Source organism: Dicentrarchus labrax, unplaced genomic scaffold (genome assembly GCF_905237075.1).
Source record: "Dicentrarchus labrax unplaced genomic scaffold, dlabrax2021, whole genome shotgun sequence".
NCBI lineage: Eukaryota > Metazoa > Chordata > Actinopteri > Moronidae > Dicentrarchus > Dicentrarchus labrax.
Genome location: NW_026136704.1, coordinates 27,717,251 through 27,831,607, shown reverse-complemented (window position 1 = coordinate 27,831,607; position 114,357 = coordinate 27,717,251). Strand labels below are relative to the sequence as shown.

At 40.1% G+C, this 114,357-nt stretch overlaps 4 protein-coding genes across 7 annotated transcripts; 1 reads left to right on the top strand and 3 right to left on the bottom strand.

The window, feature by feature from the left end:
• Positions 1-2,402: 2,402 nt before the first annotated feature.
• Positions 2,403-27,713, top strand: yap1 (Yes1 associated transcriptional regulator). The gene is made up of 8 exons (XM_051398170.1): positions 2,403-3,161; positions 4,269-4,504; positions 14,398-14,516; positions 15,250-15,363; positions 20,399-20,565; positions 22,958-23,085; positions 24,270-24,382; positions 24,865-27,713. Exons 1-8 carry the CDS (start codon positions 2,961-2,963, stop codon positions 25,098-25,100), a joined length of 1,314 nt encoding a protein of 437 aa, XP_051254130.1. The 5' UTR covers positions 2,403-2,960; the 3' UTR covers positions 25,101-27,713.
• A 3,062-nt stretch (positions 27,714-30,775) lies between these two features.
• On the bottom strand, positions 30,776-66,784 carry zmp:0000001236 (mastermind-like protein 2). Its single transcript, XM_051398149.1, has 5 exons — positions 65,424-66,784; positions 37,933-39,150; positions 32,558-32,716; positions 32,353-32,458; positions 30,776-32,260 (listed from the first exon to the last, which is right to left on the bottom strand). Exons 1-5 carry the CDS (start codon positions 65,832-65,834, stop codon positions 31,416-31,418), a joined length of 2,739 nt encoding a protein of 912 aa, XP_051254109.1. The 5' UTR covers positions 65,835-66,784; the 3' UTR covers positions 30,776-31,415.
• A 2,692-nt stretch (positions 66,785-69,476) lies between these two features.
• gab2 (GRB2-associated binding protein 2) lies at positions 69,477-103,746 on the bottom strand. Of its 3 annotated transcripts, none has more exons than XM_051397491.1 (10): positions 103,349-103,746; positions 88,245-88,545; positions 76,972-77,200; positions 74,254-74,849; positions 73,403-73,500; positions 72,935-73,214; positions 72,682-72,772; positions 72,418-72,520; positions 72,165-72,287; positions 69,477-72,050 (listed from the first exon to the last, which is right to left on the bottom strand). In XM_051397491.1, the coding sequence occupies exons 1-10, from the start codon at positions 103,418-103,420 to the stop codon at positions 71,907-71,909; spliced, it is 2,037 nt and encodes a 678-aa protein (XP_051253451.1). In that variant the 5' UTR covers positions 103,421-103,746; the 3' UTR covers positions 69,477-71,906. The 3 variants fall into 3 exon arrangements, with proteins under 3 accessions (XP_051253451.1, XP_051253452.1, XP_051253453.1); XM_051397492.1 differs by lacking the exon at positions 103,349-103,746 and adding an exon at positions 88,738-88,854; XM_051397493.1 differs by lacking the exon at positions 103,349-103,746 and adding an exon at positions 88,639-88,655.
• A 615-nt stretch (positions 103,747-104,361) lies between these two features.
• Positions 104,362-110,355, bottom strand: nars2 (asparaginyl-tRNA synthetase 2, mitochondrial). 2 transcript variants are annotated; one of them, XM_051397494.1, is made up of 14 exons: positions 110,013-110,355; positions 108,366-108,475; positions 108,121-108,241; positions 107,851-107,991; positions 107,686-107,766; positions 107,412-107,506; positions 107,136-107,268; positions 106,509-106,607; positions 106,346-106,383; positions 105,810-105,876; positions 105,557-105,694; positions 105,324-105,421; positions 104,682-104,708; positions 104,362-104,592 (listed from the first exon to the last, which is right to left on the bottom strand). In XM_051397494.1, the coding sequence occupies exons 1-14, from the start codon at positions 110,202-110,204 to the stop codon at positions 104,448-104,450; spliced, it is 1,485 nt and encodes a 494-aa protein (XP_051253454.1). In that variant the 5' UTR covers positions 110,205-110,355; the 3' UTR covers positions 104,362-104,447. The 2 variants fall into 2 exon arrangements, with proteins under 2 accessions (XP_051253454.1, XP_051253455.1); XM_051397495.1 differs by having other exon boundaries at positions 104,487-104,592; positions 105,303-105,421.
• Positions 110,356-114,357: the final 4,002 nt, after the last annotated feature.

The following is a 114,357-nucleotide window of genomic DNA, read 5'->3' as shown; positions in this document are numbered from 1 at the left end:
TGTGCTTTGGTCTGTTGTGAAGCTTAATCTCAGGAGTATTCTGTCATGTTTTGTTATAGTCCATTTGACATGCAATGAATGAGTGTCTGGTCTGGCTCAGTTTCTTTAAAACTGAATAATTACTGCGTGCATGCATGTAAAAAGATAGAACTAACTGGATGGCAGGTTACGGTTATGATCAACAATACTGCACATGAAGACAAAATATTGAAATTAATCTTAACTTTTTTTTAAACTGGTTGGTTTATTTTCACTGTGTTCTAAAAAAATATACACATTACATAACACAGGTGCACAGTGGATGAATAAATTAAGGATTTTACTCATAAAACTGAAAAATAATATATGATAAAAACACTCAAAGTTAACATATAATAACTTATATTTTCCAACGTGGTCCTGACTATATTGTAGTTGATGAATTCATGTTAAAGGGAAAACAAACAGAAGTGTGTATAATCTGCACACATAGCCTGTGTGTACCCATTAAAGACAGTAGGGGGCTCTCCATCTCCCATCTGCCTATCTGCCTGTAGCAACACTGTGCGTCACTATATCCGATAATAACACCAGACCAACGCGTTTTAAACAGGGAGGACTGTTATAGCCGCCCCGTCTGTCATTACCCAACATCGATTCAGTCAAATGGAGCCCAGGAACTAGTTTTTGCTGATATTCCACTGCATCAAACCAAAACCTCAGTGACACTGAGTCCTTCTGAAGGATGAAGAGATGTTGACCAAAAGTGACCAAGTGGGTGGTCCCCTCAGGGCTGCCGGGACACTGCAGTCCATCTCTTTAATGTGTCTGAGTGCGTTACAATGATGTGAAAATGACCACTTTCACCCAAACAATGGACATATCTTGACTGGCAGCATGTGTGCACAGAATGTGTCCTTCATAAATCAAAATATGTGCCCTTGTAGCATAATCATTCAATATTGCACAGACATTAAAACGTTTTCAGACAACTTTGTTGTGAATTATATAGCCTAATCCTTTAATGTGCCTCGAATGGAAATATAAAGAAATAACAGAATTTAGCCTAGGACAGTTATGAGAATATTATATTGATACAGGACTTGGATAAATATAATTAATCAATGTCCACAATTTATCCCTTAATACCAGGAAGTCATAATATTGGACCTGTTGCATGCTGAGTATTTTAAACAGTTTTATTACATTATTTATTATATAATTTTTAGATGTTTTAAAGTTGACAACGTTTCGAAATTAAATGAGAAAAAAATAAATAACAAACTGGGACAAACTAAACTTGAGATGTGCATCTGTTTATAGAGATAATGTGACTGGCAGAGGGAAGCTCTTTAATCTGTTCATCGGGGCTTTACAGTGTCTGCGAGCATTTAATAGGGCTTCATAATCATTCATTCAGTGGATGTATGGGAAAAAGAGCTGAAACAGAGCCTCTGTATCCAAAGAGAGTGGATCTTGACAAAATGATTTCTCAATGGAAGAGGGGCCTCATTAGCATAACAATTGTGGGAACTGCATGGATCTACTTTTCATGAGCACTGTAAAAAAAAAAAAAAAAAAAAAGAGAGAGAGAGAGAGAAAGAGAAAGAAATAGTACCATTATGCATAGTGATGAGAGAAAGTGTGTTTTGGATTTTGGATTATTGTTCAAATCACTGAGTTGTGTAAATATATGCGTTATCATACATAGCCATAATGTATGATATTTTACACATAAAAACTGAGAAGCATATACATACACACACCTTTTTATAAATAAATAAACAATTTTTTTTATGTAACATGTAAATGCACTTAAAATGCATAAACCTGTAGAAATAAAAACAAATAGGATTTTAAAAGTGAGTCTGAAGAAATTCTGAAACTATATAAATAAATTGTATTTTTTCTATATACTTAACACTCTACATTTTGGTCTGCAAATGAGCCATAATTCAATGTTTTCCCAAGTGGGCTCCAGCTGGAAAATCAGGGATCAGCAGGGGTCCTTGTCGTTTCCATGGGGTTGCCAAAATGGGAATAGGACTACCTTAATTCAGCAATTGTTGCCCGGATGATTTAATTAATGTGCAAGAATGAGTGTTCAGTTTCTCCAGCTTAAATAAACAACAACAAAAGTCACCATGTCATATGGAGTCTGTCAAACTCCTGTCAAATGGAGGTTTAAGGAAAGAGGGTTTTAACATCTTAGCTAAAGTTGTGACATATATGTTATCAAATATTGGTTCGTATTTATCTAATGGAAGTTCATGCTTTGGTGTAAACGGGAAAACTTTGGCATAAATAAATCTGGAGGCCCCTGGACCTTGTCGGGCCCCTGGGCTGCACTGACTGTACCTTTAAAGACCCAATTAAAGGCAAGTCCCGCCTCTTGGGCAGACATCCCATGAGTCATAAGTTTGATGTCCTGCCCAAAGTTTAGACCCGACTGGAGCAAAAGTTTTTTTCTAGAAAGTGAGCTGCGGAGATTTGTTCTACGAACTATGAATCTTTCTTGTACGAATATTCACTAACAGCGTCAGCTTGGCCGAAACGCAGAGAGAGTGGGACTCTTCCAGCCTCGCGTTTGTTGTGTTTTTCGTCTTTTGTGGCTGCGTCTGCGTTTTTTTTTTTTTTTTTGGAAAAGTTGGGGCCGGGACGACAACACAGATTCCAGTGTGGAGTAGATATGCGCTTTGTTACATTCACAAGTATGCCAGCAAGAAACAACAGGAAAACGCTGTCTTTCACTGCAGATTTCGACAGCTAACACACTTTGGGGAAAGAAAAAAAAAGAAAAAGTACTGGACTGTTAAACTTTAGAATGACTCGGGATAACTTTTACTGAGTGCCGTCGATATTTCCTGCTTTCCTGCTGTGTGGAAGAAAAAAAAAAGTTTGGGATTGGCTCAAACTTCTTTTTGTGAGTTTCTGAACAAAACATTTTCGGACACATACAGTTCGCAGACTGTTTTGGGGCAATGGATCCGAGCCAGCATAACCCTCCTGCCGGACACCAAATCGTCCATGTACGGGGCGACTCTGAGACCGACCTGGAGGCGCTTTTCAGCGCCGTGATGAACCCGAAAAACACTATCGTCCCCCCTTCCGTACCCATGAGGATGAGGAAGCTGCCAGACTCCTTCTTCAAACCTCCTGAACCAAAGTCCCATTCCAGACAAGTAAGCCCGCCCTGTCTCTCCTCTGCCCCTTCCCAGAAATCACGATTAAAGCGAGGCCCATCCTGTGGGGGCTCAGGCCTACAGTACGTGACTGGTACAGTCAGTTATTAGTTACTTTATCCCACTTAGAAGTTGTTTATAGCCTTTAGGATATTACCACTTTGCTTTGAGAGGCTGTTGGTTGTCACGTCGTAAAATGTAGGATACAGAATTATCTATTATTTGCACTAAAAATGATCATTTACCCAGTACTCATCTTTTAATACAATACATTTGATCCAGAGTTCCAAACAAGTTATAATTACATTGGTATAATCACTATCAAAACAGGCCCTTGGGCCCTGTGCGTAAAAGTTATAAAGAAGCCAAAGCCATTTGTTTGGCCTTATTACTTGCCTTATTAATGGAAAAAAAGGGATCTGCAGAAGAGGAGTATTACTAGTGAGTTGTCAGATTGGCTGAACCTACTCGGGACAAGTTAACTTGCACTTGTGTAAATGTTTTATTTGTGGGTAGCACTCATGTGGAAATAATCAAAGGGAGTCTCTAAAACGGCGTTTTTCCTTTTGATGATTTGCAATCAAAAATCTTACGATTGTTGAATTGGTCCTATTTACCCCCCCTCCCCCTATCGTCCCCCACAACTGTTGCTTGTGGTCTCAGTAGAGTTTTGTCGTCAGTGCGCATGCGTTGCAGCAAAGTCTGTGCCCTCCTATGTCCCCACACAGGCCTTGGATCCCCCCCCATCCTCGGATTTAGACAACATTTAGATAACTTCCTGTATGTGCAGGGATTATAATATATGACAAGTGACTGAAATGTTAAATCAGGTTAATGTATGTAGACTGATTTGAAGTCCATAACAATCAATAACCATTTATGGTATGTGCCCATTGTCTGTGGACTGGCCTCAAATACAATACAGTGTTTTTTTCTGTTCAACATTTTTAACTCGAGATATTCAAACAAGCTTAGGTTTTAGACAAACCTAATTGTCTTCATAACAATGTAAGAGGAAATTTGGTAAAATTAAGAAGTGCCTGAGGGGAATCACATTATTTGACAGGTCTATGGGACTGTATTCATACTGCTTTTCTTCCAACACAGGCCAGTACTGATGCTGGGAGTGGTGGAGCGCTGACACCCCACCATGTCCGTGCACACTCATCCCCGGCCTCCCTGCTTTCGGGAGCTGTTTCTGGTGGCTCCCTGTCTGGCATGCCCCCAGCAGGTGCCTCCCCACAACATCTCCGTCAATCTTCTTATGAGATTCCTGATGACGTGCCCCTGCCCCCTGGGTGGGAGATGGCCAAGACTGCCTCTGGCCAGAGATACTTCCTCAAGTAAGTATGCTGGCAACAAGTGTCAACACTGTTTCTTTCATTTTACAGTCCTAGGACAAATCTTTACAACTTAAAATAATGGGTTTTTGTAAATGAATGGATGACTTTGAAAGTAAATGAAGGGTTCTATTTATGTGTAGCACATAGTCCTCCAGACATCTCTACATGCTACTGTTATTATTTGACATTCTGATGAAGGGTTTCTTTTCTTCACTTGACTGATCAGGAAAGTGGATCAGAAATCAACTTTTACTTGCACCTATACAAATTATTGTATTTATTAGTATAACAGAACAAAGACTAAAGCTAATTGTCATGGTTAATGTGTGTACCTACGTCAGTGTTGTTCTTTTGTTAAAGAGCAGTTGCACTGGAGTGTGCAGTGAGTGGGTGCACATGTTTTTGAGACATGATACATTGTGGTTCACCAGATTTCCAATGACCTGACTTGCCTCAGCATTCATGTTTTGTACAAGAACCAGCAAGGCCCAGGAGGAGGGCTGTCAGCAGCCCTTTTATCTGCCATGCAAGTGAGATGCTGTCGGCTCTTGTTATGGAACTCTAGCAAAGTTTTTCGGAAGCCTTGCTCTCAAACTTGCAGCAAACTGAAAATTCATAGTTGGTGTTTTGTTCCCATCCTTACTAGATGACCCAACTATTTTATCCCTGTTGTCGAAAATTTGCGTTCCTTAATTTTTTACCAAACAAGACAATTTTAGTCATGTCTTTTTTGTCATATGATGATGATAACCGATAATTACCTGCTTCTCATGGCCAATACCAAAAAGAACCAGTAATTCCACATTTTTGTAAATTCATAACATGCACACCTGATGGGAAGAAAGGCTACGATGTAGTAAGCAAAGATGGATGATTTAATATTCCATAGCTCTGACCTAACCAAGTCTAACTGGCATCACTATTGTTACCACAACGAAAACAAACAATGTGGAATTTAAAGGCTATCAAATGTCCTAAGAATTCAAAATAAACTTCTCGGCTATGATTTTAATATTGGAATTGAATTGAATTTCACATTTATCAACTGATAATTTATCAGCCCCAATATATACTGCATATACCTACCAGAGATGTTACTGAGCGTTACAAGCACAGGTTGAAAACTTATTTTACGATTTTTAGGGAAGAAGGGAAATTTAAGCTTCCAGTACTGGCCAAGACAAGTTCGAGCAAGTCCCAAGTTACCAGACAAGTGGTCTTGAGATCGGACTCTCATACTACAGCTCTGTTCAGTATACATTATGCTGACAATAATTTGCAAATCTGCTGCAGTGCACAATGGCAGCCAGTGTGCACAAAAAGAGACAATTGCAATAGTTAAATTGTAGGTTATTAAATTTGGTGGCCTCTGCAAACAAGAGAAGTCTTTTGAGGGACTGCTGCTGTATGTAGTGTTCCTTTTCTTGGTCTCAGGTTTCCTTAGAAACAATGGACCATTGTAGCTGCCCCAGACAGCAAAGGACAGACAGCTCTGCAAAAATCATCTGCTAACCAGCAGATCTCGTCCACATTTGTGATGCAAAGTAAACTTTTTAAATAGTAGGTAGCAGGTATACCAGAGCCCTTGAGGCTTGTCACATAGTTTATCTGTAACTCTTTTGGATTGTGAGACTTTCTTTTTATTCTCTATTACCTTCTTGTGTATTTATAAGTCTCATGATGCATCAATTCTCTGTAGTTCTGTGAAAAGATGGGTTGAATTATTCATAAAAGTGACGTCATTGTCAACAATTTATGTTAAGATAATCTGCTCGTTGTGAAATGTTCCAGAGTTGTTGAAATGCTCAGCACATCATGTTTAGAGATGATGTGACATTGAAAGTCGTCATTCTGACTCCTATTAAACGCAACGTGTTGGCAGTTCGAGGAAATATTACTCTCTGACGCGGGTCCGAACAAACATGATAGCCTCAAATTTACTTGGATCAAAAAAGAGCTTTCAGTACCAGATGTTCTAAGGTCTCACATCTGGAGAACATCTGGCCAGTTTTGAGGAGGCTCTTCTAAAATTGTACAAAAGGACTTGGGGGTAGGAGAGAGAAAACACCATTCTCATAGACTCTCCCAGGAACACTGACTTTGTTTAGAAACTGACTGAGCTACAGACAATGAAGCAATTTTGTAAACAAAATTGGCTTTTCTAAACTAAACTGTAATCTTGTATAGTTTAAGCATTTTGTTGCTGTTTGTAGAAATGCATCAATTATTTCTTGCAGTTGTGAGAGGAGATCTGGTACAAACAACATAAGCTAATACACAAACCTTTAAACTGTGATTCAAAAACTTGTGTGCAGCTTGGAAGAAGAGGCAAACTAAAACACAGCTCAAGTCTTTTTTACTCAACCAGCTGGAAGAAATCTGCAGACTGAGCATTTCACTAACACATATACAGTAGTCCTTAATCCCTGATAAACACACAATAAAACCATAAAATATGACATTTCCACAATTTAGATTTGTACCATATGTCAACAGATCATCATGTTACAAAAACAACAATTTACTCTAAATCCTGAATATTCTCTAAATAAACTCTAGTCTGTTCTTAAAAAATCATAGAAAATACATTAAAAAAAAAGATTACAGCGAGTCCCTGCTTAGTCTATTCCATAACCAGAGCATCACACTTTTTACTCACAAGCAAAACTGATGTTAACCTGGGGAAAACAGTTGAGCAGCTCTCTAAAGAACTGAGTATCAACCGGCATGTTGTACAACTAGAGTAAGTGGAGTACACAGTGTTTGTGTTCGAGACAGGAAAACTCGAGGAGACATCTTCCATACACCGCACATCAAAGTGCAGATATTTGATCTGGAATACAGGCGGCCTCAGCAGAGCTGCTGGAAAAGACGCCCCCCTATTTATAAACGGGGTTGTCTGACTGAGACAAGTTGCAGAAGGAGTGAATCAGAGCGAGAGAGTGTGTGTGTGTGTGTGTGGGTGGACGGGTGGGGGTGGGGAGTCCGTCACCAGCTAGGAGAGTTGAGCCGAGAGTGGGGGCTCACATTTCACTCAGGTGACCGCTGTTGTCCTTAGAGATATATCAACTCAGGGGGAAAGTTATTTATTTATCTTTTCAGATTTTGTTTCTCCTTCCCACTTATTTAGAACACTGGGATCATATAGTTGGGGATGATCGGCCTAAGCAAATTGCAGCCGACCCACGGATGCCGATGTCCCACTCCCTTTAAAAGCGTTTTGGTATGAATGGAGCCCTGGCGCTGTGATGGTGCCTCTTTTGTGTCAATGGAGTTAAATGGCAGCCATGTGGAGATGACTAGAAGAGGGGCCAAGAGAAACTCCGGCCCTCCCTTTGTCCCGGCAGTGAAACAGTGATCTTTATTCAGACCACAGGCCTGTTGAGACTCATGTGAGCCTTCCCAAAATAGACAAATGGTTGACATGAAGTTTAAAGATGGCGGTGAGGGCAGCGCCTTTCTTGAGAGTTTACCATGTTCTTCACAACGGAAATGTTCAGCCCCTGTCAGGGAAGGAGTGTGGCGTAAATTATAATCAGTGATAATAGATGATTGATCTAGTGTAACAGTGTTTAACAGTGTTTATTTCTCTTGAATAGTGATTACTGTTGAATTAATTAGTAAATCATTTGAGTTCTCAGTTTTCTGTTTTTAAATTGTTAAAATTTTAAAATGATCACCTTAGGCTCTGGAAATTGTGTACAAAAAATGAACAAAATTGATCGTCATAGCCCTAACGCAAATAGGAGTCTGATACAAACAATCTCTATTTTTTCTGCTTTAACATAAAAAACAAAAACCTTAAGCTGAGAGAGTACTGGGAGAATGTCAACAAAGTCTGTTGACCTTTCCTCCTCTTTCTTCCAGCAGTTTGCAGTGGCCTTTGATTTATGACAGCAGGGGCAGGGAGGTTGGGTCACCTTGCTTGGTGCTGGGACGGGGGCAGGGCTGGTCTCCAGGGCTGGGTCATAAACTAATGAAGGTTTCTAATTTAGACACACCGGTAAACTAGGAGGGGTAATCACTGTTTCCGGGCGCTTATTAAATGCAGCTTTCAATGAGCTTTTAGTCCGTGGGAAGTCAGCCCTAAGCAGAGGAAAGCTTTGGGGGAGTAGCCATTGTCTGCCCTCAGGGGCAGGTAGAGCTATGTGTTGATGGACACTTTTGTCTTTTACCAATTGGATTTTAAACTGTTTTGATGAGCCTGGTTTCCCCACAACCAGAATGGTTGACTTGTGTCTTTCCACACCTAACTTAACAGTGATTTTACATAATCAAAGTAGTTGTGACCAGAGTTTTAATTTTGACCTTTTGTTTTGTATAATAGGGTATTACTGATTATGTTTCCTGTGTTTTTACACTGTAAAGCTGCACACTCTTGGTTAACCAGGAACATTAAACAGACTGATAGCTAGTCTAGCTTCAGTGTACACTATCCGGGGTTTCCTGAACATCTGTTGTACTGAATACAAGTCAAAGAAACCCCCTATTAAAGCAGGAAAGATCAAAGTCTTACTTGGACCTTACGCTTTCATTTTATGCAGTCAATATCTGTGTAGTGCTGATGAGATTATGTTTGGATTTACAGCAGCCGATTGTACCTCCACAGTAATAATAAGCTTGTGTAAAACAGAAATGGTTGGTACTTGTTTTAAAATTTGCAGCATTTTCCGATTGTGCAAAGAAAAACTACAATTGCAGTATTTTATTTTTGTCCGTTTTAAACATTACAAGACTAACTGCTCATCAGTGGCCATGTGGTTATCATTATTGCTGTAAGGGGATAAGTAAAATAACTTTTGTTTTTTCATGTGTAAATATACGCCCAAAGCGTATTTGAATACCCAAAGTCCATTGTGAGACCCACGCAAATGCTGTGGTTGTTAAAATAGAACACTTAATTCTGTCAAAGACCCCAGATGTTTGCCTTATGCTGTGTAAAAGAAAGTTGTCAGTAACCTGGCCAGATTTTTAAAGTTGGACCACATTTGTTATAAACGTCTTGTATCAGAGCAGTGTTGACTGTCTGTCCATTGTCTAAAATGGACTTCAGTTTTAAAGCTTGGGCGTACACTGATATCATACTCAGCATCTCACATACAAAACATATGTATAACCTAAATATTTTCAGTTTCAGCTGTTACCTAATTTGCTTTAACTCTGCTTAAAGGTTGAAGGGATAAATACTCAAATTGGATTTCAAACTAAGCTGTTATGAACCGAGGCCACTTGGTCAGTCACAAATGGTGCTGGGAAGACTGGGCTGTAAGCCTGCGTGAAGCTCTCATTTGGAGCAACTTTGTGTTTGACAAACTTTTGGTTTATTGACCACACACAGACAAGGCCCTTCCTGTTCAACTGGGGCCTGTCAGCTCAGTACACAAATGGGACTGTGAGAAAGTCAGGCTAGTGTTTACCAAAGTCTTGATGTAACACCTCTGTTCCAGACATCAATGCCTCCACTGTCACTGAGGGCATCTCCACAGAGATGTAGTATCTGAGAAGTGGACCCTCTCAGGTGGGGTTTAAAGTTCCCAAAATGACTCAAACTGTTGCACCTTATGGGAACTGAGCACCACTTGAATAACAAAATACAGAAACACTTTTATATATGTTGCCAGATGCAGCATGCATACATTTGCTATATTTACTATTTCAATGTGTTTACTCATGAGTAAGTGTGATATTGCAGGGTAGTCTACTAATATATGAAATTTGCTGCTTATGTAGTGCAGTCAACATAGTAATTAATCTTACATGGTACTCCATAAAACGATACTTAAAGACATTCCTCTTTAAATACATTTTTTGAAAAAATATAAAATATTAAAATATAAAAAAAAAAATCGGCAGTAAAACTGAACCTCACTTAGTCCTTGTACTTTGAATTAGTTGCTTCGTTAGGAAGTATGATGATACAAACCCTCCTTCAAAGGGAAACTTAAAGCCACAATAGGGTCACAGAGGTTGCCCCAATAATCTCTCTTGATGATGTCCTGCTGATAGAGAGGCAGCCAGGCATCCCCAGTCAACTAGAGTGGAGGTGGTCATCCTCATCTTAGTGGCCTGATTACATCTGGCCTCCCTCAGTGTGCTCTTTAGTCATTCAACCAACTTCCAAGCATATACTCCCTGGGTGGAGCACTGTGGCCTGAGGATCCCATTTTTAACATTTGACAATTCAGCTGTGGGGTGTGTTTCATCATTGCTGCATTCCCCATAGCTTCACTCCCGTTTTACACCAGAGAAATGCAGCTTTTGACGTCTGGCTTTGAGAGACAATTTCACTGGAATAAACAGTCAATCTTGCCTCAGATCTAGCTTTGATCTGCTGTTTTGGCAGGTAGCAGAGCTTATTTGGAGACATTTAAACCACAGAGCTGACTTATTTTTGGATAGAACATTCTCCTCAAAGCCAGATGTACACGCCACAGTTTTCATGGGTGTAAACAGGCATTCTCTGTGTTAGGTTTGTTTGTCATACTACTGTAATCAGATGAGGTCTGTGAACAACAAGTGCAACATTCAGACTTCTTCACTTGGATTTCTTTAGGGATGTTGAACCTCTGCTAACTTGCTCTTTGAATCTGGGGGAAAAAAAACGTTTGATTCAGTCGCAGTCTTTCAGATACACATTGAACTACTAAGAGAGAGGTTCTATCTTGAATGAGAAAAAAAGTCAGTGGGGAACAGCTTCTATGTGATAGGCACTAAACAGAAAAAGTTTAATGGCAAATCATTTAAGCAAAGTCAAGTTTAGCCTTAATGCGAAAGGTCCCGCTCCCTCCTTCGTTATAAATAACGCTGGCATAATAAACGCCACCTTGATAATTGGGCTATCAGTCAAGGAGATGTCAAGTGCCTGGGAGGATCAAGAGTCCTACTCTGTGCTCTGCTAAGCCACAGTCCATGACAGCACTGTGGCTTGTGTGGGCAACCAACTTCATAATGGGTTACGTTAGAACCACATTGCTCTCATTTTCTGCAGTACCTGGCCATTTACAGCCAGTTATCCCCTGAATAAGCTAGTGTAGGGTTTGACTAACAGAATGGTCAACATCAGAAAAAACATATTCTTCATTCAAAAATGTAGTTGGATTTGAAAGAAATGCACTCCACTCCATTCATGTCTACTTTGTGAACAACAAACAGCACTTTTGAATTGTGGAAAGCTGCAGAAACCACAGAAATGAAAAGATTTACATGAAGTGTCATCTCACTATTTTGGCATGTCAATTTGGACAACGACCCTCTAGTAAAAAAAATGTTGCTGTCTGCTTTTTGTGTTTTCGACCAGTGATGGATACATAAAAAGTATCTTTAGTGTGGTTGGAAAATCTTGGGCATGTGAATCGTGAACATTGTCAGATGTAACTGCATTAGTGTGAAAGAGGCCTGATCCACAACCACTTTGCTCTGTGTCCACTGCCCTGCCCTGGGGATGGAAGTTGGGGGAGGGTGCGTCGGCTGTCCTGCTGAGCTCGCCGTGGTGTCAGAGACATGTAAAGACAACACCGAGCAGTTGTGACCGTGGAGGTTGCAGATCATCAGCAATTCCTAACAGCAACTGGTGGCCTCCAGCCGTCCCAACAGTTGCCATGACATTGTTTTGTTTTATGTTTCGCCTACAGGAAGCGGTGTGTAGCCGTGGCCATATAGGGTTCGGGGTAGGTTGAGTGAATGGATTATCTTTTAGTTTTAAAACCTGGTGATGAATTACTAGGACTTGGTAACTCATTTACCAGTTCTCTGAGTTCTCACATACAGGCTCTTTGAATACAGTGCAGCGCTGACTTGGAAGCTCCTATAGTGTGTGTATTTTATCACTGACTTTTTGATTATAATCTGAACTGAAGCTTTGTTTGCATCTGTTTTGATTGATTTGAGCTACAAAAGTTAGCCTCCCAAGCTAAGTTTTGATAGAAAACTCAATATTTGTACTTTTATCTGTGCTAAGAGAAGCTAAGGACTGTGGGGGTGGAGAAGAATTTATAATCAGAGATCTTGGAGGCTTTGAGGTTGTATATTTCCATGAGTGTTTTCCAGTTGTAGCTTCTCTGTTCGGTATTGGTGTACCAGGATGTGCAGGCTTCTCATTTACGATAAGACCTCCCTTGCCTTATCCCAGTGCTCCTCTTCCAGTCTCCTCCCCTGTTCTCCCCTCCCCTCTATAATAAATGTCATAGTTTCCAGAGTGGGAAGGAGGCAGTGAAGGGGGGAGGGCGGGCGCTCGGAGTGTAACAGGACCACAGCAACTCATGCAGCCAATGGAATTCAGAGGGATTGCTTCCGTAGATGTTTTTTTCCTCTTTCACTCTTTTTTCTTTTCTTTTCTGTAGTTGTCTCACCCCGCTCCCTGTGACCCCTCTTTCTCAAGGGGCCCCTCCAATCTGAGCAGTTCCAGCTATTTTGCTTGGTTTGCGGTGTTTGTGTGTGTATGTGTGTGTGTGTGTGTGTGTGTGTGTGAGAGAGAGAGAGTGTGTGTGTGTGTGTGTGTGTGTGTGTGTGTGTGTGTGTGTGTGTGTGTGAGGGCTGGGGGAGGGTTTGGTAGGGGATTTGGCAGCTCCTTTGATCACTAAAGCATAAACAAGAGGGGGCTTCAAAATGGGTTGCATTGTGTGGGGGGGGAGGAGTGCTGAGTCAGGCCCTCTCGCTCTCTGGCCTGGGATAGAGAGCAGACAGGCAGGCTGGGATTACCGCAGAGGCCAAGAGAAACTCTCTGAATCTCTCACTTCACCCAGCTGTTCCAAAATCTGGGCTAATGGCGTTTTGGGATCAAACTAACAGCGAGTTGTAAAGAATGTCAGTGGCTGGAAGAACACATCCAGAACATGATGATTGCAGGGCACAATAGATCGATTGCTGAGGGAAATAGTTGACTGCATTATAAACAAAGTCTTTATTTTTTGTCATGTGTATTGAAATAATCCACATAAAGTCGGTGGTATTGCATAAACAAGCCGCTGGAGTCGGTGCCTGTTTGTTTGAGGTGAGGGGGTTCTCTTAAATGGGATGTTTCAAAAAACAACAAAAAAAGAACAAGTGAATAGTGGGGTTTTAGGTCGTAGCTCAGTCTGTGCCTTTGTCAAGCAGGTGAAAGCTTTGTAAATGTGGCGCCAGATTGTTAAAGCCCCTGACACTCCACAGTGTCCGAGCCACTTCCAGGAAAAAGGACCCCCTGCGTTGAGCCCTGGGACTGACCCTCCCTCAATAGAGAGGGTCCTGCTCGGGAGAGGAGGGCTTCCTGTATTAGCTTTCCATCTTAATCAAGCAACAAGTACCAACAAAGCACTAATTATCAATGCCTTCACAGAATGCCACACAATGCCCCCTCCCCCGGTCCCCACTCCTGTCCCAGCAAAGACGAGCCATAAAATAGATGGAGCAACATTGTTTGACATTACAATAGTTGTTTTGAAACCAATCATAGCCTCTTAGACATAAAAAAAAAAAAAAAAGTGAGTACCTATGACAGCTAACAGATGTTTGCCTATTTTCCTACTGTTTGGTTTGTTTAATAATTCAGTACAGTGGTCAGTTTCTCATTCTGCTTCATCACACACAATTTTAAGTGAATTACATGGAAAAATAGCCCAGTCTGAGCCTTAGATTAAATCCTTGTGTGAATCCACATTGAAATGGGGCTCAGACTGGGTCCAAACAGACACAGCTGAGTTTGTCTTCCTGTAACAGTCATCGTTTACAGGAAGAAGGAGTTAGATTTAGTGTTTTCATCAAAGAGCTTGTTGAAACTGCTCTGAGTCATCAGTTCCTGTATGTGACCCACTGCTTTGCGTTGATATTGCCCTTGGTTTGAACTACTAATTACTGAAAACATTGACACATTGGTGGTCACTCTTCTGACTTTTTTTTGTTATCTTTTCTCCTTACAGTCACATTGATCAGACCACCACTTGGCAGGATCCTCGCAAGGCCCTGCTCCAGATGAACCAGGCTGCCCCGGCCAGTTCCGTGCCAGTCCAGCAACAGAACCTTATGAACCCAGCCAGTGGTGTGTATATATTGACTTAGTTGAATTTAGTTTTTCTATAGAAGCAGAACAGACTGTGCATTTCAGAAAAGGTATATATTAGCATATATATTATTTTTTTTTCAAGTAATACACACAGAATTTCCCTGAGATTATTTCTGGGTATTTTCTTACATTCATGCCACATACAGTAGAAGTCAGGAGCAGTCTAGTCTAGTTCTTACATGTCACTAAGACTCGGTGTACCTCAGTTCTGTCCATGCAGTTGGAATTTGCCCCGGGTGAGGTAAGACTGAGGTAGAACGTGACAGGTCCTGTCTGACATGTTTGGGAGCTCCGTGACTCACAGATTACAGAGTTTACAGAGGAAGTTTCTGTATTCTTAATTTGTCACTGTTCCATTTGGCAACCTAAAAGTAAATGGGGAAAAAAAAGCTTTAAATGTTGACAAACAGGCTTGTTTGTTTTCAGTGACAGACAAAAAAGATTTATTAGATTCTGAAAGATAATAATATGCTGTCATTTGTCTTTAGCCTAGCCCTTTACGTGCATATTATGATATATATCTGATACTACTGTTTCTCCTACTTTAGAAGAGTGTCTATAATAACTATATGTATATGTACTGTAGTTATGCCTAATTATATATTATAGTTGAGTAATGTTGCTATATGTTATGCAGTTATGTAAATAAAATAAAATAAAAATCACCACCAGCATCTCTTCAACATTACTTTTGCCTGTTGTCCCTCAGGTCCTCTCCCTGATGGCTGGGAACAAGCTATTACATCAGAGGGTGAAATTTACTACATCAACCACAAAAACAAGACCACATCCTGGCTTGACCCAAGACTTGACCCACGCTTTGGTGAGTTTGCAATAGATCTGTATTTTTTTTTTTAGTTTAGGTATTTATTAAAATACCAGGTATGTTCTGTTTATTAAATCAAGACAGGCCCTTGTAGCTAGTTAATGTTGTATTAAAAATGTAAACAAGGGAGTTTTACCAGGAACTGCTTCTGCAGTAAAGAGTTTCTCAAACATTTGGTTTTTGTGACAGCAATTTACTTTCCCTAGTAGAAAGCTTTGGATAATCCATAAAAGATGCATCACCACTTTTGTAACAGTGAGTTCAGTTCCATATGATTCATTGTTCATTTCCCTGTGCAGCATTGTTTTGGAGTGACTAGTCATACCATTGGTTGTTGAAAACAGATTTCACCAAACCCCCACCCTCAAAATCTGCACCTAACCTTTTGTCAGCCATTTTAGTGTTGGAGCAACAGCTGAGTTGGTCATTAATCCCCCTGGCCAAGCTAAAGTTTGACAGTTAGCTTTCAGTGTGTGGTGGCCAGGTTTGGTGAATAAGTGACAGGACCCGGGTACATGTGTTGAGATTTCTCTGTGGCCATGGGAATGAGCTAATCCTCCTGCACTAGGAAGACTTCCAGAGATGAAGGTTCCTGCTTATGTCACTCTGACTCATTTACGCTTGAGGTGCCATCCCTCCATTACAGCAACATTCCCCAGGGAAGCTCACCCTGGTTCACAAAGGCAACATGTGCGAATCAGCACGCAGGCTGTTATCCTGTTAAATTTTAGTGTTACTTTTTATCGAGCCTGGGCACTTGAAGGACAGTTTTTCTGCAAGCAATTGTGTGTCCCACTCTGAAGGCAGACAGGAAAGTTCAAAACAGAGTTGTAAGGGGAGTGGGGCAGCTGGGAAGAGATGGCGGCTCTGATCGGCAAACCTCTTTGAAGATTTATAAGTCTTGAACACACAAGGCTGCTGGGCCCCTGAGAGCGAGTGAGAGGGAGAAAGAGACCATGTTAACTCATTATGTGCCATCAAACACAATTTTGTTCCACATCAGATAAAATCTCCTCTGTGTTTACTAATTCTAATTCTATTTATACATTTCATATACCTCATTCTGTTATTATTTGTACCTTTTTGATCCTTCAGATTTGAGAAAGTTTGCAAAGTGCTATGCACCTCAAACTACTTGATAGTTAATGAGGCTCTGTGCTTGTATACATCATTTTATTCTTTGCAGTTATTTTTGAATCATATTTTTGACATTTGTGCAAATAAATGGGCTGCTCTGCTTCAAAAACCTCTATACTGCTGCTATGTAGGTCTCCAATCATAAGCCAGCTGCTTTGATAATGGAGGCTAATTTGAGCTTTGAGAAGAAAAGCAGCAGAGTGCCTTTAACTGAGGGTTGTTGCCGGCTGGCTTTCCCCTGCGTGAGGCCCAATGCAGGCACAGCCCCTTTCTGCTCTAGCTCCAGACAGACTTGAATCTCTGCCAGCCTCTTTATTCTGTGGTCCAACTCTTAATCTGTTCCAGACCTTTTCAGTCAAAGAACTCCAATGTGAGAGGGGAGGTGGGGGGCAGGGAGAGGCAAGGCGAAAGGGGAAGAAAGAAAAACGGAGGAACAGAGGGAAAATGCCGACGGGATAAGCATGCATCCTCTTTAAGATCCAAGGAGGTGGTGAACAGCGAACAAGCCATGAGTGCACTGTGGCTGAGTTCAAAAGGGGGCTGGCCTATGTGGTTATGTTGTTTTCTTGATGTAGTACTCTGGATGAACAGCAAGGAAAACATACTAGGAGGATAGCAGAGTTCACAAAAAGACCGATATCCTCCGGGAGTTTAATGTATTTCTTTGAAGCCTTAATGTAAAGCCATTTACCAAACTCATGGCTGAATTATCTGTCATGTGATGTTTTTCTGCCTCTGCTGTCTGAGTACTTCACCAGAAAAGCTGGCATCTTATTAATGATGTCACCGCTATGAAATACTCATAGTGTAATGAGGCAGCAGTGAGCCAGTGTAAAGAGTTAGTTCATATTTCCCCACTTGCCCATGTAGGTATCTATTTATGTGTGCAGTGTTGGGTTTATCTGCTAATTCTTTTAAATTTTTATTTCAACCTCTGAGATTTCTGTACCCGCTCTGGGGGGGTATCATTGAGAAATTACATCTGGAAAAACAATGACATGTTTACTTTGGATAACCCACTGACCTTACTTCTACTTTCTACTGAACTAATAGTCCCTAATGACTAATTGGGGCGCACTGACCATTTAACAGTGACACCTTCCAGGTGATTTTCATTTTCAGTTATTGATAAAACCTGTCACTGTACTACAATAATTCTCATACACTGTTGATGTTTCCTGACTGACTCAGTTTTTTTTTCCATCTCCTTGCCATGCAGAGCCAGGTCAACATAGGCTGGCTTTACTCAGACCTTACTGTTATACAAGATGATAAAACAGTGTTTGTATCACAGCCAGACTGTTTCTACACTTTGCTTATCTCAGTGCTAGAAATACAACACCTTACGAAGGGGCCTTTTTTCAAACTTGTTAAATCGACAGCAGACAAATATTTACAAAGCCTTCAAAGGTGCAGCGCCCTGGTCACATAGAGAACTTCCCACTGCTGGCACACCTTCAACCCTACCTAACCCCAGGTGATGTTGCGGTGTAATGCCAGTGTGATGGTCTGATAAGGGCCTGTGTTGCTGGCTCGTTGTGTTGCAGGAGTGCGTGAAGAAGACAAAAGGCAGACGGCATTAACTTGTCTCTTATCTGCCTGGCCCACCAGCTATCACCGCCCGTATGTGCTGCTGCCTTAAACCCCTCCAGACACACACACACACACACACACACACACACACACACACACACACACACACACACACACACACACACACACACAGAGTATGTCTCAGCCTGGACTGATCTCCTTTTTGTGCTATCACTCTGGCCCTGAACTGAACCTGTCCTTCGCTCCTATCTCACCCACAGATGTAATTCCCTGCTTCGATATGCTCATTGTTTGTGCATAGTTCCTCCAGTAACATTGGTTACTCTGAGCTGTTTGGTCTGTGAGGGAGTCCTTGACTCAGTGGTTCAAGAGAAACTCTGTTGTAAGACTGCATTTGTCAACATAAGATCTTGTGTATCAGTGCATCTATTTTCATACCCTCACTTCTTATTACCACCTCTTCCTCAGAACTCCACACACTTGTTTCTATCAGCTATGATAACATGTTACTCCCCAGAGTGTATGCTTGAATCTAGCAACATAAAGTAAATTCAGTTGTGGCGAGAAAGACAAAACAGGCAGATGATCAGACATATATAAACAAGCCAACATTTCATCAACAACTTGCAATGGACGGTTGAGGTAATCATTTTACAACAAGCCTTAACTTTACTTTCCAAATAGGTTTTGCTGGCTAATAGTAATTTCTTGCCCTGTCAGACTTCCTGCTAGCAATGTTGACACATACATGGGCACAATGTTATCATGGATAGAAATAATAGGGAAAATAAAGACACAGGTTGTTTGAAATGGGGAATTTTTCCTTAAATATGAGGCCTTGTAGATCAGTGAGTCTTTCTCCATATGCCTCACTTTTTAATATGTGCCCTTCTTCAAAGCTCAGGCCTTAACAAATCTACAGCTGCTGATATGGCCCATGTGCAGCACCTCTGCCTTGAAAACAGCTGATGGTGCCCTGATGGTGGAGCCACAAAAGGCTTCAGTATCTGCCAAAGATAAGAAGCGGAGAGAACTAACACACTCTCCCATGGCTTCACTTGATGTGTGTGTGGGAGAGAGAAGAGGTGGCGGCTCCGTGACTCTGTGTGTGTCTGTGTGCATGTGTATGTGCTGGGGTGGGGTTGTTGGGGGAGGCAGCATGGACAGAGAGGGAGGGAAGGAGGGGGTGAGACGGAAAGGCAGGGCAGGGCGGGGCCTCCAGAGCTTCCCAGGGAGAGCCCTGAGCCACGGTTCATTCAGCCCCTGAGATAGTGTAAACAGACAGTGATTGAATGGTGATGAGAAAGGTGCCGGGGCGGGCAGGACAGCACAGAGAGAGGCAGCCCCGCATGAAAATTGTGCCCCCGTCAAGGCTTTGTTTTGGTTGGTGCTTCAAGCGCATAAGCAAACAGCGCTCCTCATTGGTTCCATTACTGTTACACCCCTTGTGGTCAAGCACATTTGCTTCTCTTTCTTTACTACTGTGATAAAACGTGTGACCTACTTTGCATGCATAGATTGCTGCATTGCTGTGCTTCTTTATACTCATGTTTATTAGACCCACCCTCGCTAGAGTAGAGAATAACAAAGATTTCACCAGGGACCAGCTGTGTTTTCAATACACACACATTTGTTCTGATATTGTAAACATGCAGTTAGGTTGTTAGTGCACAATGCAATTACACTTGTCGGGCAAAAGAACTTTGAAATTAAAGTTAACAGCGGTACAGTGTTTAGAGAAATTGATGTGGGTCTGTTTTAAAAGAATTTCTTATTTGCACGCTTTGCTCATATTGCATTCATTAAATTAGCTGAAGTGGACCCATCAGGCCAGGGTGAGGAGGCAGTCGGTCCTGAGAGATAATCTGTGATTTTGTTTAGAAACGAAACGCACAATGAAAGGATAAGTCATAACTGACGCAATGCGCAACACACAACTAACAAAGCCTGTCTTAGTCAGTGAGTGGGAGGGGATCAGGTCTTACAGGAATAGTGGTTGTTTCAGACACTAGGTGGGAAACTTGTGCTGAGACTTTACTCGTCCTACACAACCTGCTGCACTGGCTACACTCTTTTACAAGTTCGGCGTGTAGAAAAAACTCTTAAGTTGTCAGTCTTGTTATGCAGGGTTTAAATGCAGCAGAGCATTAAAAGGTGTAGTTGCAGTGATGTTGGTGTATTCACGATCCACTGGAGATCCTATATGTATTATTTTTATATCCAATATTGAACATTGTTGAAGCTGTACATATCTTATTACCCTAACATTTAAGTTTAAAGTTTAAAAGCAACATATTATACTAACAGTTGTGATTTGAACTCCTGTCTGTGTCTTTTGCAGCCCTGAACCAGCAGAGGATCACCCAGAGTGCTCCGGTGAAGCAGGGAGGGCAGCTTCCTCCCAGCCACAGTGGAGTCATGGGAGGCAACAATCAATTGAGACTGCAGCAGATTGAGAAGGAAAGGCTGAGACTGAAGCAACAGGAGCTCCTCCGGCAGAGACCACAGGTTAGGAATTAAGTTAAAGCATTTCAAAAAGTATTCAAAAGTACTGTGGACTCATGAAGGAACAAATAACCACGTATCATAAAAAGGGCAAAAGGTCATTACTTTCAGTATGTGTCCATCAGTGCAGTAGTCAGACAGTGGATCCCTAACTGCTCACTTAGATGAATAGGGGGGTCAGCAAAATGTTTATGCTGTAAAATGTAATGTACATCATGAACAGGCCCTTTTTTGAGTCATCATTCCTATGTATAGTGGTGGATCTTAGGCCCCTTTGATCAGTCTGTATTGTTACACTGCCCTGCAATGTCTTATGTCTTATGAGTCATATGTGGTTATTTTATCACTGCGAACAGCAATGTTTCGCCCTGCCGCCCACGCTGGGTGTTGCAGCTGTGTCCAGTAGTTTACTCAAGGCTGTGTCACCACAAACCAAGCTTTATGGTTATGAATGAGGAGGCTGATGACTTTGTTTACAATGCCATTCACATGGGTTGTTTAAAGTTCACAGCGTCGGAAGTGACCTGAGTTTGTACTTGCAGTCAGCTCTACAGGGGAAAAGATGACATCTGGACTGTCCCTACTGAAAGATAAAATTACGCACTTTGGGCTTGAGTAACCTGGTTGTTGTCGACTTTATGAAATTTTAAGTGAGGGGGAAGAAAATGGTTTTCATAGTGGGGTAAATGATTAAGAGAAACCTGGTTACCACAGGTAGATTTCTGCTGAGAATGCTAATTTCTTAGCCAAGTCAAAGCCTTAAACTGGGTTCTAACTTGGTGTCCATGCATGTAAACAAAGGAGTAACCGTGGTTATTTTAGAACATGTGTTATGTATTTCCTGTCTTCCTGCCTGATTTCCCGACATATGTAGTGATAGATAAAGAGTTCATAAATTATGTAAGGAAAACATTAGTTATGAAAAGACACATGATCGGTTTACTTATCCAAACCTCAGACATCCACACTTGCCAGTTACACGAAGAGCTCAATGGAAAATAAAATTGTGGAGCTGGGATTGCAGACTGTATTCATTTGAAGAGCTCCTCTATCAGGCCAATGACTTTATTGCAGTAAACCCCAAATTCCTGTAACTTTTTAGATACGTGTTTGGAATACAGAGGCCATACAGTGTTTGCAAATATAGTGGAGCATGATTATAGTAGGAAATTGTGCAAGCTATGTGCTTGTGTAGGGAGTTCAACATTGGGGCAATACTAGCCACGCCCAAATGTATTCCACATGGCAGAAAGTATGACGAACAACGGGTGGCGATGTATGGTGGCAGTCGAGTGCTGACGCTGCTCAGTCATGCAAAAAAAGAGAGCCAATAAAACCATAAAGGTTGTTTACAGTACACAACCCCTCGTAATCCCTCTTAATCAAAACCAGATTGTTTACATGTGTGCATGGGATTCTGGGATAAACATCGTCGTTACGAGAAGGAAACACTCAGTAGATGTGAAATAAAAGCAGAAAGAAGGAAAATACATTATTACTTTATAAAGGGCTTTTTATTCATCTTTTTGTCTCAGAACATTGTGTCCATTTCTCCTCAACCACAACCAATAAAAGTTTCAACCAACCACTTAGGGTGTCTAGCAGCAATTTTACATGCTTACTAAAAAAAGTCACATTCCATTGGCTGCCTCCCCGTTGTTGTCTATGACCCTGTAAAAGTTTAATGAGATCTCAAAACGGTGACACCGGTCAAGTCATTTTCACCTTCCCGTTCAAGGACTTTGAGGGAAGGAGGTGAAAAAGAACATGACTTCATATCCGTAGCCTTATCTGATACAGCATGTGTAGAAAACAATTGTCTGCAACTGTGGTTCCCCCCCCCCACACACACATGTAATTTGACACTATGTATGGGGAGAAATGGCGAACACCATGTTGGCAGTCAGTCTAAACGCTTAAAGGTCCAGTGTGTAACATTTAGGAGGACATGTTGGCAAAAAGAGGATAAAATATGCATAACTACATTTTTATTCGTGTATAATCACCTGAATATGGGAATCTTTGTTTTTGTTACCCTAGAAGGAGCCTTTTATATCTACAGATTGCCTTCCATGGAGTCTGCTATCTTGAAACATCATGTTTCTACAGCAGCCCAGAAGGAACAAACTCTGGCTTTACAGTCGATAGTGACACTATAGTTTCTCCTTTGCACTTGGGAGTTGCGATCTGCAACTCCACTTCTAGATGCCACTAAATCCTACACACTCTACACACTGGACCTTTTTTTAAGGTGACATTTTAAGCAGTGACAGCAGAGCAGCAGCAGTGGAATAAGGCAGTTTTCATGAAGCTGTAGCTGTGTGTAACTTAGCTTCTGAGGTAAGGAGTGGGGTTGATTGTGTTGTTCATGGATTTTGTGCTTTATCGTCCACAGGAGCTCGCTCTAAGGAATCAGCTGCCTACCAGTATGGATCAAGATGGCGGCACAAACCCTGTGTCCTCCCCAATGGCCCAAGATGCCCGGACCATGACTGCCAACAGCTCTGACCCATTCCTCAACAGGTTGGTTTCATACAGAAGCCAGGCGTGTCCTCTTTGGAGCAAATGGGTGACATTTTCCCCATGCACAGTACAACTGCAGCTGAGGTGCACTGATTGACGTAACTTGTTACTTGGCGAAGGCTCCCATTCTGGTTCAGCTTGTCAAACTTAATGTATCCTGTTTGAGTTTGCGCTCTGGAGAGTTCCCTGAGTTACACAAGTAGTAAAAACAGGATAGTGTCTGGGCTTAACCCTGTTCACATGGTAATGACTCATTCAGACCAGCAGGTCTGTGCTGGAGTTAACTGCACAATGATGACCTCTGGTGTACAACTGCTGAAGTAGAGGCAATCAGAACCTAAATGGTGGTGGAACCTGTCAACAAACGTATAAAACCACACTTTGTTCAAAGTAGAGGTGTACAGCTTGAGCGGTAAAGACACACAACCCCAAAACTAGATCTGAAAACCGCTGCATTTAGGAAAAGGACAGCAGGAACTATTTATAAATGCTGCTCTGTGGCATTCTGGGAAATCATTCCTCACAGTTCCAGCTCTAGTTCTTCTTTGAGCGGACGACGTGAGGAAAGGGCTGAATAGCAAGCAGGCCATGAGAACATGTGGTCCAGTCAGTAGACAGGCCAACCTAATCTCCCCTCCTCCCCCTGTTGCCTCCGCTCCCCTGCTCTTACAATGGCCTCATTCATCCTGCCTCTGCCATACTCTGCCTACATATTTTTCCTCTGCTAATTAGTATAGGCTTGTCAAATGTCTTCTCTCTGCCTCTTTGTCTCTCTGTTGCCTCATTCATCGTTGCTCTTTTTCCTATATTCTGCAATTGAGGGCGAAAAAGTGAAGCGCTGTTTCGACTGTGTCACTGTGGATTAGCCACCATAGTCATTCAAATAGATAGAACTGTTGAAATGTGGACGTATGCAGAAGGCCCCCGGGGGGAATTAAGGCCACACTGTTACTTTCCAGCCTATGTGCTTTTAATAACTGAGTGTGTTTGCTTTGTTGGATCAGTTAATTAGATTCACGTAGTTCCGTTTCAAAGTAGAGTTAAGTGAAGGTCATCGAGGTCATCCAAAAACTCCGCTGAGACGACAAAAAGCTTTTTATTCCGTCAGTTTGATGGAAATCCTGATGTTATATTAGCTGGGCAGATAATAATTATAAGCTCTTTATTTTTCTGTGTGTTTTCAGCGGGACCTACCACTCCAGGGATGAGAGCACAGACAGCGGCTTGAGTATGAGCAGCTACAGCGTCCCTCGCACTCCAGACGACTTCCTCAACAGTGTGGATGAGATGGACACAGGTGAGTCTGCAAACAGAGTCAATATGATCACTTTTCAGACAGCGTGGTCAGTATTGTGACATCTCAAGTTTCAGTCGCAGTTCGGTCCGTTTTAGCCAACAAAAATACTTGGTTAGGTTTGGAATAGTTTCGGTTAAGAGCCTTTCACAACGTTTTAGAAAGCTTTTCTGGTAGAAAGACCTGCAGGCGAACTTCTCCCACTCGCTCTAGCATGGGCACCTGGGAGTCTTGCCATGAAAAGCAATGGGATTCATAATGCAGCTCTTTTTTAATTAGTAGAACTGACAGTAGTAGTGTTATGAGCGGGTTTTGTTTCCACTGAACTGCTGATAATGACATTGGCTCTGTGATACTCGGGAAATTCCCCAAATCTCCTGCTGATAATTACATTCAGGGCTTTTTCCCCCTCACCTGGCCGCTCATACCTGTGTACAAACATAAAGCAGTCAAATAATTCAATCTTTTTTTTCCTTTTTCATCAGGGGACCCTCTTCCACCCTCCATGGCAACACAGCCCAGTCGTTTTCCCGACTACCTGGACGCCATTCCAGGGACAGACGTGGACCTGGGCACCCTAGAGGGTGAGAGCATGGTGGTGGAGGGCGAAGAGCTGATGCCCAGTCTGCAGGAGGCCCTGAGCTCCGACATCCTCAACGACATGGAGTCAGTGCTGGTAGCTACCAAGATCGACAAGGAGAGCTTCCTCACATGGTTATAGAAGATCCGAGGAGGGTGCTCTTACTCCTCTCCCGACACTCTGAACTGCTGCCTGCTCTAATCTGCGAAGGATTCATAGATGCTTTTACAAGACATTTCAGCGAGCGTCTCTGGACTTCTGTTTTTCGGCGTGTAAGGCCAACCTCTTTTGAGGCAGTATTGTTCTGTTCTTTTCACTGGTGTGTTATCTCTTTATTTTGTCTGTGTCTTCAAGGCTGGCCCATGAACAGACAATTACGCAAGGGTCCCCAAATCTTTCACAGTTCTGTCAGTGAATCTAGGGCAACTTTACCTAGAGCAGGGGTCGCTCCTTCCCACTGGTCTCCCCTCATAGCTGAGCTGGGCGGGTGCATGTGCTCTTCTGCAAGGACTGCCTTCATCACCTGGAGTCTCTGGTGCCTCTTTTTCTCGCAATATAGTGTGTGAATCAGCACTACTTCACTGTATTTGGGACTATTGCATCTAGCTTAAGTAGCTTTATATTTGGCCTTGTAAGTTTTTATTCTTTTGTTGTTTGTTTTCAACGAGCCTGAGAAACCAAAAATGATGTATTTGAAGCATAAAGAACAATACTGATTTGGAGTAAAGGTAATGTGAGGCCCAGTTTGAACATGTTGGCTTTGCTTGGGGGGGGGCGGGGGGGGTGTTGCCTGGGGACCGACTACATTGCTGCTTGGCTGTGCCAGCAAGTCTAAGTTAAACCTTTGATAGATCAAGTGCCTTCAGTTGTTATTTTTTTGAGACACGAGCAACATCAACAATTTCTATAATGCAGCAACAAGCATTAGGCTGTGTTCATTTATGTCAGCCACATTTTCCTCTATCCAATGTTCAATAATCAAAATTGTATTTTTGTTTAATAACATTATAAGGGGATTTAGGGATTTCTGTTCATTTTTTTTTAAACCCTAGTTTCTTTGTATCTCAGTCTTATCCAAGCCTAATTCATGATTCATTCTTTATTTTATCTTTTTAGTATTCTTTTATTTTTAGGTTACTACATATGTATGATAGCTTAGATCAAATGGCATTTTGCTTGTTTTTATCTTCTTTCATAGATGAATTAATACATTTTAACAGGGTAGACTGTTATCACAGCACGTCACTTCACCAAGATGAAGTCTGCCAAGACACAGATTGATTCAGTTTGGGCTTTTTTTTAACCATTTAGCTGATCTTCTTGTCTCTGATTTACTATATACATATTAGTGTTATTGTTTATATGTTGATCACATGCAGCTTTTACTATTCTAAATATTAACCAAAAAGGCAGATCTCTTGGTAAACAGAAACTATAGCTCTTCGATCAATTAAACCTTGTGACAACGTACAGTATACAAGGGTTACAATGTTTGAAAGTGTCTTCCTAAGGAGGGAGCCCGAAGCCCTCCGCTCGATGCTGTGCTGTGTGTTGAAATAAGGACAAGTTTAAGCAGGTTTAAGAGTCATGTCGAGGGGTAGTGTAGAAGGCCAGGGTTTGACTGACGGCGGTGAGTTACGCAGATTGTTGAATTTTTTTGTGTGAAATAATCAAGAAACAATCAGTTATTATCTCAGTCAGGAATTGTTGTGGCGGATTCCAAAGATATTTTGTAATGACACTAACACTTATTTTTGCTTCCATTTTCACCGAGTCCAGAGAACGGTATGATTTGTAAATCAGCCCCTGTATGAACACACTGTATAAGCTAATGAGAAAATGATGTAGGTTTTAAGTGTTAATGGACACGTCTGAATAGGTCTAGCTGAGAGATTATTTTCTTTCTTCTTTTTTTTTTTTTTTTTTTTTTTAGACAAGATGGTTGTTTTGAGTGACTAACCCTGAGATTTAAGGATGAGGTTTCAGAACAGAGAAGCAAGTGATTCTTCTATAAAGCGCTCACCATGTTTACATTCTCTCTGAGCAAGAAACTGCTTCAGCCACAGCGGAGACAACACACTGACAATTCTCTCATAATCACATTATTTTTATGTTTACAGCACAACTACGTCTTTGCATTACTGCAGTAACCTTTGAGTAATCAGCCTGCCGTGCATGCCCTTGGTTGAGGACTTGCAGGATGTCACACTGATTCTGTTGCCAACCAGTACTTAATTGGTAGCATAAACTTGATGGAACAATATTGGGGGGGGAGGTAGATCAGAGAACATGAACAATTTTTTTTATTCTGTGTGAAAAAACCTCTTTTTAGTTTTGATTTTATTGATCATTAAATCGTGTGTTGATGATGGATTTAAGATGGATAAACAGTGTTGGTGAGAACAATGCAACTAAAATGAGTGGTACACTACAGTGCTTGTATTGCACGGCTACAGAGTTTTCATTTTGATGCAATGACGGATTTTGTCACACAAACCTGATTTTATGCTTACATAGTGTGTAATTTTCGGAGCATATTAGCTGTTGACTGTCATTGTAGCAAGAACTAATCACACAAGTTAAAGGATTTTGTATTTAGAGTTTTCTAAATGCACATGAAATGAATTTATATTCAGTAATGATCTGTTCATTTTTTTTGATAGATATGTGCATGTGTTTTAGAAAAATAAATTCTGTTACATTATATCTTGCTTCATATGAAATTGGCCTGAAATAAAATATACTTTGTGGTAATATTTGCCTTGTGTGCTAATATATGCAATTTTTCTATTTTCAGAAATGATTCTAAATATACACAAGACAGTACCCCACCCATATATCAGAATAAGAAGCTGTGTTGGCCAAGTATACACTTTCAGGGAATTTGACTCTCAGTGTACTTGTACACAAAACATTTTACAGGATGATAAATCCAGCTAAAAACATGGACAACAAAGCAGAACAATGTTAGGTAAGAGTAAACAGAACTCTTTTGTACATACAAGTAGGTGAAAAAAAAAAAAAAAAAAAAAAAAAAAAAATATATATATATATATATATATATATATATATATATAAATAAAGCAACAATGATCAACATACAACCAAATACAGTGCAAAAGGATAATTAATGTAATAAAAGCTTTAATTGTGCTCAGTCAAATTTCCTGTTCTTGTATTTTACATTAGTTTACATGTGTTTCATAGATTCTTAATGTAAATAATGCAAATACAGCTTTTATTTGTTGCGTATGAATAGATTACAGGATCAATCTGATGCAGAAATGTATTGTACAGTAATCAAATTAACTATATTAGTTGATCTATGATGCAGTATGATGATGATGTTTTTTACTGCGACCACCATAACTAGAAAAATGTACAAGAATATACAGTATAAGTGTTGAAATAAATATTAAATGTCACGTTTTATTTTGAAAGTATTCAGCGGAATTTCTTCTCATGTATTGTAGTTCCTGTCTGTTACCACTGGAGGGCAGTAAAATATTATTTTGCTGAATGCTATTGTTTATGTGTATGTAAGTGAAGTCAACAGGTGTGTATGAGATTATCGATCTACTTGTATAAAAACGTTACTTGCGGCCTCGGGTTATGTGAAGAGGGCCCGTACAGACACTAGTATAGACATAAATATAGATATAATGCTTATATTAGCGAACTATGAGAAGCAATTCCTTCATTAGCACTGATTATTAGTGTAAATGATGATTGATTTGACGTGTTTATTTATAATCGCGAGTGTTTGTTGCCCTCTTGTGGCCACGTGGAGGAACTGCAGCATTGATTTCGTCAAGGTAGCATTAATGCAGCCATGATACCACACCAACACTTCCGGTAAAGAATACATTTTAAGTTTATTTACAGGATTTTCTTACCTATAGTAACGTCTAGTTAACAAGGCTACTGAAAAGTCATAGTATTATATTAGAATTAATAATTTACACCGCCCTCCGGTGGACAAAGTGAGGAATATTTAATTAAACTAGCGTCAATGCACACATGATAGCGTACTACCACTTCCGGTAAATTCTTTCAAAATACAGTTACCAAACTGAAGAAAAAAATAAAATAAAATCATGAATTTACCCTGAATATAGTAAACTTTTTTTTTATCTGCTATGCAGAGCAAGAAAAACAAGTTCATATCACAGACAGATAGTCAGCCGTAGAGATGTTTGTCAAATATCCTTAGACTAATTAATTTTATCATTATTACCCTGGAATCAACGAAAAACAGGTTACTTGGAGATTATGCTAACGTTACTAATACGAGTGCGTACGCCCTCTAGTGGTCGCAGTCAAAACTAAAAGTACATTGCACAGTAGCCCTTCCGGTTATTACATTCAAAATAAATGTTAAAGCAGGGGTAGTAATTACGCACTGTCACCACCGGAGGGCAGTGTATGCTATTAATGTAAAAGCTCTCATCTCAACCATCAACTCCATTATGTGTGGTGAACAGAAGGCAGTGCACAACGAGCTCCCCCCCCCTTTTCTCATTAAAACGATTACATTATTCTCGTATTATTACTTTATTCCCATATTATTACTTTATTCTCGTAATTTCCCAAAAATAAAATAAAAAAATAGGTAGGTACTAGATACAATCTGTGATTTTGTTTGTACCTGAGAGACTGCGCTGGAAGGACGATGTGGATCCGCACTAATGTGTACTATTATATAAGCTTTTGTTCATAGACCTTAGTCGGGCACTCGAGGCAAACCAAGTGAAGTTGCTGGGTAGATATTCCTGTAATTAGCATCATGAAAAACATCTGTGTATCCCTGACAGAAGATCAAGGGTATTGTAGTTTTTTTCACATATGGACTACAAGAAAATAAAGGGGACAAAGATATGTATGAAAACAGTATGTCATTTAAAAAATATATAAATACTCCCTTAGCAGTGTTGAAAGACATCTGGGAAATTGATGTATATCTCATTACAGCATATAGTTTAGAAAGACTTCATTTAACTGCAAAGCATGAGGAGCCTCAAAAGCATTTCTCTGTAAACTATAATAATATAATTGTCTGACAAGTTTAACATGCTGATGTCCTGAAATCTAAAGGAAAAGATAATGAAGATATTTTTACCTTAATGTCAATTAATTCTCTGTTAAAGAACAGTAGGCCTTGGACATTAATAAATAAATATCTTATTACACCTGCTTCAAAATATGTTGGCTGTTCTTTATGGGAAAGATAGATGATGCTTGGGGTAAGGTGATCTGAAAAGACAATTCTGCAACTATTCTTCGCAGTACATTACTTTGTAGTTCACCAGCAGATACTTTACGCGCAAGAGAAAGATAAATTCATAATTTTTTTGCTATTCAGTGCACTTCTCAATAAATCATAGTGACAGGACTGTTTTTGATTTGTAGTGTTTACAGTGTGCTTTTACTCAACCGTACTTCTTCAACACATTTCCAGATGTCTGTTTGTCATCCTCTGATAAACACATTGGATTACAGATATCAGCAGGATAGTTTCTACTGTTTCAACAGATACAACGTAAGATTCTCTCCGTATCTTTGCACATACTTCATTGTTCTTCATGCTGATGAGAGAGAGAGGTTGGCACTGCCAAACATTTTGAAGCATTTCATTTATAATTTAATAAAGTCTTTACTGCTAGGAAGCATAGTCTATATGAAATGTCATGCTAACACAAGAACTATATTTTAATAATACAGTATAATGTGAATATGAAATTAGGTCAAATGAGTTATTTTGTTTTGGATTGCAAACCAAAACATCTATTAAAGAAGAAAACAAACAAAAGCAACACTTAATATTTATTCATTTATTCAAATCAATTTTATTAATTACATGTATTATAATGTTTCATTACTATCCCAATAATTATTAAATATCACATGAAAAAAAACAACAACTAATGGTTACATTATTTAAATTGCATCAAAAACTACCACAGATTAAAAAGCTTGAACAATAAGTAAGAAAACATCTGTTGTGGCAAGATTCACTGTGTGTATGGTAGCTGAAAGTAAATACCATATCATGCTAAATAGTGGATGCAGATTTAGAAACTTAACTTGGAGTATCAAGATGAACTTGAAAGCGACACAGCAATGTTTTCTTTTCACAGTGTGAATTTGGTATTTGATCCTATACAACAGCACTACAGCATGAGTATGACAAACAGACCACAAAAACAGTGACTGCAAAGAAAAGCAGTTTCTTGGCCAATATACCAGGAATAAAATATGCTGAGTACTAAGGACAGAACACAAATTCCTTTCACAGTAAATACAATACAAAACAATACAGTATACTTGGATAACAAATAATATGAGTTTATAAAATTCCATTTTAACATTATTTAAAAAACATAACCCCTTACATCTTACATCCATAACCTCTATAATCGAGCCGTGGGTCAATTTTTAGCAACCTGTGACCCAAATTCATGAGTGACTGCCCAGAATCTCATCCAAATTTATATCTTTCATCCAATCATCATTTCCAGAGCCAGACTTGAGCAGAGAGTCTATGAAGTCTGAGTCTGTGTTGATCCCTGGAACTGTGTTGTCTCCCTCAGGGAGGAAGTCAAAGGTCAGACGGTTGGCCCGGTTATTCTGGTAGCTGCTAGAGCTGGGACTGGGCTCTGCAAAGTTGCCTGCTGGTACCCTCTGTTCAGGAGAGGCCTGGTTCAGGTTCCCCACTGCTGATGGAGAGCCCATCATCGGCTGGCTCGGTCTTGGGCCTGTGTCTCTTATCGAAGGGTTATGAGGGAGCATCCCAATGTCTGGTGCTACCTGGTTGGGAGGGCCAATGTGCCTTTGTTGGTATGGATGGTTTGGCATGTCCAGCTGCGCACCCTGAGACTGTAGTGGATTGGGTAGCCGCCTAACACCGAGTCCAGTTGTTACTTGCTTGTTGGTTGAGCCCCAGCCCATATTGACATTTTTCATCAAGCCTCCGAGACCCTGTCCCGGTACCGCTGAGGCGTGCATATCAGCGGTTGTTCTTGGGTGCTGTGAACCTGCTACATTGTTCATCCCAAAAGAATTTGCGTGTGTGTTTGGCCCTAGGAACCTAGCTTTATTTTGATTTAGTCCAATTCGATTCTGATTGTTATGCTGCTGGAATTGGCCGATGCAAGAACTTGGATGACAGTCAGTCCCGATACCAAATCTGCGGTCCGATGGTGAAGGACTCATCTTTGAACCTGACCCACTTGGGAGGTGACAAGACATGGACTGTAGGTCATTCTCAGGACCATTGCTGGAAGCCTGGGAGGAGTTTTGACCTAAAGAGATACCAAGAAAAATGTATTACATTACAATTATGGTCACATAGTAGCATTTAAAGCCTTTCTGACTTATCAGAAATGTACAATACCTGTGAAGATGTTTCCTTGAACTCCCACCATACTTCTTGGCTGCTTGTAATCAGGTGGTGGTCTTGTGAGATGACGACTGAACTGATCATGTGCATTGTCTTTGTCCTGAGAAGGAAAGACAAAGTTGTGAATACTGATTAATCAATATCAAGTCTGAACTGCTTATTAATTGTTAAAAGCTGTAGGCTGCAAGATGTATCTTACTGAATTGCTAATGGTGTGCTGGTTAAGCTGTCTCTGCATGGCCGGAGTTTTGGCGGGGCCTTTCTGCTGGTTGTTGGGTGCTGGGGGCCTTGGCTGCGACTGGGCTGACATGACTCTTAAGTTTCCATTGGTGGGTAGCCTTGGACCGGGAGGAACAACCTTAGAAGAAGAGAGACGTGATGGTTTTACATTAGTGTCAGTGGTGCTACTTTTTAATTTTTAAATATGTATTTTTCTCTCTTCTCTGCTAAGTGCCTGGAGATTGGAGCTAAGTGCTGTGAAAGCTGTTTCAGAAAAGCACAAAATCAAAAACAATGCAATAATACGATTTGACCACTAGAGGGCAGAAGCCTACAAGATAATACAGATCTGTTTCAAAGATGCTATTCAACCTCCAGAATGTGGTCAAGGCTACTCCCTCTGCAGATGAAAAAGGAAGACTTGGAGAGAGGCTTTTTTTGGAAGGGGGAGTGCGAGCCCTCCTCAAGGCCTGCTTCTCCCTTGATAATTGTGTCTAAAGAGAGTGGAAAGAATCCCTGAGACAGCAGGAAATGTGTGCCAATGGGGAGTTAAGCGCCAGCACCATGACTACCTCCATTTAATAAGCTCGCCTTTACTGATCACTGTGTTGTGTTTGGCAAGGAGGCATTCCATCCACTAGAAACCCATTTGGCTCCTGACACTATCACAGTGATTAAAACGTGGTAGTCGGCAGCACTCAAATTAAATTGAGATATCCAAACTAGCTTTTTGTTTGAAGTCTTTTCCTGAACGTATGCTTTTGCAGATGAGCTTTTGCCGTCATGCCGTTTGAGATGTTACATGTCCTTGTAGTACATATTTTTTAGCTTTTTTAGGCAGCTGGGCAGAGACATTCAAGCACTCCAAGTAAAACCTGTCTTTCTTGTGGACACAAGGACACTCTCTCTATGCTCAAGCTTCAACCAAGTGCAAGCATTTGTCATGAAAGAGGTTAATGTGCACCAAATCCAAGTCAACATGTGCTGTGTATACAATGTCAGTCATTGTGTTGACTTAAAATGTTTCCCAGGGTGAAATGGATTAGAAATCCAACAGTGCATTTAGCAGAAGCTATTACTTAGAGGACAGATTCTTTGCAGAGGATGAATCTCTACAGGGTGGTGACTTTGTGGTCCCCAAGAGAAAAACTGAAAAAAAGAGAGGGAAGTACGTGTATATATATATATATGTGTGTGTGTGTGTGTGTGTGTGTGTGTGTGTGTGTGAATGATAATGAATGGGGCTGAAATTTGGAGAACTAACGAGACAGGATCAGGGAATGAGGGAAGTTGAAACTCATAAGGAGTCACAAGCCATTTCACAAGCTAATATTCGCCTTCCCTGCCTGAGTTCAACCCACACAGCAAACCAAGCATGGCAATGAGGTTACACAGGGACTAAAACATCAAAACAGTGGTTTCTCCTGTTACTCTAGAAAGCAGTCACTGGCTTTGATTCACTGTATCCAGTTATCGAGACTGTGAGAAATTGTGACCATCACAGACATTTTCCCTCCAGAGGTACACTGGAGAGGTCTTGTTCCATCTTTGTTGTAAGAAAAACCCAATGAGGGGTGTTTTAGCATGTACAACTGAGTAATCCTTTCTGTCATCCTGATGTGTCATAAAGCTGTTTTCCATGTTTTTTCCCCCCTCTCATTCTTCACAAGCTTGTTGTAAATGAATACCACATGTGGTTCAGGCCTCAGAGAAGGAGCGGAGTGATTTAGTCTCCCATCCTGCGGCAGTGCGGGCAGCTGACAGTGATCCAGGCCCAGCCTTGCCGGCTCTCACACTGCACTTCCTCCAGTCTGGACTCATGACGCTGTCCCAGGGGAGCGCCTCGGCATCTGGACTTGGCTGCAGCTCCCTTTCCCAGGAAACAAGCACTCCCTTCACAGCACTGCCGGAGTGACCTGGTAGGCTCAACCCACATGGCCCTGCTCTTATCCTAACTGAGGGATGTGGTGCCACAAGATCGTCAACAAAAGTTGAGGAGTCATTATTTACTGCAAGCAATGTTGTGGTTGTATTTAGGCTCTTTGAGTTTTTCAGTAAGGAGAGTATACTACAGAAAGCAAAGTACAAGCTCTTGGGTAGTATTTACATGGAACTGTGTTTTAGCTTAAGCTAATCAGCGGGATGATGAAATTGCTGCCAAATGTCTGTCTTCACTTGATCTAACAGTGTTGTCTTATGCTCAGCAGAAGTATAAGTCACTCTCAATAAGGTTGTCTGCCAAATGTTGTAAATGTTAATCTGAATGTAAATGTTAGGATATAATTCAAAACACAAACATACAGGAGTGTACAACTATAAAGGGACTGAAAGTCAAATATACAAAAGGTAAAACTCTTTTGACTTGTCTAGTACAGAATCATTAGATGCTTAAAATTATATAACTAAACACCAAGAGTGAAATGTCTAAATATATCAAAGAGGCCTTTCTGTATAACATGTCCTATTACCATTGTGAAAATTAATATTTTGATAAATTAAATTAAAAGATGAGTGAATAGGCCAAAAAAAAAACATTTCGTTTTAATATTTCCTTAAAGTAGCCTTTTCTGCACCTATGATTGTATGGCATTTAGTTACCAGAAAATTCAATATATTTTTTTAAATTAGGAGAAAACCAATACCCTTTCACAGTGGCAACAAATGGAATCAATTTTATCTCAGACATAATACATAACAAAGCCCTGTAATAATTTTTAATACACAAGGATTGTCTTTCTTTTTGCTATTTAAACCCTCATGGAACCCAAGTTTTTTCCCCCCCTTTATTTGGCTTAAATACACAACACAGCTACACTACTGATGTGACTAGCAACACCAAATTTTGTCCTTGAAATAGCATTGCCCACCAACCACAGCAACTCAGGTTTCATAATGCATTAGTGTCCTCTGCTGTATGCTGCCAGAGAATGTATTCATACTTTAAGCAAGGGAGGTATTTTTTGTGAGTGACCTCACAGAGGAGAGAGTTACAGAGTTGGTGGATTTGAATTTTGACATGTTTGACTCAGCAACTGATTATTAAACTGTAAGAAGCTTCAAACAAGCACGAAAGCTCACATCTCTGCCTGTTTTAAAAAAGGTCTTCAGCTTCACTCAGTGGGAGGAAACCCACTGCCAGTTGCTAGTGTTACACAGGGGGATCAGGGCACTTTTTCAGGACCTTTATTTCTCCGGCATTACTAATTCAATTCACTGTGGGAAGAGACTCCACTCCTTTTTCTCCTCTCTGTGAGCTGTCCCTTCCTCATTAGCTGGACTTTTAACCCTGTCCATGCCAACTGCAAGACAAACACCATTATCAGCCTTTTTTAAACACTTAAACACTCAATTAAAAGCGGTCCTTGTTTTCGTCTCCACAATTTCTACACTATCATATCCCTAGCATCATGTTTGCATATTTCATTTGTTCAGACAAACTGCACATTAATACACAATATCCTCCGGAAAGTTGTTTCAGCAAAACTTCAACCCTAATGAACTTGAGCACAGCCGCATGTCCTCAGCATTTTAAAGACCGGAGGTGACTGAGCTTTTACTTTCAGTAGCTCCGGTCTTTGGAAAAGTTAGCTTTTTAAATAATTTCTCAAAATCCATTTAAGGCTTTTTCATTATTTGATACCAGCTCTTCTGAGTCGCTTCTCCTTCTTACTCACAAATGTAATTTTGTAAAGTACCATTTTTATTGCTTATAATTTTTTAAACATGCTACATAAATATTATTACTGATTATCACTACTAATAATGCTAAGTTTGGCATACTAAGTACTTTTTTGCCTTTATTAGACAGCAGAGGCTGAGGCAGACAGGAAACGGGTAAGAGAAAGGGGTATGACATGCAACAAAAGTTGCTGGCGACATTGTGAAGGCCATGTGGCATGTGCTGTAACCATTCAGCTACCAAGGCATTCCACTACCTTTACCTTTGATAACAGTTTTAATGAATATATTGTGTATATATATAGAAATATGGCATGTTGCGAGGTCATTTAGAAATATGGTTGTTTGCTTATTTTGATTATTCACTAGAATAAGATTTTGTATATTTCTGCATCATACATTAATTTTCTGATAAAGAAAAATATGTAGTCTTAGAGGCTTAAGATAACACAAGAACATGCTCTGCCACATGTTCTATTTAGAGTGTAAATGGCTTTGTGGTATACTGGTAAAACTGGTTCTGTTTTACCCATGTGTGATGATGTATTTGTCACCCTACCTTGTTTACTTGCAAGTCTGTACTATGTACACCCTCCCTGTCTCTCTCCTCCCACCCTCTCCCAGTCACTCAAGCACTTCCCTTGATCTGTAGAGGTTATGAGAGCTCTCTTGTGTGGCTCGCATTATCATTTCACACAAAGACAGCTACAGATACTGTTAGTGCAAAAATGAAAGAGGGGACGGTCTAAATCTCCCCAATCATAACAAATCAGTGATTCAACCTCCGGCACCAGGCTAAGCAGATTACTGTCATTTTCCACCACTTGTCCCTTGTAGCTAACAACCTCCAATTAGCAAATCCCGCTGTGCATATCTGTGCCCTGACGGGGAGCCACCATGACAAGCAGAGAAATTAGAAGTCCTGCATGTTAATCTACCATGCTCTGGCAATCTGTGTCATCGTCAAAACACTTTCAGGGGAAATACATATTCAAGGGAGTCACAACGGCAAAGGCACAGACAGTAGCTGGAACAATGGCAATAAAGTCCCAAAACAAACGGCACTGCATTGTTGCTGTTTCAGACAGCAGGTTGGCTGCTGCGAGCAAACTGAGGAAACCGATTGATGAGGAAGACTAAAGAGAGTGAGTCTGACTGCAGCTGTGAATCATGTTACTATACCTTCAGCAGAAAAATTTAGTTATTTGTATATAGAGTGCACTAAAATACACAAGCCAGACATTCTGATGGAAAATAAATAAAATCGTGCAGGAAATATAACATCTGGGTTACCTAACAAAAAATGTTATCCTTTCATCTTCTAACTCTATAGGTTACACTGTACCTCTTAATTTCATTTCATTGGCTGTGTTCTAATTTTGCTAGGGTCACTGAGCTGACTCATACATACGTACATACATACATACACATATACGTACATGATGATAGATATATGTCACTTAAAGACCTTGTAGCTACAATTTTGGTGATTTTAATGTTTACAGTAAATTCTTCTAATAGTTGTAAAAAGTCTCGACTTTGTGGGGGGAAAAAGCCTTTCAAAGCCCTTTGAATATGGTTACTGCTCACTTATCAGCACAATTTTTTCCCCAGAAAAATTTTGAGATTTTACCTAAGAGCAATCCCATGTGAAAGAATTATGTATAGAGCCCTTACCTGTCGCTGTTGTGACAGTTTGAATGGCAGCCCTGCGGGAACAGACTTGGGTTGCAGACAGAGACCCCCTGACGTGGAGATCTGTTGGTTCTGGAAGTGGAGAGCTGAATGTGGTTGATTCTGGCCAGTCGATGGTGACTGCTGCTGCTGCTGCTGGGCTGAAGTCTTATTCACTGAGCTTGCCATGATAGGCATCGGCTGGCTGGCAGAATGGGGCGCTTTGGGGCTGAAGTGCAACGTGGGCTTGGTGCTGAGAACCTTCATGTCCAAATGATGGGAGCCATTGTGGCCATTTGACTTGAAGAGGCAATTGTTGATGCCTTTACTCTGGGAGCCAATCCTCTGCTGGCTAAGCGGGGCTGGGCTGGAGACCTTGTCCTGGGGAAAGGCGCTGGTCGAGGAGTGGGTGCTCATGGCAGGAGCCCAGCTGGTCAATCCCGCAGGTGGTGTTGTGTGATGGTGATGAAGCAGAGAGCTTGGCTGCTGCTGGTTGGCTGCCATCTGCTTCAGCTGCTCTGCGTGGGATATTTCTGGCCAGCATGGCATGGCTCTGGGCTGCCCTGCCTGTGTGTTAGCTTTCTGTGACGTGGTGGTAGAAGAGGTGCTGGTCAGCGTGAAAGAGGGTCCTGCTGAGGCTGGTCGAAGCTGTGGCGAACCACCATGAACCTGGCCAAAATCTGGGGAGTGCTCCATCTTTATTGGCCTCTCCATTGGGGAACACAGACTGGCAGCTGCTCCTGCTGAGCTTGGCCGACCTAGATCCAAACCGAATGTATCATCCTGCTTCAGCATCTTCTCAAACTCCAGGTCATTCAGCGTTGGCACTGTCTTTGTCAGCTCATCAAAAAGATCCTGGAGATCTGGATCAATCTGACCACCACCTTCATCTTTGAAGTCAAAAATCATCTCTGCATTTGACTGGCCACAAGACTGGACCTCAATGGGCTCTTTCTTCATTTCTTTCAGGGTCATGTTGAATATGTCTGACCCCACTCCATGGGGCATCATGTAATTCTTCCTCTGCATGGCCATGGTTGAGGACCCTTGCAGAGAATGAGACTGTGTTAAGTTATGGTTGCAGGAGCCATGTCCCAGACCACTGGCATCCACACGGACCCGCTTAAAGTCTGATCCAGAGAAACCACAGGAGAGCCCATTCTGCTTTGGTGCATGACCTGGTGCATGTCCCTCGATCTTCCTTCGCAATGATCCTTGAAGCTGCAAAACACAACAGAATTGAATTTAAAAAACACTTCAGAAATAGAAAGAAAGGAATACTTTCACCTCACCTTCATTTCATTTATTTATTATTTACCGGGAATGATTCAAAAAAGATCTACAAGGTAATGGAGTTTGAAATTCAATAGAACACTAAAGAAAACATTTTCATGACAAGATCTTAATTATTCCACTTGATTCAAAAGGCTGTCTTGGGAGCCAATTCAAATTATGGTGATAGTTCTGAGGATGGGTGCATTAAATTCTACATACAGCTCAAAGTATCACCATGTAGATTAATCCAATTTCAGAATTTGCTCCAAGGCCTGTAGATGCTGTACACTTGACCAACTTGTGAAATTTAGGAAGATTACTTTTATTAATAGACAGTTGTTTCATTAAGTACAATATGTTTTGAATCTAAAACAGTGATGACATCTCAAATTACCCTGTCACATAATTTTGTAAGATGAAGAAGACACATTCAGATAACACAAAGCTTCCATATATCATTTTATTTAAATACTTGCAATACAGCAACGAGGCAAACGCTGCTGCAGCATTTCGATTTTTTTTTTGTTATAATGCAGGTTGAGCGCAGTGGATGGGCTGAGAAGATAGCTAAGAATCTGATATAGTTGACAAACCGCTGAGAGAAGAATAGAGTCTTTGTTTCCCTCATTTGCATACATTATATTTCCTTCCATTGTGCTTCGTTAGATAGCAGAGTTTCTCCTTTGTGGCTGAGATTCTGCTTAACATGCTGGTGCAGATATCTGACTTCCCTTTGTCCTATCCCTTTGCATGTCTTCATTTAAGGTAATAAGCACAGCCATGACTCACAACTTTAACCATTAAGTAACACTCCATAAAACTGAACCGTTAAAAACCCTAACAAAATGTGCATGTTATCAAAGCAAAATGTAGATGATTTATATTTTCAGGAACTGATACTATCATGTCAACAAAATAATGGAGTTTCTTCCTTCACGTGAGTCATTAACAACAATTCACTGAGAAAGAAATTGTCTATCCAGTGGCAATCTCAAGCATGCTGCTGTATACACATAAAAATGACTGATTATCTGACCATCTTTTAATGTGGTGCCTGCATGGAAATAAAATGGTTCTGATTGTACTCCAACCTGAGCATAGGAGAGGAGTATCAGTGTGTTGCATATTTCACTGTGGGAACACATTTGAGTCATTTCCACCTGCTGGCACAGATTAGATTAAGATGATTCATAGCCCGAGGGTTTGGAGTGAATCCTGCAGTTCACTACATTTCTACTCTGTTCGTGTCTGTATTACTTCTGCTAATGCTCTTAACAATTGCTCAGAGATACATCCTCACATTTTAATCAAGGCACAAATATCTCTCTGACTCACCAAGCCTCCTTGAGCTAATAAGTCTGTGTGCGTTTCAACATACTGAATGGATGTGGATGGACGATGATGATTATGTGGATGTTGTGCTAAAAGGGGCAGGGACTCTGAAACAATAATTTCTAGTCAGATCATACCACTGGCTTTGCATTTAGCTTAGTAAGTAGAAACTGTTGTACTTAATATTAGTGAAGGCCATTTTCAAAAGCATGATTGCAAATAGATTGATTTTCAAGTAACAATTAAATTTTTTTTACAATAGGAAATTCAGTTTGCAAACATTTAAAACCTGCTTACGCTCCCTGAAAAGTACCAGTGTAAAGAAACAGCAATTGAGTTCAGCCAAAGACAAAAAGAGAGCTGGGGTCCATGTGACCAATTTCAAAGTCAAGCAAGAGAGTCCAATTTGTTCCCTTTAATTTCTTGTCAACAGTATGTTGTCACTATGCAATACCGCAGGAGGCAGAACTCTGTTTTTAAAACTCTTGTTGATGGTGCATTTACAGACGGAGACAGAGAAATAAATTGAAGGCAAGCAATTATTACAAAACTAGTTATACATTAAGAGTTAATCAATTAAGCCTTGTAAAATGCAAAATATATGTTCTTTAAGGGCCCAAAAACTTCAAATAAGTAGTATAGTCCCATATGAAATGACAAGCAACTACTATTTCGAAGTTAAATATACTTTGCCACAAAAGTAAACCTCAGTAGAAAAGTTCTCAACAGAAACTACAGAGAAAGAAACAGAAAGACATCAGATGATGTAATGACAGTCTGGCTGGATGATGCCAAGTTAATACAGAGAATTACACAGACACATACAATTTCAACTTAGAAATGTTCCAAAAGTTCATCTACAGTATGTCTCATTCACTAGCTCCCTTTTGCCATCTTTACTAAGATGCAGACTATTAAATACTGTGCCTCTCCACAGACTACTGGACATCTGTTTTTCTCCAAATGCAGATGAAAACAGGCCTTCTAGTGTGTGTAGCTCATGCACACTTTCTCTCATTCCACAGGGCTCTTTCTGGAGAAGACAGACAGGAGTACTCCACATGGTTCAAGGCACCGTCTGAGAAAACACATCATGAATAATGGAAGGGACAGTGGATGAGTTGCAAAAAGCCATTGTGAGACATGGTTGCCTCAATACTGCCTTTGTGACATTTAAAAATGGACTCTAGGCAAGAGCAGTTCTTAGTTCAAAATTCAAAGTTGAAGCTTCTCCAGACTTTGTGTAGTTGAGATTTAGTCAAGGTTTGATTGCTGTAATGTGTGCATTCTGATACTACCTTCATTTGGGTAACAAAACAATATTCAAGCTCAAACAAGTTTGTTTGTTTTTCTTACATTTCTAACCGATAAAGGACCATCCAGTTCACTCAGCGCTCAGTACTCAGAAGCAGTGGCCTCCTAGCTGGCCTGAAATCCTCATGACAGATCTCCAAGTGATCTGAAAATAGATTTTTTGATTAACATTTAATGAGCTTAGAAGCTCTGAATCACTTTGAAAGTGACTCCTGCTGCATGAGAGGCTTAGATGTATGCATTATATACTGATCATCTGATGGAAAGCACTGCTTACATTTGTTTACTGTGAATGGCAAAATGTAATTCACCCACTATCAAAGTCTAGGTTAGTCGTGACCAAAAGATTAATGTAATCTCATTTTACGTCAATGTTATTACAAAACAACAAGAAGGAATATCTTGCTATAAGTTAGAAAATCTCTAATCTAAACTTCTCACAGCTACAATAAACAGAAGATTACACAATATACTCTGTGTTTTAAAGGTTTGAACAGGGTGTAACTTTCTGTGGCATCCATCCATCCTGCTTTAATTGTACTACTTGAGGGCACAATTCCCGAGGAAATCATTTGGATAAGTGAATCAAGAATGGATTTTATATTTGAACAGAACCTTTCTGATGCTGCTTATTGATGCCCTTTGACTGTGGCAGTGAGGGACCTGACCTTGGCCCTGTCAACAGAAGCTATCTATTCCTGGGAGCTGGAGGGCTGGTAGCTCGTGTGTCAAGCTGAGCAGTGTGGTGATGCTGAGCACTGTGGATGGGGCTCCGGGTGAGCCATCACAGGGACGCAACACCAGGCCTCCTGGTACCATCTGTCAGTCCAGTGGCACAGCCCTCAGAGCCATGCATGCTTGAAGAATATAGGTTTGAGAGTGTTTGTGTCTGTGTTTGAGTATGAGAGTGCGGCTCAACAAAAGATTGAGCTCGCCAGCCTTTAATCTATTCACCAGAGCCCTGAAACATGTTGCAATCTGCTCCTGCGCGAGTTAGAAACCTTCCTGTCGGCATTTGACATGGAAAAACAGTCCCAAAATAAAGGAATAAATACGACTATTGTGTTCCTAGGGAGACATAATATTTATGCGGTTCTGCAGGTTGCATACTATTGCAAGAGGGGATTTCAGCTCGTTTATTGCCAGATAAGAAACAAGAGCCCTAAGACCAGTGCCAATGATCAGCTGTCATCCAAAATTCAACTATCTGCCTACAGAATGCTGAGAAAGTGTGGAGGGCTCAGTTTAATTACGGGGTTTCTACTGGCTGTCTAAAGCTGTAAGCCACGATACTATATCCAGAGAAATTGAATAAAACATCCTGGATAACTTGAAATGTTTAATTATTTAAAGGAAGGTAAGGAAGCCGAGGCTGAGTCTGCTGCAATACAGCATATACATCCATGAGGAAATGTATAGTTTCAGTCAAATCAGGTCAGGGGGCTGTCAGATTCTGTTTTTGTCTTTTCTGTAAACTGTTCTCCTTTTTAATCCTTTTTGTTTCTAAGTCATTGGCTTGTTATTTTTTTCCGGCACATTTCAAGTAACAGCAAGGTGAGCACAATCTTTTTTATACTATAAAACAACAAAAATGTCCTAGGATAACCATGATTTGATGAATTTTGAATCAAAAACAAAAACAGTTAACAGTTACCAAAAATGTTTTGCTTCAAAAGGACCAGTGTGTAGGATTTAGTGGCATCTAGCAGTCTAGCGGTGCTGATTGCAACACCGTAGAAACATGGCGGTTCAACATGGTGGAGTCCATAGAAGAGGACCCGCTCTCTCTTTACATAAAGACGACTCATTCGTAATGAAAACAACAATTCTTATTTTCAGGTGATTATACACTAATAAAAACCAATATATGAATATTGGAACTAATTACGGTCAACAGATCATCCTAAATCTTTAAGCCTCACATAGATTTGATTCAAAGACAAGATTTGGAAAGCACTAAGAATAAAGGAAATGATAGAACTGTGACGGGTGCACTGTAGCATGCAACAAGCAATTATAATGGAACTTAAAAAAATATGCCACACCAGCATATATGGTGTGTGGTCATGGCAATCCAGCAGGAAACACATACTGAAGCAAGGGTTAGAAGACAAATTAGATAGCTGCCTCTTGGCAGCTGCTTTAGGCATTACATTTAACCAATTTTCATCAGTTTTGGTGGATAAATTAGTGGCTGACAAAATTATAATAAAGGTAGGCTTGTTCCTTCTTTACACAAAATAAATACTAAAATCAAGGTTTTGAAATTGTTTTCTAAAAACCAAACACTCGTGAACTCGTCATTCCTGCAACAAAAGAAACATATTTCATCTGTTTCTACAGGGCATGTGCCATAAGGTTGCACAGGGATGTGAGTATAGGTTCATGGTGTGCTTCCCTAATCAGGCTGGCGCGTGTTGGGACGAAGCAGCACACTGCAGAGGTGGGCTACTTTTGGCTCATCAGCACTTTGCATCCCCACACTTCCTGACACAGTTGTATTAGATTGAGGCTGCCCTCCAGAGAGCAGGCGGGAGAGAAGGATGAGCAGCAGCAGCGGCAGCAGGAAAAAAAGGAGAGGCAGCTTTGTGGCAGCCTCTGGGAAATGGGAAGAGATGATAAGAGCTCCTTTGAAGAGAAATCATCCATTATGTTTACTGAAGGCAGATTTTTTTTTTTAACAGTTAATGTAGCTCAGCTCTAGCATTCCATGGAGAAACTTGCTATTTTAATAAAAGGCAGCTTGCACACAAAAATTCCTGTTGGAGACACTTCCCATTCGAATATCAGCTCTCTATTATCCAAAAGCACAGATTAAAAGCAAGCAATCAGTCCTTGCTTTGGCATGCCCTTTGTTCAGAATCAAGCACATGGGTTTAATGTGATATCCCCAAGGCTAAAGGAGGCAGGAGGAAGGAGCCCTAAAAATATGCAGGACCCTAGAAGAAAATATGTGGGGCCACTTAAAAAATAACAAGCAATGTTTGCATCTCTGCAGTCACCGGCCACTGAACTGAGGGTGAGTAACAAGGTATGTAAAGCTTTTTTGTATATGTATATTATATATATATATATATATATATATATATATAGCCTATCCTTTATTTAACCAGGCATCCCTTTTAATGATCTAAAACACTAATTATTCTTCTCCTGTCAGGTACTGTCAGCCACTTAGATTCCCAGGATGGAAGGATAGCAGTGAAGTGATCCTGGGAACAAGTATGGGGTGTGTGAGTGTGTGTGGGAGGGGGGCAGGCAGACTCTGTCAAGGCATCACCGCAGCACCAGCTAGGCCACGCCACTGCAGACGTACCATAGGTCACCAACATCGCAGTGACAAGCCGTCACATCACATCACCCATGGCCATGTGGCTCACAGAGCTCCTGACACTGCTGTCGCCTCTCATCTACATGTCATTCTTAACCACAACGACATTTACTGAGGAGGACTTAGGGCTCCACAGACTCAGGAGCAATCCCATGCAGAATGCATCACTGTAGCTTCCAGAGTTAAAGGGATCCCTTCAATAAATGATTTAAAGTGGGAAACTACGAGACACATTTGCATTAACTGACCATAAAACAGGAAGTTTCACATCCCAATGTAACACTCTTTGGCCACAGCATAATTTTTAATATGAAAGATGACTGCCACCTTCGTCCTCACTTACACATAAAAAAGAGACAGGCGATGGACAGGAAGACATCCCACCATTTAACAAGCCTAGAGCTAGTCACAGATAACCATACAGCTCTTGCCTGCCAACTGCATATAGGCTAAGCTGCTATTGTAGCGCAAAGGGTTTAATTTAGTGGTAACACAAGCTTAAATTCTCATTGGTCCAACACCCTATGTGCTGGAAACACCCTCTATCAGCTCTTGCTGTTCCAATCCACATCTAAAGTGCTGCTTGATGTGCACTGAAGATGAAAGGACATGATGTATCTACCATGATAACATGTTTCTTTGAATTCATATATGTCCACTGTGTCTGCTTAAGTATGAGAGGCAGGAGGTAAGAAACAATTTTCAGGCTGGGAAACTGCTTGAGGGTGTTGGAAGGTTAACATAAATCAGAACATTAAAGAATTCTTAACAGAAAAGGCTTAAGTGTTAGAAATGATCAATCCCTGCAGACACCAGAGGTCACCGTGAGCATGAAAAAATCAATTTAACAATCCTAGATTTAGGATTAGTTATTTATTACATAACAGAATGTAAAACCTGGGTCTTTAAGCAGCCTGGAACTATGACATTGGCTAACACATGAGGTTCCTGATCTTTTTAATCACATTACACAAATATGTAATGAGTGAAACTAACATGTAAAAATAATACCACATGAGATAGCAGATAATCTAATGATTTTAGCTTCTCTGAAAACAAATCCCTTGTTAAACAGGTCAAAAGCTCTCCTGGAATGTTTGTACCCTTAAAAGGCCATTGCCATACAACCACAAGTACCTTTTTCCCAGCAACCGTCAAACACAAGGCCTGCCTCCGGTCATGCCACAGGAAAAGGCCCATAAGCAGGGAACAAGTTCCCTTCCTGTTTTCAAAGACGAGTCCTATGGCATGCAGAGCCGTTTCCTGCTCACTAGGCTCATTTCACCATCTCAAACATCTGGCTGCTCTTCAGCATGCAGCTGTAGCACGGTGAGAGCCAACAGTGCCACTGCTGAGTTGAGCAACACAGTCCTGAGCCATTCCACTCACATCTCTGGCCACTAGAAAGAAAACCATCATCTAGCTTCTCTAGCTCATCCGAGGCCTTTGACTAGGGTACATTATTCAGCATGTGTGACTATTGACAAGATAATCTTTAATTGTACCATATTTAGTATTTATAAGCTCTTTATGTTGCTCAGCTATTTGGATTATGAATTCCTTGATGCTCTCTTTCAAGCACTGTTACTGCAGTTCCAAATCAGGAAACAATATTCGTCAATATCTGATGTGATTGCACCAAAGTGCTCTTTAGCAGCATTGCTGTGGCGATTTCCCAGTGAAACAAGGATCCATTTTATATCCCGTGGGAAACCTGGGCTGAGTGGTTAATGCTGTGCTAATGCTGCTTCACTCAGCCAGGTCTTGATAAGCCTCATGCTTTTAGAGAGGGGAAACACATTTAGTGTTTTAAACCGCTTCAATGAAGAAAGCTTGGAAAAATCCACTAGTTGAAAAGGTTGTACTTGTTGAGTTTTGTCATTTCTCTCAACTTTCACTTGAATTACACACACATGCATTAGGACAGGCGAGCAGTCACACTAATCTGCACTCATGCTCTGAAACAATCCTCTGCTAGTTCAGTTTGAAAAGGGACTGCTGCAGCTAGAAAGTAAGGAGAAAAAATAAATGAGTGGGAAGCTTTGTTTGACTCCCACTCCTATCAGTTCTGACATTCCAAATAAGGTCTGTGTAGACCAGCGCTGGCAGAGACGGACACAGAAAACACTGCAGAGCTCTCACAGTCTCCAACCAAGGAAAAAGTGTGTGTGGTGGGGGGGAGCATTTGGGGATCATGGTGCAGAAAATATGTGACCTCTAAAAATGTATCATCAGCCTGACATTTCCCAGAAGGACAAAAACAAAACATCACATGATACTGATATATCTTAGATATTAGTTAGATACCATCATCCACAAAAAACAAACAATTCAGTTCAATTCACAACTGTTTGTCTTGATTATTAATAGCTTGGCCTAAAAAGCAATTGGTTGAGACTGGTGAAAAGTCTTTGGGTCAAGTTCGACTGCCACAAAAAATTAAACCCATGGTAATAATAAAGTAGAGCAGTACCTTAATAGCTGCACTAGATAACTAATAAACCCAGTGTATGCTCGATAAACCACCAAACAATAGAGAAAGAGACTAGCTGGTGAAGAAAGTGTAGCAGAATAGGAGCCAGATGTTTTTGTAGAAGGTGAGAACAAAACAGAGTTACAAAGAGAGCGAATATTGGACTTATATGTGTTAAGCAGCCAGAAACATGGCTCTAAATGAATGCTAATGTGGATGTCTAAGTAGGCAATTGATTGTTAAGTCGCTTAACTTTGTAAAGTGTATTCTGCCCCCTAGTGGTAAAAAGTACAACTTTAAAGTTGGATTTCTCACTTCCTGGGCACAGAAAGATACCACTTGAACAGCATTTTAACATAGGCTTGGGCCATAAAACAATAGCGATATCTAGAGGTGATATTTCATCAGTAGCAATAAGACAGAAGTGACAATGAGTGCAGACAGTGGACATGTTAGCTCAACAGTATGGCAGTTCTTTGTTTGATTTCTTAAGGACCAGTGTGTAGGATTTAGTGGCATCTAGCAGTGACATTACAGACTGCAAATAACTGTATAGCGCTCGCCATTTAAGCATGTAGGAAAAACTATGGTGGATGCAAAACTCACAAAAAACGTGAAAGGCCCTATGTACAGCATGACGGTTCAACACGGAAGACTCATTCTGGTAACAAAAGCGTAGCAATTCTTATTTTCAGGTGATTATACAATAATGAAAACCTACCTATGAATATTTTATTTCTGAAAATAGAATACATTTTACGCACTGGGCTTTTAAGTCTCCTCTCTAAGTGTGACCAATATCAGAACACTGCACTGAACTGTGCAGGAAGAGGTGCTAAGCAACAATTATCCAAACGGTAAGGTAGTAAGGTGTTTAAATTAAAAATAAAGTGGTTAAATTCAACCTGTGTTCTGCTGGTCTTTATTAAAATACATTAAAAATATGAATAATTATCCATTATCCATCCTTTAATATTAACTGAATTGAAACATTTTATTGTGAATAAAATAAAATGTTTACAATAAAAGGCATTTCATTCCAAGGGTTGCCTAAATATCCTTTCCATAGAGCTTTACAGGTACTGAGCTCACCACTGTATGGGTAAGCGGTGGCTGTCACAGTGGCAGGGAGAGTTCAAGGTTGCAGCAGAGCCCATGTCTCTGAGCAAGTTTCTGCATGCAGGCAGCTCTTGTGTGTGCCTAAGTGGGCCTTGTGAACCAGCGCTTTAGGTCTTTTTACATGTCGCAGCTAGCTAGTCAGAGAGAATCACAGTGTGCTCTCAGGTAATCTGTCCAAGTGGAAAAAAACAACTTTCCCATGATGTGATCACTGACATTCATTCAACGTTAAGGGAACACTAAGCAACCATTGTGATTTCAAATAGATTACAAGGATTTGCGCTGATCAAGACAACTGGAAAAAATTATCTCCTAAGCATCGTATTCCATCCCAAAATAGCCAAAAGCAGTTACAGGCAGGTCCTCTGTACCTATAGTGGCATCTGGTCAAACAAACATGTAGTCCGTTGCTTGGAAATAGACAAACTGTGCTTGGTGATGAACATTTTGTCAGTGGTTTAAAGGCCAAGTCCCAATCCTACTGCCAACAAACAACTACAGCCTCTGACATGCCTGAAGTATTTTATACCTGATTAAACATACTAAATTAAACAGTACATCTACTCTGAAATCAAATACAATTCTGTTGCTACTACTTCAACAAGTAAATATTTAGTAAACTGGTCGCTTTTAATAGTGTAGGCTTGGTATTATGCAACTAAATGAACAATGAACCCTCAAAACGCAGCAAAGAAAACAGCTCAGATGAGGAACTCACAGCCATGTGGCCATCGTCACAGCATCTGCTAAAGGGGGAAGCACAGAATCTGGCCATGCTCCCCCAGCCCACTCTGTAGGAATGGGCTGTGGAACAACAATAACCTAACCGGACAGAGGCTGTCATATGGCTGATAAACTGGCAGATTGCAGTGATAATATAAGTTGGAGAAATTGGAGTGGGAAGTGAAAATAAAGTTAATCAATCTCTCACATCCAGTCTACTCTAGTTCCCAAGCTAGCATAAGGTTGTTACTGGAGGCTGAGCAAAAAAGAAGATTTCGTACATTAACAAGTAGACATTTTGGAAGAATTGTGAATGATGATTGCTCAATCCACGAGTCATCTTGTTTGTGACACAATAGGAAAAACCTGTGCCAATATAACCACATACAATGCCGCATTTTAAAGTAAAATATTACCTCTGTAACGATGTTGGTAGAAATGTCATTCAAACAAAAAGGAACATTAACTTTAGTGTCAATGTGAAGACATTTGGGATATCACATTATACATTATGCTGCTGGCACATTAAATTACACCCTGTTAGGTCAAGGTTGTGTACATGGAACTATCTGCATTTCCATCCCAGGATATGATATTTGGCCTGGGTGGAAAAGATTATCCTGCTTGCTTGTGTGGATTTCACAGCTCAACTGGCAAGGCAGCTCTTCACTGACTAGACAGCTGTTTTTTTTCCTTCGCTTTGACTACTTCAGGCAAAACAGATGAGCTTGGTGATTCAAACTCAGCCAAGGCAGCATAATAGAAGGGAAAATTCCCTCTTACCAAGGGAATTAATTCACTGATAAACATAAGTGTCAGTATTTTAATCAGCACTTTGAAAACTTGTTCTGGTATAATGTACTAATCAGTGAAAAGAGGCTAAAAATATTAAAATATCATAATATTCTGTTAGTCAGTGGTCCATTTAAGTGACCATTTAAGGGGTCACCTCATCAAATATATAACAGTAAAAAATCTATGATGAACAAATAATGTATTGCAGATAACATTTACTGTAACAAGAAAGAAGGAAACCAAGCTTATCACCCAGTGGCAGGGTCGCAAGATCAGTTTCAGACCTGCAGATCTGGCACTGCAGTTTGAGTCAAACCAGTGGCACCAATATATAAGATAGAAAAAACTGCAGCTCTAACACTCATTGCCTCAAGGTGGTATATGTGTTAAAATTGCAACATCGTTTACCTGTAGGAAGTAACCTTATAAATAGAGAGCCGGAAAGGTTCTTCCACTCAGCCTTGCTGCGAATTGGTCCCAGTGGCTAATAGTTCTGCTATACAAAAATCCCCTGTGGCCCCAAAACTATTTTCCCCATAGACCACCATTTTAAAACAGTTTGTTAAACTGTTAAGAGGACACACTGAACTACAAACAAGGTCAATTATTAGTATGTATGTTTAAACCAGTAAGGTTTTATATTTGCAAAAGTAAAAAAAAACAATTTTTATGAGTGCGCTTGGTCTAAACTGCTCCTGCTATTACTATACTTTTACTCTTCATTCCTACATTCTCCCTTGAGGGGATTGTGCAACTTGCTTGCTTAATGTGAGTGAGATAGTTTGGGAGTTACAAGTCAGTTCCAGAAGGGGGTTAACATCTAACAGTTAAAAGAATAATATATTTTTTTATCCATTTAGCATTTTATATCCAGACCTCAAGCGACTTCACCGCTCTGTCACAACACCTACCAGTATTCATATGAACATATTTAGATTTTTTTAAATAAGTAATTCAAGTAGATTGTTTTAAGATGCTCTGATCTTGTTAAATTTCCATGAAAACGGATCTAAATCATGTAAATTCACATCAAACTATGTGGGTCTGCTGTCTTTAAGATATTGATAACCAATATCTCAGCATTGGCAGGTATCTTTCATTGTTACAGGACACAGAAAATATTCTTCAATACATGACAGAAACTATTTCTGCTCTTCAAGGAGACACTCCACAGCTAGACTACCAAAGCAGTCTGTTAAGTGAAGTGAAGGAGGACATGCAGTTAGGAAAGAGTGAGTTTCAATTAATGTATCACATTTGACCATGCCTGCGTGTAGCAGAACCACAGAACACCATGCTGTTAGGTTATGGCATAAAAAGGCTGGCTTTGTTGCCGGATGTGGGAAAAACATCCAATAGACTCTAAAAAAAGCACAGGAAGGAAACTGGGGGTGGGGTGGCAGTGTGTAGCAATGGGGGTGTGGTGGTGGAGAGTGGGAGTGAGAAAGGAATGTTCTCTTCACTCTCTTTCTCCTTCTTGTTATCATGCATACGCACACATAATAACCCCACTTTCTCACTAACAGCTATGAAAAGAATGCACCATCACAGTTTTTCTGTTAGCAGAACGGCAGGAGAATGAGCCTTTGCTTGCTTAATGATCTTTTGCCATCAATTTAAAAGCCCAAGTAAATTTAAAAGGGTCTTATTACAGGAACCATGTCTGTGTACTTGCAGTGTGCGATTAAATGCTTTTGTAGGTATCACCAACATTTTGTTAAGAAAAATATTGAAAACAATAACATCGATCATAATCTTTCTCACCTTACAGAAATCAGATTAGTATGGTCTTATGTGCTACATACAGTAATCCTTCTTCTCACTCTTTCGAGAGACTGACACAGTGGAAAATTGATGGAGAAGACTTGAATAATTAATTGATTACTGATCATTGGGAAGCAGTACTTGACCTAACACATACCTCCCCTCCTTGTGCCAGATATAGTCTGTTTGTTTTAAGGGTCTACTTCACATTTGATCACAGTTGCCTCTGGTGTGGATCACTCATGACCTAGGTTTAAATTTAAAGGCCAATCAGCAGACTACACTCATGACCGAACTTTGCTACCTTTTGGTGTGATATTCTGAATGCTTACACATTTTATAAAGATATTGTGCCTCTTTTGGATTTACTCAACTAGCCCGCTTAAAAGCAGCTCCCATGTACTTATAGGATTCACCTCCTTAATTGCTTTAAGACTTATTCTCCTATTCTGGAGGCAACATTCACCACCTGGCTTTACCAGATGGATTAAACATACTTTGTACTTTTTCGAGAGTAGAGAAAATGAGATAGAAACTTAAAGGGCCAAAAACAACAATTTAAGAAAATTAGGAACCCTACCGTGAGAGTGCGCAGAGATCTTTCAAGGAGAGAAAGAAGATGAAAATAAAAGCCCTTACGGAGATAACAGGAATCCCCTCCATCAACTTCCTTTTATTATTATTATTATGGTTTTCTTTTCTCTTTTCCTTAAGCTTAAAATATACTTAATAACCATAGAAACCACTGTACACTGTAATGCAATCCACCACAAACTACAGCCTCAATAGTAGATAAAACCTCTAGAGCTGAAAAAGTGACAACGACAATTAAAATATACAAATTAGTTTCAGTCTTTCTGGTTACTCATTGCATTTCACTGATACTTCTGGATCACAAGTGCCATAAATGTTAGGCAGATCACACAACATGTCAAGACTGTTACTATCTGCTACACGATTTCAGTGTGAGACTCCATGTTTCTGCTCATTACCCCTTTATATAATCCTTTCATGGTAGGAAAACTGATTTCTCTCACTTGTTATGAAAAGAGCCCATAGCGTTTCTAAAACATTATGCATGTTTCATTACATCTTAGACTCAGCTGTTTCTGGAATTGGGTTTGATTGTCTTCCCCTACAGAACTTTAGTGATACTCCTTCCAATAAAGCAAAGTTAAAGCATGTGAGCACTCACACACAAAGGAAATGTAAAGTCGTTTAAATTAGCAGAACTGCTGTTGATGTCCAAATCCTGATCTATTTATTATATTGGCAGGTAGGGACTAATACATGTATGTTAGGGTGCCAAAAAGCTCACCTGGTACAGCACACACCCCATGTAGGCTGAGTTCTTGCTGCAGGGGCCCGGGTTTGATTCCAGCCAGCGGCCCTTTGCTTCATGTCGTATCCCTCCTCTCTCTCACCCCTATCCTGTCAATCTTTATCTTTCCTATTTAATAAAGGCATGAAAAGCCCCAAAATAGGATTGTGTAGGATTTAGTGGCAGTGAAGTTGCAGATTGCAACAAACTGAACATGCTCGCCTTCCAAGCGTGTGGGAGAAACTATGATGGCCACGAATGGTCCCATCTAGAGCCAGTGTTTGGTTTGTCCGTTTGGGCTACTGTAGAAACATGGCGGTTCAACATGGCGGCCTCTAGAGGACTGCTGCCTCTAAAGATAAAAAAGTCATTCTCATTCTACGGTCACAAAAACACAATAATTCTTATTTTCAGGTGATTATACACTAATGAAAACAATATTTATGAATATCACATTCCATTTATGCCAATGGATCCTCCTATATATTACACACTGGACCTTTACAGGCCACAAAGAACATTACTGGAGCCATGGTGTATTTAATATCAAATTCATAGGAATCAAAACAGAATCATCAAATCAGTAAGCAGATAGCTTTCCAATATATGCCATGAACATTACAAGCTGAAATTAGTCTAAAATAGCCACCAAACCATGCAGCGCCACTGTCACTGTAGGCCTGCTTCCTGTTAAAACCAAATTTTAGATGATTCGACAGGGCAGATAAAGACCAGAGATCCTCCCCTAGTTTCACCTCCCGTGTGTGCTATAGATGCAACAGCAGTGTCTGTGTGCCTCTAGGCAAGGTGGAGAGAGAGCAGGCGCCAGAGCATAGCTCAGTACAGTGACACCTCACCACAGCAGAGCACTAACACAAACATTCCAGCTGCCACTTCTCAGCCTTATTGGCAGAGCTGAGGCAAGAAACAAGACCATCTATGTTCCTCCACTAGACCCATATCTGATGCTCTAGACAGACTGGTCTAGCAGTCTGAAACATTTGACAGTTGTGGGATTTTTAAGGCTGATACAGCACCAATGCCTATATTTTGTAAGCATTTGATAACCAGAAATTCGTGATTGATCTTTAGTTACTTTAAATCTGACAAAGTTCATGCCCAGTTCCCTGAGATTGCTACTATTAAGAGAAAATTCCAGTTTATTACAACTTAATGATGACAAAATAGTTATAGAATTAGTAAACAAAACTCCCCATGCACAGCCAGCAACAGTCAGGTAGCGGTAGGTTGCAGGACCAGGTAATTAACCACGAGTAATTTAGATTTTTGGTTATAGTATTACTGTACTGATCTGGGTTTACCACAGCATTGCTACAACAGAGTGTGATGGGGAAAACGAGGGGTTAAATGATCTGACAGCTAACAAGCCATAACAGGTTTGCCAGATTATCTACCATGACAGTATTTGGAAAGCCGAAAGTGAACGCTTATCGTTGTTATTAAATCCCTGTTGCATAGGAAAACTGTGGGTGCACAACTAAGGCAAATTGAGTAGGTCAAAGTTAAATAGTGATATTAACTGACAGTTTAGGTTATATATATTTATGTTCATGTTTTTGTTCTTCTCCTTCAAATAAGGCTAACCTGAGCTTTTGTTTTAAACCTGTCTGATGGTCTGGACACGTAATGTTGTCTCACCAGATATGCCAGATATCAGCAATTAATTGGTGAGGACAATATAAGATAAAAGCAATGGCCAAAACTATGAAAATAAGATCAAAGATGTAATGGGAAAATCCTTTAAAGTCTCCACTGAAACCCAAACTAATTATATGGTTTAAAACGTCTGGCAGCTCCATAAGGCAGGGTGTTGCAAAAATGCCATCTATGACGCTACTAGATAAAATCCTGCCACACTACACTGCAATGATTTAACTAGTCCTCTATCTCAAACGAAAAAGAACAACTCCTGAATCACTATCAAGCTGACAACACTGAAAGGATCTCATATTTAATAAAACACTAATATAGACACAGTATGTTAGTTTAACTATAATTCAAATGCTCATGTTAGAAGATTGGACAGCATTCACCTGGTGTGTTTTGCCACATATCGTTATTGTCACTGCTGAGACAGAGAAAGGAGTATGCATATCAAACACTTTTTCTTTAGAAGAAAACGAGGTGAAGAAAAGGAGACGTCAAGGACTAGAGACAAAAAACTGTAATAATGTATACTTGTGCTGAATTAGCTATTAGTTCATGACATTCATTTCTAAAGCAATGTCAGCAATATCCTTTCAGGCATACAAACACTGTCTATGTCAACTATGTTTGTGACTTTCACATTTCATATACTTCACATCTATAATATTCCCCGAAGGACAACTGTAGCAAAGAACAGAACATTACCACGATGCAAATGGAGTTGAACTGAGACCCCAGAGCACAGGAGCGGGAGGGAGAGAAGAGAAGAAAAAGTGAATGCTTGTGCCTCTTTTCAGCACTCCGCAACTCTGGAGCCTGGGAACTTCAGCAGCTTGGCCGGGCTCTGAGAAATATCCTGAGCTGTAATGTAAACATGTCTGAACTCTGATCTAGCATGGCCCTCCCCTCCCCCTCCCAGTTTAACCCAGCATTCTGTGCAAGGGGTTTGCCAGTGACATCAGGAGCCCACTTTCTCATTTCCTGAGCGGGGTAATGACCCTGGGGAGAATAGGCTGTTTGAAGTCCTGCAAATAAAGCTGCTTTGCTCTGAACCCAATTGTTCCTCAGCAGAAGAGTGAGCTGGCTGATTACATTTGAGCTTTGAATGGTTTTGTCTAATAAATAAATCTTGTTGTGAACCTATAAAGGCATGTAAGGCTGGGCTAAAGAATTTCAGCAAGGTGAAGACAGAATCATTATGTTAACATAGTAACACATAAATTTACACCACACCCAGTTCTCTTAGTGGCAACTGTGATAATCAGATCTGTTTACAGCAGCAGCTAAAACAAGTCCAGGAAACTCTGACATATCAGGTAGCGGATTGTCAGATAAGTGTGAGAACAGTTATAGATAAGCTCCTGTTTATCCAGGGATCACACAACTGTCAGCTCTAAAACAAAATGTTCACAGATGATAAGTTTGTTCCCAATATGAATACTAAAAACAAACAGAAACCATTAATACTGGGTTAAACTAGTGTCTGTTTTCTAGGCCTTGTCGTAAACAAGGCAGCAAAGTACCACTTGTGTTTCATTTTGCGTGCAATTTGTCCCCTCAATTCACCTTCCATGCACTGCACATAAACTGCACCTGAACATGCTTGTTCCCACAGGGTTCCAGTTTCAGCACTGGGTAGCAAAGCACTTGTGGAAAGACACTCCAAGGCACTACCCTCCACTCCCCCACACCCAACCTCCCTTCCCTCTTTTTCCTCACACACAATCCTGCCCTCTCTTCAATTAAGTCAAGCAGGAAAAACCTGACAAACCTCAAAGAGCTCTCTCAGCAGAAGAAATCGCATCAGGCATGAACGGATACCTCTATAAGGCCCCTCTGAATATATAGATGTATATAAACATGGTGCTTTCTTCCTAAGTGATTGCCCCAAGCTTCACATATATTTTTATGTCTAAATTCCAGATGATGAAAAGCCATGAAAAAACATGTTTCCTCAGTCAAATGGATTTAACAGCTATGATGGAGCACTAATATATTAGTCATCCTAAAATTCCCCATTGACTTCAGTGGCACAGATGAGGTTTTTTGTGTCTTGAGGTGCACATAATGCTCGAAATTCAAACAAAGTGCTGGCAACAACGGGAAGCATGCTGAAAGCACAAATCAACAACAAAGGGATACAGTGGGGACTCTCTAATCCAAACCTCTTGGGAATGTAGGTATTTCAACCCAGTGAAATGTTCACTTGGATGAAACACTGAATAGTGGGGTAATTCATATTCAAAACATGAAACAAGTATGCACGCATATTCACAAGAGCAGCAGAGTCTAATATGCAGTTGGAGAATCGACAAGGAAATTTAAACAATTGTGCAACATTTTTGGATCATTTTCATATTTCAGGTAAAAGTTTTAAACAAATATCATATATTGACTCATGTAAGGCTGTTTTCAGTTAATAAATTAATCGTTCACTGAGATCTTTGAGATCTGAATGAATATAGCTGTAATACACTTTGGAGGACCAACAGCCCATGATTTGTATTAATTTATAGGACTGTCACAAGTGGTCAAAGTGGTCCTGCTCCTGAAACTCTTCAAATGATTCATCAATTAATTGTTCTACACTAGACACATCACATTGTACTTTTTTTTTTTCCCATGTGAGAATAAACAATGCCAAACACATATACACAACCTGTTATTCATTACTACACTGCGTATAGATTTGACCCCCCAAAACAAACGGCACCACCAGGGAGGGGATATTGCAAGGTTGATGCTGATGATGTATTTTCTACAATGTTAACATGGTGTTTGAAGGTAAAGCTGTTACCTTGCAAGCTCTGCTAGAGGCCGCAGACCACAGCCAGGGACAGCAACCAGATGTCTATGGAGGAAAGGCTTTTAACCCTGAATGGGCAGTTGTTCTAGTACAACTAAAGGCTAAATTTACCCTAAAGGCCAAGCCGCTACAGCAGACCTAGCCCACCTGGACTGTTGGAGGCCTATGTTCCTCTGAGCATGTACACACTTATATTGTATCATCCCTTGAAGACTGAGGACGAGATGGGTCTACTACATGATTTCGGCAGCACTCTTCAAAGACAGACACAGCCTTCCCATAGGCTGCTGAATAAAACATGAGGCGTGTGCAGCAGGGTGGGTTGTGTGTGTGTGTGTGTGTGTGAGATGGGTGGGAGGGTGGGAAGAGGGGAGGAGGCTGAGGGGGTTCTTAAGACACCACTACCAGAGATACTGTATAACAGATGATCCATGAATGCCTTTGATTTGACACACATCCTCACTGCCCTGCTGGGTGTCTGGAAATTTCCGTCTTCCCTGATTCGTATGTTCTCCTTTGTCTTCTTATTTTGTGTTGTTTTTTTCTATGTGTGTTTTTTGGTAGCATGGAACTTGTTAACAAAATCTAAATTAATCCAGAAAAAGAAAGAGTGCTCATTTCAGAAGGAGAAGGCAATGCAAATCCTGCCAGGTACAGAGATGTCCCAGATTCACAGAGTACTATTTCGAACACATTGCTGCTGCTTCTGCATGACGCCACATTTGCTGAGCCTTGTCTTTTTAAAATTATACTGGATTTGGTTTTTTCCCCCCACCGAGATAAGATTAAATGCAATAATCCATTAACAATATGACAATATTTTTACATTAATATTAATTTACGTGGATTTCATTTATCAAAATGGTCACCAAGCAAAAAATGCAGGTGTCTAATTATAGTGTAGATTTAATACTGTTCCATTCCAACAATACATCTCCATGAAGGAGATGTATAATAGTGCTGGGCAATATACCGAATGAACCAGTATATCTGTTTTAATTTTATAGTATCATATTAATTTTTCATATACTGCCACATTGTTTCAATATCTCTGTGAAATAGTATTTTATGTCAGTTTATAGTGTTTATTCAACTATTTATTTAGTTTAGTTGTATAAACACTATAAACTGGCATTTTGTTTAGAAAAGCAACGCTGGCATATCTTTTTAATTTTTAAGTTCTATTTTTACTACGTTTGTACAATACAAATGTTTACATTCTGTTTCATGCATTCAATCACTTAGCTATCGAAGCCTACAGTACGGTATACACATGATGACGTGAAAATTAATATGAATAAGCCACCACAAACCTATATAAATGCCACGTCATGCAAAAAAGCTAAAAAAAATTATTTACCGTGGAACCGACATACATGATCAAACTTTTTTGAACTCTCAGTGCTTACTGAACAATTTCTAAAACTGTGGTCAAACAGAAAATGCAAATAAATGTTACTGGGAGAAAATAATGCAGTACACACAAGGGAGTGGGATAAAGACCCTACATTTACTAAAACTGCTGACTAATACACCTGTGTCACATGTACGCATTTTTATTTGTACTTAACAAGGCCTTTAAGTTATCTGACATATTTACTCTTCTCCATCATTGACCGATATAACTTACACTGAACTCATGAAAGCCTTTACTGTACATGCTCCCAGTGTCAGCTCTTTTCTGGGAAAAATTCACTGGTTCACAGGAAGGGATGCATGTTTTCTGGCATTGACAACGTTGTTTGGAACTGGGTAGTCAGCAACAGGCTGGACAGACAAGACAAAGAGTTCAAATCACAGTGCATATTTAAATCTCCTAGAGGCAGTGAGAAAACACACTACAACAACTGCTTAGCAGTTAAGATGTCCTCAAAATAAAAATAAAAAACTGAATCTATCTCAGACAACCACTTAAAATTTCATTTGACATAACCAGACATCATCATACTAGAATTAATGTTTTGTTGAGGATCCTGACTTATGCCATCATGACATTGGATAATATTAAAAGCTGCAGTTTATAAGATTGAAAATAAAGTCCCTATAAAGTCTTTAGTCAATGCAGTCATTAACTCAAAGGGATTGAAAAATAAAGCTCCTCTGAAAAACGTCAGTTATCAGTGAACTCTGTGCCACTTAAAAATCTGGTGTCTGGGTTGGGGACCAAAAGAGATGCTTGTTTGAGCTTGTACCCCGCTCTCCCTCGAGGACATAGCAATCATGATCACAAAATTTATGTGTAGCTAAGTTGTTTAGAATGCATGTACACTGATGTTATCATAAAACTATGTTTACTGAGGAATAGAGACATTCATTTCATGCACGATTTAGCCAGAAGATGATACAGTAGCTATTAACTAAGTCAGAATCAACATGCTGTCCAAACAAATGTCCTCCAGAGGCAGTAATTTCCTGGAAACTGACAAGCCACATTACTAGCCTTGTGTGTGATATTAACCTACCACTTCCCCCGTCCTTAAAGACAAGCAGTGCTTACGTAGATCGAGTTGGTGCTAAAAATTTATGAACTGCCGTCGGATATGACTGTGGAATGTCCAGAACTTAATGTTACATGGTCCTAACTTTTGGCTGATGTGCATCAGTAAAAAGCCACTGTACTGTGTACCGGAATTAAAAGTAATGATGATTCCTTCTGTTTATGTGGTGTCAATCAGAAGACACAAGAATTTATGGATGGCGAAGTCATAATATCCACCATGGATGCATGTTACTGCCCGAAGTGAATCTGGAATCTCTTGAGCAAATTTTACCAGAAGACTATCATTTCAATCACATTCCAGAGCGTACTTTACTATTATGCCACTGCGTATAATTTTATTACATGAAATATATGGTGGATCGTGTATAGGAGATAACGCATTTATATCAAACCAAAATCTATAACTACCCAAATCTTTCAATCGGATAAATCTGCAGCATTTGTACAAATAAGTATTACTCTCATACAGTTAGGGTCCAGTATTATGATCTGTCAATAATAAACACCCATTTGACTAAACTTTTTTTCAAACTATCGTAATAAACATATAGCTGATCTGATCACAATGAAAACAGAATACTGTGAAATTTATTACATTCTAAATTTAGGTTGTTTTTTTTTTTTTTTTACAAAAACTCACATTCAAATACTAGAGGACATTTTAAATACATATTCCACACAAAAAAACTGCACTATGCATAAGTAGAATTGGATTGTGGATTGTGTTTAAAACATATTTGGAATGAGCACTAATCTCAAATAGAAGGAGGAGATTAACAGATGGCTTTACTACAGTATATGGAGGCCTATCTTAATGTCTTTTAATCAGAGCACTATGAGATGCTCGACTCATCTCACAGCTACAGTCTACACAATGAGACAAGCTTAATCACATCAGGCTTACAGTGTAGTCGTGCTGTCAATAAACAGCACCCGCAGCGATTTCGTTTCTCACTAAAGGGGGACTTAAAGTAATTCAGCATTCAGACCAACTGACAACCAGCTACTCCTAAAAGAAAAACTTTAGCCTTCCCATGACAACATGGAAGTGATCTGTGGGATGAACATGGATCCTTGCTGCATCAACAGGGTTGGGTAAAGCTGTGGGCTTCACTGTGGGTGGCCCCCATGGACCTGGGCTAATTGTTTCACATCACAGCCGAGCCAGGCTGAGATCAGACCACCAGCAGCTCTGATTCAGGCATTTCAACAGCGAAACAGGGTATGCCAGGAAGCACTTACAGTGAACACCCCACCCCACACTCACACACTCTTCATCCATCATACATGACCACAAGAGTACAATGAAAGTCTTTTTCTCCATTTAAGTATGCTGTCAATCCACTGGTCAGTGGGAACCTCAGTGACAATGAATTAATATTTGTGTTCTGTTTCATTGTCAACATTCATGTCATGTTGAACAAAATGTACTAGAAATGTAAATACAACAATGTGTCACACAAAGATTATATGAGGGGACAAATACTCTTGAACCTTTAAAGCTCAATATGATTTCAGTTCCAGTTTTATTTTGTAAAACATGAACTTAAATTTTATCAAAATGTATTTGACTCCTACAGGACAAGGAAGTATTTAGCTATAGAATTGACTATTCTGGTTTATAGTGTGCTGGATAGTACACTGGAAGTGTTGTAAAGGGACCGACACCATAAGGTACTGGTTTGCAACCTTTTTGGTTTGTGATCCTTAAAAATAATACAGTGTCAACCTGTGACTCCTTAATACCATTTTATAGTCTACCTGTTCAGCAAATTAATGGTAAGAGTTATTTTCTTTCCTTGTTTTATTGTAATCAAGCCTGGAAGATGAAAGTATCAAAGAACTACCAAATGAAAAACAGGCTAAATTTGAGCGAAGTCTGAAAAAGTAAACATAATTTTGTGAAGCAGATTTTCTCCTTTCCTAATCTTGTCCAATTCCTAATCTTGCAGCACCTCAGATTTATCTAGCAATCGTTTTGTGTGGGTCCTGACCCCCAAGTTGGGAACATCTGTCATCAAAATCAAAAGTGCAACCAACAGCATTTGTACATTTTTATGTTTTGTCCAAGGTGCTGAAATTGTGTCAGATTAACACAAAGATTAAAGAGTATTTTGGCATTGTGCCTTTATTGGGCAGCTCACAGTAGATTGTGACAGGAAGCATAAGGGGAGAGAGAGTAGGATGACATAAATACAAAGTTCTTTAGCCGGATTCAAACTGGGGATGTTGCGGTTTTGTGGTTTGTCTTTTAGACCACTAGATGACCAGAATGCCTCACGCACCAGCTTTTAAAGAGAGCTGAAGCTGTGTGGTGGACACAAAGAGTCACAACCACTTGCAAACAAAACAAGCAAATACATCAGCATACAGAGCACTTTCTCTGGGCGCCTGCTGCTCTAGACCTGTAGTTCTCAGATCTGTCACTACAACAAGACTGGGAAATAACAAAATCCTCCCAGTGCACATAGGACTGTTAATCACCAGGCATCCCTCTCCTACTGCTTTTTCAAGGCCTGTTTGACTTAAAGTAAACACGTGCAGGAAATGTATTCAGTGGCTCTAAACATTTATATGGGGGCCTTGTGCTTCAAACAGTTTCATGGCCAGCACATCTTTCAAGAAGGTGCTTAGTGAGCCATTTGTTAAACGCATGATAATAGGGCATGACAATGCATGGCATGCTACGTACAGCAAGGCCGTATCACTGTTTGTTAAGCCTTTAGTTTGTGTACTCACTATCTGTATTGTTGATAGACAATGTGAGATGGTTGCTGGATCCCGATCTGATGAAACTGAATGTCTGTACATTGTAATACAGGACTAATGTTTTGTAAGCTCTACTCTGACCTATTTCTGCGCTGAATGCATTTACTGATACAGGTAAGAGGGAAAAGATTGAAAAACTGGTTGGAAAAAAACATCTAAAATATGACTATCCCAAAAGCTTGCTATGAGTTCATGCAAGCATTATGGAAAATCATTTTCTGAGTCGTTGGATAAGTAAGCTCTCATCTCTTCTTCCCCATTTCTCCAATTTCATCTAAAAGAATATCCTTTGTTAATCTGGTCTCAATGAGCACCGTTGTTAAGTGCTGCTCACTCTGCACTCCCAGCCAGTCATAATCCATTGTGTTGTTTGCCCCTCACTTGGTGTACATTTCCATCGCAAATTCCAATGTGAACAGTCAATAACATGCACAGATGTGGCCATTGTGGAGGCCTTACTTTTTTAATTCAGAAGAATGTAGTATGGTGAACTATTACTGCACCCCAGGAAATATTTGAAACACAAGCTGTACACTTTTTATAGCCAGAGATTATTCATGAAATACATCTTTTAAGTTTTGTTTTTTAAGGTTTCTTAAGTTGATTCCCAGTATTATTATACACTTTACTCAATTTGAATACATTCAAGAAAGAACTCTCTGCAGCATTAATGGTGGAGGGATACAGTATAAATGCATTAAGGGGGATTTCTGCAGTGGCTGCTGTTCTGTTCCATCCAATCATCATGAGTTGTGAAAAACATATTAACCTCAGGGTTGATAAAAACATGTGCGCCAGGACTTCATTTCCTCCTCACCATCTTGCTGCACTCATCAGTTTTATGTAGAACACGCTACTCCAGAGTCAACATCAGTAAAAATGAAACAGTACATGATAATGATGTTCCCTGACCTGTTTTAGACAGTCAGTATAATCCATGATGTTGTTGAGTCTTGCCTCCCGTCATGTTCCACGGCTGTGCTGCACTTTATATTAGCACTATAAATCATGGAAAATCTACTTTTCTCCTATGTGAAAGTCTTGATAAAGGCATAAGCTAATACAATTGCATGACATGTAGTACAGGCTATCCCATGCCCAATTCCAGTGATGACAATAAATGAACTGACAGGACAATCATCACTGCCCTTTTATGGCTTTACTGGAAAAAAATATTACATTGTTTATTTTTCCATCCAACATCTCAAGCAAATCTAGAGCAGGAACATCTGCAAGCTTTCACCCTGTTGACACTATATTGAAATGCTGCTTGGGAAATAATTCATAGTCTTGATTCTGAACTCCCTCATGCCCAATGAAAGAAAACAACAAAATAAATCTCACATCTCACTCGCTGTGTCCTTAACAGATGCCATACAGGAAGTCAGTCCTATCAGCAATAGCAGGCACACAGAAAGCCCTGCTGTGTTTCACAGTTAAGTTTCCCTGTGCTATGTTCTTTGCAAGGCTCTGTTATTGGGGGAACATCCCAACTATACTGTCCTTTCTCAATAGAATTACTGTGTAGATTCTTCAAATTTACAAAATGAGGCTCGAAACAAAATTAAGGTCATACAGCTCTTTACTAGAGAAAAGACCTTAAACTTCCTTAGAGAAACCCTGTTCAGTGACAGGTAGCATCTAATTCGACACATACACACACAAGGAAACTGAATTATCTGCAAAATTAGATAACGGTGCATATTAAATGGGTTAAACCAGCCACAGAATGCATCTGCATCCCTCTGTTTGGATCAGCTGCACAGTAGAGATGCTGACATGGTTAGTTGTAAATGCAAAACATCACCATGAACCGATGACCCCAAAAACCATTTCCTCTGAATGGATTGCTTTGCAAACAAGCTTTTTGATCCTGTATCATCCCATCTACTACAGGGGCCCCTTTAATCAGCAAAATCAGGAATCAGGAATTTTTTTTAACTGCCGTTTTAAAACATTTCCTGACTGTTTGGTCTGAATTGGGTTGTCTTGTAAGGTTGGACATAGGCTCAACTGTTTGTTAATCAAGCCACAGCAAAGTCATTTTTGAGTAGTTCTGTAAAAACATTATCACTGAAGTAACTGCAGCTCTCACCTGCAGCAGACTGACACATTGCTCAAATACCAGGTCACCTTCTGTTGTCTTAAGTTTGTGTACAACTTTAACCGTTTGCTTATCATCACAAGTAACAGCAGCCATACCATCATCACCACCGTCACCACCACCATGGTAATTACAACCACCATCGTGTCATCATCAAGCTTTACCATAGTCATCATTATCATCTTTAAGATAACACTCACCGCTATGCGTGTGGAAATCTTCTGTTCGCCCTCTGAGCCCTTTTGCTCTCCGTTGGCCCTGCTGTACTCTGGGGGTTGCTGGTTCGATCCCCGGCTGCCCTTTGCCTTTCGGTTCCCAGGCCCTTGTTGGACTATGTTGAGCAGGTGAAGCGTGCTCTCATGCTCCCGGTCCGAGGTCTCGGCCTGACCCCTCTGGTAGCGGTTCTCGCAGGTGGAGTGGTGCCTCCTGCACAGCTCTATGCGGGCGCGCAAACGCTCCACAATGGCGTTGTGTAGCTGTGGCACCGCGGAGCCTCTGGAGGTGGCGACTACCGGGCCATTGCCGACTCCACCGGGCATATTTCCTAAACCGACACCCAACATGGGTACGAATGGCCCTGCAGCAGACTGAGCAGGGGTCGCTTCTCCCATGCCCGCAGGTCCCCGACAAGTTTATCGAGACTGAGGTCCACTGAGCTTATAATGGACCACAGTACGGGCATGGAAGAACACAAGACGTATGCACTCAGCTATGATCCCATGTGGAAAGAAAAATACTACACTGCACGCACAAAGTCACTTAAGAGAGAGATGTAGCCGATAATATCTGTTTAAAGATATGGTGCACAATGATCTCTTCAAACTAGTTGGAAATGTTATAGTGATAAGGTTGGAGGATAAAAAAACTCTTGCCTATAAAGTAAGATTAGGTCAGCATAAACTCAGACTATGTTCCAGAGGCATTCAAAAGTCCCAATGTTACAGAATTGTGTTCGTGATTTCTTCCTCAGGGGTGTTACTATGTCAGCTTATAATTAAAACTGAAATGATTTACAAACATGAAAGACTCACACAAGACTCACAGCTGGAATGAATCCGCTCTTGCTTAACGACTCGACCTCTGCTCACAGATAAATTATATTCAATATGAATCCCTTGGATGATTCAAAACCATAGCACGCACAACTTCAGTTTCATCGATGGGTAGCCTAGATCCCTGGCACACGGTCGGCTTACTTTATCTCAAATGTGCCATACTTATTAAATAGTCAGAAAAGAGTACGACTTCCAACTATATATTCAAAGTGAGCGATTGGTCGCTAAAAGAGCAGAACCGCTAGACACACAAAATCCACTAAACTTCAAGACTCACGGCATTTTTGTTTGGAAATTAGTCCGTTCTCTCTGTCTTTCTCTTTCCATCCGGATAAAAGGGATCTGGTGGCAAACTACAAGTCAAAAACCACGCAGCCGAAGCGCAGGAAGCCGTTGCATAAACCGATTGAAATCCGTCTCACATAGTCCATTGACAATCGTTTGTCCGTGTGGTGCACCGAGGCAATAGCGGAACTACAATACACAGACCCTCATTGTATGAACATTCCTCTTTTGACATGATACATGCATATGGATGTAGCGGGGTCCAAATGCACACTCTGGTGGACTGAAGGGTGAACTGTCCTGCAAGGTAGGCTATGGACCGTGGCAGGAGAGGGGAGGATCCTTTTAATGATAGTTAAATATGACACTAATGTTGCATTTGCAGTTAGAGGTATTCGATAAAGCAGGTGCAGATTTATAGGCTAATAGCTTTATGGTTTAAGAGATCTTGTGATGGTGTTTGTGATCTTTCAAATTGTGGTGTATAGATTAGACCCTTCAAAGGTCTCCTCTACTTCAGAAAGTCATACTGAATTACATTTGGTGCTTATGGTTTCCAGAATAATGTCACAATAATTAACTACACTATAACTTTTATTACTACCTCCATAAGTTGCACTTTAAGTCATTTTAAAACGTTGGTGACAGGGTGTCAATACAACATTAGATATAGCCTACAGATATAATTAATCCCAAGGGTGGACAGTCAAACTGTCAACTAAGAAAGCTTCCTTTTGGTTGTAATAAAGTAGTAACTAAGATTCCACAACTTTATCAGATTCTTACATTAAGAAATAAACAATAAGACTGCAAATAGCCTAAATAATGGCAAATTACTATGTTGCAAGTTGCAGGTCAATAAACCTCTTACTGTCTCTGTCTGCTAAGCCATATGTTTGCCTAGTCAGCATGCAAGTCAAGCAACACATTAAAACAATGAACACTCATTTGCCCCATTTTTTGGAAACTGAGGGGGCGGGTGTAGCTGAAATCACGCAAGTCACTTCTTTTTTTTATTTACAACTGTTGACTGTTGCTTAAAACATTCATCAACATCTAAATAGAAGGAGAAAATTTAAATTTAAATTTTAATGCTACTTACCATTCACACTAAAATATGGGTAAAGTGAATTTAGTTGGATTTGTCTACTCTCTCTCTCTGCGTAAATCATTGTGAAATACTTTCAGTTATTCATCACCTACTAATCTGAAGTTGTGTGTCAAAGGTGGTTGCAGTCTCACCCTTTAGTAGATGAAGATGAATACTGGATGTCAGTACTAAGGGTTACAACCACAGACAGACAATCATACTGACATTCACAGAAACAGGATGCATGTTTTTGTAAAGCAGAAGGAAACTGAAGCACTAGAAAAACCCCACAAAAACATGGGGAGACTATACACAGTCTACACAGAAAGAGCAAAGAGAAAACTGACTTTCCTTCCTGCCCTTTAAAAAATAACTAAAAAGTGTAATAATATTAATAATGATAATTGTAGAAAAGCCTTTGGTAGTGTGCTTGTTAACAGGCTCCAGGTATCCTCTGTCATAGATGATGGGAAATGAACTGTTCAGTTAACTGTTATAGACACTGTTATGTTTATAGAGACAATATTATTTGGTGTTAAGTTAGTCCCTCATTGACTGTTTTGTTACTTGGTGGAACTTAGGCTCTGCTTAGTCCAAAAGAGTCTGTCATCCTCACCATAAACACATGGGGATGTTGCTTTAAAAACAGCCTGCATCATAAGAACACCTTCAATCAATTATTTATAGCAGGACTACTGCAGAATACTCTGCTGGTAAGTAACTGAGAAAAAAAAACAAGTTTTAGTCATGTGTGCATCATGTTCAGCAATCATTTAATGATCACCCTTCACAGGAGTTTAAAAATCTAACATCTGGATTGTAGAAATGCTGTTGTATGTAAATGAAGAATCCTGCAGAATTTCTACATACCCAGTGGATCTTGTGTTTTCATAGAAAAAGTCTGACAGGAGTCTGACTGAAAAACTAGTTCAAATCCACAGATACTGATTAACATTTTCAAAGATTTACAAACCTGTTACTGCACAAAGCCACATATTCCTTAAGGAGCCATACACATTTAGAAGGAGCTCCTTATGTATCACAAGAATTGTTAAAAATAAGAGATGCTGCCCATAGCAGGAGCAGACCAATTATATATGGGGTTCAGTTTTGGCCTTTACGTGTACACTGGCCAGCATCAGTATCAGTGATATCCATGAGAAAGAGAGTTCACTCTGCAAGAGGTTTTAGAGTAAAGAAATAGTCTAGTTTTTTTTAGCTGCCTTTACTATTCAGTGAGTCATCTAATCTGTCATTAGCATCTTGGTTTACTAAGACATGTTTAACTGATTAATCATTTTTATTTGCCAGGAAATGGAATATTACTCATTGGTGATTACTGGAAAAAGATCACAATAACAGGAGATCTGAAGAAACATATTCTTATTTCTACACTTATTTATTTATAAGTTATGATATATTAAATGTATCATTTTACAATTTTTAAGTAAAAATGCAGTTTTAGTCACTTTCCTGTGTAAGACTGAAGTTATGACGGAGGCATATGGGAATGCATATTTGTAAGCTTTTAGTACAAAAAGATTTACAGCCATAAATACTGACTCAAATCACTGGTATGTGTACCAGCTTTCGAAAACTCATACAAGGGTAACCCTCAACTAGAGTAAAAGTAAATTATCATCTAATACGTACACTAAACCAAAGGATGCAGCTGCTGTCCTACACGACAGGGGGCAGCAGACATTCAACTTCTTTGCATTACTGCACCAATTAAGAATGTGTGGGTGAAAGATGAGTAACGGTATCGTGTCTGCCAGAAAACAGTATTTTGGTTTATATTTAAAAGAGGAACCTTAGCACCATTCTTTCACTTCTTGATTTATTCTATGTCCACAGTTTAAGTCTACCATAATACAGGAATAACAAAGTCTTGTATTCATGTGTATCCCAAATGAACTGTACCACATTACCATCACACTGGCATCGTTTGTCATATTGCTTCACAAAATCAAGACACTTTGCATACATCAATGTTAGTAGAGAGAATGTTTCCTTGTTTGGTTGTTGTTGTTGTTTTTTTTTGTTTTTTTTACAATTATCAACTGCAAAACGCACAATAAATTAATAAATTAACACACAAGCAATCTGCAAATGCTTTACAGTAGTAGCAATAACAGTGGTTAAAAAAATGATCTCTACTAGTACAGTACGTCAACCCAGTGACAGTCTGACAGTAGATCTGAGCAGTGTTTTCAATCTCGCCCAGTCAGGCTGTCATTTAACATACTACAACTCACAATCTACCACAACACATACACAGCTCTTCTGCTTACAACAGGTCTCTCTAGATAATAAATTACACATCCATTTCACTTCAGAGACTGACGGGGAGACAGGCTTTTCTTCAGTCTTTTCTTTCCTCTCTCGCTCTTTGTGAATCACAGTTCACCCGGGAAGGGCTTTGCCAGTGCAACTCAAACTGCCAGCCTCCCCATTTCATGTATAGATCATAAAATATGGGAATTTAAAAACGAATAAAATACACACTGTAACAAATTTAATTTAGCCTGACCCCGTTCTTGTGAATATCACCTGCTTACACTTATCAGTAGAAAATAATGATAAAAAGAATACAAAAAGCAGTAAAAATGGTAGAAAAACATTAAGAAGTAAATCTTAATGAAATAATCAATAATACCATCTAGCACTGCATGGCCACACTATTCATCTTAAGATCAAATAGGGATTCACCCTTCAGTGGTTCCAGCCCACAATGAAATACTGGACTTAAGTTGAACTAGAAACTGATCACTCAGTTGTCCTAAATACAATATGGCTCTTACTTGAATAATATTGTGAATAATGAAAGGCCAAATTTACAGTCTAAAATCAAATGAAAATATAAGGCAAATTAAACAAATAGAAGAGTTTCAGGAAATTAAAAAAACATTCTTTCCTCAACTATTTTTAAGTGACTCTGATCAATCTTCATTGTGGCAGGGTGCCTTTGCAAGAAAAGCACAATGTTACATTACTGCAGTGCACTTTTTGTCTCAGACAAGTGCATCAAATTTCTAACAGTCAACAAGATGCGCTGCAAATATGTCATTCTATTAATAATTTACATACAGGAAACAATTACTCTTCAGAGACATAGCTGTAGTGTGTCGCATATCAAAGACCGAAGAACTGAATGGTTGAATTCCAGAAAACATAAATATGCTATTCTCCTTCTACTTAGCTTGTATTTATGGTCTCTAGAGAGATAGAGGGAGAAAAAGAGGGAGAGGGAGAGAGACAGAAAGAGGGAGGATATCTGAACTCCTTGGAAAGTACACCTCCTGCTTTATTTTCACTTCTTCCAACTCAATAATTTTCTTGGTCAGTGCACATTTACCATGAAATGTATTAGATTATTACCTGAAGTAAATTGACCACTAAAGTCAAAGCATACAAGATTCCTCTTCTTCTCGCCTGTCTTGTTTTCTACATTCTGTAGATTTGGACGTTACTGACTTTGTACCTGCATTGAAATAATTGGCCTGCCATCCAGCCTGACGGCTTTTGAATATGGTTTGGGCTCATACTTAATTGAAACCGAGGCAACAGCCATGTATAGTTATCATTAGGGCTTCTGACACGTGCCTTTACGCATTTGTAAGGCTGTTTTTTTTTCACTCCCCTCTTACCAGACATGCACTGCTAAGCTGAAATGATTGCCCGCAGTGAAAATAATCTCTTCACTGCTTCTGCAAGACTCAGCACAAGTGATAGATTGAAGTGAAAAGAGAGAGTCTGCCTGCATGCCAAAATTGGAGTGCATCTTGGCATTCCTGAGATCAGTAAGCATACTCTTACAGTATATTAATATGGTTATCGACCAGTTAGCCTCTGCTACTCTTTTAAACAGCATTGGGTAAATTACTTGCTAGACGCAAACAAAGGTTTGACTGTTGCAGAGGGGGGCAAGTGGGACAGCTTGCAATTTATAAAGGATGGATTGATGAGTAAGGATGATATTTTCATACACATAATCAATTGTCCATACAGTGTTATAACAGTCTGCACGAAGAGCTTTGGCAGGGCGCTTCATCTGTATGGCCTGATATCCTGCGTGTTAGCAGTGCACTGCAGTAAAAATCATCACAGAGAACAGGCAAGATAGGTTATGGCTTTTGTCCAAATATTTCAGTCTTAAACAAGCCCAACCAGTATTCATAGTAATGATAGAAACATGACACTGGAGATGCTTGACTTGGACTTGGACTTGAGTTTTTTTTGTCAGGTCAGTGTCAGGACTTGACCCCCTTGGCAGGTTCAGTAGACTGCCGCACATCGGTCCACTCTTGCATGGTGCTTTGCAGTGCTTGGGTCTTCTCCTTGTCGACTTGCACGTAGTCCACCTTCTCATCAGAAGTCACAGAGGATGTAGAGGGCTGTGGAATGATAAATAAGACAGCAGTGAGATTTTGGCCTGAGGACAGACTACACTGTGGTAGAAGTGAGAACAAATGCTATTACAAATTAAGTCTACAAAATCATCTGTTTACTTTTCTGTGTGGGCTGGGTGACCCAGGCTGGAAATCCAGTGCTAGGTAGTCCACATTGCCACACTTCCTAGGGGCCGGGCTGCTGGTGCCACTCACGGCTGGGGAGGTAGACGCTGGGTTCTGCTAATGGGGACAGGAGGGAGGTGTCACTCACACAGGGTTCACTGAGTAAGTGTAGCATGCAAACAAGTGGATCATTAAAACAAAGAACACAATGTGCTCTCTGATCTCCCCTCCAGCTATTGGGACTTACCATAGCCACATAATTCTCCTCGCTGTCTCCAGAGTCCGTGCTGGTGATGCTTTGTGTAGAGATGGGTCGACAATGCTGGGAGGACATGGAGTTCATAGCAGGCCTGAAGCAAAGCAGACAGGACTGTGAGTGTTTCTACCTTCTACCTTCTGACCGCAGGCAGAAACAAAATACAGCACCAATCTGTATCATCAAACTGTGTGTGTATATGTGTTTGTGAGTAGCCTTGGGTGACCTAGCTTGAATGATTTATATGAGACTCACATGGGCCGTTTCCAGGACATGGTGACTGGACTCTTAAATGGCAGCTCATCAATGATCCCATTGTTCTTCAAATCAAGAGGTGTTGGCTTCGCTGTGGAAAACAAGAGCAGACACTGTCAACAAAAGTCATTGTCTTTATAAAAACAAATAACAATGCAGACTTTGGAGCTGATTTGAAGCCAAAAATGGCAATTAAAAAGACATGAAAACCTATGCTTTTAGATCAGTGATAACTTTGCTGTCAAACACTCACATTTCCTGTTAGGTTTGAGGTTGCGGTTGATGGGTGGTGGTGTGACATCACTGAGACGGCTGGGCCGGTGACACAGGGAGGCGCTGCTCCCCTTACGGGCAGGTAATGTTGCAGAGAATCCTGGGAAATCAAAGTGATGTGGCCCAGGGCTCATAGGGATGTAGATATTCTTAGGACTGTCAGCCTGGGCAGCGCTGAGTGGCGAGGAGCCAGGATTCATGGGCACATAGTTGTCATCTGAGTTTCCGCTGTCTGAGCGAGTCAGAGGAGCTTTGGTTCTCTAGTGTCAAGCGAGACAGAGGGCACATGACTCTCTTAAACTCGCTGGGCTCAATATTGCAGAAAAACTGCAACATTCAGTTGGAGTAAATATAGTAGAAATGCATTTTCTATCTCTGCAGTTTTTGATTTCGCACTGACAGTATCTGTCTGAGGAAGGAGTGCAGTTAAATGGAGAGAGTGACTCACCAGGTAGGAGCTGAACCCATCATTGACAGACTCCACTGACTGGCCTGAGTTATTGAAATGGATGGGACGGTGATGGCTGTTAGTTTCAAAGGAGGAACCTGTGGAGAGAGATCAATATTTACCACTGCCATGAACCCTAAAAGGTAAAAAGTGCTCCTTAAGTGAAATAGTACAACGCCAAACCTACATAAGTCAAACACAACAACAGAATAATCAATGCAATAGAGGCCAATTTAGACAAAAATGCCTGACATTTCAAGGAGTAAAGTCATGTTTCTAATGAAACAAACAGAACTCGAGTGACATTTTATTAAATGCTTCACTGAGTTATAATTAGTCTTTGCAGCACAGGTGTATGAACAGCCTGTAGCCTCACTAACAAGGGTCATAGGTCAGTTCTTGTCACTAGCTATATGAGGCCTGAGCATGGGCTTGGCAAATCAGAGAACACAGCATAATAAGAGGCAGTGCATTGTGTCTGCAAGTGTTTTTTTTATTGCTTATCAGCCTGGAACGAGGCATTCTGGAGCAGGCTGTATGGCTTGAATTTCATTAGCGTCTCAACAGAACAGTGTCTGCTAGACTGGCCCGTTTGTTTCTGCTCAGCTGCTCGTGTTAAATCAGTAAAATGAGAGATAGAGGAAGAGGGAAAGAGTGAGAGAAGGGAGGGGGAGAGAGGAAGCGCAAAGTCATTGCAATACCACAAGAGAATGGACTGATCAAGTCAGACTTACATTTGAAAAACAGGAAACAGGTGAAATGCATAATTTCAAAAGATCTGTATGACTCAACAGAGGTTGTGTTTAAAGAAACAAGCAGCGTTCACGAGGAACGTATTGCATTCAGTGTACCTCGGTGCAGCCTGATGTTCTCGACAGCAGGAAGAGTATTCCTGCGTGGGATAACTGACACTGCAGACGTCAACTCTCCGTTCTGGCTTCCTACTGATTGGGGACTCCCCCACTGCCCCTCTGACCCATGGCTAGGTTTAGGGGGCCTGGGAGGAGGAGCACAAGAGGACTCAGAGCTGGAGGGCGTCAATGCATTGTGATTCTTATCAAACGTCCGGGGGATCTGATAGAAGGAGCCAGGTGGCGTAGGAAGGTCGTAATTGTCAGTTGGACGCTCATTGCTGTGCATGGTGGCGAGGGTGTTGCAGGGCGTTTTGAAGGTGTAAACCTCTTCATTCTCCAGCTCAGGCTCACCTAGACTGCTGTGAACCGGTGCCTCGGAGCTGTAACCCCGGGGAAGCACGTAACAAGCCTCCTGGGAGGAGTCATCATGCATTGGTAACTGGTGTTTTCCTGGCTTGGGCAGGCTGTAGAAGCCATGCAACTGAGCACCCATGCCATTCAGACAGTGAGAAAAGCCATGGGAGAGTTTCTGCACTGCAGAGTCGCTCCCTACAAACAGATTGCTTCGTGTGGCCTGGGAGAAACTGGCACTCCTGCAACATGGACAAAGACATACACAGATTAAATCTTTAATGTCCCCGCAGTGTCTACATTAATGCACCTTAATGCTGGTCTATCACAAACACAGCAATCATAATTATCTTTCAATAGCATTTAATGCAAATTTAAGTGTAATTATCCAAACAGTCACTAGATGGCACTGTAGCTCTACTAGGGAAGCTTTACCCCTATAGGTCTCAACACACATCTAAAAAACACACCTAGACATCAGTGCCTGAGCACCTTTATGCTGCAATAGAATATGCATTCGATTTTTTTTATTTCCTTGAAAACCTGATTTGTTTACAGGCCGTGTTGACAGGGAGAGGATATTCATGTTAAGAGGGAGAATGCTATGACTTTCCCACAGTTTCTCAGCCTCGGTTAGGCACCCTAGGGACATGCCTCATTTATTCTGGCTCCTTTGTAGGGCTTGACCTTGAGTGCCAACTGGAGCAGCCCTACAGCTTAGACATTTCTAGCCAGTTAGCTGACCAATGGTCCGACTTAGTTGGTCAATGCAAAGATAAGATATCCTCAATGAGTCGTTTCTTTATGTCTGTACTAATCTCTCTCTCTCTCTTTTATGGATTTGTGTTCGCCATTCTGCAGGTTTTTAATGGTTATGTTCAATCTTGATTATAAATGTAAGAATTTTAAATGAGTAATGTCTTATTTCATCAGCTGTTCGTCATATGTTACGTTCTGTAATACAATTAATATTGACATAACATTTTGCTCTCTCTGACTCCATTTCTTTTTCATGTCAGATGGCACGCTGTGTTTCATCAATTCTCCTCCTGTCTCCTCAGGATTTAAACCATCAATCAATAATTGTGTTCATCACCCTGCCTTCCATCATGGTGGCTGCATGGAGCCTTCTTACATAGATTAATTCATACCACTGGTCATCAGACCAGTAGAGTTTCATTCTGACGTGAATCATACCCCACCACCAGATGCCTGTTTTAATTAGCAGACCCACAGAGCAGAAGCTAGTGAGGGAGTGACAGAAATCTCTGCATAAAGCTGATGAGATGGATTGTGAGGTTTGATTTCCTGGGCTTCACAGAGGTCCAACACAGCAGATTTATGTGCAAATCGTGTGGCTGAGAGGGCAGTTCTACCCTGTGCTAGTCTAAACCTATAGGAGTGATGAATTGCAGCCTCGAGCTCATTGATCATCTACTGTGCCGGCTATCTGCTGAATGGCATCATTATTAAAGCTGCCTTTTGATTCTTGGAAGCAGGCATGATGGCAGCAGGAGGTGAGGTGAATGTTAATGGAAAACTCAGGAGTGCATTTAATATAAACACTTGGTCCTTTTGTTCTCTGGCTCAGCATATAGCTGAGAGAGGTGTGCATCTCCAGTGCATACAGTTACTTGACAAGTATCAACACCTCTTGACTTGTGCTTATTTTGTTGTTTCAATGTTTCAATGATTGATCGACCAATTGTTTTAACATTTCTGCTTTTCTGGAAATATAGCCTATTTTTATATATTTTGGCATTAATGTGATGAAATACCTTTATTTTTCTGGAATTTAATACACTTGATTAATCAAAAACAGACATTTACATCTGATGAAAATTATAATTATTTATCTTTAAATAATTATAATTTTTAACAGAATGACATACTTTGTAATAGAAATCCATTTTGTCCATTAACACTACCACACTGTGGTATTTTATCATTTTAAAATAAAATGACATTTTAGTGAATAACAAAAAAAATATTTTTTTTATATTTTCTCAGGCTTCTGCAATTAGGATTATCTGCCATACACACAGAAACATTTCTTCAAGATTATCTATTACTTATTTTAGACTGTGTCTAGTTTTAGACTATGCACTTCAGCCTAATATCGTTATTAATGACTGGCACTTCCTCAATTACAGCACTTATAATCTTTCTACAATGCTTTATCACACACAAACATGCACACACATGTACAGTACACACAAAGCAGTTGGATAATTTTCCCCCCATAACAGTAGTTCTAACCCTAAGGGGCTTCTTAACTGAGGAAGCGCTGTAAACCTGTATGTTGACCTGCATTAACGGATAACAGGAAACTGACACAGGACGCCTGAGTGTCGTGACCTTTACCGTGCACTCTCTGTCTTCCTGCTCATGCACTGGTGGAGGAGGAGGTAGTCCTGGGGTGCACTGTTGGACAGGGAGCTACGGTGTGTGTGGCGCACAGGCACATCAAAGGTGAAGAGAACTGGCTGGCTGGAGTGGATGGGGGCAGAGGACTTGCGTTCTCCGGTCAGAGGAGCCATTGAGCTGGGGACATCTGCTCCAACAGAACGGGGCATATGGTGTAACCTGCCATCTGCAGACAGGAGAAATTGGAGTTATTGATTGTTTAACCCATAAAATGTTTTTTTCCCCAAAAAACTCATTTTAGGCTTGTCTTGAGAATTTAAAAGCAGTTTCCAGCAGACTGGACATGGTTTACAATCATATGTTACAGAATGTAACAATCAGCCAAATAATCAGCACACAAACATTTTACTTTTGTTGTCACAGTCCTTAAAGTCAAAGGGCAGTGTGTAATTCATTTGAGGGTTTTTACGCCTTTACATGACCTTGTCTTGCATGGAGTATTGCATTCAGTAGCTTTCAGTCTCTAATCAATAGAGAAGAGGGATCTGTCTCAAGGGAGGAGAGAAAACAGTATCCTTCTGCTCTTTTGGGCTGCACATGATCCAAGTTATCCTTTTTGACCAGGGTCAATGTGCTTTGTTTGATTCTATTGAGCTGACCATTGTTTGTACACCCAGTGGCTGTGTGAACAACATGGTCTTAGTCTTATTGTTTCTGTGTGACATCCCTGATATCTGCATTGAAAGGATACAAAGAAAAGACAAATCTGAGATGGGGATGCTGCAAATAGACTAGGCAGGAGGCCAAAATGAGGAGGCGCACACTGAGCTGTAGGAGTAGAGAGTGGGCGGCCCACTGATCCATCGACCCATGGTGCTGTGTGCAACACCGGCTGATGGGAGAGAGGGAAAAAACCCCTCCACCAATCATCTTTTGCTGATATTAATCTCTCTCTTTCACTGCTCAGTAAATGCAAGGCATGAGCATATCTACAAGAACAATGAGATAAAACAGTTTCTCAAAATTGGAGATACAAGAAATTATTATTTTAATTGTTGATACATTTTATGGATTATTTTTTGGTTAATCAAATAATTGTAAAAGGCTATATAATGTCAAAAATATGTGAAAAATGCTCAACACCACAAGACTTAGGAGTAGATATTCAATGTACAAGGATATAAAGCAGAGAAAAACAGTAGATCTTTATAAGTTGTAACCAGTGTATGTTAATAACTTGAACACTTATAATTGTGATTTTCTGTCAAGCAACTACTCTATCTAATCTTTCTAACGTAATCATATCCGAAAAGTACCTTCCCGCTTTTTACTTTTTCCTAACACATAGATGCATTTTGCATATCCTCCCCACCATTCTACTCCGCCTTTATCAGACCTTTACAAAGCACGTTATGGGTCAAACTGCCCTTTAAGAAGAGGGCAATGTTCTGTGAGTCACGATGTGAGCTGACCATACAGAGGGACCACAGCCACTGTGAAAAACAGAAAAAAACACACAAATGTGGTGTGTGACCATTTGTGTATGCATGTGGGATGGCTGGAGGGCGGGGGTATTCTGGAGCCCAGTTAGCTGAATCAGGTCACATCCATGCCTGAGGGGGAAAAGGCCTCTGCTGTGGGGTCTCCAGGCCAGTGGACATCAGTGAGATGCCCAGGCCCACAGCCACACAGGCAGGGACTCCCCCCAATGATCTTCAATTACACCATTGTTCTGAGTGATTCTGGGCTGAGCTGGTTAGGCATCATCTCCTTTCTCCACAAAAAGCTTTGTAAAAGCTTTCATCCAGTGTGGTGAGTACCAGGCCCACTAACATGGGTAGATATATTGATTTGTTGTAGAAAGACAGTTCCTCCCCCCTGCCAGAGAGAGGAGAGCTGCATGGAAAAACACATACAGGCCTAATGACTTAAATGCTGAGGACACAACTAAACTTCCAACAGTAAAAGTAAAATGTAATCTTGTGTAATGTGTGTGTGTGTGTGTGTGTGTGTGTGTGTGTGTGTGTGTGTGTGTGTGTGTGTGTGTGTGTGTGTGTGTGGACAACAGCATGTTTTTCTGTGTGCCCTGAATGATTTTTGATTAACTGCCGCACATGACTGTCAGAATCAGAACGAGAAGAAAGACGACTGGTCCAGTCTGCTGATGGAATAGCCTACATGGCTCATCACTGACACTAATGGGTCTGATGATGTATGTTACCACTGGGAAGCAATTCCATCAAGTCAGTAGAACCACAACACAGAAATAGAGAAAAGAGCAGAAAATACAAACACTGAAACCTTCCCCTAGGTGCTTCTGGTAGTATTCCCTCCACTGGCTAATGTACTGTGACACTCAATATAAGGTGGTAAAATGTTTACTAACAAAAGTGAGAAGTAATTTATTATACTACATCTTACAAAGAAAAGTAATAAAACTGGGAGGGACTGGCACAAGTAAAATAAAGGCTAACTACAGTTTTTTGGAGTAACGAGCCTGATGTCATTACCAGAAACAGTTTTCTCTACAACTAAGCTGAAGCCTCAACATCAAACAAGTCAGTTAAAAGAGACAAAGAATTCTTCCCACGACATTCCTCAGCTTGAAACAGACATCGGACTATCAACAGCAATGCATTAAAAGACCCTTTTGGTTGGTGAAGAACATATGGCTATTCTGGGTCAAAGAGCCCCTAAGTTCATGAGCAATTTTCCAATTATGCTCTGTAATACATCACCTACTGTCTCATCTGCTCTGTGGCTATAATCTAATAGAAGCCGGCTGCTGGTCTCAGGGGGCCAAAATTAGAACCCTGCTGGATCACTAAGGACAAGAACGTCTTTGTAGGGTGCTCATTTCCTCTCAGTCCAGCCAGAATTAGACGAGGACATATGATAATCTAATCTGAAATGAGATATAAAAATAGAAAATACCACTGACCTATTGAATTGAAAGGACGTCTGATGGAAAAATGAAGGAAGAGGAAGCGTTTGGATTTTCTCAATACAGCAGTTGCATGCTTTTCATCAGGATTGCAATCATCTCTTAAATATTCCATAAAAGATAATCATCTAAGGTACATGCTGTCCACCTGCCTTCAAAATGAGTACAAGAAAATTGCAATTTCCTTAATGGTTTCATATGAGATTGGACATAAAATATAGCCTCAGGGTTGAGACAGCTACGCAAATTAACCTCAGATATTCAGGGTGCCTGATGGTGGGGGAGGCCATCTTGTGACACAAAGGTCAGGCAATGGGTTTGATCCCCCCATGGGTCCTAAAAATGTGTCCTTGGAAAAGCCCTCTACCTGCACATTCAGTGTACGTCAACCTGGAAAAGAGCATTAGCTGAATGACTCGCGTTTTTTTCTTTTCCACTGCTGATTCTAAGATACATGATTTGTTGTGCTGCTTGCTAGTTGCAGCAGATATGGGTTAGGTAAACACTGAGGACAGTGTTAGCACTGGAAGAAAGAGTGTGAGACTCAACAAGAAGAGGGAAAATGGCGTGCTCGCTCTTCTAGTTAGTCTGAAGTGAACAAAGTGACATGGCTGTTTTATTCTCCCTTGAAAACAGCTCAGAAGAGTATTAAGCAGAGCAGACACACAGGAGCTTTCCCTGATCACATTACTCCCCGTGTGCCTGCCCTCCACAGCATCATGTGAGAGCCGCCCCTCGACCACACTGCGACATCGATTTGCCTCAAAACACTGGACTGATCAATCACCTAAAAGGCTCAGGCTTGTCGGGGCCAATTAATTACAGAGCTTGGCTTAAGTCTAAAACAGCAGCTCATTTTCAATGCTCTGACCTCATTTCTGCAAGGCGATGGGTGGATAAACACTGTAGCTGTGCAACAGTAGGGTGGACAAAGATGAAAAGTTGAGACAGTTTGTGGTGGAGGCTGAGTGTTAGTTTTCATTCTCTCATTGGAAAAAATGCATGACTTACCTGGAAAGGGCTGTGCTGCTGAATGCAGCCAACCAAGCCATAACAAAAGGATAATTTGCTCTGACAATACAGTGCATTACAGAATGGGAACACACATCTTGGTGTGGAAATGCAGAGGTCATGACGAATGGAGAATGTGATACTAATATGCTCTCAACCACAGTATACACTATAGTAATTTTGCTCTATAGTTACTCCAATCAACGTAAGTGCATTATTAAGCATGAATACATTTGATTCTGAGCTGAATCTAATCACTTGTGTTTATAGGCAACCTGGTCAACTGGTTCAGTTCAGAACCTAGGTTAACTTTTTTTCTACATTGTGGTCATATAGCATTTTAGTCTGATTGGTCTGTATTGAAACACAGTTAAGTGGTTAAGTGATTATTAGTTTGTGCTGTAAACTGTCCATCAAACATATGTTTGCTCTGATATCCTGTGCCCCATGGCATATTATTTGGTCAATTGAAGTAAAAAATCTTATAGCACTAGGACTGTAATTTTCAGTAAATTTCTGTTAGTATTTTTAAGGCTGACCCAAAAGTATAAAAGAAGCAGCAAAAATCTCTTAATTGATAAAAAACGATGTCGTGCACTGTAGACATGCAGTCATGTAAACAGCTGCCCACATGAACTTCTTTGCCTCTAAGAAATTACATGGGATATCTGTGCACTTCTGTATACAGGAGACAGCTCTGCACTAACACTACCAGCCTCCTGTTTATGGTGAATGTATTATAATATGACAGAAAATATAGGCATATCTGTATGACAGAAAGCAGATTATACTCAAAATTGCTGATTACAAGATGAAGACAGGTATAAACATCTACCTACATGTCGAATAGCATATAAACAGTTGGCCAAAGAAAATATCCCATTCCAAAATAGTCCATTTGCAGTTTACATGTGACCATAGGCTGGGTGGCAGCCACCAATTAGAGTGATTGGGTTAGCCACAAGCCGGTACTAAACCTGTCATTTGAACAATTGAGCTGATGCCAACTTAAAGATGAAAAATTACTACACATACAACCAGAATGCGTATATATAAATCCACAAAGATTATTACCTAAAGAAATAGTGGACAGCAGATAGTCTAGGTTAAACAAGGAATAAGGATTGAGGGAAAAGAAAATGTAAAAATATGTTCTATGAGCAGTTATGTGGCATAAAACAAGTTTTATTGGAAGGTATTTTGATGCTACAACATGAAATTCTAAAAATGAGCCTGATTTTGTTTATCACATTTAGTGACATTCCTGTCTTGACAAGGGAGGTTTATGTGTTGCCAACAACAGTCCCATTTTAACTGACATTGCTCAGGCACAGCCACCATTGAAGAGGAAAACAAACAATGACCACAACGTTACTATATTTCAAGTAGGTTCCTCTTTAATCATTTTTACTCAATCTAGATTTCACACACAAATCTCGGCCTTTTTTGTGAAAGAATGAGCAAATGGGGAAGTTTGAAGGGGGTTTTCCTCAACAGTGATATTTTCATTGTTTTGGAAACTGGCAACCTTGATTAGATGGCAAGGTCACAATCACCATGACGCTGACTGATTTCAGCAAGACACATTTTTAAGTCATACTTAGACGTACATCTGCAATCAACAAATCATCAATCTGGCTCCACGCAGGCAGTTCAATGTGAACCCACTGTGAAAGATTTTGTTTGAATAAATCTAATCTCTTTTCAATGCCTATTTGACAAAAACTGCTGAGGCTGCTGTTGGAAATGCTGATTTAGAAGTTATTCTTTTTTTCCATTTCTCACCATCTTAAGGGCGACAGTTAAACTGAAAAACAATACTGACTTCTTTTTTTCCAAGGGACAGCCAGGGAAACAGACAAAATGAAGAGGAGGAAAACAAAACCGAGTGGGAAGCGCCATGCAAAAGAGGGAACAAAAAAGGCAAAAAAGAGGACTGCTGACAAGTAAAAACCTCATCCCTTAGTTGAGATTATCCTCCTCTCGGAGTTCAAACAGCTGGGAGAGAGCAGAACAAAGCCCATGATTGACGAGATGATGTTCCATTCATTAGATTGTGCTCGGGGGTGGGTCTCCCTGGGTGCAGACACACGCCACACACCCAGCCATCAGGATCTGATAACAACAGAGCTAACACCCATCAACAGATTATGACTACAACTAGGAAAACACGTAACTTGGTGTGTACGTATCTGTGTAATCAGAGGTGCTATAATGACTGATTAGTAATAACCACTGCTGTCCAACTTCTCTTGAAAAATCTTGGTTGTCAGCATTTGTTCACAATTAAATGAGAGACAAGCACAACTGTACTTTGTACTTTATTTGGTTGTTGAGTTAGCATCACTAAACCTAAACATGATCCACACGTTGCACATCCTTACAGATACATTCTGTAGATTTTCTTTATTTCTACACACAAAAATCTTTCTCCGTTCCCTCCTTTGATGATTTTGATGATGGGTGTGCACAATGTATTCTCAAGTCTCTGGTTTCCTTCTGCTTCAGATGCTGCCAGTGGTATTGTGGGATGCACGGCAGTGGCAGCAACAGCAAACCGTCCTTAGACAGCTCTGTGGCAGCAGAAACCTGACCTTCCAGTGCCATGGAGTCTCATTATTTCAACAAAAATCAATGCAGACGAAGGGCACTTTGGGAGGAGAGAGTGCATGTGTAAGAGAGTAAGAAGCCAAAGGAGAGGGGATGTGTATGTCTGCATGTTCTATTTGTGCATGTAAGTATGTATAAAATATGTTGTACATTACTGGTCTCTTTTTGTGTGTGTCTTGAATCAAGCCAAACAGATCTAAAATAAGACTTGGAATTACATTATAGCAGTTCACCCAAATTTCAACAGGACACTTTCTACTTGGCCCTTGTATTAAGCATGCAGGTAGTTTTGTATTTGCCCAGAATTTTAGGTATCTTTCTCCAAGACTTAAGTCAGCACAGTGCATTGGCTAAATAGAATTTAATTTGTGCTGCTTGAAGCAATAAAAAAATAGATGCTTTGAAGAAATTGTCCACATACAAACTGTCGTTTGTTTTTCAGTTTTTCAGTTGTATTTTCTTACTCTTTTGAGGAACATGAACAAAATAAACAATTACAAAACAAATTTTATAGTAGCATTTTAGGACACCAAAAACATTAGCATACATATTTAAAATAATGTAAAACTAGATATTAGCCACAACTAAATGTCTGAAATGCTTGCTGCGAGTGTGTGTGTGAGAGAGAGATAAAAAGTGTAAATGTGTGAAACATTGGGTGTAAGATAGCAACTGAAACAAAATGAGATACAACAAAAGACAGAAAGAAAGAGAGAGTTGCGTAACTATGAGCTGCTGTCATGTGCTGCCCTTGCCCAACCTTCCTACAATCCAAAGAGGCAGCTCACTATTGGCAGCAGAGGTCAGCTTTGACTGTTAAAAGGTATGTTCAGATCAAGATTCTGATATAACTGAAGTCTCAACAAAATCCTCTGAGAAACACAAACACTTCTACACTCCTTAAGACTTACTATTGAGTAGCTGAGCCTGGCTAATCCCTTTAACAATAATTTTAGACGTCCCACTGGCACTGCAGCTGAATTAAAACAACAAATATGACATTGTGTACAGTAGCCTATGCAACATTATGGCTGCAGAATGCAATCAATATAAATCTCAGACATGCTGGCTGATGTGTCTTGAGTCTTTTTCCCTTCAGAGCCAGACAGAATGTGTTAACCCAAGGTGCTATCTGCACAACTTGGTATTTGTGCTTCTTCTGTTTGTAGACTTATGTAATTTGCATAAGAGGAACTAACTTCTCAGTTTTTTTCCCACCTGGTTTGTTTTCTTTCAGAGAGGAAATTCCCAGTATGTTAGGTGACACACTGGCTCAGACCTGCAGCTCTTTGCCAGAGGAAAAACCCACAAAATATCTTTACTACTTTCCCTCTGTTTCTCAAATTACCATCCATATATCTTAGTCACTCCATCAAACTATAATCACAAAACCCACAAGTACATTATTCTGCATCAACTGATAAAAGCTCAGTGTGTTAAACAACTGTTAATGTGTTGCTTGTCTGAAACTGTGGCTCAGCTCTATGAGCACTATGTGTTCACGAGCTTAAAGATCAAAATCTGAGATGTTGCGGGAGGAATACTGATTCAGGCAGGAAGTGTACTCCTCTCACAAACTCTATTTCTCTTTTTAACACTCACTTACATCAACACCAGCATCAATACACCTTTTTAAGGACAGGTGGTTTACGCCTGTCAGTTTGGGCAAAAGCACTTTCCAACTGTAATTTTCACATGACAGGTGTTGTCGAAAATGAAACATGTTGCCATGTGACTGCAGGAAGCAGGAAGCTTTCTTAGCTTTTCTCACAGATGTGTACTGCTTTAATGCATTGCTTTTGGCAACACACTCCCAAGTGGTACTGAAATGGTGATGAATGATTAGTTTGTTAGAAAACTGATCAGCAAAAGTTTTGGTAATCAACTAATGCCTTATCAATGCAAATACTAAAAATAATGCTTAAAAGGCTACTTACATTAAACAGATTTGACAAAGATTATGACTAGCTCTAGTAACAATCACAATGTATTTTTGCATTATTATACACCAGGTAGTTTCAATTAAAAAAAAAAATATGCAAAAAAACACCAATAAAGAAATAGCTAGCTCTATACTAAGCAAGTGTTGATGTTGAGAGGAGGTGAGCATTTATTTCCACCGCCGCACTGACAACAACCTGATACCACCCAAGGGAGCAGGCAGGAGTTATTCAGAGGAACAGAAGGATGGATCTACATAACAGCGTATTCCTTGGAAAAGAAACTGACCCGAAAAACCTCTCACGCAAAGTTGGTCTTACAAGGAAGGTATGGGTTGGGTGGACTTATCTTAAGATGTGTGTGTGTCTGTTTAAGATTCACACAGAGAGAGAGAGAGAGAGAGAGAGAGAGAAGGAAATCAAACGGGCACCAGGAAGAAGTACATATTTCTGCGCACATGTGAGCAAACACAGTTGGCCTATCATTTCAGAGAAGTAGGGTGTCAGCTCTGAATAGTCTTATTAACCACGTCAAGTTCCATGGCTGCTTCTCCAAATAAATGTATTTGCTTTTCCACCTACTTAAGACAGCGGTAATGACGTAATCAGTGGTAAATCGAGCTGCTATGCCCTTGAGGATCAGATACATGAAAGAATAACATCTACAACTTTTCCAGGATGTTTAGTTCACAATTTAAACATGCACACGTGGGAAATTTACTACTACTTAAGCACTTAAACATATTGAGTGTTATAAGAAAAAGGGATGCTTATAGCTTATATTTTTAAGAAGAGTTGCATAAAATGTCCACGCCTGTCTAAAACATTAAAACACTCCAAGGGTTTGTAATGATTATCAAAATCAGTCAGAGTTTCTATGAAAAGTTTAGCCCTCTGGCACAAATAATGCTGAGAATCATGATTTTGCTTGGAAGAAGCTGCAAGTGGTTTTTCCACATAATAAGTCAGCAAACAGAAGGGTGCTAACAAAATCCAACTTCTATTGATAATTCGCCACCTACTAAAATAGAGTATGGAAAATGCATTTAGATGAACACAGAGAGACAACAGTTTCTCCGTTTTCTCAGAAAAAGGAACTAAAGATTTCAGTGAAAACAGAATTACATGACAAAAAAAGCCTGATGTGATGTTTACACTAAAAGGGACTGCAATCACTAATGCAGCTGTCATTACATAAACTCTCTTACTCCCCCAACCCATTCTCACAGCCACACCCCGCTGGCTACAGTTGATACAGTTTGAGATTCATAACAGGACCTTGCTAATTATTGAACTTGGAAAAGGGGGAACCCCTCATGATGTGAGCATTATTACACTCTCCACAGCTGTTTGTTATTCCACACCTGGACATGTTGCATGTTACAGATGATCAACCATGTGCACAAAGATTAACGTCCACCAGCTGCCAGATGGCGGCAAATCAACAGCACGAGTCCAATCTGGATGGGTTCGAGTAAGACTATGAGAGCAGTGCATGTTTGACAAACTCTCATCAAACATACAATATACTTCATGTATATGGTCAATTTCTAATGCATGGCAGAGAGATGCAGATGCTACAACCATTTAACCTGTAGATATCATGAGCTAAAATTCTTATAAAGGAGAAGAGTTAAGAGCTGTTTGTGTTATCTTTAATTTTCAGACATTACTTTCTATGTGCAGTGATTGTGTTTTTTTAATGGAAAGAGATCATAGCAGGGTACAATTTCGGTCATTAAGGCAAATCTATGGCTCAAAGGTGAAAGGATTGCTCTTCTCTGTCCCAGACAGAAGCCATTTTACATAAAAACATTACTGCATAAAAATGTTATCATTAGTATGTCTTATCCAACATGCTTTATGGTGCTTTTTATTTTATTTTTTATCACTGGTAACCCTAGACCATTTTGATGCACAAAATATCTAAAAGAGAAGCTGTAAAAAAAAAACATAAAACTGAGCCTCTGTATCTCCTACTAACTTTAAAATGGCCCATATCCAGAAAAAGAATTTCCATTATTTTGAATACAGGAACCCTTTCTTTAACAAAACAAAGAAGAGAAGAATCCATAACACTCTCAGACACTATGTCCATTTATTTGGCAAGGATCTTCCTATTCCACTCACTCAAATAAAAAAAGATGGAAAAAACACAATTGCCTATGATATCATGTGGCTGGACCTCTGCTGCTGAAGTTTTGTGAAAACTAAGATGCAAGCTGTTCCAAATAACAATGAAATACGGTGGGAGACTAATAAAAGGGAGATGTTATTGTATTTTGTTTTGTACTGCTTATACGCTTAAACATGAAAACACATTCTATTAATTCAATAAATGGCAGGAAGTTTTTAAAAATGCCCATCACTGTTTATAAAAGCTTTAAGGGTGATGTCTTCACATTACTTGTTTTCTCCAACGAACAGTCCAAAACAAACAGCTATTCAACTTACAATGATATAAAACATAAATGAGCAGGTAATGAGAAGCATAGCCAGCCAATGTTTTGCAAATTTTGCTTGATCAATGACTTTACTAAATAATCAATTACCGAATGCATCCTTTTACAAATCCATTCACTGAGTACTTTGAGCACTACTTATCATAATACTGGAAGTATGATTTTCTTATGTATCAACTATCTAAATTTGAGATAGTAACAACAGAAGACCAAAAGCAGATTTCTCAGCTAACCCAAAAGAAAGATAGATAATAAGAAGAAATAAAAGGGATAGAGCAGCAATTACAGGTCAGGGTTGCCTACCATTGTTGTCATCTGACTGGTTAAACCCACACAGCTGGCATATGGAGCGGACCCACTTGTTCATCTCCTCCTCAGTCTCGGCTACAAGATAAAAAGTGCGATCTGAGGTCTTGATGTCAAAGACAAAGCTGTCCTGGAACTCCTTCCTCTTAAAGGTCAGACCAGCGTCCACCTGCTCACAGCAGTGCAGGTCGATGACCCGGATGGGTTTCTTGGAGTGGTCGTTCTTGTAGTACTCCAGAACATCAGGATCACCACTCATGCGGCCGCTGCGAAGTATGAACCAGCGTTTCTTCCATGCCTGGAAAAATAACAGTGAAAGGTAAGAACATGACCTCAGTACACAAAAAGAAAGCACTCAAATCATATATTTGTGTTGATAGAAAATGATAACCTTATATTAAAAATAAAAAAATAAAATTATGCAAGCCACACAGAATCCATCTGCATTTTAAATAATCAGCTACTGTACAGATTCAGGTTGATTTCCTACTGTATGTGATGCAGAATGTAGCCGTGGCAACGCACGCAACAGCTGGCCTTGGTTGTGATGTTAACTGTTGATCAAACAGACTTGAGAGAAACTAAAGCCTGCTTACTTGAGCAGGTTACAGTGCTTTAGCACACATGTGGTTGTGTGTGGTTTTCGTGTGCGTGTTGGAGGCTGTAGGAGGGAGGCAGCAGGTGTTTACTCCCCCTCAACGTATTTCCTGTGCTGATATCCCTCTGTGAGCTAAGAGAGAAGCAGAGCTCTTCCATGATAACTTTGTTACAAGACTGCAGGGTCCTCCTGCTTCAAGAACTAGTAAATGACACTGCTTTGGTCCAATCAAAATCAAGTTACATCTGCATACGATCATGTCACTGGAGCTGGAGATTCCTGAGAGTGTGTAAATAAACATCCCTTGTCATAACCACATGAAAGCAACAGTAGTACACGCTCCAACGATGCAAGCCGTTATGATGCAAGAGCAAGAAACCTACAGTGCAACGTGTTGATTTCACACCAATAACACCACTGTTGTGTTTGTCAAATGGAAAAGCAGAGGAAGAACAGTGGCCTTGATTACAACAGCTCCATATGTGTTTTCCAGTGGCTGTCTTAAAGGGCCTCTGTGTTCTCTGTGCTCAGAGACAAAAGAGGAAGATAGACCAGGAAGGGAAAGGGGGAGTAAAGGGGGTTGACGGGGGCTTTTGGACATCTGCCAGTGATGCACTTCCGCCAGGCAATGTCTCTCACATGCAGGCTGCTGACACACAGGATCCTGCAGGCCCCCTCTCTCTCCATCAACACAGACACTGCCGCAAGGCTAATTGCCCCATGCCCCCCTCAAACCAGTCTGACACCATACAGATGCACAAACACACACACAGGGCAGAAAATGGATTGCATTTTGTCTCTCCTGTGCTTGTTAAGGAGGTATTCCTAATCTTCTCCAGAAATATGCATACAAATCTTTCTTATAGGCTAAATTTAATGATGCCACTTTGGTTTCAGTGTCCTGGTTCTTGGTATTGTATTGTGCATACTGGCTGGCTGTCGCACTCTCATGGCTTACTTACATAGGATACATAGAGCACTCACGCGGTTCCTACTACTACAAGTCAAAATGTCTGCTTTGAAAAGCCGTACTCAAAGTGTTTCCGACTTTAAATAAAGCTGTCATCTGCATTCGGCTCAGTGTTCATTGCTGTGGTGTTTCTGCATCAACAGAATCAATCAAAGAGTGTGTTGTGCAGTAGGATAAGGATCTTATTTTTTGTCATTAGTTATCACTGCTAACATTTGGCTCTACTTTTCCTACTTAAGTAAACTATTCCTTGACATTGTGATAAGCTACTTTGATTAATTATGCTAAAGTGAAATTACAGTGTGATCAATCAATCACAGTCATCTGTGGAAAGGTGTCTGAAAAATCCTGACATTTCTCATCTCAAAATTAAATTAGTTACAATGAAAAGTTCTTAACAGCAGCCTCACTCATTAAACATATAGCCTTTGCTATGTGAAATAGAATACTTTCCCCTGAAGGTTAATGTTAAATTCAATAAAAATGCCATAATTTCATTACATTATTTACAGTGAGCCTCTGCTATAATATGCTGTGATATATGAATCTGGTAAATGAAAAAACCTTGATGAACGGTGAACAGGTTGAACATTATTACTGATCAACAACTGATAGCAAAGAAAATATACATTCACTAAGATGAGGTTGCAACTAATGATTAAAATGTCAATATGATGTTTTCAATGTCTTATAACAGTTTCAACACTTTATATAATTTATAGTACATTGTTATCTTACTGGCTGCACTATATTGAAGAAAATCTTAATAAAGTTTGTGGTGTTTCATTATGTGAATTATGGAACTCACACATTATATTTTGAGATGAGATCCACCATTCCTCATGCAAGTGTTATTTTGACATGTTGGGAGCTCTGTTTAATTTTGCTCAGGTAAGAAGTGGTAGCAACATGTTTTCTTTTTTTTTCTCCAGGAAGCGCAGATTGTGATTTTATCTTCGCTGTGTAGCTGAAGTACTTCTGAGGTATTGGGGTATAAGACTCTTTCATTTTATTTTCTGTCAGACTGATACGCTGATAAAAGCTGGGGGCAGTACGACCCTAATGGTGTTGATATGCTGTGCTGCTGTGTGCATCTTACCACAAGCCCCAGTGTCAGGGAGTGTACAAGTATTAGGTCATTTCTCAATATGTGAAGCTGTTGTGAATGTTTAGTAATGCAGATTATGGGTGTGGGATAGCAGATTCCAAAGAAGTCAACCGTTTCTCTTCAAGTTCTGTTCTAAATGATTCCAATGGAGTGTGAACTTCCTTATTTCATAGAAATACAGTAGAGTCATCATACTCCCCCTGAAGAACAAACACAGAGCACTGCATCTTTTTCCAGGTCCACAGAGCTCTTTGGTTCAGTGCCATTACACCATTCAGAGAGAAATGGCTATAACTCTTGTAAGCCCCATTTAAATATTATTGCCTTTTCTGGAAAGAGAGAGCATCACTTAATTGAGACCTGGAGCGCTGCCCAGTTTCAAGAGGTCAGTGCGACCCAGCTGGGTTATTCCTGGCATCCTTCAGCTGCAGCCAGCATATTAACCCAGGACAGCAACAGCTCTCAACCACAGAGGAAATACAACTCATTTATGAGGCTTTATCATACACTACTAAAAATAGAATGAGTATTTTCCACAGGAAAAGCAGTTTCTGTCAAATTCAAGAATAAAATAATTAACAGCTTGGTCTGAGTGAGAGAGTTGAATAATGTTTCCCTCTGTCACACTTTCTGCTAACCTTCTCACAGAAATCTTGCATGGAAAATGAAGGAAAACATCTTAAGTACATTCAGTTTCGAATCAGTCTTTTCAACAACACAACTGGCAGTGCAGCTCCCCCTCCTCCTCCTCCTCCTCCTCTCTCTCATGAACTCTTTCAAATTTGAGCAAACTTCCCTGGCAAAGTAAATCATGGGGGAGGAGGACACAACAAAATGAGCTAACCCACCCACCGCCTGTCCTACAGAGCATGTCTAAGCCCATCGATCACTGTTGAAGCGTTGGGAAGTGAGGACTGAAGCTGTAAAACTAGGCTGAACTCTCCTGGCTCTTCAACTTTCCCCTCCCCCTCATGGCTCTGGTTTAAGCTGCATCGCTGTTTGGAAAAAAAGGGCTCAGCCGAGACACACTGCCCTTGTTAACAACTGGACTGGACAGTCCACTGGACCACTGAGAGAGCTGTGAGCCAGGCCTCTAATCACACCCTAAACTAATACAATATCGAAGAGTTACAGTATTGTCTGGGCAATATACAGCAAACCATACGGGACATGTTGTAACTCACATGTACTGGCATTTGTTCATCATGCGCTTTCTGCAGAAGAGATCAAAATCAAATAAAGGTCAAATCTGTGCATAAAAAATAACACAACCTCATAGAGCACGAAAAATCTGTTCAGATCAGAAAACAGTAAAGACAGAACTTTGTGAAAGATTTAAGTTGTTAAAATAGTTGCTATTTGGATTAGAAGGGTATCAAAAAAATAACAAGGATTGCTTGACAGCGTTTAAAGCTCTCCAAGAAGAAGAGCAGCCATCCGCATCTATGAACGCACAGCGTTTAGTCCCTTCAGTCTTATTCAATCATCCCATAAAAGCTGCTTACCTTGTTCCAACATAGTCTCATTTGTCCTGTGCTGCTGGCAGCCAGCTACAGATACAGAGAGGCTACAGTGGAGTACAAAGGATAACACGTCTGCATCTATTTTGGATGACTGGGAAGGAAAACATCTAATAACAAAACTGTACAAAACAATCTTTTGAGCGAGTTTACGTCTAAAAATAGGATCAAACTAGTTTGTCTGGCCAATTCCTTTTGTTTCTTTGAATGTTGATAAGTAGACATGTTTTGCTCTATTTTTGGCAGACTGCAAAACAATGATACTGTGGGAAAACAAACAAATTCATACAAAAGCTCTCAGTTCACAGAAATAAAAGGATACAATTGTCTGGTATGTGTTGATAGTTGTCGAAGGCTTTATACCACAAATACACAGTGACAGCTGATAAGTCACAGCAATCATTTGTATATATTTGCACATATCTAATCCAACATTGTAAAAACAAGCCCAGTCTCATGTCTTTGAATCCAACTCATCACTCTGCCTCCTAGTAACACTGACTAATGAACTTAGGGATGGTTGTGGCCTAAACAATTATTCAAGGTGTGCCTTTTAAAGCAATAGAGCAATACACGGGGGGGTGTGTGTGTGTGTGTGTGTGTGTGTGTGTGTGTGTGTGTGTGTGTGTGTGTGTGTGTAGTGTGTAGTAGTAGTAGGCTGTGTCAACAGGCTGGCTGATAAGCATCAGTCCACATGTTTTTAAATGTGCATGAGCAAACATCCAAACTAAACACGTATGTTATCCAAGTTAAAGGTTAGAACAGTCTTGTTTACCTCTCCTCTTATTAAAGCAGGAGAGGAGGAGACAGCAGGTTGTTGTCATTGACTCTGCCTCCTCTGCTTTACCTGCTGCTGCAGTACACACACTACACAGCTGCACCAACACTGGCACTGTGGAGCTGCAGCAAAGCCTTGTAGCCACCTTGCCTTGTGTACATTTTCTCATCTATTACCGGCTTTTGTAAAGGTTCTGTGATGTGGCAGGGAAATTTACCTCGTGACTCTGAATGCTTGGCTACAGTCGAACTAGACGCCTCAGGCAACATGTCTCCCGTTTGATCTGAGCGACGGCACATCTGCGAGCAAGTGCTCACACACACTAACAACACCGTGATGGGGCTGCATGAAAATGCACCGGCACTAGGCCATTAATGCGTACTTATAGTAAAAGGCGGGTTGAGAGGGATCCCATCAGTGTTCTCTGAGGTCCCAATGGTGGGCTTCTAAGGGATGGGACAGAACATAAGGTAAATTACGAGGGGGAGGAAAAGAGGTCATCATCTTTAGTATGCAATAGATCTTTTTCACAGCAGCCATTTTGAAATGAAAGAGCAAACACAGGTGTGATACTAATTAAGGTTCCGTTCCATTCAGGTCAAACAGAGTCTTGGTGCTGCTACTGTGCATGTTGGCTCACTGGAAAGTCTCTGCTACATTAACACTCATGTCAAAATTGCTGCTGTGATATATTGGCCAATAAGGACTCCCAGCAGCGGACATTAAATATGAGCTTTCACATATCCAGATCCTCTATGCAAAATGAAAATTATTCTTTCATATTGTATTTTATTCAGGCAAAGGATTATGTTGTATGGTGGCTTGTAATGAAAGGGTTCTGTAGAAAAACTGTAATATTCTAGGTATGAAAGGTATGGAAAACAGGGTAGTTAAGCAGAACTATTTTCGCAAAAGTTTACAAATGATACCCACATTTGTATACGGAATTTCCCATTCAAAAGCACCTTGTAACTGTCTTTTGGTAGGTTACACAGTAAACACGTTAGCATGATGCAGCTTTCCATTTCACTCACCCTGGTTAGGGGTTCTAAATAAGGACAGCAAACATAGTAGCCCTTCTACAAAAATTCCCTGTAATGCATTCATCCCACATCTGTTCTATGTCGGTGCTGTTTCCTTGCTACTTAGTGAAGTTAGTGAAGAACAAAAGAGGAATATTTAGCAGTGACTTTTTTTTCTGTCCCTTCTGGTGCCTGTATGAGGCTAGAATTTCATCCAGAAAACACCTCTCAACAAAAGAACAGCAGTGACGGTCACTTTGGAATGCATGATGAATTAAAAGGTGGGACTGATATAATGGCCATGATTGTATGAGCAAATGCGTAAACACTTGTGATTCTGGTTAATGTGGTGAGAAGGGACAAAGCTGTACGGGCTGCAGCAGACAATGACGACAGAGCCCTGATTATCTGGTCCTAATCAATAGCTGGTCTCACGTCAGCCCACATTCCAGGAACAGATGGGAGCTTCAGCGAGGGAATGCAGTCCAGTTACATTTGAAGAATATCGCCTGGCCATTCACCCAGCACAAAAACACCTTTCAAATTTGCATTGTAATGCTTTCCAAGTGTTCCCTGAAAAACCATTAAAAAGAAAACATGAAGATGCTCTGTTTTTAACCCTTCATGTTAGAGCTGGATAGTGCACTAAATATATGTCTTCTTTTCTGTGCTTGACAGGTGCCATGTATCTGTATTTACCTAGGTGACATCAGTTTATATGACTGTGAGCTTAAATAAACCACAAATGGACATGAGAAAGCATGTGGTAGTTCCTTGGACGTCTTACAGTTTACACAGGGCTCCACATCTCGGCTCTGAGCAAGATGTTAAGCAGACCACTGTCCCAGACAAAGTTTATAACACATGTTTCTGGAGCATTTCCAATAAATTCAGGTCACAAACAAAACAGGAGTCAGACAGTGTGCCAACAACGTGTGGCCATTTTACAATTTTCAGCAGCTCTAGCCCATTATCTGTCTCGAGTGGTGAAAAGGTCCAGTCACCCCTGAGTAGAACATGACTCTGTCCCATCCGTGTACATGGAGAAGTAAACATGAAAAGATGTTTGAAAAGAATTGCTGAGAGTAGAAAACTACAGGCATTTAAGTCCAACGGATGCATTAGAGCAATGTTGCGATTTGTATCAAACTGCTCAGTTTTCCCAATAGTCAAAACAATGACCTTGAAAGGCCAGCAGCTGCAAGACATAACACATGCAGATAAGACTCAAACAGGCTCATAAATTCTTGTGTGTTAATAAAGAAGGTGGGAGGTTAGCCATGGAGTGCCAAGACAGACAGGGTCCTCTCAAGGGTAAAAACACTGAACTCCTGATGTTCTCTCGAATTCGGAATTGCCAACTTCACATTTTCCTTTTAAGCAAGACGTCAGCTTTGGAACCCATTTAGTGCATTAAACGGGTTCCAAAGCTGACGTCTTCTAGAGTAGAGCCTGATGTGAGCTTCCATGACATTAATATGATGGAAATGTGATTCCACATACAAATTCATCCTATGACATGTGATAGAAGGCTCCATCCTACAGGTGTGATCATGATGAAGAGGGATGCTGCCTTTGGTACCTACAGTCTTCATTCACTCACTTCACGGGAGCAATGATCTGCAAAATCTGTCGCACATCCTATGAAAAACAACCTCTCAAAAGCTCTCAGTAGATATAATGAGCCTCAATTTGCAGTTGAACACTTCCATCATTAGGAAAATGAGTAATCTCACGCCATGTCTCCATATCAGCAAAAGGCTGGGCTTATTTAGCGTGAGCCCGCCTTGACAGTTTGACTAACGGGGAGCATTATCTTTAATCAGAACTCTTTGTGTCACTTCCCCTGCCTCTGCCATCTGCTGCAGCTCATACATGTCTGTGTATGGAGGGCGTGCTGTGAGCATCTCCTGGTCTCTCTGACTTGTCCAAGGTGGTTTTAAATGCTCAATGGTGGATAAAACACAATTATATAAGGGGGGAAACTCTCGGAAATGGTCTCTTCAGTACCACAGAGTAGAAACATTTATAGTCAAGGGGAAAGTCCGACCTCCGCACGCTAATCTGTTACACCCTTATTCCGGCTCAAACATAACAGTTCATAAGAGGCTACTATCCCCACCCGCCTGTGTGCATCATTACATTACGTCAGCCACTGATGTTGCATGCATGACATCAGCAAATACATTGGAAATTATATCATGTAGCTGCAGAACACCAGCACACACAATCTCACACAGTAAATACAAAAGTTATCATTAGTAATGTCTAAGTGCACACAATACTATACAGTTATCAGTACAGTATGGAATCTGGACTGTTCAATAATTCACTTAATAATGACAACAATGACAGTTTTTAATGGCCACTAGGAATATGTGGAAATGATCAATAATGTGCCAATTAACATTTTGATTTCATTTTGGTGTCTTTTGGCCTTTAGATTCTGCTTTTGGTTATTTAGTCTTTCTGTCATAATCCACCTCACAATTCATTTGTCTCCTGCCTTAATGTTAAGATATTCAGCCATGCCCCTCTACAAATTTTTTGTGTTTAGTATTTTTAAATAAAGGGGAAACATCCCTAAATTCCTAAAGAGGGGACAAACAGAGCATTCAAATGTTAAAGCCTCAGACAAAAGACACCTGAGACTGAATATGATATAAAGCCTTTTACAAACGTATTTGCACTTGTTTTAGTACTAAATGAGATTAAAGGCATTCACTTGGTCAGGATTACATCAATACCATTGGAGTCAATGCTTGCAGTACTTAGTCTGTAACTCAGTATTATAAGTCACTGTAAAAGCGTTGTCTTTTACTATATCACTTGCCATGCTATCGTTTGTGTCAACAGATACACGTCACTGCTCAGGGAACTTTTTGGCACAATAGAATGGCCAAATGAACCAAATTACAGAGGAGCTTTACATTTACATTTACCATGACTGAAACAAATTGATGTATTAAAATGATTATTGCTGGAATGCATTAATTAGATTAAATCAAACTATAACATCAAGATTACTGTAGACCTTCAAGATGCCTACCATTGGGTGCATTATGTCACCTAAAAATAACCCATGACTCACACAGGACCATGGACAAAATAGACAAAATAGTTTATTCTTATCTGAGCTTCAGTTGTAGGAAATTTCAGTTCCTTCAAGTGAACTGCAATGACTCATCACTGTCTGGATCTTGAGAAAAAAAACAATTCCTAAATTAAGCAATGTCAGTAGTAAGTAGTGGGTACACAGAACTTAAGAATTAAAGGAGTTTAATAGATATCCGGTTCACTTTGATCATCTTGCCTACGTGTATGGTGGGTTCACGATTGTATGAAAAATCGGATCTAAATATAGTACATACTGCATCACTGTTTCCTAAATCTAATTATTTATCATACTATTCAGAGAAACTTAGACGTGCTTGTAGCTATTATCATTTTGAACCACCTGAACCACAACCTCAGCCAAATGGCAAATTGCTTACTCATTTCCTCCTGCGACAAACTAAACAATTTACAAGAACTAGACAGACAACATCATCTTATCACGCTAATATTTGCATCGTAAAATTATATTTAAAGATGCATCTTCCTCCACGAGTCCTACAGTATCCATAGCTGGTTCAAATAAATCCCAAAATTACAATCAACTCCCACATCACTTAACGAGTCTGAGGCTTGTGAGCAAGTGCCACTAGCAGGACGACTTTAAAGCGTATAAAACATATTTTCAAGTGATGCACACAATTGAAATCTTAGCTGATTTTCATTCAGGCCAATGCCATTTCATTTCTATTCTGCTGTGTGTGTTGTGTTTACCTTGTAGTACATCACCTGTTAATCATCTGGTCAAACATCTTTGTTCTTGCATTTGTTTCTACAGCAGGTGGGCCCCCCAAAGCTTCCCTGGATTATTCTGTCACACTAATATTTCAAGAAAAAACTGATCTTTAAAACAAATTAAAAGAGAAAATCTGATCCCCTCAAGGTTGTTCTGTATTGCACAGTAAATTGTATTTGAACTTAATCCATTTAAAAAGCTTTTTTCCCCCTCTCATTTAAACCGGATGACTATAATTCTGATATCAGTCCCGTTAGCAATTATATTTTAAGCATCATACCAACCAACTGACCAATATACTGAGTACACAAATTTTACAATAAATACATTTCTCTTTTACCTTCTTATGAATGTATATATTTTTTAGCTGTTTCATACAATTACATCGATTAGTTCACAGAGAATCACTGCATAAATTGTCTACCTTCTTGTGAGTGGCACCTTTAAGGTGTGTCTGGAAGAAGTGAAAAGTTAAGAGTTTTCCATCCCTAACCATCTACTATCATGATGCAGCCGAGCTGAACCTGCTCAAACAGAGCTGGCAAGGGGGTGTCAAAAAGGCACTGGAAGCTCTCAGGTGTGAGCAACAGTTTTTAGTGTAAAGCAGGGCGTCGGTCAAAAAGAGCAAATGTGCTAAGTCAACCGTCCCTGGATAAATAAATGTTAAAAAAGAAAATTTGATTGTTTCTTTAGCCCACACATTAAAACACCCAAGCCCTCCCATTTCCTCCCACTGAAAGCCTAGATGTCAACACTGGTATTCAGATTTTCTTTAAGTAAATCCAAACTGTTTGTGCTTTTACTAATAATACTTCAATTACTTTTTGGATCCTTCTACGTTTTATGTCTTTGTATGCTGCTGAATATGAGGCCAAAAGGCATTTCTACTGAGTTTTTTGACAACTGCAAAGTCCATTTGCTTCAGAAGGCCAATCTAATGGCAGTCATATGACATGTAAGCTAGCACATATAAGAGCTAATAGCATGATTCCTGTATATGACTCCATGTTTGGATCTAATCAACAGTGCAGAAACTGGATTTCTCTCTCTGTAGAAAAAACAGGAGAATTGATCCAATAAAACAGTAAATGGTACGACACTCAGTAGGGCTCTGTGGGGCCCTTGATAAAGTAGAAGCAAACTTTTTATTTTTAGCCTTCTGTTAGTCAGAATACCATCAAACTACACCTTGCAGATGCCAAACACACTATTTGTTTATGGTCTCACTAGTACAAATAGTAATTTATGGTGTCTGGATCAGCAAAGGGATCTAAAATAAAAAAAATGGATTAATCACAGATGTTGTTTTGGTCAGCTGTTTATAATGCCTGCAGTTGTACTCATTTTAATCTTAAACACCATTACATGAAACTATCACTGCTGTGATAGTATACTTTCGTAAGAGTTCAGCAAATACGTAAAAACATTCTCACTGCTGGCCCAAATCACAAGAGAAAAATCAATGGATCTAATTTCCTTCAGAACGGCAGTATTTTAAGCTCAGCTGATGGGGGTCTTGATAGATGGAAATACATTTATATACTCACAGACCAATTTAATTTCTTTCCCTGTCATGGGACCTCTGTCACAACACTTCCTGTAGGTACCATCCAAAGGAAGTCTGGCATCTGCTATTGGTGCAATAATTAAGTTTTGGACAGAAAATACACAGGCTAAACCAGAGTTCATGGCAAAGGACAGGATATTATGACAAAGGTTCAAACAAGGCCACATGGGAAGAATGGATGAAAGGATATATTTGGGATTGCAGAAGAAAATGTTGAGAGTATAATTTTCTGACAAACAATTGAGACTTTTATACATTAGTTTCTTAATGAGTGTCAATTAATACTCCTGTAAAGAATTAAGTTGATCTACGGAAAATGTATCAACAACAATTTTGATTAGAGATTATTAGTGAAAAAAATAAACCGTACATGTATACATACATATACACATCATACAAAAAAAGATTTTTAAGGTTGAAAATAATCAAGAGCTTAACCAACAATGAAAATGATCGTAGGTTTCAGCCTTAAGTCAATCACAAGGATCCCTTTAAGCGAACATATCTAACAATGATAAACTAATCTGACTTTGATACTGCAGTCACATAAAGCCACCCCAGTTTTGTAGCTTCTGGGGAAAGGCCCATTTGAGGGCCCACAGATAAAGTGGAACAAGGAAAACGTCTGTGTGAGCGCTGGGTGTCTGTCAAAGCAGGAACTGGGAGGCGTTCTCCGTTGACCTCTGAGGGCAAGGACTTCCCAAAGCCCCTCTGCAAAACAACAGCAAACCCGGCAGCTGACAGTGGGACACAGGCGGCTGCTACTCTGCTAGGCCTGCCCTGAAAACTCTGACTGACTCCCCCCACCTCTCTTCCTCTCTCCTCTTGTGTACCATCCACAAGGGCAAGACGGTAAAGCCCTTTAAAGCTGGCAGCAGGAGAAAGCAGAAGCAGCAGCTATCACATTGCCGATATGATCTGTCTGGAATGTGGCAATGCTTTACTGTATGTGAACAGACACGTTTGTGATGTCAGATACAACAACGGGCAGATGGGAGGGTTTAGCCAAGAGCAGCTTGATCCCAACCTGAGAACAGGAATTCAATTGTTTGCAGTATGACACGTCCCATGCATGATTCATATTGTGCATGCAAAGTACTCATACATGCAAGATTTAGATGACGTATTATTACGCATATGTCAATACTGGAAGTCAGAAAAAGGTGTAACTGCCTAACCTGGGCGAGGAAGAGGTTAGTAAACAGACTAAAGTGAAAATTTTCTTTTCTTTGTTTATTACAAGTCAAAGACGATAGACTATTGTCAACAAATGTACATTTATATTGATTTGAAAGGTGATACTTTGTTGCCTATGCAGCTGCTACAAATAAAAGATTGTTGGAGTGTTAATGTAGCAGACATGATGAAGCATATTGTCCCACCACTGGGTGATGAGTAAAATAACCTCAAAAGAACTATGCAGGAGGCACTGTGCAAGTGCTGGATTACTCAGTTGTTTTCATGTTCCTTTTGCTTATTCTGGACATTGTTCAACAAAAGCAACCAAGCCCCTCCCACCTACCATTAAAACACTGCCCACCTCTGGAGCCTAGATCAGCCCCCGAGAAGAGATAAATCCAACCAACTGATTCATTTAGCAGCTCTGAGACCTTAAAGGAGCGCAACTGTTTTCCTTGTGGAGATGCAGCGCGTGTGAAAATTCACTACACATGTCTGCAGTGCAGGTCACATGTTTAAGGGGGGGGGGAGACACACAGAAAGTTTATGCTCATCATGTGTTTGTGCAGCAAGGAGCTGTTGTAGAGAGAGTGAGTCACTGCTGAGAGTTAATCACATTTGTAAACAATTAACAAACATTTAACCAGGACTAGTCATGCTCGTTACTGACAAAACATGTCGTCTCCTGTCTTAACCACCAGTTATATCCAGGCTTCAACGGCCACAAGTGTTTTCCTCCCTGATTTTACATGTTATTTGCATGCTAGACCTGCTGGGGTAGTACCAGTTTTTACTCTTTCCTACTCCTGCACTGGATTCTACACGGCATTCAACATGCATAGCTGTGTGCCACATGTTCAGAAACCGTCTGTGGAAGGTCACATTTTCAAAACAATGACCAATCATTTCAACAACTAAGTACTGATTAACAAACACAGGCCTCGTCTGGTTTAGGGAGGACTTCATGGTAGAATGGGGTGGAATATTGACAGGGAAAGTGTTGTTAAGTATTGAAACACATTTTCATTGTTGCAAATAATCTCCTAAAAGAGGCACAACAGTATGAGCCGTTGTAGCATTTAACATGTCAGTTACAGTTTCGAAACAATACATTCCTTACACCTCCTCAATTCATTCCAATACAATGACCAATCACACTTGCCACCATCGTCTTTGAAAAACACAACACACCTTCGGGCTGGAATGTCTCAGAGTATGTGAAAGTAGTATCTGAAAATATCCCTCTACATTAGGACGTCAACTATGTCAGATGACAGCAATACTGGTGAGTAAATGGCCCCGATTGTCCATAGCCTGACTTTAAGTGGAAGGAATTTCAGATGGACAGATTATCGCATTCACAAGTCTGCCTGTTCTGGACACTCCATCTCATGACACTGTTTTCTGGCTGAAATTGTGTGTGTGCAGTTGTTTATAGGTTATTGCTCAGGGTGAATAGCAGGGTGAGAAGGGCTGAGAGGCTGTTCCCTGCTCTTTTGCCTGAGGAAGGCCATTATGTTAGCTCCATTATGCCTTGTGAGCGTTTTTTTCTCTTGTTGTTTATACAGTACTGCTATGAACCAAGCAAGTTTTTTCCTCTGTACCATTGCAGCTGCTGTTCCATACTGACCATGGTGGTCTCTGTGTAAACATTAGCCAGCTTTAAGTGGAAGACAATGAGGAAATGACAGGACAGGAGAGGGGGGGGGGTGCATTTGAAGACATTCAAGGATGGATTTCCAGATGAAACAGAGAGATGACATCATGGCAAAGTCAGCTAGTAGGAACATGGAGAAGCCTGGTAATGCAACACCATACATAAACAGTGGACAGCTGTATTTATAGGAGATTGTCTCATGGTTCTATCTGCCTCCATAAATCCCATTATCTGATTTGCAGCCATTCTCCTGCCCAGCACCCAGCAAGAGACTAGCAGCTTTGGCTTATAAAGCCTTATCAAGGTACTCTAATGCTGTGGAGTTATCACTATTGTTGTGACATTAGTCGGCTTGGCCAAGATGAAAACTGGTCACATCAATGCTCGATTAGACATTACCTCATCATGATCGGATAAAGCCAAATGGCAGTTTGTGTTTGTGTCTGACAGCTATTTAGTCAAAATTACAGACAGCTGTCGGGTATTACAAAGGCTTACCTCCATGTTGTCATTGGACCCCACAGTGCTGGGTGGCCTTCCATGTAAAACTTGGCAACTGTATTTTTATATAAAAATTACATTTCTAGACTCTAATAGACTGAGACAGCATTCAAGAATCAAGAATAACATGTGGTGCCTCCTGTAGGGCAGAGAGAGGGGATGGGGGTGGGATGCACCTGCTACAATTCTGACTTCAAATATCTGAGTTTGACACCACTTAACTGAGACCACGATGAACAAAACACAGAGTGCAGCAGTTTGACAGAGAAAGTAACCAGATATACTGGATTACTTCTTCACCAGTCAAGCTCATAAACATAGAGAAACTAATCCAAAGTGTAATTCACTTACATATCTCCTCAGTTTTTTCTCCGGTGGTGACTTTCTCAGCCAGCCTTGGAAGAGGATTTCTCCGCCGCTCATGTTTGTCACTGTCTGCTGTTTCTTCTTGCTCTACAACTGCCGTCTGTCACTAGTACATGACGGCTCCTCAAGGCTTGCCTGTTCAAAGTGCTGTCGGCGTTTGGCTCTCACTGGTGCAGTCTGCTCCCCCCATTTGATTAAAATCAAAGTAGTGCTGGTCGGAGATGTTGCCAGTCGCTCCTGGTGGTACTGTGCGCAATAGCCAGCGCGCAAAACCACAGTTGGGTAGAAAATCAGGCGCAACTTGACTCTCCGGGGAATAACGTTACGCACGGCGAAGTGACGAGGAGCCGCGGGGAAACTCAACTGATGCAGGGTGAGGAAGTACCGTAGGGTGTCTGCAGTTTGTTTTCCCAACTCATACCACGCCCACCGAGCAAAGAGAGGGATGGGCTGTGCTGGGATGGACAGGATGGGAGAACTGCTTCCCACAAAGTAGCTTGCATCTCCCAAAAGGACTTTAAATAATGGAGGAAGCGATCGATTTGTAACATACTATTTGTCAACGTTTACACAAAAGAGATTACATAAGTACTTTTTTGGTATTTCATATTATCGAATCAAACATGTGTAATACGTCTCAGAAAATAAAGTTACGTTTCAATCATGACCAACAGATAGAGGTTTCTTTAAAACAATGTGTGTGCTTTGAAAATTATAACAACACCAAAGACAATGAATGGAGTCAACAGCTGCTGTAATAATAAAAGATTCGCATTTTCTCTCTTCTCGCTTTGGATAGAATGGGAAAAAGCACCATCTTGTGGAAAGTTGAAATACTTGACAGTTGTTCTGAAATTACATTTTTATATTATATATAAAAATATTATATTTTATATTTAAACATATTAAATATATTTCACTGATCATTGTTTTCACATAAAGATACACTAAAATAATATTATTCAAACACTAATATACCAATAAAAAACAAAACAATGTTGAGTATAATATTTATTTGATGTTTGCAGACAGCAAAAACACATTTCACTGATTTAAAATATATCCATTATTCTCAATCTGTGTTTTATAGAAGACAAGAATGGGAAAATCTAGGGAAAGGTATCACATCTTTTATGTTGTCAACACCAAGAATGCATTGCAGATATCGCTCAAATCCCAGTCCAAAGCCACCATGAGGGACGGAGCCAAAACGCCTCAAATCCAGATACCTGAAAATAAATAAAAATATCATTACAACTCTGTTGGTGTGTAAGGAGGTCTATTTTAAAATGTTGTAAATATGTTTGGGTTTTTTTACCAGCTGTAGGTGTCTTCTAATCCAACCCTGAAAAAGTATGATAATATATGTAAGAGCCTTTGGTCAAAACATAAACTCAATAATAAAATAAATCCTCTCAAGCATAATTTTATTAATTCATGAGCACACATCAAAACTAACTTTCTATGCACTCTTTCTCTTCTGTTCTTAATTGAGGGTTACAAAGTCGAACAGGTGCAGCAATAGATATATTCACCAGCACATTGGGTTGATGTTGCCTTTTTTTTTTTTCAAATAGCAGACAGTCAGCATTGTTTTATTTATACTTTTATATAAATGCCAAATGTATCACATAGTTCTCCTACCACTGAATATGTGTGGTGAGTCAGACATAAGTTAGTCTGTGTTTTTGCAGCTGAAAAAACTTTTTGCACATTGTTGCCCTGTGAGGTGGTAAAGACACATAACAGATGTCAGGGTTGTTGTGGAAGGCTATATAGAAAACTGGTTTTTATTTTAACCAGCCACTGAAACACCAGCTAGACCAGTTTTACAATACTTACGCTTAATCTAATTTGAATTAAGATATAAACAAATTTAAAGCAACAAAGCAGATACTACAGCCATAGTCTAAATATATTAGCATGGGCCTTCCAATACCCCTGGAGTATGTGTTCTTACTCTTCCAAACGAGCCCTTAGCAGATCCAGCCTCTCCTCTCTCAGCGAGCCCCCACAGAGCTCTCCAACTCCTGGCACAAGAAGGTCCACTGCAGCTGCCTGCATACAAACGACAGTCGGAGTCAGCTCGGATATGCAAATCGCTGCAATAACTCAACTGACATTACAAGGAAGGAACTGAGTGGTTAAATCATTGATTCAGTCAGCGCTTTTAACAGTGTAACTGCGTCTTACTGTATGCTGCGGATGATCCTCGTTGTCTCTTGCATAAAAAGGCTTCAGATCATAAGGATAATCAGTGACAAAGACTGGAATGTTGCCACAATGTTTCACCAGGTACTTCTCATGTTCTGTCTGAAGGTCACAACCCCACTGTAGAAAAGAAGAGCAAAAGTCAATGAGGAGCTCCGTGGAATGATAGTGTCAGTGGCAAATATACAGTAAAGGTAGATCTTAAGTCTGAGAAAATACAAATATTGCCACTTACGTGTGTTGAGAAGTCAAATTTCTCAGAGCTGCGGTTTAGGATGTCTATAGCCTCACTGTAGGTAATCCTAAAAGTAGATTGGGTTAGTATCATTCATTCAAGGTCGTCAACATTTGACTTTATTCTTTATCAGATTTAAAGGACCAGTGTGTTGGATTTAGTGGCATCTAGCCGTGAGGGTTGCAGATTGCAACCAACTTGAAAAAACATGCATCTTCCAAGCATGTAGGAGAAACTATGGTGACAGCGAAGCTTGCAAAAAATGCGAATTGCCATGTCTAGAGCCAGTGTTTGGTTTGTCCATCCCGGGCTAATGCAGAAACATGGCGGTTGAATATGGAGGACCTACTCCCTCTGTGGATAAAAATGGCTCATTCTAAGGTAACCAAAACACAACGATTCTTATTTTCATGATTTTCATGATTATACTCGAAAACATACAGTACCTAAGAATATTATTTTCGAACATATCCTCCTAAATGTTACACACTGGACATTTAATTTAATATGCCATATTTTAGAACATAGAGACTTACACAGGGAATCTCTTCTTCAGCATAGAATCTACAGTGTCCTTCGGGTGCATGGATGCAATAGGAAAAACATGTAAGTAAAGATGAAGTCAGATGCAGTTGTGGCTGACAGGAATAAGGAGCCAGGATATGTACCAAAGTTAAATAAGTGTCCTTCAGGGCTTACCTTGTGTCCAGGAGTCACATGCTTGTGAAACAAATCCACATCCTCTGCACAGTAAGCCAAGACATGCTCGGTGGCAGATCTGAACATGTCCTCCATGACCTAAGGAGTGGGCCCAGTTTAATAATTAAAGCTTTCCTGGGCAACTGTGCACAAGGGCAACTTTAAAAGTCAGGTAAGTGTAAAATTTGAACTGCAGTACACAGAAACTGACATGAGTTCATACCACCTAGGACGCTAATGTTGAGAGAATAAGCTAGTCTATGATGACTGCTCTTTACCAAAGGTTATAAAACAACTTTAATGCTATTAGTCTCTCCTTCTCTAGACAGTGATCCACCCTACAGCTATGTAAAGCAACTTTGTGAGAGAATAAAGATGACAAAATTATAAAACTTTCTGACCATATGGTACAGCACATGTCAATAAATGTAAAACCCTGGAACTTTGTTGTTATAACATGAAAAAATGAATAGAAACCAATGGCTTTAAGAAAGGTTAAATATCAATCTACTGTTTGCACAGAAGTATGTCAATTGAAAAGCAGCTAGCAGGATACCATTTTATCCAATGTGCTACCTTGATTGAGAGCAATAATGTATTTTGGGGCAATGACTTTGCAAAGTGTACCTTGGTAAGATCCTCTAAGGACTGTGTGAAGGAGACCTCGGCCTCCACCATGTAAAACTCAGCCAAGTGGCGTCTGCTTTGGGAGTTCTCTGCACGAAAAGTTGGCCCAAATGTGTACACTCGAGAAAAAGCCCTGGAAGAGTATGAGTGACAAGGCATAATTGGAAATGTACTTCAGTGTGTGTGCACGTGTCTGTCTCTTACTCTCTGAGGCGGAACATACAAGGAGGATATGTGAATTTTAAAAATGTGTGGATGATCACTAGAAGATCTCACCCTGACATCACCTCCAAATGAAGCTGACCGGACACAGTCAGGAAGGCTGGGACAGAGAAAAAGTTCTCATCTTCTTCATTCTCTGATTTTGATGGCTGTGGTAACAGCAGAGGTTTTTAGCTTTCAAACAACATCATTAATCTTTCTGTTCAGAGCTTTGATTCACAATCAAATGTGACACATATAAACACATATAAACCAGCTACGTATGAGATTCACAGAAAGCTAAAATACTGTTATATTCATAGCAGTTAATGCATCTGTTGATACTCACCTCAATCTGAAAGAGCTCCCCTGCGCCTTCACAGTCATTTGAGGTAATGACTGGAGTGTGGATCTGCACAAAGTCATTTTCCTGAAAATAAAAATAAATTAAAGACTATAATAAACACAGACTTGCTATGCATTCTGTTAAAAAGTGCTCCACTGACGTTCTCACCTTGAAATATGAATGAATTGCTGTAGTGGCCTCACTTCGTATTCTCAACAGGGAGCTAAAGGCATTTGTTCTACACCTGAGATGAGGAAACTGGCGAATATACTCCAGGCCGTGTCTCTCTTTGATTTTAAAGGGAAAATCCTGAAACAACAACACAAAGCAACATCCTTTATATTACATGTTCTATGCAATGACCACACTGAGGGAGATGTGGTATAATTTGAAGCTAGCCCCGTGAGTCAGTAAAATGTGTGTGGGATGTTTCCTTACCAAAGGGTTACATTCTCCAACTACATGGATTTGGTCTGCTTCCAGTTCAACTGGCTGTTTCTGGGATGGACTTTTCTTAAGAATACCTGTGACTTCAACAGCACTTCCAAATGTGAGCAACCTTAATTTTGGGGAAAAAGAAAAGAGTGGAAGAGAGTCAGAGTATTTTAAAGTATGCTCACTCCTCATCCCTAAAACTGAATGGTGAAAGATTATCTACAGGGAATAAAACTTGAAGCGCTTACGGATCATTCAGCTCCGAACTGGCGACGATCTGCAATGACTGCAAAGAGCTCCCATCATTCACATGGAGAAAGAGATTTGCTCTCTGAGGTCTAACAGAGCGAACCCATCCCTACAGCACAGAAACAAATTAAACTACAATTAGCTGTTCCTCCAGGTAATACTGAAATATCTTCTGTTTTAAAGAGGGCTGTTGGCCATTTAAGAATTTCACTCCTCATTCTCTCTGAGTATAATGTCAGCTAAATGTATCAATATACAGTTATACTTGAAATGATCCGGAAAGCAAACATAAATGGATCATTGTCAGAGTTCAGGGTGCATAATGAGTTGGTTGGGATCTCAACCAGCTCATTATGCAAAATCAGTTTGATAACAGGTCTTTGGGACATTTTATTAAACAAATTACAATGTAAAGCATATACGTGCAAGGTATACATGTACAGTTATGTCTATCCCTGGTTTAGTAGCAGATGCTAAGAAGAATCCAGGCAAGAATAACATTAGATTATAATGTTAAGATAACTTGATCATGAATAAATGACCAGCCTTTTTAAAGGTTGCAATGAAAATATTTGACATGTTCTTTTTCTCATTGTCTTTTTCTCAATGTCAATTCTCATCATTGACATTGACCTTCTTATTCTTTAGGGATTTAAGTGTTTTGCAGAATTTAGAGTGGTTGATAAGACTATCCGTGGTTAAAGTCAGATAGTATTAAGCTTTGGATTTTCTGATAACAGCATTTATTTCTGGGGAAACAAAAGAGCAGCTACTCATCAGCAGAATGTCTTTCCAGCTAAGGATCATTGCTTATTTCAAGCATGGATGATGATTCTTTAGAAAACCAAGGGTTGTCCCTATTTTTAATTCTGATTTTTTTATTTTTATTTTTTAAAGGGAGCGTGTTTGTGGTCAATCAATAAGAAATGAAGTGAAGAAGAAACAGCATCTTCAACAGCAGGAATCAGAGCTATTTATTGCCATTTCACTCCAGCTAAATCATGCAGGACTATCTGCTCCATAAAATGTTAAAAACATCGCCTAAAGACATTTTGACCCTTGGTTTTGGGCAGATCGGTGTCCCTAACACATGCGATGGTGCAATGATGGCTAATGTGGGAGAGATTTGTTAGAATGATCAAGAAGCGTGTCACTGCCAGGTCTAGCAGAATTTGTTTTTGTGTGGCTGTCAAGAAGTTGAGATAGTTTGAGGAATCACAAACATGCCTAAAATGTACAGATTCACCACTCAACCAGTCCCAGCTTAAATCACCCATCAGGATCAGTTCAGGTGAGATGCAATTAGACAGTACAGTCTAACTTGTGATGGATCCATTAATGGCTAATGGAGGACTTTAACAACCAATAACAGTAATTGGAACATTTCCTACATTATCTGCACAGCTAAAAGCTCAAATTACATTGGAATTGATATGGGATAGAGAAAATATATATTGCAACACCTCCAGCCAAATGTAACAAAAGATGATTATTAAGGATCACTATAAGGTAGCTGATTTACTCATCAGATTCTCACAAACGAAACACAGCAGTCTGAGTGTAGCTAAAATAAGCAGCATATTAACTTACTGAAGGATCCTTCTTAGCACAAATCTGCTGAATATGATTTTAAAAAGAGGCGTTACCTGTACTTTGACATTTGCGCCCAATTCAGCACCTGCAACTGCTTCTGATACTGTTAGTTTCGTTGGTGTCTTCTTACAATAATGTCGGATGCTTAACAATATTCCCCGAGAAACTGCTGCAGTAGTTGATGCTACAGAAAGCGTTTGAGCTGCAACCTGAAACATCGTGACAAGCGCTGCACTTTGAGACATGAAAACTACTAAAAGCCAAACATGTTGCGACGACCTGAAGATGCAGAAAACAACAAATTGAATCCTAATCTTACGGTGGATCACGCTTTGCTTTGACTTGACTTTCACATTGTCACTTGTCTGACTGTAACACTTCCTGTTTGGGTCCTCCACCGTTTGTCGAATGCAGTCACGTGGATCACGATAAACCAATCAGATGTCGGTATCTTACAGCAGTCTTTTTTATTGGTCTAGGGAGTTGTAGTTTTTTATTTTTATATGAGAGCCTGCGTATAATTTTAGACAATAAGTAAGATGTTTAGGATTTTATTTTCACTATTTTTATTGCAATTATGTTATGAATATTTTTTTAAATGTTATGTTATGGTAGAAACCATAGATAAATATTTAATAAAACATAAAGTAATGGGAGAATTATCAAGGGGAGAGCAGTATGCAGATAAAGCAGATTTGATGTAAGGCAAGCAGTGTTTCTGTAAAGTTGTCAAAAATGTCCTGATTCATGTTCAAACCTCTCTTCAGAAGTACAGGCCACAATATTGTATACCAAAGGTCATCAACCAAGGTGATTTTTACATGCAGGTAAGAAGTATAAAATAGATTTTCAACAGTAAGGCATAGCACGTGTGGAGTGATTCAATAGTGTAATGAAGCAAGTACAGCTATCACAACCACATGAAAATCCTCTTTAATCTTGCATGATGTATCTGCCGTCAGTGTGAGGTCCATTTGTGCGTAAGCCTCGTTAATCCAATACCCACAACGACACCGGGTCTATTCCCACCATTTGCTGCTGGTGTAAATCAGATCATGCCAGCAATGTAATAAGATGCCATAGACAATTATTCACCTGGTCTCGCCTGTCAGCTCTGGAGCCCCTGGTCTGGGTCTGCCAGCAAATACAGAGCAGGGTGTCTCCACCTCCGGCTGCTTATGACACATCATCATTAAACCCAACATGATGCATTTGAAAAGTCAGCAGGGTCATTGATATTAATTATCTCCAGCATGAATGGAGCAATTATGCACATGGTCTCATCTTAATGGGGAACAGAACGATTTTATTTTCCAAATCATTGACAGAGTCTGCAAAATATAATGGGACATATGTTCAGGTCATGTATGTCTGTATCATATGTTCCTGTGTCTTTAGAAAAAAGTTGAAACATGGCATCTATCAGAACTATTAAAGCCACAAATCAGGTGAAGGCTATCTTTAAGTTGCTGCTAGGAAACAACCAAGATTTGTCAAAAATACAAAAAATATCTATTTTAGGACATGTATAACAATTAGTTATGTATTATTGAAGTAATATATTGCTGAAATCTGCTTTTCCTCTCTCCCTGTATCATTATGTGCAATATCCTACTCTACCACAAGGTAGTGCTGTAGCTCTATGACACTTTCCACTGCTTTCAAAACCCCACCTAATGTAGATTTATTCATTTACCCCCGAGTTGCCTCCAATATATTATTCATTTGCAGCTCCAAGGTGGAAACAAGCTGGCATTGTTATGTTCTCGCTGCAGTTCTATCAAGAATAATGCAAAGGACCTGCTGGCTTTCATTGGCAGCTAATAGTCCAGCGCAACAGTGAATTCAGGTTGCATCCAGGAACTGTTTTCTACGCATCAGTAGGAACAGCTATGGTGTGGTACCACCAGTGTTTAACTATAAGTTGATTTGTAATTTCCCCTCTTTTGCAGGCTTGACACATTCCGTGACAACTTCCACGTGGGAGTGATGCTTGATGGTGTGGCATGTTGCATGTATTTATATTTCCACAGACACACATCCTCCCACACAAACCACAAGGCAATGCATTCATGAAACAAGGTGAAAACAGTATGCTTTACTGTCTGTATAAAAGTGTTGCACTGCTAAGAAAAACACCCCAAAGTAAAATGTTATCCTGTTTACACTCCCCATATAATAAATCAAGAAGAGAAGTCAAATGGGACTCCTAATGGGAGACACATAGCTATCTGTTCTTGGAGCCTCTACAGGTAGAGGAGTTGTTTGGCAGTGGCCTGACAACCTTATTTGGGCTTAACAACTTGTTAAAATCAATACACGATTAGTCAGCAAAACAAAGGATTTTGCTGTAAAAGCTTGGATCTCAAGAGGATCACTGAACTTAGAGGGCAAGTGCATCCTCTGCTTTGAGCAGGCCTGCCTGTCCACTGACTGCAGCACCGTATCGACAGCATCTCGGGCCCCTTCCACGGGCCTTCATCATCTTCTCCAAATATTCTGCACTCTCAAATGGAAGGGTGCATTGATTTTATGTAACATGGCTCGTTAAGTGCTGATTAGACCATTATAGTGATGTGATTTCAGGGAATGGGTTTGGGTGACAGGCGGCCAAACACAAATCAAAAGGAACTAACAACCCTTAGTGAAAGAAATTTGGACTGCTGCACTGCTTCACCTACGACCCCCCAGTTACTACCAGAATACTGTGTCTGTGCCAGTTTACATTTATGGACCAGGTTCAGCACTCTGCAAGAAAATGTCCATTAACAGTGTTAAAGACATTTACTGTTTGGAAATGATGATGTTCAGCCATGATAGGGGAATCATTTTCATATTGTATAGGCTATTCAATCAATTGAGTGTATTTGTGCTAGCGCTGCAATGATAATTCAATTAATTAATCAGTCAGTCAACAGAACAACAATTTTGATAATTGATTGTTGCAAAATATGAAACAATTGCTGTTTCTCAAATGTGAGCATTTGCTGCTTTTTTCTGCAATATACCATAAACAGAATATATTTGGGTTTTGGAGGGTTAGTAAGACAAAACAAGCAATTTTCCCATTGAGTTTTGAGAAATGTTCACAAATTAATATCATGTTAGAGACTCAATTCATCAAAATAATTGACAGATTAATCAATAATGAAAACAATTATTAGTTGCAGCCCTAATTTGGGCAGTGAAAGAGCAGAATTCCCAATTCCAATTAAAATGGAAAATGGATTTCTTGACATCAGTTTTCGTGTTGCCCCTCATAGATCAGACAAAAATAAATGAAACATATTTAAAAGTAACTGTTGTTGTCCCCTCGAGGTTGCCTCCTTCGTGTACAGCCATAATTATCTTATTTATCTTTTTCTTTCGTTTGATTTTCATGTGAGCCACATCAAAGACAAAATTCCCATCACCTGGACTTTGATGATGGACTTTAGTGTTTCTCATCCTGATTTTAAATATCAATTGCTACCATTTTTATGTAATTTGGCTTACAACAAAAGTTCTTCAAAGTGATCATGCTGTTCTATAAAGTCTTGTATAAAGTCATTTCTGTCTTGCACTTATGAAATTACTCTTGCTAATTCTTAGTCAAACTTGACAAGTTCCTGTGGAGCTGAGTTATATCTTTGCTCTGTACTCCAGCCTCCACATAATTCACTCTCTGGTTGGTGAAGAAGAACAATATAGTTAAATCTCTGATTACTCTATTGTTCTCATACTGAAGTGTGTCACATAACTGTTTCTTATTGTGTGAATTACAGCAATGCTTTCTATGAGATATTGTTGCACAGACTGAAATGGGTACATTATGTATATTTTGAGCAGCAACAATTCTGCAGTAGTGAGGCTAGTGATTACTGCATGTAATATGTTTATGATTTTACTGATCACAACTTCAAATCCAAACATAGAAGAACATGTGCCATTCAGAGCATTAACAATATACCACTTGGACCTTTCCTTTTCTTTCACTGGAGATAGTCAAAGACAAGACTCTCCTGAGGTGGCTAAGAATAGATAATGAAAAATAGAAAAGCAGAAAGGTAATATCAAAATATTGTACAATACATCATACAGTGTTATTCTCATCCGCACACACACAGGCAGCAGTCAAATGAAACAATTAATTCTCATCCGCACTTTGCTCCTTACAGCAGCATCACTTGTCAGTGCCGGCTTTAGGAGGATACAGTGTGGGCTCTGCTTCATTTCCCCAGGTTCTTTAATTTAACTTCCAATAAGGATAGAGCTCCCTTATCCCCATTTACAGGATCATTTGCACAAATGATCCTAAATGTTAACTCTCAATTGTCGATGCAGGAATTCTAGCTATATCTAGGTCACCCCAAATAAATGTGGAATTTTCTTTTTTTTTTTCTCTTCAGGGGTACAGTA

Excerpts from the sequence above, each read along its gene's own strand:
- yap1 (XM_051398170.1), top strand. The coding sequence starts at position 2,961 with ATGGATCCGAGCCAGCATAACCCTCCTGCCGGACACCAAATCGTCCAT. Across the intron at positions 4,505-14,397 it reads GGCCAGAGATACTTCCTCAA|TCACATTGATCAGACCACCA; the intron begins GTAAGTATGCTG and ends TTCTCCTTACAG. Across the intron at positions 24,383-24,864 it reads TGTGGATGAGATGGACACAG|GGGACCCTCTTCCACCCTCC; the intron begins GTGAGTCTGCAA and ends CTTTTTCATCAG.
- zmp:0000001236 (XM_051398149.1), bottom strand. The coding sequence starts at position 65,834 with ATGGGAGAAGCGACCCCTGCTCAGTCTGCTGCAGGGCCATTCGTACCC. Across the intron at positions 32,717-37,932 it reads AACTGTCACAACAGCGACAG|GTTGTTCCTCCCGGTCCAAG; the intron begins GTAAGGGCTCTA and ends TCTTCTTCTAAG. Across the intron at positions 32,261-32,352 it reads TCAAGGAAACATCTTCACAG|GTCAAAACTCCTCCCAGGCT; the intron begins GTATTGTACATT and ends GTATCTCTTTAG.
- gab2 (XM_051397491.1), bottom strand. The coding sequence starts at position 103,420 with ATGAGCGGCGGAGAAATCCTCTTCCAAGGCTGGCTGAGAAAGTCACCA. Across the intron at positions 88,546-103,348 it reads AGAAAAAACTGAGGAGATAT|GCATGGAAGAAACGCTGGTT; the intron begins GTAAGTGAATTA and ends TTATTTTTCCAG. Across the intron at positions 72,773-72,934 it reads CCTCAAACCTAACAGGAAAT|CGAAGCCAACACCTCTTGAT; the intron begins GTGAGTGTTTGA and ends TGTTTTCCACAG.
- nars2 (XM_051397494.1), bottom strand. The coding sequence starts at position 110,204 with ATGTCTCAAAGTGCAGCGCTTGTCACGATGTTTCAGGTTGCAGCTCAA. Across the intron at positions 106,608-107,135 it reads CCTTAGAGGATCTTACCAAG|GTCATGGAGGACATGTTCAG; the intron begins GTACACTTTGCA and ends CCCACTCCTTAG. Across the intron at positions 104,593-104,681 it reads TTAGAAGACACCTACAGCTG|GTATCTGGATTTGAGGCGTT; the intron begins GTAAAAAAACCC and ends ATTTATTTTCAG.